At 43.9% G+C, this 144,179-nt stretch overlaps 1 protein-coding gene across 1 annotated transcript; it reads right to left on the bottom strand.

The window, feature by feature from the left end:
* Nucleotides 1–29,353: 29,353 nt before the first annotated feature.
* LOC139540191 (neural-cadherin-like) lies at nucleotides 29,354–139,410 on the bottom strand. Its single transcript, XM_071343804.1, has 33 exons — nucleotides 138,132–139,410; nucleotides 104,377–104,574; nucleotides 101,134–101,359; nucleotides 100,366–100,570; nucleotides 98,235–98,346; nucleotides 97,599–97,848; nucleotides 89,707–89,849; nucleotides 86,233–86,405; nucleotides 84,275–84,443; nucleotides 83,561–83,731; nucleotides 83,022–83,194; nucleotides 81,600–81,767; nucleotides 81,029–81,278; nucleotides 80,515–80,642; nucleotides 79,871–80,057; nucleotides 77,449–77,592; nucleotides 75,708–75,991; nucleotides 72,524–74,132; nucleotides 69,887–69,980; nucleotides 69,065–69,249; nucleotides 67,022–67,248; nucleotides 63,225–63,502; nucleotides 57,022–57,236; nucleotides 56,308–56,435; nucleotides 56,052–56,179; nucleotides 55,091–55,214; nucleotides 54,165–54,345; nucleotides 53,614–53,780; nucleotides 45,474–45,738; nucleotides 44,423–44,612; nucleotides 38,375–38,625; nucleotides 31,451–31,605; nucleotides 29,354–30,722 (listed from the first exon to the last, which is right to left on the bottom strand). The coding sequence occupies exons 1-33, from the start codon at nucleotides 139,180–139,182 to the stop codon at nucleotides 30,078–30,080; spliced, it is 8,874 nt and encodes a 2,957-aa protein (XP_071199905.1). The 5' UTR covers nucleotides 139,183–139,410; the 3' UTR covers nucleotides 29,354–30,077.
* Nucleotides 139,411–144,179: the final 4,769 nt, after the last annotated feature.

Raw genomic sequence — 144,179 nt, 5'->3', positions numbered from 1 at the left:
ACTGTTTGTAGTTATACACGTGCTACGTTCTACCAGTTAACTGTTTGTAGTTATACACATGCTGCGTTCTACCAGTTAACTGTTTGTAGTTATACACGTGCTACGTTCTACCAGTTAACTGTTTGTAGTTATACACATGCTGCGTTCTACCAGTTAACTGGTTGTAGTTATACACGTGCTACGTTCTACCAGTTAACTGTTTGTAGTTATACACGTGCTGCGTTCTACCAGTTAACTGGTTGTAGTTATACACGTGCTACGTTCTACCAGTTAACTGTTTGTAGTTATACACGTGCTGCGTTCTACCAGTTAACTGGTTGTAGTTATACACGTGCTACGTTCTACCAGTTAACTGTTTGTAGTTATACACGTGCTGCGTTCTACCAGTTAACTGGTTGTAGTTATACACGTGCTGCGTTCTACCAGTTAACTGTTTGTAGTTATACACGTGCTGCGTTCTACCAGTTAACTGGTTGTAGTTATACACGTGCTGCGTTCTACCAGTTAACTGGTTGTAGTTATACACGTGCTGCGTTCTACCAGTTAACTGTTTGTAGTTATACACGTGCTGCGTTCTACCAGTTAACTGGTTGTAGTTATACACGTGCTACGTTCTACCAGTTAACTGGTTGTAGTTATACACGTGCTACGTTCTACCAGTTAACTGTTTGTAGTTATACACGTGCTACGTTCTACCAGTTAACTGGTTGTAGTTATACACGTGCTACGTTCTACCAGTTAACTGGTTGTAGTTATACACATGCTACGTTCTACCAGTTAACTGGTTGTAGTTATACACGTGCTGCGTTCTACCAGTTAACTGTTTGTAGTTATACACGTGCTGCGTTCTACCAGTTAACTGTTTGTAGTTATACACGTGCTACGTTCTACCAGTTAACTGTTTGTAGTTATACACGTGCTACGTTCTACCAGTTAACTGTTTGTAGTTATACACGTGCTACGTTCTACCAGTTAACTGGTTGTAGTTATACACGTGCTACGTTCTACCAGTTAACTGTTTGTAGTTATACACGTGCTACGTTCTACCAGTTAACTGTTTGTAGTTATACACGTGCTACGTTCTACCAGTTAACTGTTTGTAGTTATACACGTGCTACGTTCTACCAGTTAACTGGTTGTAGTTATACACGTGCTACGTTCTACCAGTTAACTGTTTGTAGTTATACACGTGCTGCGTTCTACCAGTTAACTGTTTGTAGTTATACACGTGCTGCGTTCTACCAGTTAACTGGTTGTAGTTATACACGTGCTACGTTCTACCAGTTAACTGGTTGTAGTTATACACGTGCTGCGTTCTACCAGTTAACTGGTTGTAGTTATACACGTGCTGCGTTCTACCAGTTAACTGTTTGTAGTTATACACGTGCTGCGTTCTACCAGTTAACTGGTTGTAGTTATACACGTGCTACGTTCTACCAGTTAACTGGTTTTAGTTATACACGTGCTGCGTTCTACCAGTTAACTGTTTGTAGTTATACACGTGCTACGTTCTACCAGTTAACTGTTTGTAGTTATACACGTGCTACGTTCTACCAGTTAACTGTTTGTAGTTATACACGTGCTACGTTCTACCAGTTAACTGGTTGTAGTTATACACGTGCTACGTTCTACCAGTTAACTGTTTGTAGTTATACACGTGCTACGTTCTACCAGTTAACTGTTTGTAGTTATACACGTGCTACGTTCTACCAGTTAACTGTTTGTAGTTATACACGTGCTACGTTCTACCAGTTAACTGTTTGTAGTTATACACGTGCTACGTTCTACCAGTTAACTGGTTGTAGTTATACACGTGCTACGTTCTACCAGTTAACTGTTTGTAGTTATACACGTGCTGCGTTCTACCAGTTAACTGTTTGTAGTTATACACGTGCTGCGTTCTACCAGTTAACTGTTTGTAGTTATACACGTGCTGCGTTCTACCAGTTAACTGGTTGTAGTTATACACGTGCTACGTTCTACCAGTTAACTGGTTGTAGTTATACACGTGCTGCGTTCTACCAGTTAACTGGTTGTAGTTATACACGTGCTGCGTTCTACCAGTTAACTGTTTGTAGTTATACACGTGCTGCGTTCTACCAGTTAACTGGTTGTAGTTATACACGTGCTACGTTCTACCAGTTAACTGGTTGTAGTTATACACGTGCTGCGTTCTACCAGTTAACTGTTTGTAGTTATACACGTGCTACGTTCTACCAGTTAACTGGTTGTAGTTATACACGTGCTACGTTCTACCAGTTAACTGTTTGTAGTTATACACGTGCTACGTTCTACCAGTTAACTGGTTGTAGTTATACACGTGCTACGTTCTACCAGTTAACTGTTTGTAGTTATACACGTGCTACGTTCTACCAGTTAACTGTTTGTAGTTATACACGTGCTACGTTCTACCAGTTAACTGTTTGTAGTTATACACGTGCTACGTTCTACCAGTTAACTGGTTGTAGTTATACACGTGCTACGTTCTACCAGTTAACTGTTTGTAGTTATACACGTGCTGCGTTCTACCAGTTAACTGTTTGTAGTTATACACGTGCTGCGTTCTACCAGTTAACTGGTTGTAGTTATACACGTGCTACGTTCTACCAGTTAACTGGTTGTAGTTATACACGTGCTGCGTTCTACCAGTTAACTGGTTGTAGTTATACACGTGCTGCGTTCTACCAGTTAACTGTTTGTAGTTATACACGTGCTGCGTTCTACCAGTTAACTGGTTGTAGTTATACACGTGCTACGTTCTACCAGTTAACTGGTTGTAGTTATACACGTGCTACGTTCTACCAGTTAACTGGTTGTAGTTATACACGTGCTACGTTCTACCAGTTAACTGGTTGTAGTTATACACGTGCTACGTTCTACCAGTTAACTGGTTGTAGTTATACACGTGCTACGTTCTACCAGTTAACTGTTTGTAGTTATACACGTGCTACGTTCTACCAGTTAACTGGTTGTAGTTATACACGTGCTACGTTCTACCAGTTAACTGGTTGTAGTTATACACGTGCTACGTTCTACCAGTTAACTGTTTGTAGTTATACACGTGCTACGTTCTACCAGTTAACTGTTTGTAGTTATACACATGCTGCGTTCTACCAGTTAACTGTTTGTAGTTATACACGTGCTACGTTCTACCAGTTAACTGTTTGTAGTTATACACATGCTGCGTTCTACCAGTTAACTGTTTGTAGTTATACACGTGCTACGTTCTACCAGTTAACTGTTTGTAGTTATACACATGCTGCGTTCTACCAGTTAACTGGTTGTAGTTATACACGTGCTACGTTCTACCAGTTAACTGTTTGTAGTTATACACGTGCTGCGTTCTACCAGTTAACTGGTTGTAGTTATACACGTGCTACGTTCTACCAGTTAACTGTTTGTAGTTATACACGTGCTGCGTTCTACCAGTTAACTGGTTGTAGTTATACACGTGCTGCGTTCTACCAGTTAACTGTTTGTAGTTATACACGTGCTGCGTTCTACCAGTTAACTGGTTGTAGTTATACACGTGCTGCGTTCTACCAGTTAACTGGTTGTAGTTATACACGTGCTGCGTTCTACCAGTTAACTGTTTGTAGTTATACACGTGCTGCGTTCTACCAGTTAACTGGTTGTAGTTATACACATGCTACGTTCTACCAGTTAACTGGTTGTAGTTATACACGTGCTACGTTCTACCAGTTAACTGTTTGTAGTTATACACGTGCTACGTTCTACCAGTTAACTGGTTGTAGTTATACACGTGCTACGTTCTACCAGTTAACTGGTTGTAGTTATACACATGCTACGTTCTACCAGTTAACTGGTTGTAGTTATACACGTGCTGCGTTCTACCAGTTAACTGTTTGTTGTTATACACGTGCTGCGTTCTACCAGTTAACTGTTTGTAGTTATACACGTGCTACGTTCTACCAGTTAACTGTTTGTAGTTATACACGTGCTACGTTCTACCAGTTAACTGTTTGTAGTTATACACGTGCTACGTTCTACCAGTTAACTGGTTGTAGTTATACACGTGCTACGTTCTACCAGTTAACTGTTTGTAGTTATACACGTGCTACGTTCTACCAGTTAACTGTTTGTAGTTATACACGTGCTACGTTCTACCAGTTAACTGTTTGTAGTTATACACGTGCTACGTTCTACCAGTTAACTGGTTGTAGTTATACACGTGCTACGTTCTACCAGTTAACTGTTTGTAGTTATACACGTGCTGCGTTCTACCAGTTAACTGTTTGTAGTTATACACGTGCTGCGTTCTACCAGTTAACTGGTTGTAGTTATACACGTGCTACGTTCTACCAGTTAACTGGTTGTAGTTATACACGTGCTGCGTTCTACCAGTTAACTGGTTGTAGTTATACACGTGCTGCGTTCTACCAGTTAACTGTTTGTAGTTATACACGTGCTGCGTTCTACCAGTTAACTGGTTGTAGTTATACACGTGCTACGTTCTACCAGTTAACTGGTTTTAGTTATACACGTGCTGCGTTCTACCAGTTAACTGTTTGTAGTTATACACGTGCTACGTTCTACCAGTTAACTGTTTGTAGTTATACACGTGCTACGTTCTACCAGTTAACTGTTTGTAGTTATACACGTGCTACGTTCTACCAGTTAACTGGTTGTAGTTATACACGTGCTACGTTCTACCAGTTAACTGTTTGTAGTTATACACGTGCTACGTTCTACCAGTTAACTGTTTGTAGTTATACACGTGCTACGTTCTACCAGTTAACTGTTTGTAGTTATACACGTGCTACGTTCTACCAGTTAACTGTTTGTAGTTATACACGTGCTACGTTCTACCAGTTAACTGGTTGTAGTTATACACGTGCTACGTTCTACCAGTTAACTGTTTGTAGTTATACACGTGCTGCGTTCTACCAGTTAACTGTTTGTAGTTATACACGTGCTGCGTTCTACCAGTTAACTGTTTGTAGTTATACACGTGCTGCGTTCTACCAGTTAACTGGTTGTAGTTATACACGTGCTGCGTTCTACCAGTTAACTGGTTGTAGTTATACACGTGCTGCGTTCTACCAGTTAACTGTTTGTAGTTATACACGTGCTGCGTTCTACCAGTTAACTGGTTGTAGTTATACACGTGCTACGTTCTACCAGTTAACTGGTTGTAGTTATACACGTGCTGCGTTCTACCAGTTAACTGTTTGTAGTTATACACGTGCTACGTTCTACCAGTTAACTGGTTGTAGTTATACACGTGCTACGTTCTACCAGTTAACTGTTTGTAGTTATACACGTGCTACGTTCTACCAGTTAACTGGTTGTAGTTATACACGTGCTACGTTCTACCAGTTAACTGTTTGTAGTTATACACGTGCTACGTTCTACCAGTTAACTGTTTGTAGTTATACACGTGCTACGTTCTACCAGTTAACTGTTTGTAGTTATACACGTGCTACGTTCTACCAGTTAACTGGTTGTAGTTATACACGTGCTACGTTCTACCAGTTAACTGTTTGTAGTTATACACGTGCTGCGTTCTACCAGTTAACTGTTTGTAGTTATACACGTGCTGCGTTCTACCAGTTAACTGGTTGTAGTTATACACGTGCTACGTTCTACCAGTTAACTGGTTGTAGTTATACACGTGCTGCGTTCTACCAGTTAACTGGTTGTAGTTATACACGTGCTGCGTTCTACCAGTTAACTGTTTGTAGTTATACACGTGCTGCGTTCTACCAGTTAACTGGTTGTAGTTATACACGTGCTACGTTCTACCAGTTAACTGGTTGTAGTTATACACGTGCTGCGTTCTACCAGTTAACTGTTTGTAGTTATACACGTGCTACGTTCTACCAGTTAACTGGTTGTAGTTATACACGTGCTACGTTCAACCAGTTAACTGGTTGTAGTTATACACGTGCTACGTTCTACCAGTTAACTGTTTGTAGTTATACACGTGCTACGTTCTACCAGTTAACTGGTTGTAGTTATACACGTGCTATGTTCTACCAGTTAACTGTTTGTAGTTATACACGTGCTGCGTTCTACCAGTTAACTGTTTGTAGTTATACACGTGCTGCGTTCTACCAGTTAACTGTTTGTAGTTATACACGTGCTACGTTCTACCAGTTAACTGGTTGTAGTTATACACGTGCTACGTTCTACCAGTTAACTGGTTGTAGTTATACACGTGCTACGTTCTACCAGTTAACTGGTTGTAGTTATACACGTGCTGCGTTCTACCAGTTAACTGTTTGTAGTTATACACGTGCTGCGTTCTACCAGTTAACTGTTTGTAGTTATACACGTGCTACGTTCTACCAGTTAACTGGTTGTAGTTATACACGTGCTACGTTCTACCAGTTAACTGGTTGTAGTTATACACGTGCTACGTTCTACCAGTGAACTGGTTGTAGTTATACACGTGCTGCGTTCTACCAGTTAACTGTTTGTAGTTATACACGTGCTACGTTCTACCAGTTAACTGGTTGTAGTTATACACATGCTACGTTCTACCAGTTAACTGTTTGTAGTTATACACGTGCTGCGTTCTACCAGTTAACTGTTTGTAGTTATACACATGCTACGTTCTACCAGTTAACTGTTTGTAGTTATACACGTGCTGCGTTCTACCAGTTAACTGTTTGTAGTTATACACATGCTACGTTCTACCAGTTAACTGGTTGTAGTTATACACGTGCTACGTTCTACCAGTTAACTGTTTGTAGTTATACACGTGCTACGTTCTACCAGTTAACTGGTTGTAGTTATACACATGCTACGTTCTACCAGTTAACTGTTTGTAGTTATACACGTGCTGCGTTCTACCAGTTAACTGTTTGTAGTTATACACATGCTACGTTCTAGCAGTTAACTGGTTGTAGTTATACACGTGCTACGTTCTACCAGTTAACTGTTTGTAGTTATACACGTGCTACGTTCTACCAGTTAACTGTTTGTAGTTATACACATGCTGCGTTCTACCAGTTAACTGGTTGTAGTTATACACGTGCTACGTTCTACCAGTTAACTGTTTGTAGTTATACACGTGCTACGTTCTACCAGTTAACTGTTTGTAGTTATACACGTGCTGCGTTCTACCAGTTAACTGTTTGTAGTTATACACGTGCTACGTTCTACCAGTTAACTGGTTGTAGTTATACACGTGCTGCGTTCTACCAGTTAACTGTTTGTAGTTATACACATGCTACGTTCTACCAGTTAACTGTTTGTAGTTATACACGTGCTGCGTTCTACCAGTTAACTGTTTGTAGTTATACACGTGCTACGTTCTACCAGTTAACTGGTTGTAGTTATACACATGCTATGTTCTACCAGTTAACTGTTTGTAGTTATACACGTGCTGCGTTCTACCAGTTAACTGTTTGTAGTTATACACGTGCTGCGTTCTACCAGTTAACTGTTTGTAGTTATACACGTGCTACGTTCTACCAGTTAACTGGTTGTAGTTATACACGTGCTACGTTCTACCAGTTAACTGGTTGTAGTTATACACGTGCTACGTTCTACCAGTTAACTGGTTGTAGTTATACACGTGCTGCGTTCTACCAGTTAACTGTTTGTAGTTATACACGTGCTGCGTTCTACCAGTTAACTGTTTGTAGTTATACACGTGCTACGTTCTACCAGTTAACTGGTTGTAGTTATACACGTGCTACGTTCTACCAGTTAACTGGTTGTAGTTATACACGTGCTACGTTCTACCAGTTAACTGGTTGTAGTTATACACGTGCTGCGTTCTACCAGTTAACTGTTTGTAGTTATACACGTGCTACGTTCTACCAGTTAACTGGTTGTAGTTATACACATGCTACGTTCTACCAGTTAACTGTTTGTAGTTATACACGTGCTGCGTTCTACCAGTTAACTGTTTGTAGTTATACACATGCTACGTTCTAGCAGTTAACTGGTTGTAGTTATACACGTGCTACGTTCTACCAGTTAACTGTTTGTAGTTATACACGTGCTACGTTCTACCAGTTAACTGTTTGTAGTTATACACATGCTGCGTTCTACCAGTTAACTGGTTGTAGTTATACACGTGCTACGTTCTACCAGTTAACTGTTTGTAGTTATACACGTGCTACGTTCTACCAGTTAACTGTTTGTAGTTATACACGTGCTGCGTTCTACCAGTTAACTGTTTGTAGTTATACACGTGCTACGTTCTACCAGTTAACTGGTTGTAGTTATACACGTGCTGCGTTCTACCAGTTAACTGTTTGTAGTTATACACATGCTACGTTCTACCAGTTAACTGTTTGTAGTTATACACATGCTGCGTTCTACCAGTTAACTGTTTGTAGTTATACACGTGCTACGTTCTACCAGTTAACTGGTTGTAGTTATACACATGCTATGTTCTACCAGTTAACTGTTTGTAGTTATACACGTGCTGCGTTCTACCAGTTAACTGTTTGTAGTTATACACGTGCTGCGTTCTACCAGTTAACTGTTTGTAGTTATACACGTGCTACGTTCTACCAGTTAACTGGTTGTAGTTATACACGTGCTACGTTCTACCAGTTAACTGGTTGTAGTTATACACGTGCTACGTTCTACCAGTTAACTGTTTGTAGTTATACACGTGCTACGTTCTACCAGTTAACTGGTTGTAGTTATACACGTGCTGCGTTCTACCAGTTAACTGTTTGTAGTTATACACGTGCTACGTTCTACCAGTTAACTGGTTGTAGTTATACACATGCTACGTTCTACCAGTTAACTGTTTGTAGTTATACACGTGCTGCGTTCTACCAGTTAACTGTTTGTAGTTATACACATGCTACGTTCTACCAGTTAACTGGTTGTAGTTATACACGTGCTACGTTCTACCAGTTAACTGTTTGTAGTTATACACGTGCTACGTTCTACCAGTTAACTGGTTGTAGTTATACACATGCTACGTTCTACCAGTTAACTGTTTGTAGTTATACACGTGCTGCGTTCTACCAGTTAACTGTTTGTAGTTATACACATGCTACGTTCTAGCAGTTAACTGGTTGTAGTTATACACGTGCTACGTTCTACCAGTTAACTGTTTGTAGTTATACACGTGCTACGTTCTACCAGTTAACTGTTTGTAGTTATACACATGCTGCGTTCTACCAGTTAACTGGTTGTAGTTATACACGTGCTACGTTCTACCAGTTAACTGTTTGTAGTTATACACGTGCTACGTTCTACCAGTTAACTGTTTGTAGTTATACACGTGCTGCGTTCTACCAGTTAACTGTTTGTAGTTATACACGTGCTACGTTCTACCAGTTAACTGGTTGTAGTTATACACGTGCTGCGTTCTACCAGTTAACTGTTTGTAGTTATACACATGCTACGTTCTACCAGTTAACTGTTTGTAGTTATACACATGCTGCGTTCTACCAGTTAACTGGTTGTAGTTATACACATGCTACGTTCTACCAGTTAACTGTTTGTAGTTATACACATGCTGCGTTCTACCAGTTAACTGTTTGTAGTTATACACGTGCTACGTTCTACCAGTTAACTGGTTGTAGTTATACACGTGCTACGTTCTACCAGTTAACTGGTTGTAGTTATACACATGCTACGTTCTACCAGTTAACTGTTTGTAGTTATACACATGCTGCGTTCTACCAGTTAACTGTTTGTAGTTATACACATGCTGCGTTCTACCAGTTAACTGGTTGTAGTTATACACATGCTACGTTCTAGCAGTTAACTGGTTGTAGTTATACACGTGCTACGTTCTACCAGTTAACTGTTTGTAGTTATACACGTGCTACGTTCTACCAGTTAACTGTTTGTAGTTATACACGTGCTGCGTTCTACCAGTTAACTGTTTGTAGTTATACACGTGCTACGTTCTACCAGTTAACTGGTTGTAGTTATACACGTGCTGCGTTCTACCAGTTAACTGTTTGTAGTTATACACATGCTACGTTCTACCAGTTAACTGTTTGTAGTTATACACATGCTGCGTTCTACCAGTTAACTGGTTGTAGTTATACACATGCTACGTTCTACCAGTTAACTGTTTGTAGTTATACACATGCTGCGTTCTACCAGTTAACTGTTTGTAGTTATACACGTGCTACGTTCTACCAGTTAACTGGTTGTAGTTATACACGTGCTACGTTCTACCAGTTAACTGGTTGTAGTTATACACATGCTACGTTCTACCAGTTAACTGTTTGTAGTTATACACATGCTGCGTTCTACCAGTTAACTGTTTGTAGTTATACACATGCTGCGTTCTACCAGTTAACTGTTTGTAGTTATACACATGCTGCGTTCTACCAGTTAACTGGTTGTAGTTATACACATGCTACGTTCTACAAGTTAACTGTTTGTAGTTATACACATGCTGCGTTCTACCAGTTAACTGTTTGTAGTTATACACATGCTGCGTTCTACCAGTTAACTGTTTGTAGTTATACACGTGCTACGTTCTACCAGTTAACTGGTTGTAGTTATACACGTGCTACGTTCTACCAGTTAACTGGTTGTAGTTATACACATGCTACGTTCTACCAGTTAACTGTTTGTAGTTATACACATGCTGCGTTCTACCAGTTAACTGTTTGTAGTTATACACGTGCTACGTTCTACCAGTTAACTGGTTGTAGTTATACACGTGCTACGTTCTACCAGTTAACTGGTTGTAGTTATACACATGCTACGTTCTACCAGTTAACTGTTTGTAGTTATACACATGCTGCGTTCTACCAGTTAACTGTTTGTAGTTATACACATGCTGCGTTCTACCAGTTAACTGTTTGTAGTTATACACATGCTGCGTTCTACCAGTTAACTGGTTGTAGTTATACACGTGCTACGTTCTACCAGTTAACTGTTTGTAGTTATACACATGCTGCGTTCTACCAGTTAACTGTTTGTAGTTATACACATGCTGCGTTCTACCAGTTAACTGGTTGTAGTTATACACGTGCTACGTTCTACCAGTTAACTGGTTGTAGTTATACACGTGCTACGTTCTACCAGTTAACTGTTTGTAGTTATACACGTGCTACGTTCTACCAGTTAACTGGTTGTAGTTATACACGTGCTACGTTCTACCAGTTAACTGTTTGTAGTTATACACATGCTGCGTTCTACCAGTTAACTGTTTGTAGTTATACACGTGCTACGTTCTACCAGTTAACTGGTTGTAGTTATACACGTGCTGCGTTCTACCAGTTAACTGTTTGTAGTTATACACATGCTACGTTCTACCAGTTAACTGTTTGTAGTTATACACGTGCTGCGTTCTACCAGTTAACTGGTTGTAGTTATACACGTGCTACGTTCTATCAGTTAACTGGTTGTAGTTATACACATGCTGCGTTCTACCAGTTAACTGGTTGTAGTTATACACATGCTGCGTTCTACCAGTTAACTGTTTGTAGTTATACACGTGCTGCGTTCTACCAGTTAACTGTTTGTAGTTATACACGTGCTACGTTCTACCAGTTAACTGGTTGTAGTTATACACGTGCTGCGTTCTACCAGTTAACTGTTTGTAGTTATACACGTGCTGCGTTCTACCAGTTAACTGTTTGTAGTTATACACGTGCTACGTTCTACCAGTTAACTGGTTGTAGTTATACACGTGCTACGTTCTACCAGTTAACTGTTTGTAGTTATACACATGCTGCGTTCTACCAGTTAACTGGTTGTAGTTATACACATGCTGCGTTCTACCAGTTAACTGTTTGTAGTTATACACGTGCTACGTTCTACCAGTTAACTGTTTGTAGTTATACACGTGCTACGTTCTACCAGTTAACTGTTTGTAGTTATACACTTGCTGCGTTCTACCAGTTAACTGTTTGTAGTTATACACGTGCTACGTTCTACCAGTTAACTGGTTGTAGTTATACACGTGCTGCGTTCTACCAGTTAACTGTTTGTAGTTATACACATGCTACGTTCTACCAGTTAACTGGTTGTAGTTATACACGTGCTACGTTCTACCAGTTAACTGTTTGTAGTTATACACGTGCTACGTTCTACCAGTTAACTGGTTGTAGTTATACACGTGCTACGTTCTACCAGTTAACTGGTTGTAGTTATACACGTGCTACGTTCTACCAGTTAACTGGTTGTAGTTATACACGTGCTACGTTCTACCAGTTAACTGTTTGTAGTTATACACGTGCTGCGTTCTACCAGTTAACTGTTTGTAGTTATACACATGCTGCGTTCTACCAGTTAACTGTTTGTAGTTATACACGTGCTGCGTTCTACCAGTTAACTGTTTGTAGTTATACACGTGCTGCGTTCTACCAGTTAACTGTTTGTAGTTATACACATGCTGCGTTCTACCAGTTAACTGGTTGTAGTTATACACGTGCTGCGTTCTACCAGTTAACTGGTTGTAGTTATACACGTGCTACGTTCTACCAGTTAACTGTTTGTAGTTATACACATGCTGCGTTCTACCAGTTAACTGTTTGTAGTTATACACATGCTGCGTTCTACCAGTTAACTGTTTGTAGTTATACACATGCTGCGTTCTACCAGTTAACTGTTTGTAGTTATACACGTGCTGCGTTCTACCAGTTAACTGTTTGTAGTTATACACGTGCTGCTTTCTACCAGTTAACTGGTTGTAGTTATACACATGCTGCGTTCTACCAGTTAACTGTTTGTAGTTATACACGTGCTGCGTTCTACCAGTTAACTGTTTGTAGTTATACACATGCTGCGTTCTACCAGTTAACTGTTTGTAGTTATACACGTGCTGCGTTCTACCAGTTAACTGTTTGTAGTTATACACGTGCTGCGTTCTACCAGTTAACTGTTTGTAGTTATACACGTGCTGCGTTCTACCAGTTAACTGTTTGTAGTTATACACATGCTGCGTTCTACCAGTTAACTGGTTGTAGTTATACACGTGCTACGTTCTACCAGTTAACTGGTTGTAGTTATACACGTGCTGCGTTCTACCAGTTAACTGGTTGTAGTTATACACGTGCTACGTTCTACCAGTTAACTGTTTGTAGTTATACACATGCTGCGTTCTACCAGTTAACTGTTTGTAGTTATACACATGCTGCGTTCTACCAGTTAACTGTTTGTAGTTATACACATGCTGCGTTCTACCAGTTAACTGTTTGTAGTTATACACATGCTGCGTTCTACCAGTTAACTGTTTGTAGTTATACACGTGCTGCGTTCTACCAGTTAACTGTTTGTAGTTATACACGTGCTGCGTTCTACCAGTTAACTGTTTGTAGTTATACACATGCTGCGTTCTACCAGTTAACTGGTTGTAGTTATACACATGCTGCGTTCTACCAGTTAACTGGTTGTAGTTATACACATGCTGCGTTCTACCAGTTAACTGTTTGTAGTTATACACATGCTGCGTTCTACCAGTTAACTGTTTGTAGTTATACACGTGCTACGTTCTACCAGTTAACTGTTTGTAGTTATACACGTGCTACGTTCTACCAGTTAACTGTTTGTAGTTATACACGTGCTACGTTCTACCAGTTAACTGTTTGTAGTTATACACATGCTACGTTCTACCAGTTAACTGTTTGTAGTTATACACGTGCTACGTTCTACCAGTTAACTGGTTGTAGTTATACACGTGCTACGTTCTACCAGTTAACTGTTTGTAGTTATACACATGCTACGTTCTACCAGTTAACTGTTTGTAGTTATACACGTGCTACGTTCTACCAGTTAACTGGTTGTAGTTATACACATGCTACGTTCTACCAGTTAACTGGTTGTAGTTATACACGTGCTGCGTTCTACCAGTTAACTGTTTGTAGTTATACACATGCTACGTTCTACCAGTTAACTGTTTGTAGTTATACACGTGCTACGTTCTACCAGTTAACTGGTTGTAGTTATACACGTGCTGCGTTCTACCAGTTAACTGTTTGTAGTTATACACATGCTACGTTCTACCAGTTAACTGTTTGTAGTTATACACATGCTGCGTTCTACCAGTTAACTGTTTGTAGTTATACACATGCTACGTTCTACCAGTTAACTGTTTGTAGTTATACACATGCTGCGTTCTACCAGTTAACTGGTTGTAGTTATACACGTGCTACGTTCTACCAGTTAACTGGTTGTAGTTATACACGTGCTACGTTCTACCAGTTAACTGGTTGTAGTTATACACATGCTGCGTTCTACCAGTTAACTGTTTGTAGTTATACACATGCTACGTTCTACCAGTTAACTGTTTGTAGTTATACACATGCTGCGTTCTACCAGTTAACTGTTTGTAGTTATACACGTGCTACGTTCTACCAGTTAACTGTTTGTAGTTATACACGTGCTACGTTCTACCAGTTAACTGTTTGTAGTTATACACATGCTACGTTCTACCAGTTAACTGTTTGTAGTTATACACGTGCTGCGTTCTACCAGTTAACTGTTTGTAGTTATACACGTGCTGCGATCTACCAGTTAACTGTTTGTAGTTATACACGTGCTACGTTCTACCAGTTAACTGGTTGTAGTTATACACGTGCTACGTTCTACCAGTTAACTGTTTGTAGTTATACACATGCTGCGTTCTACCAGTTAACTGGTTGTAGTTATACACATGCTGCGTTCTACCAGTTAACTGTTTGTAGTTATACACGTGCTGCGTTCTACCAGTTAACTGGTTGTAGTTATACACATGCTGCGTTCTACCAGTTAACTGGTTGTAGTTATACACATGCTGCGTTCTACCAGTTAACTGTTTGTAGTTATACACGTGCTACGTTCTACCAGTTAACTGTTTGTAGTTATACACGTGCTACGTTCTACCAGTTAACTGTTTGTAGTTATACACATGCTGCGTTCTACCAGTTAACTGTTTGTAGTTATACACGTGCTACGTTCTACCAGTTAACTGGTTGTAGTTATACACGTGCTGCGTTCTACCAGTTAACTGTTTGTAGTTATACACATGCTACGTTCTACCAGTTAACTGGTTGTAGTTATACACGTGCTACGTTCTACCAGTTAACTGTTTGTAGTTATACACGTGCTACGTTCTACTAGTTAACTGGTTGTAGTTATACACGTGCTACGTTCTACCAGTTAACTGTTTGTAGTTATACACGTGCTACGTTCTACCAGTTAACTGTTTGTAGTTATACACATGCTGCGTTCTACCAGTTAACTGTTTGTAGTTATACACGTGCTGCGTTCTACCAGTTAACTGTTTGTAGTTATACACGTGCTGCGTTCTACCAGTTAACTGTTTGTAGTTATACACATGCTGCGTTCTACCAGTTAACTGGTTGTAGTTATACACGTGCTACGTTCTACCAGTTAACTGGTTGTAGTTATACACGTGCTGCGTTCTACCAGTTAACTGGTTGTAGTTATACACGTGCTACGTTCTACCAGTTAACTGTTTGTAGTTATACACATGCTGCGTTCTACCAGTTAACTGTTTGTAGTTATACACATGCTGCGTTCTACCAGTTAACTGTTTGTAGTTATACACATGCTGCGTTCTACCAGTTAACTGTTTGTAGTTATACACATGCTGCGTTCTACCAGTTAACTGTTTGTAGTTATACACGTGCTACGTTCTACCAGTTAACTGGTTGTAGTTATACACGTGCTACGTTCTACCAGTTAACTGGTTGTAGTTATACACATGCTACGTTCTACCAGTTAACTGTTTGTAGTTATACACATGCTGCGTTCTACCAGTTAACTGTTTGTAGTTATACACATGCTGCGTTCTACCAGTTAACTGTTTGTAGTTATACACATGCTGCGTTCTACCAGTTAACTGGTTGTAGTTATACACGTGCTACGTTCTACCAGTTAACTGTTTGTAGTTATACACATGCTGCGTTCTACCAGTTAACTGTTTGTAGTTATACACATGCTGCGTTCTACCAGTTAACTGGTTGTAGTTATACACGTGCTACGTTCTACCAGTTAACTGGTTGTAGTTATACACGTGCTACGTTCTACCAGTTAACTGTTTGTAGTTATACACGTGCTACGTTCTACCAGTTAACTGGTTGTAGTTATACACGTGCTACGTTCTACCAGTTAACTGTTTGTAGTTATACACATGCTGCGTTCTACCAGTTAACTGTTTGTAGTTATACACGTGCTACGTTCTACCAGTTAACTGGTTGTAGTTATACACGTGCTGCGTTCTACCAGTTAACTGTTTGTAGTTATACACATGCTACGTTCTACCAGTTAACTGTTTGTAGTTATACACGTGCTGCGTTCTACCAGTTAACTGGTTGTAGTTATACACGTGCTACGTTCTATCAGTTAACTGGTTGTAGTTATACACATGCTGCGTTCTACCAGTTAACTGGTTGTAGTTATACACATGCTGCGTTCTACCAGTTAACTGTTTGTAGTTATACACGTGCTGCGTTCTACCAGTTAACTGTTTGTAGTTATACACGTGCTACGTTCTACCAGTTAACTGGTTGTAGTTATACACGTGCTGCGTTCTACCAGTTAACTGTTTGTAGTTATACACGTGCTGCGTTCTACCAGTTAACTGTTTGTAGTTATACACGTGCTACGTTCTACCAGTTAACTGTTTGTAGTTATACACGTGCTACGTTCTACCAGTTAACTGTTTGTAGTTATACACTTGCTGCGTTCTACCAGTTAACTGTTTGTAGTTATACACGTGCTACGTTCTACCAGTTAACTGGTTGTAGTTATACACGTGCTGCGTTCTACCAGTTAACTGTTTGTAGTTATACACATGCTACGTTCTACCAGTTAACTGGTTGTAGTTATACACGTGCTACGTTCTACCAGTTAACTGTTTGTAGTTATACACGTGCTACGTTCTACCAGTTAACTGGTTGTAGTTATACACGTGCTACGTTCTACCAGTTAACTGGTTGTAGTTATACACGTGCTACGTTCTACCAGTTAACTGGTTGTAGTTATACACGTGCTACGTTCTACCAGTTAACTGTTTGTAGTTATACACGTGCTGCGTTCTACCAGTTAACTGTTTGTAGTTATACACATGCTGCGTTCTACCAGTTAACTGTTTGTAGTTATACACGTGCTGCGTTCTACCAGTTAACTGTTTGTAGTTATACACGTGCTGCGTTCTACCAGTTAACTGTTTGTAGTTATACACATGCTGCGTTCTACCAGTTAACTGGTTGTAGTTATACACGTGCTGCGTTCTACCAGTTAACTGGTTGTAGTTATACACGTGCTACGTTCTACCAGTTAACTGTTTGTAGTTATACACATGCTGCGTTCTACCAGTTAACTGTTTGTAGTTATACACATGCTGCGTTCTACCAGTTAACTGTTTGTAGTTATACACATGCTGCGTTCTACCAGTTAACTGTTTGTAGTTATACACATGCTGCGTTCTACCAGTTAACTGTTTGTAGTTATACACGTGCTGCTTTCTACCAGTTAACTGGTTGTAGTTATACACATGCTGCGTTCTACCAGTTAACTGTTTGTAGTTATACACGTGCTGCGTTCTACCAGTTAACTGTTTGTAGTTATACACATGCTGCGTTCTACCAGTTAACTGTTTGTAGTTATACACGTGCTGCGTTCTACCAGTTAACTGTTTGTAGTTATACACGTGCTGCGTTCTACCAGTTAACTGTTTGTAGTTATACACATGCTGCGTTCTACCAGTTAACTGGTTGTAGTTATACACGTGCTACGTTCTACCAGTTAACTGGTTGTAGTTATACACGTGCTGCGTTCTACCAGTTAACTGGTTGTAGTTATACACGTGCTACGTTCTACCAGTTAACTGTTTGTAGTTATACACATGCTGCGTTCTACCAGTTAACTGTTTGTAGTTATACACATGCTGCGTTCTACCAGTTAACTGTTTGTAGTTATACACATGCTGCGTTCTACCAGTTAACTGTTTGTAGTTATACACATGCTGCGTTCTACCAGTTAACTGTTTGTAGTTATACACATGCTGCGTTCTACCAGTTAACTGTTTGTAGTTATACACGTGCTGCTTTCTACCAGTTAACTGTTTGTAGTTATACACGTGCTGCGTTCTACCAGTTAACTGTTTGTAGTTATACACGTGCTGCGTTCTACCAGTTAACTGGTTGTAGTTATACACATGCTGCGTTCTACCAGTTAACTGGTTGTAGTTATACACATGCTGCGTTCTACCAGTTAACTGGTTGTAGTTATACACATGCTACGTTCTACCAGTTAACTGTTTGTAGTTATACACATGCTGCGTTCTACCAGTTAACTGTTTGTAGTTATACACGTGCTACGTTCTACCAGTTAACTGTTTGTAGTTATACACGTGCTACGTTCTACCAGTTAACTGTTTGTAGTTATACACGTGCTACGTTCTACCAGTTAACTGGTTGTAGTTATACACGTTCTACCAGTTAACTGGTTGTAGTTATACACGTGCTACGTTCTACCAGTTAACTGTTTGTAGTTATACACGTGCTACGTTCTACCAGTTAACTGGTTGTAGTTATACACATGCTACGTTCTACCAGTTAACTGTTTGTAGTTATACACGTGCTGCGTTCTACCAGTTAACTGTTTGTAGTTATACACATGCTACGTTCTACCAGTTAACTGTTTGTAGTTATACACGTGCTACGTTCTACCAGTTAACTGGTTGTAGTTATACACGTGCTACGTTCTACCAGTTAACTGGTTGTAGTTATACACGTGCTGCGTTCTACCAGTTAACTGTTTGTAGTTATACACATGCTACGTTCTACCAGTTAACTGTTTGTAGTTATACACGTGCTACGTTCTACCAGTTAACTGGTTGTAGTTATACACGTGCTGCGTTCTACCAGTTAACTGTTTGTAGTTATACACATGCTACGTTCTACCAGTTAACTGTTTGTAGTTATACACGTGCTGCGTTCTACCAGTTAACTGTTTGTAGTTATACACATGCTACGTTCTACCAGTTAACTGTTTGTAGTTATACACATGCTGCGTTCTACCAGTTAACTGGTTGTAGTTATACACGTGCTACGTTCTACCAGTTAACTGGTTGTAGTTATACACGTGCTACGTTCTACCAGTTAACTGGTTGTAGTTATACACGTGCTACGTTCTACCAGTTAACTGGTTGTAGTTATACACATGCTACGTTCTACCAGTTAACTGTTTGTAGTTATACACATGCTGCGTTCTACCAGTTAACTGTTTGTAGTTATACACGTGCTACGTTCTACCAGTTAACTGTTTGTAGTTATACACATGCTACGTTCTACCAGTTAACTGTTTGTAGTTATACACATGCTGCGTTCTACCAGTTAACTGTTTGTAGTTATACACGTGCTACGTTCTACCAGTTAACTGTTTGTAGTTATACACATGCTGCGTTCTACCAGTTAACTGTTTGTAGTTATACACGTGCTGCGTTCTACCAGTTAACTGGTTGTAGTTATACACGTGCTACGTTCTACCAGTTAACTGGTTGTAGTTATACACGTGCTACGTTCTACCAGTTAACTGGTTGTAGTTATACACGTGCTGCGTTCTACCAGTTAACTGGTTGTAGTTATACACGTGCTACGTTCTACCAGTTAACTGGTTGTAGTTATACACGTGCTGCGTTCTACCAGTTAACTGGTTGTAGTTATACACATGCTGCGTTCAACCAGGTAGCAAGTCAAATATTTCAGAGTTTTCAAGTTCCAACTAGCACATGAACATGGCATGAACTTCACAACCAAGAACTCCCAATTTATAAAACATATGGACCCAGAATTTAATTTTGCAGCTGACCAAATTGTGCAAGATTTTTGTTCTGGGTTTTAACACAAAATTAGACTGGTCTAAGGAGTGACTGGAATCCACACTTTTGTTTTGGTAGAAAAGTCACTGCCAAGAAAGGCTTATCTTTGCATTTTCAGACTAAAAACGTTATTTTAATCAGCATAGAGTGTGTCTTAAATTACAGATTACACTATTACAATAGTGTGACTGTTTTGGAATAAAAGGCTCAATATATTTTTAACATTCTCTGTATTGTGTGCTTATTGTTTAACCATTGATATGTTCTAGGGGCCATTTTGAGACCTTAAAGGAAAACTCCACCTAAAAATGATATTTTGGTATTTGTTTCATTTGTCCATTGTTGTCAGCAATCAAGTTTTCAAGATATGTAACTTTCAAAATACATAAATCATCTCCATATGATGCATTTTGGACTATGTCAACAATGGACTAATAAAACAAATACCAAATACCAACAAAGACTAACCCTAACCTTAACCACACTGCTAACCTTATGCCTAACCCTAACCTTAACCACACTGCTAACCTTATGCCTAACCCTAACCTTAACCACACTGCTAACCTTATGCCTAACCCTAACCTTAACCACACTGCTAACCTTATGCCTAACCCTAACCTTAACCACACTGCTAACCTTATGCCTAACCCTAACCTTAACCCCACTGCTAACCTTATGCCTAACCCTAACCTTAACCACACTGCTAACCTTATGCCTAACCCTAACCTTAACCACACTGCTAACCTTATGCCTAACCCTAACCTTAACCACACTGCTAACCTTATGACTAACCCTAACCTTAACCACACTGCTAACCTTATGCCTAACCCTAACCTTAACCACACTGCTAACCTTATGACTAACCCTAACCTTAACCACACTGCTAACCTTATGCCTAACCCTAACCTTAACCACACTGCTAACCTTATGCCTAACCCTAACCTTAACCACACTGCTAACCTTATGCCTAACCCTAACCTTAACCACACTGCTAACCTTATGACTAACCCTAACCTTAACCACACTGCTAACCTTATGCCTAAACCTAACCTTAAATTAAGGCAAAAAAGCTAAACAAAATCATGAATTTTTACAATATACAGTATAGCCAAATCTGACTTTGCAGCTGGGCCCATCTAGTGGAAATCGCTTAGCTCTGCCTCCAGCACAAGATTCATCAAAATAAACGTCAACCTGCTTCTACTACAGAGAGACCCAAATATTTTTTTTTATGATTCTCGGTAGGGGAGAGTGGGGTAAGTTGAGCCATTTTTTACGTTCAGCATCACTGCCTCAAGGGAAATATAGTATTCTTTCTAACAAAGTTATCTACATATATTTCTGGACTTTGTTTACCCCTAGTAATAATTTGAATTCATGTAAACATTACAGTTTTGAAAATATTGCTTGTCCAAAAAAGAAGCCAACACAGCTACAAGGATGCACTTTCATGCTATGTTTAGGTCATCATATTGAAGCTCATAGACCCAAAATATAGAACAATTGTAAAAGCATCTACTTTGGTTTAGATACAAGCATCATGAAACATCTTTTTTGGACCTAATTTACCACTTTTTCCATGTGGTTTCTTCCTTCACAGACTCCATGACATAATGACCTATTCCTAAATATTTTATCAAAATATAATTTTTGTGTATGATTTCCTAAAAACAAGGGGTGGCTCAACTAACCCTTTGGCTCAACTTACCCATTTTGCTCAATTTACCCCACTTTCCCCTAGCCCCTTTTTTCGAAGAGTACACATTGTAGGTTTGATTGAACTGAGTCACTTTCAGGAAAATTGTGTTTACAAACCTCCAGCCTCAGCCTCTCACTCCTTGTGTTTTTTTTTATCACATAGACACACTGCGAGCGGCAGGTAATTACCACATGACAAACACAATGGATTGACAGAAGTCAATGACCTATCTCTGTAGATCTTTGTGTCCTGTATTGATTTGATAGGAGATTAGTATCTCTCTGTGTCCCTCCCGCCAACAGGTCATACTGCAGTCTGTGACCCTGCCAGCAATACAAATGGCAACACACATCTCCTGTGGAACTCAAAATGTCACCTGTCAAACTGGACATGGTGTGTGGGCAGGGGGTGGTTTAGGGATAACTAGACACACATATGACCTTAACGGTACAGGGCTATGTCTGAAACAATAGCTGAAACACATACCATGTTGACATTGAGATCCATTTTATCTCATGTTGAAAGAAGACCTGTTTGGCCAATATTTTCAGGAGGAGAGGGTGAAGCGAATCCACAAAGATCAATTGAAGATAATATAATGAATATTTCAAGCTATTTTGGTATAACGCTATGGGGTGCCATTCGTAAAGTTAAACAATCATTTTTAGCATAAATGCAGAGGTGGCCCCCTGTAGACAGATGAGGTGGGCAGACAGACAGACAGCCAGACTGGGAGATCCCTGTCACATATGTCTCTCTGTCTGTTTGTCTCTAACACTGACGGCTGCTGACCCTCCCTCCACTGCCCTGGTCATGCCATCCCTGTCTGCAGCCGGCTGTCTCTGACAGGCGACAAGACGCCTGGGACATGGCAGGGCCAACCCACAGACACAGGTAGACACCAGGATTTACTGTTGTCTGCAAGACAGAGAGAGAGGGTGGGGAGTGAGGGGCAGAGAGAGAGAGAGAGAGAGAGAGAGAGCTGAGTGTCTCAGCATTGCCAAAAGGAACGTACTCAGTGAGAGTTCAGTGAGATGAGGAAGCAGAGACATTGATTAAACATTTACAATGAATCATTTTGAGCAATTTAAAATATTTATGAAACACAATAATACAGTTTGTCACATACATATTGTTGGGACTTCAGCTACGGGTGTGTTATTGTGTTTATTTCACTGTGTAACTCCCTCTTGATGTTGAGACAAAAGAGGCTGCAGGCAGCCTGGGCAGGGCTCCCTCTGCAGTAGTCTGGAGAGAGAATGCTACTGAGACATATGGGCCATGTCATTTATCTAAGTCACCTCTTGAAGGAATGAGACGGTCGCTCTGAGTGAACTGGCATGGATCCCTGTAGGGTCAGAGCCTTTGTTTAGCCCTGCACCTGGTGTAGCACTGGTTTGTTATGCGAGAGAGGAAACAATGTGCAGAGCAGTCTCTGAAGGAAAGGAAACAGGAGAGAGAGAGAGGTCAGGAAGCTTAAGAGAGATTAAGTAGAGGTTTTCTCCCTCTCCTTTTAGGAACACACAGAACATAACTCTCTCCAGCACAAATTAGGATTGTGCTGTTTCCTCCCATTTCATTAGTTATGAATTAGTTATGCTCTCTAATGCATGTGCGCCCACACACATGCACACGCACGTGCACAAACACACACACTCAAAACTTCCCAGTTAGTTTTTGTTCAAAAAATATATAACTTTGCTCCACAGGCTAGATACTAGAAACTATATGGAACAAAAATGATAAACGCAACATGTAAAGTGTTGGTCCCATGTTTCATGAGCTGAAATAAAAGATCCCCGAAATGTTTCATACGCACAAAAACCTTATTTCTTTCAAATGTTCTGTACAAATTTGTTTGCATCCTTGTTAGTGAACATTTCTCCTTTGCCCAGATAATCCATCCACGTGACAGGTGTGGCATATCAAGAAGCTGATTAATTAAACAGCATGATCATTATACAGGTCCACCTTATGCTGGGGACAATAAAAGGCCACTCTAAAATGTGTAGTTTTGTCACACAACGCAATTCCACAGATGTCTCAAGTTTTGAGGGAGGGTGCAATTAGCATGCTGACTGCAGGAATGTCCACCAGAGCTGTTGCAAGAGAATTTTATGTTATTTTCTCTACTATAAGCTGCTTCCAAAGTCGTTTTAAAGAATTTGGCAGTATGTCCAACCGGCCTCAAAACCGCACACCACGTGTAACCATGCCATCTCAGGACCTTCTCATCCGGCTTCTTCACCGGCGGGATCATCTGAAACCAGCCAACCAGACAGCTGATGAAACTGAGGAGTATTTAAGTCTGTAATAATGCCCTTTTGTGGGGGAAAACTCATTCTGATTGGCTGGGCCTGGCTCCCAAGTGGCTGCGACCCTGCCCAGTCATGTGAAATCCATAGATTATGCCTAATGAATTGATTTCAATTGACTGATTTCCATATACTGTATGAACTTTAACTCAGTAAAATAGTCTAAATTGTTACGTTTTGCGTTTTATATTTTTGTTCAATGTACATGAAGGCAGGGTAAAGTGACTAGGCATCAGAATAGATAATAATACGAGTAAAAATAAAGAACAGAGTAGCAGCTGTGTGTAGTGTATGTGAATATCTTTGGGTTTTGTGTGAGATTGTCAATGTAGTATGTGTGAGTGTGTGTATAGTTTGTATATATAGTCTAGTGAGTGTACGTAGGGTCAGTGCAAGATAGAGTCAGTGAAGATAGTTTGGGTACCATTAATTGACTATTTAGCGTCTGGCTATTTAGCAGTCGTATGGCTTGGGGGTAGAAGCTGTCTCGAAGCTTTTTGCTAGACGGTATCAGAGCGAACAGTCTATGGCTTGGGTGGCTGGAGTCTTAGGCAATTCTTCGGGCCTTCCTCTGACATGTCTGATATAGAGGTCTTGGATGGCAGGGAGCTCGACCCCAGTTATGTACTGGTCTGTTCGCATCACCTTCAGTAGCGCTTTGCGGTCAAGGGCGGTGCATTTGCCATACCAAGCAATGATGCAGCCAATCAAGATGCTGTCGATTGTGCAGCTGTAGAACTTTTTGAGGATCTGAGCGCCCATGCCAAATCCTTTCAGCCTCCTTAGGGGGAAGAGGCGCTGCAGTGCCCTCCTCACGACTGTGCCGGTGTGTGTGGACCATGTTAAGTCCTTAGTAATGTGTATGCCAAGGAACTTGACCAGTTCTACAACAGCCCCATCGATGTGGACGGGGGCGTTCTTTCCCCTCTTTCTCATATAGTTCATGATCAGCTCATTGGTCTTACTGACGTTGAGGTGGAGGTTGTTGTGCTGGCACCACACTGGTAAGTCTCTGACCTCCTCCCTGTAGGCTGAGTCATCGCCGTCGGTGATCAGGCCTACCACCGTGTCGTCAGCAAACTTGATGATGGTGTAAAAGTCGTACATGGCCACGCACTCGTGGGTGAACAGGGAGTACAGGAGGGGACTAAGCACACACTTTTGAGGGGCCCTAGTGTTGAGGGTTAGCGTGGCAGAGGTGTTGTCGCCTGACCTCAATCACCTGGGACCGGCCCGTCAGGAAGTCCCGGGTTAAGTCTCAGGGTCCCTAGCTTGGTGATGAGCTTGGAGGGGACTATGGTGTTGAACACTGACCTGTAGTCTATGAACAGCATTCTCACATAGTTATCTCCCCTCTTGTCCAGGTGGGAGAGGGTAGTGTGAAGTGCAATTGAGATTGTGTCATCTGCGGATCTGTTGGGGCGGTATGCGAATTGGAGTGGGTCCAGGGTGTCTGGGATGATGGTGTTGTGTGTCATGACCAGCCTTTCAAAGCACTACATAATTACAGATGTGAGTGCTACATAGAGATAGTCATTTAGGCAGGTTACCTTGTTGGCAAAATGTTTAAGTGATCATCAATCAAGAGCAATCAGATTAAGTAAAATAGTAAAATGTGTTTTAACGGAAGAGAAAATAATATTATCAAAAGTTATTTGAGCATTGTATTGTGAAAGTCTATTACTTTTTATGAATGTGTATTGCAATGTATTTCTAGATGAAACACTTTTTTGTGAAAGTTTGGTGAAAAAGTGACTGTATGATTTTGTGTGTTGTACTTAGTGTCAATTGAAAATGTGCTTAGCTTTTTTAAATGGTCTGTTTTGAGTTTTGTACTAAGAGTTGTGAAAATGTACCACATACTTGTGAAAATTGCACCAAAGCGATAAAGAAAACAGTAAAAGCGCATTTGCTCGGTCAGCATTGTTTTTCTACAGTAATTCATCACGGGGGCTTTGAGCTATTGATGGCCCCAGCATCCGTTAGCAGGAACCTGTCAATGATTCACTCACTAAGCCCATCTGTCAGGCCCAACCGCCTGTCCTCTCCTCCTCTCCTCCTCTCCTCCTCTCCTCCCTCCTCTTCTTCCATGACCGATGGCTGTGCTGCGTAACCACAAAATGGTACGTTACGTGAGACAACAGAATGTTTCACTTTCGACACCAATGTGTTCTTACTGAACTTGACAACAGAATGTCTCACATTCGACATCGACAGACAGACATGGAGCTTATCGACAACACCACTCTCATAATAATGAATGAATCTGAAGTAATCAAGAAGCGTCGGAAAAGGATAAAATGCAAAACTCTTCTGAGAAATGAGGGGGATATCCAACGGTGGTTTACTACAGAAGTGAACGCTAACTCTTTGGATATTCACAGCTAGCCTGAGGAGATACTGTATAATGAATACAAGCTGCTTCTAGAATCAATCAGGCTTGTGTCATTAGACAATCCCAATAACATCGTTGGTACAACATTGCAGAGCAGAGGGAATGTTAGAGCTCAGCCACGCTGGTAAAGTTTCCGAGCGTGAAAAATATTGAGGACATATTGGGAAGCACAGAGCCGTTGTGTGACACTCAGATGTGGATTAGACTGCCATCTGTAGACGTAATGCCAGACATACACACAGAGCCGTTGTGTGACACTCAGATGTGGATTAGACTGCCATCTGTAGACGTAATGGGAAGCACAGAGCCGTTGTGTGACACTCAGATGTGGATTAGACTGCCATCTGTAGACGTAATGGGAAGCACAGAGCCGTTGTGTGACACTCAGATGTGGATTAGACTGCCATCTGTAGACGTAATGGGAAGCACAGAGCCGTTGTGTGACACTCAGATGTGGATTAGACTGCCATCTGTAGACGTAATGGGAAGCACAGAGCCGTTGTGTGACACTCAGATGTGGATTAGACTGCCATCTGTAGACGTAATGGGAAGCACAGAGCCGTTGTGTGACACTCAGATGTGGATTAGACTGCCATCTGTAGACGTAATGGGAAGCACAGAGCCGTTGTGTGACACTCAGATGTGGATTAGACTGCCATCTGTAGACGTAATGGGAAGCACAGAGCCGTTGTGTGACACTCAGATGTGGATTAGACTGCCATCTGTAGACGTAATGCCAGACATACACACAGAGATACAGTATGACATGACTGTAAACATCCCTTATACACTGTAGATCTGCAGCTCAGATCTACAGTCTGTGGATTACCTTTATCGGTCCTCTTCCATACAAAGCAAATACCCTAAATTCTTATGAAAACTTCTTGATAGTGGGCCTATGAGAACAAAGGGATGTCAGTAAAGTGCAGCTGGGCCAGTGTACAGCACTGTGTCTCCAGATGTGTTGACGTCAGAGTGGCTTTCACTCACCCTCCCAGCATGTCCACCAACCCTTGTGTCTTGCCTGTGAGCCCCTCATATCAAACCTGACTGCTTGTGTTTTGTCTGACTGTCACTGTGTTGTCGTGTAGGCCTTGTCGCTGTGTCGCTCTGTCAGAAGACATGTCCCGCATTTGCAGCCGGCGTTAGCAGGCAGGCAGGAGGATGAGTGCATTTGTCAGTAGAGCTGACACGCATCCCACTTTTTTGCACGACTGACACAGGGGGCCTTCGTAATGTCACATCCCTGGATCCATAGCCTGGGGATATATGTAAACATTTGCACGCACAAACATGCAAGCACACACACAGTGTGATGACACAGGGGTGAGTAGGGGGCACACAGTCTGTGGGAGTGTCTATTGACTGACTGGCTGGGGCTCTGGCTAGGTCACCCCTCATTCCCACAATCTCCAGCTGTCACATCAAGCAGCAGCCCTCCCCTCCCCTCCTCCACTTCCTCCCTACCCACTTCCCCTCTCACACGTTTCTCTCTTCTCCCTGTCCATTTTTTACTGAGATCTCATCAACTTGATAGTCTTGCTGCAGCACATCACCTGAGCGACCAAGACACTGCCCCTTTCTGATGGATCAGTTAAACTGTTTTAAGAGATATCCTGGCTTGCATCTAGAGGCCTACAGTCGGGAACGCCACGAATTTATGTTGACGTAAACCTTTGGAATGAAACCATTTGGATCTGGTACGATGGCTTTAAATATAAAAATATACTTTTGTCTAGACATGTCTTTCTGTACATACATAACTTCAACATTTGGGGAGACATATTTTGTTACTCTTACAGGCTCTCTCCTGATCCGGCTGTCTAGTTTATGGACTAGCACTGCCATGTAGTGGTCAATTGGACAACTGCATGTGTTGAAGAACAAATTATGAGGAAATTGCATTCTAAGAAGTTACCACTAGATGGGGGTATGGTAAGAGGCATATTCAAGACTGAGCTCAAGACAGAGATGCTGCTTGGTAAAGAAATAGAGGTTACAATGTGTTACAGTAGCAAGGCTTATGCTGTAGCTACATAAGTCTTGGGGATGTTTGAACTTGAAGGCGCTATTTCCGTCTGAATTCTGCTTTTATAATTTGTCTGGCTCCAAGGCTTATGGATCTATGCGTGCTTCAAAGCAAGGCCATTCATTACGTGTGACATCACTGACATGGCTAAGCACTTGTTCCATGTCTAGATGGCAGATGAAAGGCCTCCTCTAGAGCTCATGCATCCCTAAACAACCTGTTGTTTTAAGCAGGTTGGTACACTTATCAAGAGCAGCACAAAAGTAACAGATTTAGAGTTACTCCTGAGGATGCAGTCAAATTGCTGTGGTCTGAGGGGCTTTGGTCCATTTTAGTAATTATATTTCTATGAAAACAGCACTGCTTCCTTCCCCTACGATGAGCCCCACTGCCACCGCCTTTAACTCAAGTCCTGCAGGGCAATTGAGGATTGAAGAGGTCAGTTCGCCGGGAGCTACAGACTTTTTAAGTGCATCTCAGAGAATTCCAAAGGGTCAACAAGGTTTGGGTACAGGACATGAATGATTAATTATGGAGCAGGAAGGAACTCATCATTATCATTTTTTATGTATTTATTTATTTAACTAGGCAAGCCACTTAAGAACAAATTCTTATTTAGAATGACGGCCTAGGAACAGTGGGTTAACTGCCTTGTTCAGGGGCAGAACGACAGATTTTTACCTTGTCAGCTCGGGGATTCGATCTAGCAACCTTTCGGTAACTGGCACAACGCTCTAACCACTAGGCTACCTGCCGCCCTATTATCATAATCATCATCATATTTTAATATAGTGTAGCTTGTTGCTAGCTGCTAGAGTCACATGTTGGACATTGGATTTATTTTCAAACCCTTAAGTCCCACAATGTTGAAGGTGACGTTGTGTGGTGGTTGTGTTTTCTGGGTTCTTACCTTGTCCATGTTGTGTTGGTTTCTAAGCTTCCTTTTATAGCAATGCTAGCATCTTTTTCAGCTGAATTTCTAACCCGGGTCAACAGCCCGTGTTCATGGTTGATGATGAGTTTGAGAGACAATAAGCAGGGGATTGAGGTAGTCAGAGTCAAGATATTGGGACATACTGGTCCTGGTTCTCAACCCAAACACTTTCCAGTCTAGACAAGTGGGTTTTAATAGCATATACTATTTAGATGCCGTTATGAATCAGTAAATAAGACGTAGAGCATAACAAGTCTGTATTGAGGTACTTAACTTGCTGAGGAATACAGGAATGCATTTACCCAGCATAGCTTTTGATAAAGAAAATGGGATGGTGAAAAAAATACATTTGATCAAAAAAAGAACTTCAAAGATAGTAATTGGCTTATATTATCACTAACAAAAATTCCCAAATATTTTTTGATTTCTTTAAGGAAACAATTTCATAACTAAAATATTATCAAAGATATTTATTTAAATAGAATTCAATCAAAACAAACATTTTTTTTTTCCACAGAATTTATATTACGATAATGATCAACAAATACTTTTGCCTTCTTTTACATATGTTTTTGTGAGGCTTTCTGGTCAAAATGAATGCAATTTTGGTGTTACCAAAGGGTCAAAAGGTGCTTTCCATATGGAGTATATACAGGGCATTGCCAAGAAAAAGGTTATACTTTTCCAGATTGGTTGTAAAATATATAATATCAAGTTAAAGCGTCACATTTTTCCCACAATCCACCCATAGAATACTTTTCAAAGGGGTTACAAATCAGAAATGTACATTTCTTAAATATTTCTTCTCCTTCGGTATTTCCCCCAACACCATCATTGGATTAATCGATATAAACATCTCACAACTTCAAATTTTTGAGATGCTGCCTTTGAACGTCCTCTTCTCAATATCCTTGAACTCAGTATCCAAGTGTGAATTCCAATCTTTTGTATTCTGACTCCAGTCTCATCCGCTCTTCTCACAGTTGGGCTGCGCCCTGCACTCTCTATCCTTCACTTTGTCCTCTGTGCTCTTGGCGGCAGCAGAGTCCACAGCACCGTCCACTCTGAGTTCACTGGCAACAGCTCGCAAGCCTTTGAGCCTGTCCAGCCGTGGGCTCTGGGATCTCTGACCCTTCAGGCTCTCCTGACCCCCCTGAACCCTAACCTCCGACCCCTGACCTTCATCGCTGAGGGAGCTGAGCGAGCGCACGGCCAGCCTGCCACGCTGCGCCTTATTGGACAGGGGACGCAGTGAGGTCATGTAGCCGGGGTTGTCCCCCGGGGAGCGGTCCGTGTCCCTGATGACCTCACACAGGTAGCGGGCCAGGTCCTGACTGGAGAAGGACAGGGACTTGTGGGAACGCCGCATTGCAATGGGAGAGGTGAGGGTGGCTGACCCGGACGGAGGGTGGGCCAGGCGCAGGGCGATTGCTGTGCTGCCGTTTTTGGGTCCGTTTGGTCCTTTTGGTTTGGTCCCATTCTTCGTGTCTGGGGGCTTGGTCGTCTGAGGGTAGGATGAGGGTATGATGCATTGTGGGTAGCTGTACCACAGTGACTGGGCTGGACTGGGCCGCAGAGACCTCTGTAACTCCACCATGTTGAAGGCATTCTGGAGAGTGAGAGAGGGAAAGAGACAGAGAGGGAGAGACAAAGACAGAGAGAGAGAGAAAGAGAGATGAAGAAGATTAGAGAGAGTTGATTAGAGATGAGCTGCTTATAAAAACGAAGAGATTAATAGACAAAGAAAACACTCAACAGCAGGACCTGAATTTATAATAATATTTGACTATGAAAAATGCCAGTCTGCTGTGCTTTTGACTGGAGAGGATTTTTTATTCTACCTAAGAAAAAAGCATGAGGCCTAAGTGGCAATGTTGGCAGCAACAGCCCCATTGATTGGCCTTGTAATTAATTATCTAATTGCAGTGGGAAAAAAAGTGCTATTAAAGCAAATAGAGGCATTATTAAGGAGTATTGGTCTCTGACATCATTTTCCTAATGATTCTGCTAGGATGGTTCTTTTAGTCTTTTCATTTCCAAGCCTCTACCAACACCAGTCCACCTGGTTTGGTAGAGCTGCCAGACGAACACTCACTATGTAAACTGTGACTCTGTGAATCTTCCCACGCCTTGCTTGGTTTATATACAGTTTGTTTATCTATGGTTTGTATGGTTTCTCCTGTGTCTGTGAGTTGTGATCCTAATTGCCCTAAGGGAATCGATCAAGTTGTATTCCACTCTATTCTGTATTGTAGTGGTCTTATGACTCATAGGTTATGGAGAGATAATGGTAGTTGTGTTGAAGGATATACTGGGATTCAGAGTCTGTCTCTGTACCTGGTCCTGCTCCCCTCCACCCTCCTCGTCATAGTTGAGAACGTTCTCTCGGATGTCATCCCATTCTCCGTGGTGTGCAGATACGTGGTAGACTCCCTCCTTCAGGCCCTTGTGTCTCCTCCAGCAGGAGTAGAGGGACAGGCCCAGCATAAGCACTGGGCGGGGACAGAGAGCACGTTGGGAGGTGGACAGCGGACCGGGGGAGAGGGGTAGAAGGTTTCACCCAATGTTCTATCAGTTAAAAATGTACATAAAAAATGGCAGTGTCCTAGACAGAGTGTGCAATGATATGAAATGAAATGGATAGTGAAGCTTGGATTGGAGGGGAGAGAACCAGATAGCCACATTTTGTGCACCGCATTGGCTGCGTTGACACATGCAGCGCTATTAGTCAATCTGATTAGTCAAAAGACCAAATAGTAGGAATAGATTTGGGCTGCCTGTGTAAAAAGATCCATTGTAGTCCACTTCTAGGCCTCGAGCGAAGTGGAGAGAGATACATAGATAGATGGACAGACTGGGGGCAGTGGGATTCAATATCACGCTGACATGTATGTTATACGTGCTGCATGTGCCTGGCAGCAGCACAACCCACTAGACCAGCCCCAGGCTCTAGAAAATATTTCTGACACCAAAATGGCCACCATACATACACCCATACAGTAAATCGGATACCCAATACCACTAAACCGGTCTTTCTTTGTAAATAAAACAGTGAACACGTATGATCCTTGTGGATAGGCAGAGTAAATTACCGCCACATTGTTCTATGCAATAATCCAGTCAGTCTGTCCTTATCAAGATCGATGAGGACCTGGAGCTATAGGACAAAGCAACAGAGACTGAGACACCACGTTCTCCTGTATTTTCTATCCTATATCAAAGACGGCACCCCTTACACTTCTCTTCCTGCATGTCCAAGCCAAAGCCACTGTGGCCAGAGCTCCCAGGAATATCAAGAGAGCGTTGTAGGAATGTTGTAATAGCATTGTGTGAATGCTGCTAGAGCACTGACATCAATCACATCTATGTGTTGAATTATACAGTACGCTGCGCTGACCTTTAAAATCCATTCATCTCTACCAATATTTTTTCTACTGTCTGCCATCTCCCTCTCGCTTCCTTTCTCCTTTCTTTATCTGTCTCATTCTCTCCATCTTTCGCTCATTCTTGTTAGTCTCTTTGTGTTTCTTTCCTTCGTTCTCCGTGTCTCTTTTGACTCTGTACGGCTTTTATCTCTCACACTAAAGGTGATGCATCAGAACTGGTACGTTTTCTATCGCGTTTTGGTTTGGAAGAATCGGTTCATCCATTTAATAATTGAGGGGTGCATTGCAGCAGTTACATTGGACTTAAGTAATGGTTTACTGAACACATATGACACTCATCAAGGTCACTCAACTGAATAGGTTTTCAAAATCAGCAAAAATACATTTCATATAATTGTGGTTTGAAAATTACTCACTGTTCTGTGGCTGGAATTGGACTTTTAATTATTTGTCTCTACTCAAGGCACCCATAAGTCGTTAAATATTTATATTCTATATGATTATATCTCTATCATCCAGGGCCATCATGAGGCACCAGAAAGTTATCTGACTCTTCCTAACATTGATTTAGCCTGGTTCCAGATCTTTTTATGCTCTCTTGCCAACTTTACCTGGTAATTGTAGCATGACAATGGCCACAGGACCATAGGAGTTGGCAAGAAAGCACAAACAGATCTGTAACCAGCCAACATTGACTGCAACAAGTGGAAAGGTAGACCTCCAGCTATGCCTACTCAGTGTGTGCTGGAGGTAGGTTTATTGTCAGGTTCTATTGATCAGCTAACCTTGCTGCATGCCCTCCACTGTGCCGTACAGACCCAGAGAAACACGATGGAATCCAGATGAGCTGGGATCCCAGCAGCACTCAGAACTCCCGCTCAGCCACAATATTCCCACCTCCACAGTGCTTTCTATTTTATTCACACACACCTCCAATCACCTGAACCTCACATCAAACACACAAACACACCTCTACGGGCCAATCAGTCAACACGCCCAGCAGTGGTGCTTTATCACACACACAGAGTCAGACGAACACACACACACACACACAAACATGCACACAGAAGGACGAACACACACACACCACAGGCGGCCAGTGGCACCTTAATTGGGGAGGACGGCTCACAGTAATGGCTGGAACGGAATACATGGAATGGTATCAAACCCGTGTTCGATACCATTCACTCTATTCCCGACATTATTATGACCCCTCCTCCCCTCAGCACCCTCCTGTGACACACACACGCTTGCGGATTCACAGATACAGACACGGACAGACAAGGACAAACACACATGACAGACAAGTGTCCACACAAACACACGCGTGCACATGCAGACACACACAGACACACAGCTGACAGTGGCAGTGCTGGTGTTGTTGTATCTCTAAACATGGAGACACACACAGACACACAGCTCTTATCCATCCTCCATGATGCTGCTTTGAGGTTCGCCACCAACCATGGGGGTCTTGGGATGTTAGGTTTAATGTTTAAAGAAGGATTTTTAAGCCTTGAGACAATTGAGACATGGATTTGATATGTGTGCCATTCAAATCAAATCTAATTTTATTTGTCACATGCGCCGAATACAACAGGTAGACCTTACAGTGAAATGCTAACTTACAAGCCCTTAACCAACAATGCAGTTTTAAGAAAATACCCCCCTAAAAGAAGTAAGAGATAGAATGACAAATAATTAAAGAGCAGCAGTAAAAAACAATAGCGGGGCTATATGTAGGGGGTACCAGTACAGAGTCAATATGTCATTGTGTGTTAGTTTGTTGGTGATGTGGACGCCAAGGAACTTGAAACTCTCAACCTGCTCCACTGCAGCCCGTCGATGAGAATGGGGGCGTGCTCGGTCCTCTTTTTCCTGTAGTCCACAATCATCTCCTTTGTCTTGCTCACGTTGAGGGAGAGGTTGTTGTCCTTGCACCACACGGCCAGGTCTCTGACCTCCTCCCTATAGGCTGTCTCATCGTTGTGGGTGATCAGGCCTACCACCGTTGTGTCATCAGCAAGCTTTATGATGGTGTTGGAGTCGTGCCTGGCCGTGCAGTCATGAGTGAACAGGGAGTACAGGAGGGGACTGAGTACGCACCACTGAGGGGCCCCAGTGTTGAGGATCAGAGTGGCGGTTGTGTTGTTACCTACCCTTACCACCTGGGGTGGCCCATCTGGAAGTCCAGGATCCAGTTACAGAGGGAGGTGTTTAGCCCCAGGGTATTTAGCTTAGTGATGAGCTTTGAGGGCACTATGGTGTTGAATGCTGAGTTGTAGTCAATGAACAGCATTCTCACATAGGTGTTCCTTTTGTCCAGGTGGGAAAGGGCAGTGTGGAGTGCAATAGAGATTGCATCATCTGTGGCTCTGTTGGTGCGATATGCAAAATTGGAGTGAGTCTAGGGTTTCTGGGATAATGGTGTTGATGGTGTTGATGTGAGCCATGACAAGCCTTTCAAAGCATTTCATGGCTACAAACGTGAGCATTTCAAAGCATTTCATGGCTACAGACAAAATATTTAACTGCCTTTGAACGGGGTATGGTAGTAGCTGCCAGGTGCACTGGTTTGTGTCAAGAACTGCAACGCTGCTGGGTTTTTCACACTCAACAGTTTCCTGTGTGTATCAAGAATGGTCCACCACCCAAAGGACATCCTGCCAACTTGACACAACTGTGGGAAGCATTGGAGTCAACATGTACCAGCATCCCTGTGGAACGCTTTCGACACCTTGTAGAGTCCATGCCCTGCCAAATTAAGGCTGTTCTGAGGGCAAAAGGGGGTGCAACTCAATATTAGGAAGGCGTTTTTTATGTTTTGTACACTCAGTGTATAGCTAGATGGAAAAATGTATGATGACATTGTTGATGCATGTCAGAAAGTAAATGATATTACACAACATATAACATGGAGTGAAAATATAAAAGGAGAAACAAAGGACAAGACAAAGACAGATGAGAGAAGGGAAATGCTGTGAGGTTTTATTAAGAAAAGTATGTTCTAGTACAAAAATACAGTCACTTTAACAACTATTTACATCCATTCTATATGGACAGGAAATGTCCTCTTCATTGAATATCAAATCCAATGACACACAGTAAAAATGTCAATGTAATGGACAATAAAGCTTTTCAATGCTGAATTTGAAACCCATTCAACAGGCCTAATGAAGCATACTTAGATGGCAAATTTTGCCTGTCTCTGGTTCTGTCAGTAGCACATGTTGAACTTGGCAATCAGCCAGTCTGTGATGGGTTATGTAAATCTGAATTATGGATGATCACTTAAACTTTTATTGGAGTTTGAGGCAGAGGAGAAAAGACGGAGAGTTCCAGTTGAATTTAGCAGCAGGCCATCAGCCAGCCTCAGTGTGTTGTGGGGGATGTGTGTTGTCTGTGACTTTTTGTCTGGGCGTTTGTTTGTCACTTGCGCACACACACACAGACACCTCTATCATCTCCAACAAGCCTTGTCTGATGCTGACTCGCTCCCTCAGTTAGGACTTAAAGTAGGAGAACAACTTAAAACCTGAACAGTTATCAAAGGACCTCCAACCGCAGTATCTGGTTACAGACAGCCCAGTCTAAGAACTGTAGCCTGAGTCATGCTAGAGACAGAAGGTGTTGCTAGCTACTGAACTATATTTCCCATCACAGAGAAGGTTCAAGAAAAGTTCATATAAACTCTTGGTGACCTCCCATTTCCATTTTGATATATTCAGGAATTCGCCTAATTCAAAAGGTCAAGAGTTTGAGTGCAGATTATAAATTCCAGGAACTAGAGTAACTACTAGGTACCTTAGATGACTGCAACATGCAGTTTCATTTACATATTCAACACATGAATGTCCGTGAATGAGGCCAAGGCCTCCGTTTGTTATCTTTGTAATTATCATATCAAATATTGAAGTATAGCATTTGATCTGTACCTCATGTGGCTGTTGCAATACACCAGCCACATGCCCCGGGGTGGTATTGTGCTGTTGAATCAGTTATAGAGGTAGCAGAGACTGTGTTTTGAATCGTCAGACCAATTTATAACCCTGTTTTTGACAGAGAGACTCATAAACTGTATACAAGTAGCTCTATGGAGAGATAGTCCGCTGCACTGGACACACCAACACACCTTACTATGTGTCAGCAGCAAACATGGACACATTTAGGTTAGATGAAAACGGTAGGAGAAAGTAAATGACAAAGAAATACAGAGGGAGATCAAATCAGACATAAACGGACGTAACTGTCATGTTTTGTCATTGATTATCATGTCTTGTCCCTGTGCTTCCCTTCTATTCGTTTCCCTCTGCTGGTCTTATTAGGTTCTTTCCCTCTTTCTATCCCTCTCTCTCCCTCCCTCTCTCCCTCTCTCGCTCTCTCTCTCTATCGTTCCGTTCCTGCTCCCAGCTGTTCCTCTTTCTCCTAACTACCTCATTTACTCTTTCACACCTGTCCCCTATTTTGCCCTCTGATTAGAGTCCCTATTTCTCCCTCTGTTTTCCGCTTCTGTCCTTGTCGGATCCTTGTTTGATGTTTGCTGTTCTGTGTCCTTGTTCCGCCCTGTCGTGTTTTTGCCTTCTTCAGATGCTGCGTGTGAGCAGGTGTCTATGTCAGCTACGGCCTGTGCCTTCCCGAAGCGACCTGCAGTCTGTGGCCGCGTCTCCAGTCGTTCCTCTCTACTGACGAGAGGATTTCAGTTTTCCTGTTTTGGATTTACCTAAGATAATATCCAGGAGTATCGGTTTTTGTTTAAGACTGGAATAAAGACTCTGTTTCTATTAAGTCGCTTTTGGGTCCTCATTCACCAGCATAACAGTAACAGGACTGGAATGACAAACAGACGAGATAAAAAAGTAAGGGAAAGGAGGATGACAAATAAAAGTCTGAATTCACATCACGAACATCAAGAAAGACAAAATAGAGGAGGGCATGACTGAGGGGCCCCCAAACTTTTTGAACTGTAACTCAGCGAAAGCTTTGTTTTTTTTATTGTGGCTCATAGAGTTATCAAAATCAATGTTTCTAGCCAGGATCCATGCAGCCCCACTGACTGAGGCCACTCACAGCTCCTGACATCCATACTAAGAACACTTGGGGCTCAATTCCATCAAATCCACATTGCAGTATTTACGCAGTAGCTCTTTTCCCCATGGCCAAATAAAATCACAGATGGTTTTGGGTACTGCAAGAACATATTACATATTACATATTACATATCACAAGTTTTGAGGCCCCCCAACCCCTCAAAAATAAAAACACGTTTGGAGGTCGGCCCCTCAGATAGCATATCAACACGTCATAAGCCATGAGATGCCGTTGTCCGGCGCAAATTATCCCAATTTCAAACTCTCCCTAAAAATCCCACAGGGATGCTGGCCCCTGTTGACTCCAATGCTTGCCACAGTTGTGTCATGTTGGCTAGATGTCCTTTGGGTAGTGGGCCATTCTTGATACACACGGGAAACGGTTGGGCGTGAAAAACCCAGCAGCGTTGCAGTTCTTGACATACTCAAACCAGTGCACCTGGCACCTACCACCATACCCTGTTCAAGGGCACTTCAATATTTTGTCTTGCCCATTTACCCTCTGAATGGCACACATACACAGTCCATGTCTCAATTGTCTCAAGACTTAAAAATCCTTCTTTAAACTGTCTCCTCTCCTTCATCTACACTGATTTAAGTGAATTTACCAGTTACCATCAATAAGGGATCATAGCTGTTACCTGTAGTCACCTGGTCATGTCATGGAAATGTTGTTTCTAATGGTACACTCAGTGAACATTTGTGAACACCCACCCACAACCAAAACCAGATGAAACCAAATCAGAGAGTAAAGGTTGACTACATTTTCACGTAGTCAATATAGTTACCTAGGAAGGCCAGGACACAGATACTGATGGCAAACGCAGAGCTGAGGCTCAGAGTGTTGTTGTTGTTGTTGTGGTAGAGCGTCAGAGAGACCTCACAGTGTCGCCCACGGTAGCCCTCCGAGCAGTGACACGAGTACTTGGCAGGCGAGTGGGCCACACAGGTGCCGTGGCGACAGGGCCTGCTGACGCACAGCGTGTAGACGCACACCTTGCTCGAGTCATTCTCCTTCGTCATGTGACCAGGGGGGCACCTGTGGAGATGTAAATAAGGAAGAGGTTGTGGAGAGTGTGATTCATTCACCTGATCTGGATGGAAATAACTTTTAATTATAAGGGATAGGATTAGCCATCCTGGCACTGTGAAAATCTCTGCCAGGTCACCCGTGATACAAGTCAGTATTCGACGTTCAACTATGTCTGAGGACATCGGGAGATGATGTGGAAACTGACTACTAAGTACCCCCGAGTGGACATCCCATGGTGATGAAAGGCCTCAGAGATGTTTCACATGCTCTGATCCCAGCTAGGGACGACAGGAAACACTGGAGTCCAGGGGAGTTTAAAGACGCTGCAGCCTAGACACTCCCTGTCACTACGGTTAGCTTTATTTACTCAGGTTACCACCTACGGCTGCAAATAGGCTATTGAGGCAGCTTATTACTCGTACTCAATAATTATGCACAAAATCATAGATTGGGCACATCGTTGTCAGACATCATGAAACACATTGAGGCAAAGAATTCAGACATTTTTATCCTTCACTTGTTTGTAACAATTGCAAATACTTTGGAAACATTTTATTTTTAGTTAACTTCGTTCTGAGTTTATAGGCAATCACAGAGAGGCAGATTATCAGTCAGACATCTTGATACTCTGTTTAGCCAAGATTTTCTGTGAATAAAGTGATGTTAACGATGCGCTTTGGCTATATGGTCTTGAACGAAGGCTTTGGGAAACACCTTGGCTACTAAAGATACACCGTAAGAAGGTTATGACGATGATCTTAATGCTGCGAAAGCTTTGGAAATTGTATTTGTCATATAATTCTGAAACATGTGTAGACTAACAGTGAATTGCTTACTTACGGGCCCTTCCCAACAATGCAGAGATTAAATACACAGAGTAATGATAACTTGACTATATAGTATATTGATACCCTTACATGGACACCCTTTCAAATTAGTGGATTCGGCTATTTCAGCCACACCCCTTGCTGACAGGTGTATAAAATCGAGCACACAGCCACGCAATCTCCATTAATCAACATTGGCAGTAGAATGGCCTTACTGAAGAGCTCAGTGACGTTCAAAGTGGCACGTCATAGGGTGCCAACTTTCCAACAAGTCAGTTTGTCAAATTTCTTCCCTGCTAGAGCTACCCCTGTCAACTGTTATTTTGAAGTGGAAACATCTAGGATCAACAACGGCTTAGCCAAGAAGTGGTAGGCCACACAAGCACACAGAACGTGACCGCCTAGGGCTGAAGTGTGTAGTGCATAAAAATCGTCTGTCTTCAGTTACAACACTCACTACAAGTTCCAAACTGCCTCTGGAAGCAACGTCAGCTATTCGTCGGGAGCTTCATGAAATGGGTTTCCATGGCCGAGCAGCCGTATACAAGCCTGAGATCACCATGCGCAATGCCAAGCGTCGGCTGGAGTGGTGTAAAGCTCGTCGCCATTGTACTTAGGAGCAGTGGAAATGCGTTATCTGGAGTGATGACTCATGCTTCACCATCTGGCAGTCCGACGGACAAATCTGGGTTTGGCGAATGCCAGGAGAACGCTACCTGCCCGAATGCATGGTGCCAACTGTAAAGTTTGGTGGAGGAGGAATAATGGTCTGTGGCTGTTTTTCATGGTTTGGGATAGGCCCCTTAGTTCCAATGAAGGGAAATCTTAACGCTACAGCATAAAATGACATTCTAGACAATTCTGTGCTTCCAACTGTGTGGCAACAGTTTGGGGAAGGCCCCTTTCCTGTTTCAGCATGACAATGCTCCTGTGCACAAAGCAAGATCCATACAAAAATGGTTTGTCGAGATCGGCAAAGAAGAACTTGACTGGCCTGCACAGAGTCCTGACCTCAACCCCATCAAACACCTTTGGGATGAATTAGAATGCGAGCCAGGCCTAATCGCCCAACATCAGTGCCCGACCTCAGTAATGCTAGTGACTGAATGAATGCAAGTCCCTGCAGCAATGTTCCAACATCTAGTGAAAAGCCTTTCCAGAAGAGTGAATGCTGTTATAGCAGCAAAAGGTGGACCAATGCCATATCAATGCCCATGATTTTGGAATGAGAGGTTCAACGAAGAGGTGTCCACATACTTTTAGTCATGTAGTGTATGTACATATAGGTAGGGATAAAGTGACTAGGCAACAGGATAGATAATAAACAGCAACAAAAGCGTATGTGATAAGTCAAATTAGGTAGTGCGAAACGGGTCAATGCAGATAGTTAATAGCTACCCGGACCAACTATTTAGCAGTGTTATGCCTTGGGGTAGAAGCTATTCAGGGTCATGTCGGTTCCAGACTCTGTGCATCGGTACCTCTTGCCGTGCTGTAGCAGAGAGAACAGTCAGACTTGGGTGGCTTTGACAATTTTTAGGGACTTCCTCTGACACTGCCTGGTATAGAAGTCCTGGACGGCAGGGAACTCGACCCCAGTGATGTACTGGGCTGTACGCACTATCCTCCGTAGCGTCTTATGGTCGAATGCCAAGCAGTTGCCATACCAAGCGGTGGTGCAGCCAATCAATATGCTCTCAATGGTGCAGCCTCATGGGGGGTAATGTGCGTTGTCGTGCCGTCTTCACGACTGTGTTGGTGTGTTTGGACCATGATAATTCCTTACTGATGTGGACACAGAGGAACTTGAAGCTTGACCTGCTCCACTACAGCCCCGTCGATGTGGATGGGGCTGTGCTCAGCCCTCCATTTCCTGTAGTCCATGATCAGCTCCTTTGTCTTGCCGACATTGTGGGAGAGGTTGTTGTCCTGGCACCACACTTCCAGTTCTCTGACCTCTTCCTTGTAGGCTGTCTTATAGTCATCGGTAATCAGGCCTACCACCGTTGTGTCGTCAGCAAACTTAATAATGGTGTTGGAGTGGTACGTGGCCATGCAGTCATGGGTGAAAAGGGAGTACAGGAGGGTACTAAGCACGCACCCCTGATGGTCCCCCGTGTTGAGGGTCAGCGTGGTGGATGTGCTGTTGCCTATCCTCACCACCTGGGGCAGCCCGTCAGGAAGTTCTGAATCAATCCAGAGAGAGGGTCCTCTGTTTCATCCCAGGGTCCTTAATTTAGTGTTGAGCTTGGAGGGGACTATGGTTTTGAACGGTGTGCTCTAGTAAATTAACAGCATTCTCACGTAGGTCTTCCTTTTGTCCACATGGGGAAGGGCACTGTGGCATGTAATAGAGATTGCATCACCTGTGGATCTCTTGGGGCAGTATGCAAATTAGAGTGTGTCCAGGGTATCTGGGATGATGCTGTTGATATGAGCCATGACCACTGATCAGCATTTCAAAGCATTTCATGGCTACAGACGTGAGTGCTACGGGACGATAGTCCTTTAGACAGGTTACATTGGCGTTCTTGGGCGCAGGGACTATAGGGGTCTGCTTGAAACATGTAGGTATTACAGACTGGGTCATGGAGCGGTTGAAAATGTCAGTGAAGACACTTGACAGCTGGTCAGCGCCTGCTCTGAGTAGGCATCCCAGTAATCCGTCTGGCCCTGCGGCGTTGTGAATGTTATGTTAACATGTGTTCATGTCTTACTCACATCGGCTACAGAGAGCTTGATCAAACAGTTGTCCAGAACAGCTGGTGCTCGCATGCATGGTTCAGTGTTGCTAACCTCGAAGCAAGCATAGGAGCTATTTAGCTCTTCTGGTAGGCCAGCGTTACTGGACAAGTCACGGTTGGGTTTCCTGTTATAATGTATGGTAGTTTGCAAGCCCTGCCACATCTGATGAGCATCAGAGCCGGTGTAGTAGGATTCGATCTTGGTCCTGTATTGACTCCTTGCCTGTTGGATGTTTTGTCGGAGGGCATAGGGGATGTCTTATAAGCGTCCTGATTAGTGTCCCGCTCCTTGAAAGTGGCATCTCTAGCCTTTAGCTCAGTGAGGATGTTGCCTGTAATCCATGGCTTCTGGTTGGAGTTTGTACGTATGATCAATGTGAGGATGACGTTGCCCTTATTAATGAAGCTGGTGACTGATGTGGTAAACTCTTCAATGCCATCGGATGAATCCTATGAATCCCGGAACAATATTCCAGTCTTGTCATCGGACCGCTTCCATGTTGAGCGCGTCACTGGTATTTCCTGTTTTAAGTTTTTACTTGTAAGCAGGAATCAGGAAGATAGAGCTATGGTCAGATTTGCTGAATGGATGGTGAGGGAGAGTTTTGTATGCGTCTCTGTGTGTGGAGTAAAGGTGATCTGGAGTTTTGTATGCGTCTCTGTGTGTGGAGTAAAGGTGGTCTAGAGTTTTGTATGCGTCTCTGTGTGTGGAGTAAAGGTGGTCTAGAGTTTTGTATGCGTCTCTGTGTGGAGAGTAAAGGTGATCTGGAGTTTTGTATGCGTCTCTGTGTGTGGAGTAAAGGTGGTCTAGAGTTTTGTATGCGTCTCTGTGTGTGGAGTAAAGGTGGTCTAGAGTTTTGTATGCGTCTCTGTGTGGAGTAAAGGTCGTCTAGAGTTTTGTATGTCTGTGTGTGGAGTAGAGGTGATCTAGAGTTTTGTATGTCTCTGTGTGGAGTAAAGGTGATCTGGAGTTTTGTATGCGTCTCTGTGTGTAGAGTAAAGGTGATCTAGAGTTTTGTATGCGTCTCTGTGTGTAGAGTAAAGGTGATCTGGAGTTTTGTATGCGTCTCTGTGTGTGGAGTAAAGGTGATCTAGAGTTTTGTATGCGTCTCTGTGTGTAGAGTAAAGGTGATCTGGAGTTTTGTATGCGTCTCTGTGTGTGGAGTAAAGGTGGTCTAGAGTTTTGTATGCGTCTCTGTGTGTAGAGTAAAGGTGATCTAGAGTTTTGTATGCGTCTCTGTGTGTAGAGTAAAGGTGATCTGGAGTTTTGTATGCGTCTCTGTGTGTAGAGTAAAGGTGATCTAGAGTTTTGTATGCGTCTCTGTGTGTGGAGTAAAGGTGATCTAGAGTTTTGTATGCGTCTCTGTGTGTAGAGTAATGGTGATCTAGAGTTTTGTATGTCTCTGTGTGTGTGGAGTAAAGGTGATCTAGAGTTTTGTTTGCCTCTGTGTGGAGTAAAGGTGATCTAGAGTTTTGTATGCGTCTCTGTGTGTAGAGTAATGGTGATCTAGAGTTTTGTATGTCTCTGTGTGTGTGGAGTAAAGGTGATCTAGAGTTTTGTATGTGTCTCTGTGTGTGGAGTAAAGGTGATCTAGAGTTTTGTATGTCTCTGTGTGGAGTAAAGGTGATCTAGAGTTTTGTATGCGTCTCTGTGTGTAGAGTAAAGGTGATCTAGAGTTCTGTATGTCTCTGTGTGTGTGGAGTAAAGGTGATCTAGAGTTTTGTATGTCTCTGTGTGTGGAGTAAAGGTGATCTAGAGTTTTGTATGTCTCTGTGTGTGGAGTAAAGGTGATCTAGAGTTTTGTTTGCCTCTAGTGGCACAGGTGACATGCTGGTAGAAATGAGGTCAAACGGATTTCAGTCTCGTCAGGTGTCCTGCACGTCGGCCTCTATAGCACCATCTCCTTCTTCTTTGAGTGTCAGGGATTTCAGCCTGGTTCAGGATAATCAATATGTCTTTTGCCTCCAACTCGTCGAAGTAGAAGTCCTTGTCCAAATCGAGGTTATTGACAGCTGATGTCCAGAAGCTTTTTTCAGTCATAGGAAACGATGGTGGAAACATTATGTACCAAAACAGTTAAGATCAGAGCAAAAAAAGACACAAAATAGCAGAATTGGTCAGGAGCCCATAAACAGCCGCTATTCCCTCCAGCTCCATTACAGCGCCATTATAGCTTATAGCCTAGGGCCCAGAGATTTTCCTGACAAGATTTCCTGCTGTCATTTATGTACCTGCACTCGTGTTTTCTCCAGAGGTCCACACATATGAAGGGGGGAGAGCACTGGTGTTTCCTGCAGGCGTCTGAGGGGCAACCTGGGGAGACGCCCTGGGATGTGACCACCTGGAGGCCCTTGGACCCCACAGAGGGCTGCTTTGCCATGGGCATTGGCTTCCCGTTCAGCCTCAGGTCTCGCAGACACCCTGGTGGTAAAACACAGAGAGGGAAAGAGAGATGAGACACAGCAACATAGTGACATTCAGAGACATACACACTAGGCCTGAGGCAAAACCTTTAAAGTAAGTTTCATGAAGCGAAGGAAACACACACACACACACACACACACACACACACACACACACACACACACACACACACACACACACACACACACACACACACACACACACACACACACACACACACACACACACACACACACACACACACACACACACACACACAGATAGCCCAGGGCTTAGCTGTCAGTGCAGCCCTTTGTTTCAGAGGATATTTACTTTGTTTGGTTGTCTCGCCATCCTCTGGGAAGGATGTGTAACATCATTTATACACACATCCCTGCTCCTTAATCATTTATACTGACACATCCCTGCTCCTGAATCATTTATGCAGACACATCCCTGCTCCTGAATCATTTATACAGACACCTCCCTGTTCCTGAATCATTTATACAGACACATCCCTGCTCCTGAATCAAGTCCTTCACACTTCATCTGCCTCAGCCCCAAATCCATAGCCGACCTCCTCAGAGTCTTAGATCTAAAACCATTTGAGATAGGAAGGCGGGGGTAGCTAAGGAATCATTCACCTCAGTGATTTAGAAGTGTGAAACACAATGGTGCATCAGTCTTGTGTTGCCAATCACATACAGATAATACATGATTTTATACCACTTTCATTTGTTCGTTCATTCGTCCAATCATTTATCTTCCCTCGTGGTCCTCTGGCAGTAACAACTAGTGGGAAAGGCCAGTAGGAAGTTAGGGATAATATTAGTGGTCAGTACCAGGGGGCAGTACCAGATCGCAGTACCAGCACCATACCTAGGAAGCTGTGGTTGTTTCCTAAAGGGAAAGAGTTTCCCAGCATCACCACTGTTTGATCGATGACTATCTCCTGACTCTGCCCAGGAGCGGCTGTGACCTCTTGCCTCCCGCCGCCACCATCCAATCGAAGGGTGAACTCTTTGCCATGACGATCCAGCTCCACCTCGTGCCATTCTCCGTTGTCAAGGCGTTGGAAGGGCAGCGTGAGGTTGTAGAGTCTGTCACCCAGGTTGTAAAAGACAGCCAGTAGCCCCTGAAACACCTGAAATATACAGTGCATATCAATCAATTGAAATGAACCAAAACCGCTGTAAAAATCACAGATCGCACCATTAAAATGTCAGACATTCAATTAAGACCATTGTACTTAATATTTAAACTTGACAAAACTCACACGGACATTACTTAACTCAATCCAGAAGGAGAATTTAACAGACAACAATTATCCACAGCAGCTAAGGCTGAACAAACATACTGGGCTGGAGATGGGGCTGGGAGGGGATGCTGCCTGCCATAACTGCAGCTTGTACTTGTGTGTCCATCCCTTAATTGGAAACCGTGGGGCTGAGATAATAAAATACTGTGTTTTAATGTATGCAGCATGACAGCCCAGATTGTTTGAACTATTGCTCCCTCAGCATGGTCATAAGAGCATAATGCCAACATTCTATTCTCCCCTGCCACACTACGAACTGATTAACCCCCCATCTATCAAGCCCCTTCCACCCCCCCCCCCCTGACAGCAGATATATAGGCTCCTAACAATGCATCTAATTGCTTGCAGTCCACACAGCCTAGGCAACCATATGACAATGAGCCCAATTAATCCCAACGTTATACAGAATCCGACCATAAAAGCTCTAGCAATACATTTTCAGCATCGCTTAGCAGTACAAACACTTCACTACAAAGTAAAAACTGTCAATGTTTTCACAAGTAAACCTTTTTCTATTTTAATTTTAAAACCCTTCATAGGGAGATAAATAAAAAGCATCTCAATAAGCGATGAGGGTTATAAGCATTGATTTCCACCTTTTCGCTAACACTCAACAGAATAATGCAACCTGGTGGGTTGGAAAACACTTTCAAGGGTTCCATTATGTGAACATAAAGATAACATGTTTTTGTCATCGAATACGTCTCCCTGACTCACCTATTACTGCTCATTGGACCCTATGATCACTAGGCTACACAGCTGATGCCCCCTGGACTGTTTCAATAACACGGTTCGTCATTTTGTTGATCTGTTGGCCCCAGTCTCGAACTCAGGTCCTGTATGTACCTAAAGGACCCGCTCTGCCCATTCATCGCCATTTACCCGTTGTTGTCTTAGCTTTCCATATCAACACCTGTGATTGCTTTATGCCTCTCTCTAATGTCAATATGCCTTTTGTCTACTGCTGTCTTGGCTAGTTGTTATTGTTTTATTTCACTGTAGAGCCCTCAGTCCCGCTCAAAATGCCTTAGATAGCTCTTTTGTCCCACCCCACACACATGCGGAGACCTCACCTGGCTTAACTGGTGCCACCAGAGATGAAACCTCTCTCATCGTCACTCAACACCTAGGTTTACCTCCACTGTATTCACATCCTACCATACCCTTGTCTGTACATTATGCCCTGAATCTATTCTACCACGGCTCGGTGTCATGCATGTTAACATCAGAAGCCTTCTCCCTAAGTTTGTTTCATTCACTGCTTTAGCACACTCCGCCAACCCTGATGTCCTAGCCGTGTCTGAACCCTGGCTTAGGAAGGCCACCAAAAATTCTGAAATTTCCATCCCACTAGAACATTTTACGCCAAGATAGAACTGCCAAAGGGGCGGAGTTGCAATCTACTGCAGAGATAGTCTGCAGAGTTCTGTCATGCTATCCAGGTCTGTGCCCAAACAGTTTGAGCTTCTACTTTTAAAAATCCACCTTACCAGAAATAAGTCTCTCACTGTTGCCGCTTTTTATAGACCCCCCTCAGCACCCAGCTGTGCCCTGGACACCATATGGGAATTGATTGCCCCCCATTTATCTTCAGAGTTCGTACTGTTAGGTGACCTAAACTGGGATATGTTTATCACCCCGGCCGTCCTACAATCTAAGCTAGATGCTTAGGTACAAGGTACAACCAGGTACAACCCTAAATCCGTAAACACGGGCACCCTCATAGATATCATCCTGACCAACCTGCTCTTTAAATACACCTCTGCTGTCTACAACCAGGATCTCAGCGATCACTGCCTCATTGCCTGCATCCGTAATGGGTCCGCGGTCAAATGACCACCCATCATCACTGTCAAACGCTCCCTAAAACACTTCAGCGAGCAGGCCTTTCTTATCGACCTGGTCCGGGTATCCTGGAAGGATATTGACCTCATCCCGTCAGTAGAGGATGTCTGGTTATTCTTTAACAGTGCTTTCCTCACCATCTTAAATAAGCATGCCTCATTCAAAATGTGTAGAACTAAGAACAAATATAGCCCTTGGTTCACTCCCGACTTGACTGCCCTTGACCAGCACAAAAACCTCCTGTGGCGTACTGCATTAGCATCGAATAGCCCCCGCGATATGCAACTTTTCAGGGAAGTTAGGAACCAATATACACAGCCAGTTAGAAAAGCAAAGGCTAGCTTTTTCAAACAGAAATTTGCATCCTGTAGCACAAATTCCCAAAAGTTATGGGACACTGTAAAGTCCATGGAAAATAAGAGCACCTCCTCCCAGCTGCCCACTGCACTGAAACACTGAAACACTGAAACACTGTCACCACCGATAACAGCTCTGCAACCCCACCCCACAGCAACTTGCCCAAGACCCCCCCCCCCCCCCCCTGCTGCTTCTCCTTCACACAAATCCAGATAACTGATGTTCTGGAAGAGCTGCAAAATCTGGACCCCTACAAATCAGCTGGGCTAGACAATCTGGACCCTCTCTTTCTAAAAGTATCCGCCGCAATTGTTGCAACCGCTATTACTAGCCTGTTCAACCTCTCTTTCGTATCGTCTGAGATCCCTAAAGATTGGAAAGCTGCCGCGGTCATCCCCTCTTCGAAGGGGGAGACACTCTAGACCCAAACTGTTACAGACCTATATCTCTCCTGCCCTGCCTTTCTAAAGTCTTCGAAAGCCAAGTTAACAAACATATCACCGACCATTTCGAATCCCACCGTACCTTCTCCACAATGCAATCTGGTTTCGGAGCTGGTCATGGGTGCATCTCAGCCACGCTCAAGGTCCTAAACAATATCATAACCACCATCGATAAAAAACAGTACTGTGCAGCCGTCTTCATCGACCTGGCCAAGGCTTTCGTCAATCACCGCATTCTTATCGGCAGACTCAACAGCCTTGTTTTCTCAAATGACTGCCTAGCCCGGTTCACTAACTACTTCTCAGAGTTCCGTTTGTCAAATTGGAGGGCCTGTTGTCCGGACCTCTGGCAGTCTCTATGGGGGTGCCACAGGGTTCAATTCTCGGGCCGAACCTTTTCTCTGTATACATCAATGATGTTCTTCTTGCTGCTGGTGATTCTCTGATCCACCTCTACGCAGACGACATCATTCTGTATACTTCTGGCCCTTCTTTGGACACTGTGTTAACAAACCTCCAGACGAGCTTCAATGGCATACAACACTCCTTCCGTGGCCTCCAACTGCTCTTAAATGCTAGTAAAACTAAATGCATGCTCTTTAACCAATCGCTGCCCGCGCCCGACCAGCATCACTACTCTGGATGGTTCTGACTTAGAATATGTGGACAACTACAAATACCTAGGTGTCTGGTTAGACTGTAAACTCTCCTTACAGACTCACATTAATCATCTCCAATCCAAAATTAAATCTAGAATCGGCTTCCTATTTTGCAACAAAGCCTCCTTCACTCATGCTGCTTAACATACCCTCGTAAAACTGACTATCCTACCAATCCTTGACTTCGGCGATGTCATTTACAAAATAGCCTCCAACACTCTACTCAGCAAATTGGATGTAGTCTATCACAGTGCCATCCATTTTGTCACCAAAGCCCCATATACTACGCACCACTGCGGCCTGTATGCTCTCGTTGGCTGGCCCTCGCTTCATATTCGTCGCCAAACCCACTGGCTCCAGGTCATCTATAAGTCTTTGCTAGGTAAAGCCCCGCCTTATCTCAGCTCACTGGTCACCATAGTAACACCCACCCGTAGCACGCGCTCCAGCAGGTATATTTCACTGGTCACCCCAAAAGCCAATTCCTCTTTTGGCCGCCTTTCCTTCTAGTTCTCTGCTGCCAATGACTGGAACGAATTGCAAAAATCACTGAAGCTGGAGACATATCTCCCTCACTAACTTTAAGCATCAGCTGTCAGAGCAGCGGTCACTGTACCTGTACACAGCCCATTTGTAAATAACCCACCCGACTACCTTTTCCCCATACTGTTGTAACGGCTTTCTTCCTGGGATGAAGGAGAGGACCAAAACGCAGCGCGGCTAGTGTTCAACATGATTTAATAAAGAATATAACGTGAACACTACAAGCAACAAAACAATAACTGTTAACCTGTTAGTGTGTAGGGGGCGCTATTTTCACTTTGGGGAAAAATCGTGCCCAAATGAAACGGCCTTGTACTCTATTCTAGATCGTACAATATGCATATTATTATTACTATTGGATAGAAAACACTCTCAACTGTTTGAATTATATCTGTGAGTAAAACAGAACTCATTTTGCAGCAAACTTCCAGACAGGAAGTGAAAAATCTGAAATCGAGGCTCTGTTCCAGGGCCTGCCTATTCAACTGGCTTATATCTATCGATATACATGCACTTCATACGCCTTCCACTAGATGTCAACAGGCAGTGGGAGGTGAAATGGGGTGTCTAGCTTGATCTGAGGTCGAACAAGAGCTTTTGGAGTGACAGGTCTGGAAATTTCATTGTCTTCGAAGGCGCGAGAAGGAACCCCAGATTGCCTTCTGAAAAGCGTTCGGTATACACGGCTAATATCTCCGGCTCTGATTTTATTTGATACATGTGATAATATCATCGTAAAGTATGTTTTTTCAACCGAGTTTTATCAGATTATTCAACGTTTATCGGGACTTTTGGAGTTTTTCGTTGTTTGCGTCGAGAGAAGATGGACATGTTCGCGCCACTTGGCTAGCTAAGGTTGCTAATTCGACAGGAGAAAAGGACATTCTAAAACCAAACAACGATTTAATCTAGACCAAGGACTCCTTGTACAAGATTCTGATGGAAGCTCAACAAAAGTAAGAACAATTTATGATGTTATTTCGTATTTTTGTGTGAAATGTTTAGTCCTATTCTCCGCCCTTTTAGCGGGCGCTGTCTCGCAATAACGCAAGCTGTATGTCGTACTAAAGTTATTTTTTTAAATCTAACACAGCGGTTGCATTAAGAACCAGTGTATCTTTCATTTGCCATACAACAAGTATTTTTATGTAAAGTTTATGATGAGTTATTTGGTCAGATTAGGTGAGTGTCAGAAATATATCCGGACATTCTGGGAAAAAGTTGCTACATTTTCACAATGTATAAGCACAGTTTTCAGCTCTAAATATGCACATTTTCGAACAAAACATAAATGTTTTGTGTAACATGATGTTATAAGACTGTCATCTGATGAAGTTGTCCAAAGGTTAGTGATTTATTTTATATTTATTGCTGGTTTTTGCTAAAGCTATCTTTGCGGTGAATAAATGCGGTTGTGTGTTTGGCTATTGTGGTAAGCTAATATATTTCTATATTGTGTTTTCGCTGTAAAACACTTAAAAAATCGGAAATATTGTCTGGATTCACAAGATGTTTATCTTTCATTTGCTGTATTTTTCATAAATGTTTTATGATGAGTATTTATGTATTTCACGTTGCTCTCTGTAATTATTCTGGCTGCTTCGGTGCTATTTGTGATTGTAGCTGCAATGTAAAACTATGATTTATACCCCAAATATGCACATTTTTCGAACAAAACATAAATGTATTGTGTAACATGTTATAAGACTGTCATCTGATGAAGTTGTTTCTTGGTTAGTGACTAATTATATCTATATTTTGTCGGTTTTTTGAAAGCTACCTATGCGGTGGATAAATAGCGGTGTGTGTTTGGCTATTGTGGTGAGCTAACATAAATATATATTGTGTTTTCGCTGTAAAACATTTTAAAAATCGGACATGTTGGCTGGATTCACAAGATGTTTATCTTTCATTTGCTGTATTGGACTTGTTAATGTGTGGAAGTTAAATATTTAAAAAAAAAATGTTTTGAATTTCGCGCTCTGCAAAGGCAGCGGAATGTTGTGAGTGTTCCGCTAGCGGAACCCCGGGGCGAGAAAGGTTCAAACCGAAAACAGTCCTATCACCCACAAACCAACAGTGCAAACAGGCTACCTTAATATGGTTCCCAATCAGAGACAATTACAAACACCTGCCTCTGATTGAGAACCATATTAGGCCAAACAACAAACCCAACATAGAAACACAAAACATAGAATGTACCCACCCAGGTCACGTCCTGACCAACTAAACAAAGACTAAACAAAGGAAATAAGGTCAGGAACGTGACAACTGTTATTTATTTTTGCTCTTTTGCACCCCAGTATTTCTACTTGCACATCATCATCTGCACATCTATCACTCCAGGGTTTAACTGCTAAATTGTAATAATTTCGCCACTATGGCCTATTTATTGCCTTACCTCCCTAATCTTACGACACTTGCACACACTGTATATAGATTTGTCTATTGTGTTATTGACTGTACATTTGTTTATCCCATGTGTAACTCTGTGTTGTTGTATGTGTAGAACTGCTTTGCTTTATCTTGGCCAGGTCGCAAACCAGAACTTGTTCTCAACTGGCCTAAATAAAGGTGAAATAAAAAACAAGAGGTGAAAAAGGTTTCCGAGGCCTAACTCTCACACTTATGCAGCAGCCCCCAGCAACCTTGTGAATGTCTTGTTATTCATTCAGCATGCGCTCCCTCCTCCCTCTCCATCCCTTCCTACCCATCAGAGCAAACAAGAGAGGCTGAGGTTCTGAGAGACTTGTTGTCTGGATCCACACTCAAGTGTCTCTCGGGAGGGTCTGAGACAGCTTCAGACAGAGTAGCTTGCTTTCAGACAAAAAAACAAGCGTTTTATACAGCTCGCCGACTCAATTCTGAGAGATTGTTCACAGAGGTCCCTTATATAACCTACGTACATTTGCTGCTGAGATCATACAGAGCCCCAATCCTTTCCTCAGTTTCTTTGTACTGGTATGTATGGGGCTGGTGGTGAGAAATGGCTAGAGGGGGGTTGCTACTTCACTGACTCAGACACTCAGAAAGGAGCTATAGCAGTGAGACTGCATGCTGGTGCACTCTCTGACACTTGCTCTGTCAACCTGGTTTGTCATGAGGAAGCTACAGTAGGATGAGAGTGGAAACAGCTGACCTGTGTGGGTAGGTGTTCTTGAGTGACAGACGCTAGCCGAGCAGTCTTCTACCTGGTGCTGTGGACACACTGTCACTCAAAGAGGCCAAAGGCTCCTTTAACCCTAACATCCTATTTCCACAGAAATGGTATTCACACTCAGAAATTGTGTTCTATTTTCCTGGTTAAGCCAGACAGAGAAGAGCCTTGTGATGTAGCAAATACTATAGGTAAGCTAGGTTGATTGTATATGCCACTTCATATTTTCCAGTTCAAATTGGGTACAGAAGTCTAGCAATATGCTGAAAAAGTCCCCTATAAGAGCTTGAAGAAGAAAAGACAGAATTGGACCTTTCCACTTAAGAAAGCTCTTACATCCAACTAATAACAGCGACCCACTTCCCTAGACCCTAATACTGAAGGAAGGATGTGCTTATAACTAGACAGACAATAAAATAATCCTCAATACTGTGCTGTGGTGTTCCATAGGCGGATCTCAAAACAACCCAAAGGCAATACAAGTACACTCCGAACACACATACAGAAGTCAGTCACTCAGAGGCCCACTCAGTACCCACTTCCTGTGTTCCAAGCCCGCCATTACTCACTCCATCATTGTCGAAAATGTCGAGCCATCATGACAGTCATTCAGGCAACGTAATAACAACGTTGAGGAGCAGGCTACAGCAGGAGCCAATTAAAGTGCCTCTCTGCAGGCAGAGTGTCGATGACTCACCTCCAGACGCAAGTATTCATTCTGCTCCTGGGAGAGGAGGCTGAGGAGTACACCGCTGGGGACGTGGGTTCGCACCTGGAGCTGCACGCTGGTGTGACGGGCCGGGAGAGACCAGCCCACCTGGTACTGGACATGGCTCCTCCCATCGAAGGAGAACTCTGGGACTTCTGTCAGTCGAAGAGAGAAAAACATAGAGCTGCCATGAGGGCTTCAACTACAGTATATTATTCATGATGTATTATTTATACTGTACCGTCTACTGTGTGGACTCAGTAGCCAATTAAAGACAAATCACATATGTGACAGAAGCCAAACACAGTTATATTGTGTGTGAGCCATGCATTTAAAGCCTTAAGACACATTTCCATTCCACAAGAGCAATAAAAAAAAAAGGTGAATCTTGAATCTTATTATAGGTTAAACCTATAATTCAAAGCCAGTGCATTTTGATCTTGTTGGGGGGGAAAAATAGGATTCTACTATGTAATACAGTCCACTCTCCCACAGACAACACCTGTCCTAACCCGACTGTATATTCTCTAAGGACGTACCGTATTCACAGTGGATCCCTGTGTAACCGGGCCCACACTGGCAGCGGAAGGAGTCCCACTGCCCGTTACAGCGCCCCCTGGCGCCACAGGCTGGTACACCCATGTTTACACAGTTCCCATCAGTCAGAGAGCAGCCTGGGGCACTGCTGGAGGACTCTGAGGGATAACCAAGGTCATAGAGCTGGAGCAGAGAGGGAAGAGATGCAGGGGGGTGAAGGAATGAGGGAGCGAGAGAAGGAGGGTGAGTGTGAGAGAGAGAGAGAGAGAGAAAGAGAGATGTGGGGGGAGAGAGAAGAGAGAGGAAGAAAGAGAAAGAAAGTTAAAAAATGAGGGCAAGAGAGAAATGAATAAGGGAGAGAGAGAGAGTGATGGCATGAGGTTTTCAGTATAACCTCAATAATGCACAATACATCCCTTTCTGAAGCATAAAGTAAAGATGAGAGAAGGTCATAGGCATAAAGGAGAATAATAATGAAGGAGAATACATCCCGCCAGTACATATAACCTGTCTGACATTAAGGCACTAAGAGAACCTGACATTTTTTTAAATGTATATACGTATATATATATATTTTTTTTAACTGCGTTGTTGGTTAGGGGCTCGTAAGTAAGCATTTCACTGTAAGGTCTACACCTGTTGTATTCGGCGCATGTGACTAATTCCATTTGATTTGATTTGATTTGAAGGGGAATATGATGAGTGAAAGACATCAGCATTTAGAAGATACTCCCAGCTTAGCCTTGAGCTCAAATTTACATTCCTCTTGAGCTCATGTCTTAATGAAACCTAGCGAGTCAACTAGACAAGTCAAGGAGTGAGAAAATGTAAGACATAATATGCAATGTCCAGAGCCGAGATTGAGTTAGAGAGGTAAACTTGTTGTTGTTGGGGTGTTAGGGGAGAGCTCTAGACTTTTGTGTCTTACCATACTATCCACAACCAGGTTGCGCAGACATCCAGTGAAGTGCTTGTGCTGTAGCTGGGGATACTCATAGGACATGTTTTCGTTGACACCACCCAGCTGCAACACCTGACTCCCATTCAGGTACCTGTGGAAAAGAGGAGACACGTCATTGTCAATGCCTGTCCATTCAAACCATTTATCTGTCTGTCCATTCAAACCATTTATCTGTCTGTCCATTCAAACCATTTATCTGCCTGTCCATTCAAACCATTTATCTGTCTGTCCATTCAAACCATTTATCTGTCTGTCCATTCAAACCATTTATCTGCCTGTCCATTCAAACCATTTATCTGCCTGTCCATTCAAACCATTTATCTGCCTGTCCATTCAAACCATTTATCTGCCTGTCCATTCAAACCATTTATCTGTCTGTCCATTCAAACCATTTATCTGTCTGTCCATTCAAACCATTTATCTGCCTGTCCATTCAAACCATTTATCTGTCTGTCCATTCAAACCATTTATCTGTCTGTCCATTCAAACCATTTATCTGTCTGTCCATTCAAACCATTTATCTGCCTGTCCATTCAAACCATTTATCTGTCTGTCCATTCAAACCATTTATCTGCCTGTCCATTCAAACCATTTATCTGTCTGTCCATTCAAACCATTTATCTGTCTGTCCATTCAAACCATTTGTCTGTCTGTCCATTTGTTTGTTTTGTCCATCCATCCATCCTTCCAGAATCACACCACTCACTCATGTCAACTCATCTGTATAGTACCTTATCTTAATTGTAACCAACACTGGATGACACAGTGGCTGCTACAAGAATTGGAGTATGCATGGTAGATGGATAGATGTTCGTAGATCTTTTAATGCCTTTCAGAGGAACTATTTTGGCCATCGGCAATGCCTTCACTGGCTGGCAGGTGTGATTGGTGTGATGTCAGAGGGGTGGGATTCTGAGCAGGACAGTACCTGTCCCTATTGGGCGTGACTCCTCTGACTTCACAAGAAGAGCGGTCCTCGGTCATGGCCCAGCTGTCCACGCCCTCCGTCTCCATGACAATGGCACTGGAGCAGCGATCCAGGGTGAAACGCACTTCCTGAAAACCCAAGAGAAGAAGAGGAAGGTAACAATCTCTGCACACACACAAACATACACATACAGGTAAGAACATGGAAGAATGTGTGTTTTCAGGATGCGAATACAGCCATTTAATGGTTCGCTTACTTTACTGTTGCTCCTAACATCTAGACGGTGCCAGCGTCTGTCGGACACAAACACATTTCCCGGCAACTGCAGGACCAGGGTTCCAGACCCATGGTTGATTTTCAGGCTAGGTGTTCCACCAATCAGCTCTGAGGAGAAGAGAGGTCATCAGTACCAGCATCACCATGACATTCCACCTACAGACTTAAAGGGTCAAAGTTCAACTGTGGTGTTGGATGCACTTCTGATGCTCTTGGAGGGATGTTGTTCAGTGTCAAATAGTCAATGCATACATATATACTTTACATGAAACTGTATATTTACTGTACATATGTAACGAACAGTTCATCCCAAAGGTACGGACCATTATCTACTTTTCATGAACAAGTGAAGTGAACCCATTAACAAGGTTACACTGCTTTACTTTTAGTGTTTTGTCTCTGTCTAGGCTGTATGACTAAGCAACCTAATTAATCCAAATAACGCTGAATATATCCCACACATTCCATTTGTTATTCAAATCATGCACCTCGGTTGGACTGGAAGGTAGATGCAGTATACTTGCCTTTGTGTAACAGAGTTGGTTTGGTAAACCACGCTAGAGGGCTGATTAACCTTGCCTGAGACCTAAAGACTTGAGTTAGCTCCCAGTTAATGCCTAGGCTTTAGTTCAGAGGGCTTACGTGATCTCCATGACCTGGGTTCAAATCCTAAGTGGGTAACACATTACCCTACCTATGGCCATGTAGTCCTCTGGGTCTCCGGGAAGCAGGGTGGCCAGGGGCCCGCTGTAGAGCAGCAGCCCATCCTCAGCCCCTGTGATGAACTCCAGGGAAAGATGGCTATCAAAGCACGGCCTTATGGGAGGAAACCAGGCATAGCCGTTGCCAAGGAAACTTCGCCTTGTCTGCTGGCACTCAGGACCCTCGTACTGCGGTGGGCACTGGCATCTGTGGTGGCATTGAAAAAAAGCACCCCAAAGAACATTAACAGTAATTTTTCCATATTGAAACATTATGACGGGGCTGGCTATATTGTCATATCTGTGTGTGTGTGTAAAGTGCTGTGCAACGTATCTTTATAAATGTCAGGCAGGGATTTCATCTACATACAGTAGCTACTTGTGCATTAGGCACGAAACACATCAAGTACATATTAAATACTGCATTGAAAACATTACATAGAAACACAAGTCCCTCAATCGTTCTATTCATTTTATTATCCTTATAACATTGTTTAGCCTGTGAGCCGAAACAGAGGTTTAGGGGCTGTAGAACTCCTCTAACTTACCACTGCTCAGCAGCACATCAGATCCCTTTGTTCGAGCATGATTAAGAACATGATTCCTACTTTTCTAGGCCCCCTACAGTATCACTGATTCTCAATCTCTCCTTGTTTCAGTCCCATTTACTCTGCTGTGCAGAAAAAAGGGTGCGGTTAGGGTACAGTATTTTTCCCTGGGGTACACAAAGATCTAAATATACATAATGTACATTCAGAGGTACACATTAGATTTCAAATGATACTTTTCGGTACCTTTTAGGGGACATCTAGTATAATGGTACATTTTTGTACCCAATCATTGGAGGGGTGGCTTAGTGTGGGCGTGGCTTTCAGTTATTATTTTGCACCTTGCAGGGTACCACTACAATGACAAGAGTTTGTACCCCAAGTACAGTGTATGTGTGTGCAAGAGTGTCTTGTGTGTGTGTGTGTGTGTGCGCACGCGCGCATGTGTGGGTGCATGTGTGTTTTGCAGGCAGAAGCACTCTGACTGATTTCTTTGTGATTACCTCTCCTTTCCCTTCCTTTGCCTTGATTACAGCTTATAGTGCTTCTATGGACCATTGCTAACTGAATGAAGAACAAAATTAAGCAGAATGAATTGATCGTCTTCATGGCATGCATCCACTTCTTCATGGAATGTCTCCACTTCTTCATGGAATGCCTCCACTTCTTCATGGAATGTCTCCACTTCTTCATGGACTGCCTCCACTTCTTCATGGAATGTCTCCACTTCTTCATGGACTGCCTCCACTTCTTCATGGAATGCCTCCACTTATTCATGGAATGCCTCCACTTCTTCATGGAATGTCTCCACTTCTTCATGGACTGCCTCCACTTCTTCATGGAATGTCTCCACTTCTTCATGGAATGCCTCCACTTCTTCATGGCATGCCTCCACTTATTCATGGAATGCCTCCACTTCTTCATGGACTGCCTCCACATATTCATGGAATGCCTCCACTTCTTCATGGAATGTCTCCACTTCTTCATGGACTGCCTCCACTTCTTCATGGAATGTCTCCACTTATTCATGGACTGCCTCCACTTCTTCATGGAATGTCTCCACTTCTTCATGGACTGCCTCCACTTCTTCATGGAATGTCTCCACTTCTTCATGGAATGCTTCCACTTCTTCATGGCATGCCTCCACTTCTTCATGGAATGCCTCCACTTCTTCATGGACTGCCTCCACATATTCATGGAATGCCTCCACTTATTCATGGAATGTCTCCACTTCTTCATGGACTGCCTCCACTTCTTCATGGAATGTCTCCACTTCTTCATGGAATGCCTCCACTTCTTCATGGCATGCCTCCACTTATTCATGGAATGCCTCCACTTCTTCATGGACTGCCTCCACTTATTCATGGAATGCCTCCACTTCTTCATGGAATGTCTCCACTTCTTCATGGAATGCCTCCACTTCTTCATGGAATGTCTCCACTTCTTCATGGAATGCCTCCACTTCTTCATGGACTGCCTCCACTTCTTCATGGAATGCCTCCACTTCTTTCTGGCATGCCTCCACTTCTTCATGGACTGCCTCCACTTCTTCATGGACTGCCTCCACTTCTTCATGGCATGCCCCCACTTCTTCATGGACTGCCTCCACTTCTTCATGGAAGGCCTCCACTTCTTCATGGAATGCCTCCACTTCTTCATGGAATGCCTCCACTTCTTCATGGCATGCCTCCACTTATTCATGGAATGCCTCCACTTCTTCATGGACTGCCTCCACTTCTTCATGGAATGCCTCCACTTATTCATGGCATGCCTCCACTTATTCATGGAATGCCTCCACTTCTTCATGGAATGTCTCCAATTCTTCATGGCATGCCTCCACTTCTTCATGGCATTCCTCCACTTCTTCATGGAATGTCTCCACTTCTTCATGGCATGCCTCCACTTCTTCATGGCATGCCTCCACTTCTTCATGGCATGCCTCCACTTCTTCATGGCATGCCTCCACTTCTTCATGGAATGCCTCCACTTCTTCATGGCATGCCTCCACTTCTTAATGGAATGCCTCCACTTCTTCATGGACTGCCTCCACTTCTTCATGGCATGCCTCCACTTATTCATGGATGCCTCCACTTCTTCATGGCATGCCTCCACTTCTTCATGGCATGCCTCCACTTATTCATGGAATGCCTCCACTTCTTCATGGACTGCCTCCACATATTCATGGAATGCCTCCACTTCTTCATGGCATGTCTCCATTTCTTCATGGAATGCCTCCACTTCTTCATGGACTGCCTCCACTTCTTCATGGAATCCCTCCACTTCTTCATGGAATGTCTCCACTTCTTCATGGAATGCCTCCACTTCTTCATGGCATGCCTCCACTTATTCATGGAATGCCTCCACTTATTCATGGAATGCCTCCACTTATTCATGGAATGTCTCCACTTCTTCATGGAATGCCTCCACTTCTTCATGGCATGCCTCCACTTATTCATGGAATGCCTCCACCTTCATGGAATGCCTCCACTTCTTCATGGCATGCCTCCACTTCTTCATGGAATGTCTCCACTTCTTCATGGAATGCCTCCACTTATTCATGGAATGCCTCCACCTTCATGGAATGCCTCCACTTCTTCATGGAATGCCTCCACTTCTTCATGGAATCCCTCCACTTCTTCATGGAATGCCTCCACTTCTTCATGGACTGCCTCCACTTATTCATGGATGCCTCCACTTATTCATGGCATGCCTCCACTTATTCATGGAATGTCTCCACTTCTTCATGGCATTCCTCCACTTATTCATGGAATGCCTCCACTTATTCATGGAATGCCTCCACTTATTCATGGAATGTCTCCACTTCTTCATGGACTGCCTCCACTTCTTCATGGAATCCCTCCACTTCTTCATGGAATGTCTCCACTTCTTCATGGAATGCCTCCACTTCTTCATGGCATGCCTCCACTTATTCATGGATGCCTCCACTTCTTCATGGCATGCCTCCACTTCTTCATGGCATGCCTCCACTTATTCATGGAATGCCTCCACTTCTTCATGGACTGCCTCCACATATTCATGGAATGCCTCCACTTCTTCATGGCATGTCTCCATTTCTTCATGGAATGCCTCCACTTCTTCATGGACTGCCTCCACTTCTTCATGGAATCCCTCCACTTCTTCATGGAATGTCTCCACTTCTTCATGGAATGCCTCCACTTCTTCATGGCATGCCTCCACTTATTCATGGAATGCCTCCACTTATTCATGGAATGCCTCCACTTATTCATGGAATGTCTCCACTTCTTCATGGAATGCCTCCACTTCTTCATGGCATGCCTCCACTTATTCATGGAATGCCTCCACCTTCATGGAATGCCTCCACTTCTTCATGGCATGCCTCCACTTCTTCATGGAATGTCTCCACTTCTTCATGGAATGCCTCCACTTATTCATGGAATGCCTCCACCTTCATGGAATGCCTCCACTTCTTCATGGAATGCCTCCACTTCTTCATGGAATCCCTCCACTTCTTCATGGAATGCCTCCACTTCTTCATGGACTGCCTCCACTTATTCATGGATGCCTCCACTTATTCATGGCATGCCTCCACTTATTCATGGAATGTCTCCACTTCTTCATGGCATTCCTCCACTTATTCATGGAATGCCTCCACTTATTCATGGAATGTCTCCACTTCTTCATGGCATTCCTCCACTTATTCATGGAATGTCTCCACTTCTTCATGGACTGCCTCCACTTATTCATGGAATGTCTCCACTTCTTCATGGCATTCCTCCACTTATTCATGGAATGTCTCCACTTCTTCATGGAATGCCTCCACTTATTCATGGCATGCCTCCACTTATTCATGGAATGTCTCCACTTCTTCATGGCATTCCTCCACTTATTCATGGAATGCCTCCACTTATTCATGGAATGTCTCCACTTCTTCATGGCATTCCTCCACTTATTCATGGAATGCCTCCACTTCTTCATGGACTGCCTCCACTTCTTCATGGCATGCCTTCACTTCTTCATGGCATGCCTCCACTTGTTCATGGCATGCGTCCACTAGTGCATCTGCATGTCTACGAGCCATAAATCTTAATCAAAGAAATGACTTGATATACAATACATGCAGTGAGAAAAACAACACTTTCAATCCAAACAGGGGAGAATCAGAATATTCTCACACCCCTGGTGAAAATTGATATGAGACGAACTGGGCTTGGTAGAGAATGTCACAGCCATCTCTTTCCATGCGGCGTCTCTGAGCATATGGCTCTGCTGTGCACTGTTAGGGTCTGTTTTCTCTTTTCTCTCCGTCTCCAACTCTGTTTATTCTGCAGAGGGCCAACACATGTCAGGAATACTGATCCATTTGGAGAGAGACAGGGGGATGGTTCTAGGAAAGACTGTGTGTTTACACACACAGACAGATACGGAAGAAAGAGTGCACGCACGTTTGTGCTTAAGCAAGCATACACACACATGGACAAAAGAACACACAACAGACACACAAGCACATACCTTCCCAGTAATTTTCCATGCGACTCCAGAGAGCAATGCCAATCCAATCCAGACTCCAGAGCATGTTTCTTCCTCTGTTTTTCCCTTTTGACTGACACTATCTGATAAGGCAATGTCTCAGACTGGCTATTAAGCTCTCTCTACATGAGATGGTGCCGAAATTGGATTTTTTTACGCACATACTGAATACACCTTGGGTTATATAGCAGCATCAATATTCTGACAAGGGCTAGGACTTTCTCTCACAAGACTGCAGACTGCAGCTGATGTGGCAGATAAAAAACACGGAATGCATGGCTGTGCACCAAATGGCACCCTAGGGCCCATGGGGCTCTGGTCAGAAGTAGTGCACTATATAAGGAAAAGGATGCCATTTGGGACACAGGCCATGAGCGTAACCCTCATGTTCTAAGGTTTTAAGGCGGACGTGTTCTTCTGTATGCACGTCTGTCTGGCTAACTTCACTTTACATGGTCATGTAAATGGTATTAAGTGGGATTGTGAAAAGTTGTCAGCACTTACAAGAGAGGGGTGGGTAGTTATTGTTGTAATCTCACTGGCCTACATTTCTTAAATCCTACCATTAATCCTCATCATCAAATTAGCTCCATCCTGTTTCCTCTGTGATGCGCCCACATGGGGCAATTGTACTGGGTTTTTATGGATTTCTGACTGCTGTATATGCTTAGCGTTCAAGGCTCCAGCATATAATTAGGAGGTAATTCATCATTGAAATGTCAATTTTTTTTAACCCTTAATTTATTGTCATTCTAGTCTGAAATCATTTTTTCCCAGGTAGCTCTAGTGTCATTTCTGATTCGGATCTCATTTTCTCCACATCACCATCTCTGTGTAGATTTCCTCTTGACTATTTCAATCACATTATCTCAATCATCTCTTATTTGTCACCTATGAAAGTATATTTTATCTTGCATAATCAATTAAATACAATAAATACAGGATACAATCGTGTTCAGTAGAGTTAAATTGGAAGAAAATGGTCAGAAATTGAGGGAAAAAGGGAGGAATTATCTACACTTGTCCAATAAGTATAGCCCTATATCTTGTTTTCAGCTATGATGTGCCTTAATAAACACAACCCAGTTCACATGGTCCTCAGGTGAGGTGTGTTGCTGTAGTCGTTGCTCTCTGCTCACCTGTACCCGCTTAGGGTGTCCATGCAGGTGCCTCCATTGAAGCAGGGGTTTGTGGGGTAGGAGGAACAGGCCTGGTGGACACGGTCCCTTGCGGTGCAGCCACACACGGCTGAGGAAGTCACTGTCACAGACACCAGGGCCATGTTGCCAGCATCCACCAGGGTGGGCGTGTCACTGACGCTGAGGTATGTGGAGCAACCCCCACCCGCCCTGCAGTCTGTGTACACACACTCATCCACCTGTACCTGGGACACATTCACCCGCAGCAGAGACTGCAGCTAAGGAAAGAGAGAGAAAGAGAACGAGAGAGAGGGGGAGAAGGAAGGAAGGGGTGTGATGAGGCAAGCTGATACTCCTTGCACATAGACATATTTACGTTCAAATAACCAAGTGTGCAAAATGGCAGATTTATTTTCAATAAATGACTGAGGTCTGAGAAAGACAGACAGAGAAAAGAGGGTAGGAGATGGAGTGAGTGAGGGATGGAGGGAAGAAGCGGATGCTAAGATACAGACTGGAGTATGTTCCGGGGTTCATTCGATGGCATTGAGAAGTTTATTTAACTAGGCAAGTCAGTTAAGAACAAATTCTTATTTACAATGATGGCCTACTCCGGCCAAACCCGGACGACGCTGGGCCAATTATGCGCCGCATAATTATAATTATCAGCCGGTGACTGCTTTGATAAAGGTTAAATAAATAAAAATGTATAAAAAATGTATAAGTGCATCGACGACGTCGTCCCCACAGTGACCGTACGTACATATCCCAAACAGAAGCCATTACAGGCAACATCCACACTGAGCTAAAGGCTTGAGCTGACGCTTTCAAGGAGTGGGACACTAATCTGGACGCTTATAAGAAATCCCACTACGCCCTCCGACGAACCATCAAGCAGCCAAAGCGTCAACACAGGACTAAAATCAAATCCTACTACACCAGCTCTGATACTCGGCGGATGTGGCAGGGCTTGCAAACTATCACAAATTACATTGTGAAACCCAGGTGCGAGCTGCCCAGCGACGCAAGTGTCCCAGACGAGCTAAATGCCTTCTATGCTTACTTCAAGGCTAGCAACTCTGAACCATTTGTGAGAGCACCAGCTGTTCTGGACAACTGTGTGATCATGCTCTCTGTAGCCGCTGCAAGAACTTTAAACAGGTTAACATTCACAAGGCCGCATGCCCAGAAGCATTACCAGAACGCGTACTCAGAACGCTGACCAGCTGTCAAGTGTCTTCATTGACATTTTCAACCTCTCCTTGACCCATTCTGTAATACCTATATGTTTCAAGTAGACCACCATAGTCCCTGTGCCCAAGAACGCCAAGGTAACCTGTCTAAATGACCATTGCCCCGTAGCACTCATGTCTGTAGCCATGAAATTATTTGAAAGGCTGGTCATGGCTCACATCAACACCATCATCCCAGACACCCTGGACCCACTCCAATCCGTCCACCACCCCAACAGAACCACAGAAGATGCAATCTCTGCTGCAGTCCACAGTGCCCTTTCCCACCTGGACAAAAGGAACAACTAAGTGAGAATGCTGTTCATTGACTACAGCTCAGCGTTCAACACCATAGTGCCCTCTCAAGCTCATCACTAAGCTCAGGACCGCCACACTGACCCTCAACACCCTTCAGGGGTGCGTGCTTAGTCCCTTCCTGTATTCCCTGTTCACCCACGACTGCTCATGACTCCAACACCATCATAATGTTTATTCTTTGTGAAAGAATAAGAAATTCTTTGTGAAAAGAATGTAGACCTTAGAAATTCTGACGGAAAAAAAATGGGTCACCGCTGAAAACGTTTGAATACCATTGTTGTAGAGCATGATCCTGCAGGAGCGAGTCACTGCTTTGATGTTTGCAGAGAACAACAGGGTGTTTCCAGGGTCACACCAAGGTTCTTTGTACTTTGGGAGGGGGACACCGTGGAGTTCTCAACTGTGATGGAGATGTCTTAAAGCGGCCAGGCCTTCCCTGGGGAGGAAGGGCAGCTCTGTCTTGTCAAGGTTGAGCTTGAGGTGCTAGGCCGAGATATCTGCTAAGCACGCAGAGATGCGTGTCACGACCTGAGTGTCAGAAGGGGGTTGAGTGTCATCCGCATAGCAATGATAGGAGAGACCATTTGTGGATATGACGGAGCCTAGTGACCTGATGCATAGAAAGATGAGGCGAGGGCCTAGAACCGAGCCCTGGGGGACACCAGTAGTGAGAGTGTTGTAAAGACACAGATCCTCTCCACGTCGCCTGGTACAGTAAGAGCGACCTGCCAGGTGGGATGCAATACAAGAGTGTGCAGAGCCTGAGACACCCAGCCCTGAGAGGGTGGAGAGGAGAATCTGATGGCTCACTGTGTCAAAGGCAGTGGATAGATCTAGGAGGATGTGAACAGAGGAGAGAGTGTCAGCTTTGGCTGTGCAGAGAGCTTCCGTGACACAGAGAAGAGCAGTTTCAGTTGAGTGACCTGTCTTGAATCCTGACTACTTAGGGTCAAGAATATCGTTTTGAGAGAGATAGTGAGGGGGTTGGTCAGAGACAGCACACTCAAGTGTTTTGGAAAGAAAATAAAGAAGGGATACTGGTCTGTAGTTTTCAAGTGTTGGTTTCTTGAGGAGGGGAGTGATTCAGGCCCGTTTGAAGTCAGAGGGGACACAAACAGTGGTCAGGGATGAGTTAATGAGAGAAGTGAGGAATGGGAGAAGGTCTCCAGAGAAGGGAAGAGGGGAATGGGTCGAGCGACAGGTTGTCGGGCGGCTGGACCTCCACTAGTTGCAGGATTTCATCTGGAGAGAGAGGGGAGAGAGAGGTCAAGGAGTAGGGTAGTTCTGTTTGAGTGGGACCAGTGGACTTAATAGGCTGAGTGAATGAGGAGCGGATGTCATCAACCTTCTTTTCAAAGTGGTTGACAAAGTTGTCTGCAGAGAGGGAGGAGGAGGGGGGATTAAGGAGGGAGGAGAAGGTGGGTTAGAAGCAGAAGTTTGAGATTTAGAGTGATTGAAAGTGGCTTTAGCAGCGTATACAGAAGAAGAGAAGGTAGAGAGGAGAGAGTAAAAGGATGATAGGTCATCCAGACGTTTAGTTTTCCTCCATTTTTGCTCTGTCCATTTTTGCTCTGTCCATTATAGCCCTGTTCTGTATGATCGCAATGAGTCACTCATCCACGGAGCAGGAGGGGAGGGCCGAGCTGGCTGGGAGGAAAGGGGACAGTGTGAGTCATAGGATGCGGAAAGGGAGGAGAGTAGGGTCGAAGAGGCAGAATCAGGAGACAAGAGGGAGAAAGATTTAGTATAAGGGAGAGGTGATAGGATAGAAGAGGAGAGAGTAGTGGGAGAGAGAGAGCGAAGATTGCAACGGAGCATGACCATGTGGGTAGGGGCTGAGTGGCTAGGGTTGGAGGAGAGGAGACAGAAAAGGAAACAAGATAGTGATCAGAGACCTGGAGGGGGGGTTGCAGTGACGGCATTGTTGGGAATGGGTTCGTAAGTAAGCATTTCACGGTAAAGTCTACACCTGTTGTTTTCGGCGTACGTGACAAATAACATTTAATTTGCTTTGATTTAAAAGATAGAGGGAAGGAGTTGGGGAGAGATAGAGAAAGAGTGAGGAAGCAGGTATGAACACACAAGGGGGAGAGTTGGTGTGAACAACATGAATGAAAAAGCTATGAATGCACACCGCACCTCTTGGCTGATAAAGAAATGATCTCAAGAACGCCAAGCTCTGCTATGCACCTAGAGATGTATGAGCTAAGATCCCTATCTTCAAGAAGGGAAAACTTTGAGGCGTACCTTCTTTTTATGCACCGCAAGGTATCCATGTAGTTTCTCTGGGCGAAGGTAGCTGTCGCTGTGCACAGAGAAGCGCACGTCCAGCATCTTCAGTCCTACGTCTGTCAGGCTGAATACGTTGATGGCACCTGATCTGACGGACAGGTGTTCAGACAGGAAGCCCCTGAACATATCCTGTCGACTCGTCTTGTCCACCTGGGACTCAATAAAATCCCTGGCAGTGATGCCTACAGAAGGGAGAAATACAAACAAACACACACAAAACACACACACACAGAAAGAGAGAGACACACATACACACATTCACTGAACGTTCACTACTCACTGACAGGCGGAGTGGATCAAAGTGTTCTCAGTCTTGGTTCTATTATCAAATGTAATCTCCAACATTCCTCTAGATTGACGTATGCTGGCCACACGTCAGTTCACTCACCCATTAGGTGAAACTATTTTATTTACTGTTATTTAATTATTTCCAGCGAGACCCGACTCTTTGGCTCCGGTATAAACCATTTGACGGCCTCACTATTAAATAGATTTAGAGGTCAAAGCATTAGCTATGCGTCTCTTCTAATAATATCGGAGAGGGTGGAAAAAGTCATCTTTAATCTATACAAAATGAAAATTATTCCCTAGTATGCCTAATAGCCTTGTAGTCTATTCATACAATGGATTTTAAAATGTCAAGGACTAACCTGGCAGTTTGAAATTGACCTTTACAATTGGGATATGCCCAGAGAGAGCCACAAGACCAAGACATTAAACTGCATTTTTTTGTGTGAAAAAGGCACCACATGTTTGACACACACTGCTACTTGAAGTGATAGGGACTATTGGTTGTATCGATTTGTGGTAAAGTACATGCCTTACAGCTTGTAAGGGAGACGGTGAGACCCACATTCAACGTAAAATGCTTTGATCTTTAGGAAAAGCTTAAAAAGCAACCTGGATCCATTGGGTTTGCTAGCTCACAGTGGAGCCTCAGGAGGACCAATTCCAGATCCCGAGACTTTATAACTCATTTCTTCTTCTTTCTCCTGTTTAAATTCACTGAGCAGATGCTGATTCCACCTTAATTCATTTGACAACCTCATAATCATCCACTTAATGTCTGAGTTTATTCAATCATAATAACAATAACTTGGCAGTTATTGTCTTTCTCAAACCAAACACATTTCAATGAAAGCTACACTCTATATCGCTCCAACAAAGGAACGAAAGAAAATAAGAAAAAAAACAGATGCTTGGTGTGGGTGGAAAGACAAGTGACAGAGAGCGAGAGAAAGGAAAACAAATGGAAAAAGTAACTTATGTTGACAGGTTCAGACTTCAGAGCTCGTATCAACATAAACTTTGTTAGATAATCTTCTCCTATAGAGCAATCCTGCTGTGGAGTAACAGCAGCAGCAGTAGCATCAATGTAGTTGCTGAACTGTGAGTTGGTCATGACTTGACTAGGGCCTGAAGCTTTTATTAATCCCGTGACCTGACGGGAGAAACTTTTGGCCCAAACTTTCTCCTGTCAAGTCACGTAATGTAGTCGTTAAAAAAAAAACTAGTGACCGTAGGCTCTGTCTGAAAACCTCACCTCACTAGCTGCCAAATTATTACTTATTCTGTTCTTGTTTCCTGAACTCCTCTCCAAGCTCATTGGATGAGGAGGTCCAGAGAGAGACCTTGAGTCCTATCCTCCAATGCGCTTTGAGAGGAATTGAGGAAACAATAAGGATAGAGGAAACAAGGATTTGACAGCTAGTATTCTTTTCAGACACAGCCTTTATCACGAGGGCCCTGTGTTTTGGCTAATCAAGTCACATGACCTGGATTTTAATCATTATTTTCAGCCTCTTCCCAGAAATTAGAATTAGACCAAAAATGAATGAAATTGTCTGAGGATGGTGCTATGACGTAAAAGAAAAGGGGACAGTTTGATGAAAAAGCTTTAAATAAAGGTTAAACTGTGACATGATTAACCAAAACACAAGGCCCTATCATAGACTGTAGATTAGATTGGAACGACACTGTCACGCTGCTGTAGCCTACCTGTGAGACGCAGGGAGGCTGACAAATGGATTGCCTTGTCCTCCAGCTCCCGCACGTGAACTGTGACCCGCGACACCACGTCCGGCCACACCCCATCCGACACGCCCACTCTGAGATAGTAGCTGCCCGCTAGGGTATGCTGTCTGATGGCCAGGTGACCTGTACTCTTGTCTAAGGTGAAATACCTGTTGGTAGGGCAAGGACGTTGTGGAAAACTTGAATGACTGGGTAGTATTCATTAGGGCGTGCAATGGAAAATCTTTAAAAAATATATAAATAAGGAAATAAGTGTCTATTATTGGACAAGGCCAAAAAGTTACTCCTTGTTCAAGTCCATATGAATAAAACAGGAATGTGTCAAATATGCAATTGGGATTTTTCTTTTACTCCCTGACTGTGTTAGATGCTAAATTGTAAACAATCGCAGAGAAAACATTATTTGATCCTTTTCCCCCCACAATTCCACCAGTTGACAGGATACAAACGCATCCTCTGATTGCTCTGAATATGATTGCAATGTTCAGCATAGTAGCAATCACTGTTGATCATATTTCTTCATCATTTCAACACATAGGGAACGTTCTTTAGGGGTCGAGGCCATCGGATCAGATGTACATGTTGAATAAGCACTCGCTGACCAAGTATGAAATGGCGTTGATTTTATATGACATCCTCCAATCACTTCCATCTCTATTTGTATCCCTCATATGTTAACTGTTTAACTGATTAACTGTCCTGTACATAGAGAGCTCCTGTAACATGCTGTCAACGGTGTGTTCTTACTTATGACTCACTCTCATTATAAACAAACGTAACACCTACTTCATTCCTCTTGCGTCTAAGGTGTAGGTCTTGTTGTCCCAATCATCAGGATCAGGGGCATAGACCTTGCCCAGTGAAGTAGTCTGCATCTGTCCTGTACACAACGCACACAAAGACATTGATTTTGTCTGAAAACAAACCCAACGTGATAGAGGCCCCAGGTCGCTTATCTTTAGCCCTTTTCTTATTTGCTGTTCTGTGATTCTGCTGTTTCTGTTCTCCCTATTCTGTTCATGAGTGTGAAGTCCCACTGTCTGGGTTGAATAGACTCCCAGTACTTGAGCTGCGAGGAGCGCTGAGGGCTTAAGGAAGTCAGGGCTATCTCAGTATGGATTATGTTATTATCGAGTCCCAGCGCCAGGGTACTGCAGCTGGGTAAACAATGGGAGCCTGTATGAATGTACGTGTCATGTTGCTGCAGTGTTTCATACAATTACTGAAAACTAAACTGAAACAGCCAGGTCCATGATCAGAATGTTAATTGGCCTAACAATCCCCCCTGAGGAACACCACAGATCTCGTAATGTTCAGGTCAACATTAGGGCCAGATACAATTAGTAGAGCGGAGAGCGTGTGGGGGGTAGAATGTTGTTAAACCTGAAGGAAGGATTTGCAAGAATCATGAAATGCTGAAAAGAAATTGTAATATTAGCCGCAGGTGTTTCAATTACGCATTCAGACAACACAGGTACGCAGAAAGAACATTTCCTACCTTAGTCAACTCTTAGTCCGCATCCTCCCTGCTGTGCTAACTTGGGTAAAATCCTGGACCCATATTCACATAGCATCTCAAAGTTGGAGTGCTAACATTGGATACATTTGACCTTTTAAATCATAATGAATAAAAGGGGGAATAAAAATCTGAACCTAAATCAGCAATCCTTCTCCCAGACACTCCTACTCTCAGACACTCCTACTCCCAGACACTCCTTCTCTCAGACACTCCTACTCTCAGACACTCCTACTGCCAGACACTCCTACTCCCAGACACTCCTACTCTCAGACACTCCTACTCTCAGACACCCCTACTCCTAGACACTCCAACTCTCAGACACTCCTAGACACTCCTACTCTCAGACACTCCTACTCTCAGACACTCCTACTCTCAAACACACCTAGACACTCCTACTATCAGACACTCTTACTCTCAGACACTCCTAGACACTCCTACTCTCAGACACTCCTACTCTCAGACACTCCTAGACACTCCTACTCCTAGACACTCCTACTCTCAGACACTTCTACTCACAGACACTCCTGGACACTCCTACTCCTAGACACTCCTACTATCAGACACTCCTACTCCTAGACACTCCCACTATCAGACACTCCTTCTCTCAGACACTCCTAGACACTCCCACTCTCAGACAATACTAGACACTCCTACTCCTAGAAACTACTAGACACTCCTACTCCTAGAAACTCCTACTCTCAGACACTCCTAGACACTCCTACTCCTAGACACTCCTACTCTCAGACACTTCTACTATCAGACACTCCTGGACACTCCTACTCCTAGACACTCCTACTATCAGACACTACTTCTCTCAGACACTCATAGACACTCCTACTCAGACACTACTAGACACTCCTACTCTCAGACACTCATAGACACTCCTACTCCTAGACACTACTAGACACTCCTACTCCTAGACACTCCTCCTCTCAGACACTCCTTATCTCAGAAACTCCTAGACATTCCTACTCTCAGACACTACTAGACACCCCTACTCTCAGACACTCCTAGACAATCCTACTCCTAGACACTCCTACTCCCAGACACTCCTACTCTCAGACACTCGTACTCTCAGACACTCGTACTCTCAGACACTCCTACTCCTAGACACTCCTACTCCTAGACACTCCTACTCCTAGACACTCCTTATCTCAGACACTCCTAGACACTCCTACTCCTAGACACTCCTACTCCCAGACACTCCTACTCTCAGACACTCCTACTCCCAGACACTCCTACTCCTAGACACTCCTGATCTCAGACACTCCTAGACACTCCTACTCCTAGACACTCCTTATCTCAGACACTCCTACTCTCAGACACTCCTACTCTCAGACACTCCTACTCCTAGACATTCCTACTCCTAGACACTCCTACTCCTAGACACTCCTTATCTCGGACACTCCTAGACACTCCTACCCTCAGACACTCCTACACTCAGACACTCCTTCTCTCAGACACTCCTACTCTCAGACACTCCAAGACACTCTTACTCCTAGACACTCCTGCTCCCAGACACTCGTACTCCAAGACACTCCAACTCCTAGACACTCCTACTCCTAGACACTCCTACTCCTAGACACTCCTACTCGCAGACACTCCTACTTGCAGACACTCCTACTCCTAGACATTCCTACTCTCAGACACTCCTACTCCTAGGCACTCCTACTCCCAGACACTCCTTCTCTCAGACACTCCTTCTCTCAGACACTCCTACTCTCAGACACTCCTACTCCTAGGCACTCCTACTCCCAGACACTCCTTCTCTCAGACACTCCTACTCTCAGACTCTCCTTCTCTCAGACACTCCTACTCTCAGACTCTCCTACTCTTAGGCACTTCATGAATACCAAAAGTTGACTGAAAGTTGTCTGACACTTGTCTTAAAGTGAGGAACTCACCCCTCCGGCTGTGGACGTAAATCTCCTTCTCTCCCTCCTGGTGGGCGTTGTCGTTCTGGTCGCCCACAGTGACGGTGAGTGTGTTGGTGACCGTCATCGGCGGACGACCGCTGTCTGTCATGACCAAGGGCAGGAAGAACTCCCTCTGCCGCTCGCGGTCGAAGCGGTGCAGCGCCGTGAGCGTTGCCGTGCCGTCACCATGGTCTTGCAGGTGGAAGTCAGGGGCGTAGAGGCGAGGGAGAGAGAGGGAGAAGGGAGGCCCGTTCTCAAGGGAGTCCCTGTCGATAACGTGGAGCAGGCTAGAGGTCTTGTTGAGCCACACCACCTGTGGAGCAGGGCTGTTCTCCCAGAGGACAGGGTTATAGGTCACCTCCAGCTCTGGCCCATTGTCATTTACATCCAGCAGGCTCAACTGGACCGTGGTGCTACCCGTCAAGGCTGGACTACCCCGGTCTGTCGCTAGGACAACCAGTTGGTACTCTGCCACGATTTCTCTGTCCAGCGGGCGGGTCACGGTCATGATGCCGTTTCTGTCCACTGTGAAATGACTGTACGGGTCTGACTCTGGGGAGATGCTATAAATTATTTCCCCATTCAGGTCAGAGTCTGAGTCGCTGGCCCTCACCTGGGTGATACTGGTTCCCACTGCAACATCCTCTGGCAGAGGGGCGAGGGGGTAGGAGGTGGGGGCGAACACTGGGACGTGGTCATTCTCGTCTACCACCTGGATGATGCAGTGGATGAGGCTGGAGAAGTCAGAGTCCTCCACACGAATGGTGAGGTTGAATTGTTGCTCGCCGGGCCTCTCGTAATCCAGCCTCTTTCTCAGCCTCAGAGTTCCAGACTGCTCTGCTTTGTGGCTCACCATGTAGAACCTCTCACCCTGATCCCCTGCCGCCACACTGAAGCCCAGCAGGCCGTGAGCCCCTGAGTCTGGGTCCACAGCATCCAGCTTCAGCACGGTTGAGTCTGGAGGGCTGCTCTCAGACACACGAGCCCCGCACCACTTCTCTTTGAACCGGGGGGTGTGGTCATTCAGGTCCGTGATGATGATAGTGGCGGTAGCCGTGCCCATCATACCCTCTCCATCCTTGGCTTCAACCACCAGTTGGTGCCGCTCTGCCACCTCCCTGTCCAACCCACCGGTTGCCACTGAGATGGTGCCTGTACTGGCGTCAACGGTGAAGAAGTCGGCGGCTCCCGCGTCATGCGCGTTCTCGATGATACGGTAGGAGAGGATGGCGTTCTGACCCACCGCCGTGTCATCAAGGTCCGTCGCCGTCATCTCCATGACGAAGGTACCTGGGGGCGAGTTCTCGGCCACGTTGCCGTGACAGCCGTCGGGCACGCAGACGAAGGAAGGCGCATTGTCATTGATGTCCCAAACGTTGATGATGACATCAGTGAAGCCGGTGAGCCCCTCCCCTTCCTCGTCTGTGGCCAGGACCACAAAGCGCCACACTGCCCGCTCCTCGCGGTCCAGTGTCTTCTGGGCGTACATTTTCCCTGTGATCTCGTCGATCACAAACTTAGACTCCGATCCCTGACCGTGAAGAGAGTAGCGCACGGCAACTTGGTCTGCATCCTTGTCTGGGTCTATGGCTGTCACCTGGAAAGACACACAAAACTCATCAACATCGGTGTGTGTGTGTCTCTCTCTGTGTGTGTGTGTGTGTGTGTGTGTGTGTGTGTGTGTGTGTGTGTGTGTGTGTGTGTGTGTGTGTGTGTGTGTGTGTGTGTGTGTGTGTGTGTGTGTGTGTGTGTGTGTGTGTGTGTGTGTGTGTGTGTGTGTGTGTGTGTGTGTGTGTGTGTGTGTGTGTGTGTGTGCGTGTCTTTATAAGCATAAATCCCATCAATCTATTTTATTTTAAAAAAAAAATTTTTTTTTTTTTTAGCGAGGGCCAGCCGACTAGAGCATACAGGTCGCAGTGGTGGGTGGTATAAGGTGATTTGGTAACAAAACGGATGGCACTGTGATAGACTGCATCCAGTTTGCTGAGTAGAGTATTGGAAGCTATTTTGTAGATGACATCGCTGAAGTCGAGGATCGGTATGATAGTCAGTTTTACTAGGGTAAGTTTGGCGGCGTGAGTGAAGGAGGCTTTGTTGCGAAATAGGAAGCCGATTCTAGATTGGAGATGCTTAATATGAGTCTGGAAGGAGAGTTTACAGTCTAGCCAGACACCTAGGTATTTATAGTTGTCCACATATTCTAGGTCGGAACCGTCTAGGGTGGTGATGCTAGTCGGGCGGGCGGGTGCGGGCAGCGAACAGTTGAAAAGCATGCATTTGGTTTTACTAGCGTTTAAGAGTAGTTGGAGGCCACGGAAGGAGTGTTGTATGGCATTGAAGCTCGTTTGGAGGTTAGTTAGCACAGTGTCCAAGGAAGGGCCAGAAGTATACAGAATGGTGTCGTCTGCGTAGAGGTGGATCAGGGAATCGCCCGCAGCAAGAGCGACATCATTGGTATATACAGAGAAAAGTGTCGGCCCGAGAATTGAACCCTGTGGTACCCGCATAGAGACTGCCAGAGGTCCGTACAACATGCCCTCCGATTTGACACACTGAACTCTGTCTGCAAAGTAGTTGGTGAACCAAGCGAGGCAGTCATTAGAAAAACCAAGGCTATTGAGTCTGCCGATAAGAATACGGTGATTGACAGAGTCGAAAGCCTTGGCCAGGTCGATGAAGACGGCTGCACAGTACTGTCTTTTATCGATGGCGGTTATGATATCGTTTAGTACCTTGAGCGAGGCTGAGGTGCACCCGTGACCCGCTCGGAAGCCGGATTGCACAGCGGAGAAGCCAGCGGAGAAGCCATTGGTTATGAAGTAGAAAGTAGACTAGTTATGTACATGCATGACATACAGAAGCATGGATTAGATTTTTATGCTTGATAAAGATTATTCTGGGTACCTGACTGTTTGTGCATTCAAAATGAACCCCTGGCTTGTCAAACAACAAAACTATGTCTTGACTCAAGCAGAAACAGACAGGCACTCAGGCTAGAGACAGAAATATCTTGTTGAGTGATATCCATTGTAGTTATCAGCTACGTCTAGCACATGTACAGTATGACATACAGAAGCATGCATTTTACATGGTTGTGTGAGCCTCGGTACCTGACTGCACAAGCTGAAACAGACTGGCACCCAGGTTAGAGAAAGAACTCTGAGACACACACCTGAAGCACAAAGACCGGCGAGCCATCTAGCTCCTCGGTCACTGAGCCGTAGTACTCATTCATAGAGAAGACTGGAGCCTCGTCGTTCTTGTTGACCACGTTGACCACCACAGCGGCGTAGTCCTCCCACTTCCCGTCCGATGCCAGCACCAGCAGCTTGTACCTCTTCTGCAGCTCGTAGTCCAGAGGCTGGGCGATGAAGATGGTTCCCACTTCAGGCTCCATGTCAAACACCCCTCCGGTGTTGCCCGATGTGATCTGGTAACGCAGCTTGGCGTTGGCACCTGTGGTAGGACCAGGGAGTGAAGAAATTGACATTCTGGAAGGTGGAGTTCTGGATGCTGTTCGTAGAGTTAGGGCAAGTCTGAAATTGCACCCTATTCCCTGCATAGTGCTCTAAAGTGGACGTAAGTAGCTTTGGCAAGAGCCTATCTCCTATTTCTGTAGCGTGAGGCAGCTTGATGTACTGTACAAGTACACCCCCTGGACAGGACGTTAGTCTAATGCACGTCCTTTTTGGACATACCTCATTGTTAGCTAGCATTATGTGCCAGACTGTTCCTGCATTCAACAAGTTGATGTTATTGTTACCTTGTTTAACAAGACAATGACATGTTGGCTAGAGCAGAAACAGACTGTGCTGTATGTAAACAGGTTGTAGGCCTCCATTCCTGTGTAAGGTACACCTGCCAAATTGAACCCCTGCCTATGTCACCTTGAGGGTTTGAGAAATGGACCAATGGGGAAGTAGATATCTGAACTTCTCTGCTGTGTCTCCATGGACACCATCCAGTGAGTTTACGGTCCCCAGATAAATTAATCCCCTGTATGTTTCATGGCTCCCCTTTCAATCAGTCTGTTGTGTTAAAGCCCAATGTAAATGCTAGTCTAATCTCTGCTATTAACACAAATCAGCAGACAAAGCGCTCCCTCTGGGCTCTCCAATAAGCTTATACTGCAGTCAAGCCCTTGTGTGGATTTTTTAAACAAGACAGATTGGGCTTAGGCTCCCGAGCAGAACTGCTAACTTTCTATGTTGGGGGCCGGTGCTTTCTGGTCGTTCATCATGGGTTGGTTGAGGCTAGTGCTACATACACTACAAGCTAAGCCGCACTGACCCCGCTTGCGATAAATGCTTGATTAACAAGCCAAAACATGGCCGATAAAGGGATATTACGCCGAGTGTTGCTGCTGTATCAGGGATGAGCTGGTTTATCACACCAAATCCCACCCACCTACTGTGTAGGAGTGTGTCTGTCTTTTGACGATTAAATGGTTGCGTCCTAATGTAGCACAGGGTGGCTCAGCTCATCTCTCTCAGCATGATTTAATCAGAACTCAATCCAGATGTGGCACTTGTGGTGAGTCATTTTTTTACATTTGTAACTCCTCACTGCCCTCACTGTCTCAAAAACTAGACAATTTAATCGAGTCTGGGGTTGGGGAAAATGTAATTATTTGATTGATAGTCACCACTGACCAAGGTGTAGTGTCACACCAAGGACAGTTTTGGCCAGGCACAAAATGTGAAAAACAGACTTTTCCCCTCAGGTTTCAAAAGTCCCCATGAAATGTTAATCCTGTGCCAGGTTACCTTCCTCACTGCAGACAGTGCCATAACCTGCACTCCCTAGAAAATATAAATGTTATCAATGTGTAACACTGCCATGAGTGCCAATGTGTCATCTCTGGTTTTATCCGCTCTCTTTCTTCCCCTGCCATCTCATCCTGCCTTCCATACCTTCATCTTCGTCATTAGCTCCGACGGTGACAACAGCCAGGCCGACATCTGCGTCCTCGTCAACGCCGACTTCATAGAGACGCGGAGCAAAGACGGGTTTGTTATCGTTCACGTCGCTGATGAAAACCCGCACATATGCTGTGTCTGCAAGAAGAACGACAAGAGGAAGGAGATTAAACGCCATGGAGCTACAACTCGGTATGTCATCCTCCACTCTCTCTCTCCTCCTATCCTAACACTTCTCTTTCCATCCAATCCCTCTTTACATCAGAGGATGTCGGCAGTCACAGTGTGAGCCAACTACACTTTTGAAGGGGAGAGAAACACTTAACCCAATGTAATGTGCCTCACTTGACAAGGAAATCGGAAACAGTGTTATTCTCGATTAGGTGTTTGAAATGACAGAAATGATTCAACCATGGTTTTAGCCGGGTTACATTTTGGCAGCAAACAACAGTGATTAGGTAGACCTTCTCAGGAACGCACTTTTCTAAAAGAAAACAGATGAAAAACCTATCCACCTCTCCTCTGGGATGATCAAATATTTATGAGTCGACAAGTGTTTACGTCTCTGTCTGTCTGGGTCCATTTTCAGACCTTTATTTTTGAACTCAAACATGATTATCTTTTTCTAAAAAGGTTGGTGACATTTTTGTCGTAAGTGGTATGTTTAGAAGGTCATGTAACATGGCCATGTATACAAATGTGCTTCTATTTTCACCATATCTCTCTGCTTTTCTCTGCACGCTCTCCCTTCCTCCCTCCCTCTCCCTGGCCCTATCCCCATCTACCCCCCCTCTCTCTTTCTTTTTCCTCCCTCTCCCAACAGACAGGTAGTATTTGCTAAGGAGATGAGCCCTTCTGCTGGTGCAGATATGTGGCAGAAGACAACGCCAACACAGCGCTAAGGCTCATTGGAAATGCTAAGCAGCCCCCTCACATCCCCCGGAGAGGAGGCTTTGCTATTCCAAACCATCACCCTTACCTCTAATACCTTCTCCACAAACATTTGTTAAAAACCCTAATTCGTAACGCAAAGCTTCCTATTACATCACCTGCGATACCGAAACAGAGTTAATTCTGCCATCATGAACGACCAAGCCAAACACAAAATTCAGATTTCTGAACAGCAAACTGCGAAATTCGATGGTTTTGTAAAATTATGTACCACAACCCTCAGAGAGTTTCTCTACAGGGAAGAGACAAGAGGCTGTCTGGTTACGCTGTTAGAATGAATGAAAGGAAAGATTCTCTTTTCATTTGCCCTCGCAGGAGGCAAATGAATAGAATGCTATAGGCATTTATTGTCTATGTAAAACAATGTGCACAGTGCATGAATTCCTTTTGTACTTTGTTTCAGCTGAGCACATTGGGTTTAACAGCCCTAGCTACATTACAGTACTTAATGTTTTAGTTTTTGGCTGCGGATCCAACTTTTCTGACCTATTTTTCTCCGGACTAAAGATCCCGACGCTTCTACGCATGTGTTTATGCTCTACTTTACGCACAGTCTCTGTTCTACTTGTAAAAATAAAAAACAGGCTACTCTGGCGAATGGGGCTCATTTAATCAAGTTAGATCAAAGCTGAATCAATGTCTGCACAATCACATAATGATAGTATTCTACATAACAGAACTGAATATAATAGCATTGTATAACATTACTGTACGACAAAAACCCCTCTCATGTGGCCAAAACTCAACAGGCAAAATACACAGGTAGGCCACTAGGCAAAATACACATGTAGGCCACTAGGCAAAATACACAGGAAGGCTATGCTACTTTGTTAACACCATCTGCTCTAAAATCCGCTCACTGCACATCATTTAAAACAACGCTGTAGGCTACTTCCAAACAACACAGTAACTCAAGAAGATCTAAATACATATCCTCATGAAACTGAGATCAAATGGTTGGTATGCAGATGCTGCATGAACGTTTCACCGGGAAAACTTTAATAATAAACATTCAAGATTGACAGGGAGAAATGTGAAGGGAAGGAGACCACACAAATTTGTGAGGAAAATAGAGGTAAAGAAACACATGCGTAGAACGTGATATGTGCATAAGATTCATGTCGGAGAAAAGTCGTCTCCGCAGCCACTGCCTTTTTTGTTTTTACAGGACTGCAGTAGTCAAATCAGGGTCATATTTATAAGATACCAAACATCACTGCAAACACAGAAAAAAAACTCACTGCAAATCGGAAAAAACCTCACTGCAAATCGGAAAAAACATTACTGCAAATCGGAAAAAACATCACTGCAAATCGGAAAAACATCACTGCAAATCGGAAAAACATCACTGCAAATCGGGAAAAACACCACTGCAAATCGGAAAAAACATCACTGCAAATCAGAAAAACATCACTGCAAACCTTTTTGCTATGTTGTGCCCTAATATATACAACCCAGCCCTCACCGAAGTTGGGCTGTTTGTTCCTCCCGGGCCGTGCTGACTCCATGCTGTCTTCAGACTGCACCTCCAGTAGGTAGGATCCCTGTGCCTCGCGGTCAAACACCGCCTCTGTATAGATGGAGCCCAGCTCTGGATCCACACGAAACAGACGGTGGTCCCCACTACTGTCACTCAGGAGGGAGTAGGTGATCTGTAGGACAGGGACAGAGTACAGTTAATTACGGTATCCATATTAGGAGATTTCTGACTTCTGTACGGCATCCATATTAGGAAGTCAACACATTACATAAAATGGACAACTTCCTAATATGGATGCCGTAAAGGATCATTCTATCACATCCATGTGGTCACTGTAACAGATGGAATCACCAACGATAAACGGTGCTGTAGTTATCCTGAGTGCGGGGGAGTAATTGTTCTATGTATGAGTCACATGACTGTTCATAGAGACTCGAGTCACTGCAATAGCACTGTCACTGCTATCATTATAGTGTTGCATACCTTCACAGTTGTACGGTCAAAGCCCCACAGGCAGAATAACACATAATCCCAACCACTTGACCACCACAACTATGTGATGCTAAGTTATGGATGGGTCAATGGATATTTTGTTGTGTTATGTTAGATGTTGTGGATGTGCCACTAACCTGTCCGTTGAGACCCAGGTCCTTGTCGTGAGCAGACACCTGGAGGACCATGGTCCCCACCTTGGCTCCCTCAGTCACTGATGCCTCATAGATGGAGGAGGTGAAGAAGGGAACATTGTCGTTCACGTCTGAGGGCCAACATATGAGAAATCATTATTTGAAAATGTATTTCTGCACCTGTAATCAAAACTGTCATGAGACTATTTCAAGATTAAAAAAAGGTTCAGTATGGAGTTTTTTCACTGACTTTGTGCTATTGGATGTATAAAACTACAGCTTTCAAAGTATACTATATATAAAGCTGAGAAGAAAAAAAAGATGAGTCATGGATCAATGTCTATTGAAGACAATAGTGAATGCTTACAGTTCACCCAGGGGCGGCTCTAACTTCCTCTTAAGTCAAATGTTCACTAAGTCTCCCACTGACATCCATGCAAAAGATTTGACATAAGTGGAAGTTAGGATTTGCCCCCTTATGATGGGGTGTTTGCAGGGTGTCTGAGCTGAGACCTACCTGTGACGTTGACATGGATGGTGGTGAATGCAGCCAATGGTACTGCCGCCACATTCTGAGCCCGCACCCTCAGGGAGAAACTGGGTGTGGTCTCATAGTCCAGCGGCTCCGACACCAGGATGGAGGCAGAGCCGTCCTCGCGGTTGGGCGACAGGTAGAACCGCACAGGCATGTTAGTCTCCGGGACCACGCCCTCCTCCAGGTTATAAGTCACCCTGGGGTCGCCTAGCAACGAGGTCGCTTTGATCGTCTGATGTAAACGGAGAGCAAACAATATTTTTGAGAGGGAATTACGACAAAAACATTCAATGGGATTTTCTGTATAATATTACATTTATTCAGTTGTTGAGTAAATTAAATTGCAATTAGTAACAGCAGGTTAGTCAAGTCAATTAGTGCTCCTTGACTAAATCTGAGCCTGCAACTTAACAATTCCTAAAATATTTTCCAAACGCTTGAGTAACGTGTGTGCAGCCAGCAAACCGAATGGTCAAAACAAAGACACCCCGAAAGTCCATAATGGGATAGGCTTCCCATGCCACCCAGGCTGGTACCGGACTGTTCCACGCACCACGATGGAAGTGTCCCTGGCTGTGTTCTCTGGGATGACCACGCTGTAGCTGTCCTTTTCCCACTGCGGGGGCTGGTTCTTCACGTTGGTAATGGTGACAGACAGCTCCACAGATGTGCTGCGATTCCCCCCGTCCGTGGCAACTACTTCCCGTGTGATGTAGGACCTCTGCCATCAAAACAATAGCGAGATAATAAGATTGGGTTCCTGCTAACCCTAACCCTAAGCCTAACCTTAACCCCTACACCCTCCCCCCCATCCCCCACCCCACATTACCTTAACCAGTTTAAATGTCAACCTCAATGGGGTAGAGACATCCCAAGGATAGTCCCGGATAGCAAGGACCAATACGATTCTGTCTAATATGGTTAATTTAAGCCTGATATAGTTCAGTAAGTTAATGACACTGTATTTTATACAGCTCTATCACCCTGCACTGATGATATCTACTGGGATTGAGCAAGAGGCTGGTTGAATGGCTGGTTAACCAACCTGTGATATGGACTCGTTGAATGGCTTGTTGACTTTCTGGTTGACTAACTGGTTGACTGACCTGTGATACGGGCTGGTTGACTAACTGGTTGGCTGACCTGTGATTTGGGCTGGTTGACTGGCTGGTTGACTGACTTATTGACTGACATGTGAGATGGGCTGATTGACTGACTGGTATGGTGGAAATTACAAGATGATGTTATAATGCTGTTATTGCATTAAATGGTTGTTTTATGCAACAGTATAAGGGGTTGTTAGAACGCTCATCTGTGTGTGTTTTACTGAGGATGTGCATCTGGAAGATTTACGATGTCTTTGGGTGATACCGCATTCCAGAGCATGAGTTAATGTTTCTGTTCTTTAAGGTACCAGGGAGAGATGGCTCCAGGGACAGACCCTGGTCTCTACACAATGACATACTGTCTGCTGTGAATTCTAAGTATCTTTCATACAAATCTTAACCTTGTGACCCATTCCATACATCTGGTGTTTGTCAGGTAGACTGAAGGAGGATGGACTTTGCTATAAAATGCTGTGGCTCAAACCAGCTGGTTGAGTTCTCAGTGATCAGCTCCAGGGGTGATTACCGACCAGCTGGTTGAGTTCTCAGTGATCAGCTCCAGGGGTGATTACCGACCAGCTGGTTGAGTTCTCAGTGATCAGCTCCAGGGGTGATTACCGACCAGCTGGTTGAGTTCTCAGTGATCAGCTCCAGGGGTGATTACCGACCAGCTGGTTGAGTTCTCAGTGATCAGCTCCAGGGGTGATTACCGACCAGCTGGTTGAGTTCTCAGTGATCACCTCCAGGGGTGATTACCGACCAGCTCCATTACTGCACTAATTTAATAATAAAGTTTGATGATTTTGAAGAAATCTAAAAGTCTCTCCTTTTGATTAAAATAATTCCACCACACTGGTTACGTGACAGACCTGTGATATGGGCTGGTTGACGTACACCCAGCCGGTAACAGGGTTGACCCTCAGGTACTCAGGCTGCTCCTGGGACATGGAGTAGGTGACGACGGCGTTGGTGCCAAAGTCATCATCGTGCGCCGCCACACGCAGGAAACTGGTGCCGATCATGGTGTCCTCTCTCAGAAAGTCTGTGAGAGACAATATAGACCAAACAATATGCGCCTCACTCTGGAGCAAGGTCACGGTCTGTCACAACTTTGGCGAACAGTATAGACTGAATCAACAGACCACAAATCAATTGTTTACATGCTTATGTATGTTTATGTATGCTTACATCTTTACGTATGGCAATACATGGATTACGATGACAACTTTTACCAGATAATTAAGTAAAGAGTTACTATGCATAACGCATAGTACATAAAACCTTTTCTAAGAGCTTTGGTTAATAGTCTATATCATGATAACGAATGGTCAGTCTGCCATCAATCATATGTATTAGTATTATATTATACTTTTATCATATGTATTATTATGTATAACACGACACTCACACTCGTAGCGCAGGTTCTCAAACTTGGGGCTGTTGTCATTGTGGTCCTGGATGAGGACGTTGAGTTGACAGATCCCTATGAGAGGCTCGTCAGCCCAGTCTGTAGCCGTCACCGTGATGGAGTACTCTCTCTGACGTTCCCGGTCGAACCGCCGTGCCGTCACGATCACACCTGACACAGAGGTCAGATGCCTAAGGTCATGACTAGGGCCCCTGAGTTTTTCATGAGGTAACTACATGACCATGAAATTGAGGAAAAGCTCTGGGCCCTAGTTTTGTTCTATAATTTTGTTTCCTGAGTTTTTTCCTGAGTGGTCGGGAAAAACTCAAGAAGTTAGTCACACCTCGTTAATAGGATAGCTGTATTTGTCATGACATTATTGATTATTGTTATATTTATCCTGGATCCATTTATGATTAAAACAGTACATTGTTATACTGCAAAACGTGATCGATAGGTCGATAAATAAAAGTTAAGTATGAGGTGTAATACTTAATTTCAATTGTACAGGTATGTAAAGGGCATTTATCTGACAATACCGTTTAAATAAAATATTATTAAGAGTATCAAGACTGCATGGGAATTGTTAAATCTGTTACGCATTTACCCCTGGTCTTAAATGCTTATTGTTTCCATGCTACACATCCTGCTTGGTTATGGCTAATTCAACAAGTACCACCACAGATAACTGGGATCCTTGCCCTCTGTACCTACCTGTGTCAGGGTGGACTCTGAAGGCAGGCATGGCTCTGTCTCTGTGCATCAGGCCATACTTGACCTTCCCATTGGCCCCCTCGTCTGCATCCACCGCGTGCACCTGCAGCACGAAGGTCCCTGTGGGCTGGTTCTCCAACACAGACGCCTGCTCCCTGTACTGCTGACACTGAGAGAGGGAGGGAAAATAAGGTGTGGGAGAGGGAGAGAGAGACAGAAAGATAACGAAAAAAAGAAAGGGCAGATGGGGTGGGTTCAGACTGAATCCAGAAATTAGGTTAGAAAATACTCATTGTACTCTATGTAGACATTTGCACAGTACACGTGATAGGATTGAAAATAGAGCAATGCCATTACTTTCTTTGAAGGTCCACCACCGCATCAAACCACAACTCAACATTGCACCCACTCTGTCTTTCCCTGGTATCATGTCTACCTTATCCCTTGAGTCTGCCCCAGAGACAGAGAGTCTCCAGTGACTCACTAGAGCGCTGTTGAATTAATACACATACAAGTAAAATACTGTTAGTAGAGAGATCACAATATGCCCAACAGGAAACTATACATATTAGCAATATGAATATCAAAGTACTAAAAATACACTATATATGCAAAAGTAAGTGGACCCTTCAAATTAGTGGATTTGACTATTTCAGCCACACCTGTTGGTGACACGTGTATAAAATTGAGCACACCGCCATGCAATCTCCATAGACAAACATTGACAGTAGAATGGCTTTAATGAAGAGCTCAGAGACTTTCAGCATGGCAGCTAGGATGTCACCTTTCCAACAAGTCAGTTCGTCAAATTTCTGCCCTGCTAGAGCTGCCGCGGTCAACTGTAAGTGCTGTTATTGTGAAGTGGAAACATCTAGGCCAAACAAGATCACAGAACGGGACCACTGAGTGCTGAAATACGTAGTGTGTAACAGGCTGACTACACTGCTCGCGTTGCGTGCACGAGCGTTGCAAAATAAATGTAGAAATCTATATTATTCAATTATTGCACCCACACTGCTCGCGCGCGCCAACGAGCGTCAGCGTTGCCAAGGGCTAAAACAGAAGTCAGTTCTATTTTTGACGCAGATCGCGCTGCAAGTCCTGCCTCTCCCATCTCCTCATTGGTTTATAGAAGCAGGTACCCTCGTGCCATCTCCTCATTGGTTATACCCACGTGGGTGACTGAAAGACGAACGAGGTCAGTGGCGGTAATGCACCTAGTTTATGAAAGTTGCCAATTGCAATATAAAGTCAAGAGAAGAAAAAGCCTAGGAGGAGAGATGACTAGAAGCGATTCGGTTGACCGTTTTATGTGTGGATTAATTGTCGGAGTAGAGGACCTTGTGCATTTCAGGTAAAATAACAAATCAATGTTTATATCCCAGGAAAAAGCTAGCTAAATAGGACCAATTAGCTAGCAAGTGCAAGCTAGTTAGCTAAATTGCCATAAAGGACCACATACTTTTGGTCATCTAGTCATCTAGTATCACCTCGACACCTTCCAGCCATCCACTGTACCTCATGACTTTACGAACTTTATGAAGACTTCTCAGACCAAGTATACGTCATTCCTAATTAAGGAGGACGTTAGTCAGCCAGGTATAGTATATCATGATGATACGTCACTTTTTTCATCAATTCATTAAAATCTCTGCCTTCAAATAGCATGTGCACTAATCAGAGTTCTGGGGAAAACATAAGGGGGATACTGTAGAGAGACAGGGGAAGTAGGAGAGAGAGCAAGAGAGAGAGAGAGAGAGAGAGTTGGAAGGTCAGACAGACAGACAGACAGACAGACAGACAGACAGACAGACAGACAGACAGACAGACAGACAGACAGCGCAAGACATTGACAGAGAAGACTACCTAGAAGACAATTTTAACACTACTTTCCTGTATACAGTCCAATGTACTACTGTGTGTATAAAGGGACATCATCCACAATACTTTTCCCTCACCTTCTCAAAGATGGGTTTGTTGTTATTGACGTCATCAACACCCACGATGACCCGGGCAGTTGCAGAGAGTGGGTGTGGCCCCCCGGAGGCGTTGTCGTCCGTAGCCGTCACGTTGAGGACATACTCCAGGCCCTGGAGCTTGGGAGGGGCGGTGGAGCGCAGCCGGATCAACCCTAAAAAGATGAGACCAGAGGACCATTACAACCTTAGCAAGGGACCACTACCTACGGTTGAAGACATTAAAACGTTACTTTTTTACAATGCCTTTGCTGCAGCCAGTTACATTGTTAATGTGACTTGCCATGTCGCAGGGTGACGCCAAGCACCAAGTTCGTTAGCAATTATCTAACTATAACCCATGTAATTAAATACATCTCTTAAATATGCCCCTGATGGTGCAGTTACATTACATGTTTTTATTGCAGTTTAGTACAGATTCATTTTTTTGTGTCCCCAACTGTACTGTCACCCAGCTCAGCTGAGAAGAGGTTCCCATTCCCATGTGAAGGTGACAAGGGCTATAAGTTAACCAGGCTACATACATGCACGTTAGATGTACTTGTTTTCTCCTTGTCTTGCCTTTGCATAACTAGGAGGAAAAAAGGATCAACGAAAGGAGAACAGCATCTGAGTCAACTGTTCTCTCTGTAAATACCGACATCAATGGGTTCAGGATGAGCTACTTGTGATCTGGGGGAAAGTAATTGATGTGAAAGAGAGAGAGAGCACAGGAAGTTTTTCCTCTTGTTGTATCACCCATCTCTCACTGCTCCTCCTGATTAAAGACAACAAGCAGGGTTCTGAGTTCTTTCACTCGTCTACTTCTTGCTCACTAATTGTCTGTGGTAGAGGAGGTCTCCACAGTCTAGACACAAAATGATTAACTATGATATAATATACTGTACTTAGCCGGTCTCATGTTGTTTTAGCCATACTGTACAGCAGCCATAGTCAATAGGCGGACCGCGGGCCAGATCCGGACCCAGAATGGGGTCAAACAGTTTTTTCTTCAGTTTTTCGTTTTTAGGAATTCGGTCGGGATTCGACTCCTGGTATCATATGAACACACATAAAACAAGGAAAATATGTAGAATAGCAGGAAATTAGCTGTAAATGGCTAAATGCTCCCTTCTCTCTATGGTATAATGTTTTGAATTTCAGGAAATTAGCTTTAAAACTGAAAATATTTCTCTCTACTGGGTTGAGTTGCGAGGTGAGGGATTGTTACTATGCCGACGAATTACAATATCCATCTAGATCTTTGTCACCTACAGTAGGACATTTTGTGACAGAACCTGCTGTACAGTATATACGTATATGTTTTTTTTATTATTATAATTTCTTTGGCAAGTGACTAATTTCCATTAAAAAATACTTTCTGTTCTCATATTAACCTACAGTAGCCTGCTCTTTGCCCAGGGCTATGCAGGGCTATGCCCCTAAGCAAGATTTGGTTGAGGGCCCCCACCTCACGGCAAAACATTTTAGTGACCCCCCCTCGACAGTGGAGAGAAACATTAAAGATTAGAGTTCATTTCCTGCAATTTTACACATTGCCATTGGGCATCACTACTCTCTACTCTCTCAAATACCTAGATGGTTAGACTGTAAACTCTCCTTCCAGACTCACATAAAACATCTCCAATCCAAAGTCAAATCTAGAATTGGCTTCCTATTTCGCAACCAAGCATCCTTCACTCATGCCAAACATACCCTCGTAAAACTGACCATCTTACCGATCCTCGACTTTGGCGATGTCATTTACGAAATAGCCTCCAACACCCTACTCAACAAATTGGATGCAGTCTATCACAGTGCCATCCGTTTTGTCACCAAAGCCCCATATACTACCCACCGCTGCGACCTGTACGCTCTCGTTGGCTGGCCCTCGTTTCATACTCGTCGCCAAACCCACTGGCTCCAGGTCATCTACAAGACCCTGCTAGGTAAAGTCCCGCCTTTTCGCTGGTCACCATAGCTGTACCCACCCGTAGCACGCATTCCAGCAGGTATATCTCACTTGTCACCCCCAAAGCCAATTTCTCCTTTGGCCGCCTCTCCTTCCAGTTCTCTGCTGCCAATGACTGGAACGAACTACAAAAATCTCTGTAACTTGAAACACTTATCTCCCTCACTAGCTTTAAGCACCAGCTGTCAGAGCAGCTCACAGATCACTGCACCTGTACATAGCCCATCTATAAATAGCCCAAACAACTACCGCTTCCCCTACTGCATTTCTTTCTTTCTTTCTTTTGCTCCTTTGCACCCCAGTATTTGTACTTTGCACACTCATCTACTGTCAAATCTACCATTCCAGTGTTTTCATTGCTATATTATATTTACTTCGCCACCATGGCCTATTTATTGCCTTTACCTCCCTTATCTCAACTCATTTGCTCACATTGTATATAGACTTATTTTTCTACTGTATTATTGACTGTATCTTTGTTTTACTCCATGTGTAACTCTGTGTTGTTATATGTGTCAAACTGCTTTGCTTTATCTTGGTCAGGTCGCAGTTGTAAATGAGAACTTGTTCTCAACTTGCCTACCTGGTTAAATAAAAATTAAATAAAAATAAATAAAAAATAGAGAGAATGTTGCCGTTTTAAAGCAAGTTTTCTGCAATTCTACACATTTTGCTATGGGGCAGACAGAACATTTTTCAATTTTATAACAAATGGCATGCAATTCTACTAATTTTGCCATGGGGCAGAGAGACTTACATGACTTATGCCATGTTCATATGATATTTGAATTAGAATGACTAACAAAATCAATGGTTTAGATAGCTTAAAATTGTTAGCTGACATGGCTTATTGAGTGACTTTCAGTGACTGATATAACAAGAGAAACACTGCTAATGCACAACCAAATTTAGAAATTGCACCTGGTGTATTCTACTATTCTTACTCTCTATAGTAAGTTGAGACCCCAACTGCATTCCTAAAATGTAAAAAAATATACATAATAAAAACGTTTCCCTAGCGACCGCTTATGTCTCTTATCCCTGGGGCCGGCTCGGCGTTTGCCTTATCTTTAAGATGCAAGGGAGGACGGATGAGAGGGGAAAATAGACTCAAGATGGAGGCTGGGAGTGTAGAAGCTGTAGATTGTGAGCTATGATAGAAAAACTAATGTGAAATTGAATTGAAAGGGTTGGTTGACAAATGTCACCCTGTCAGACAAATGTCCTGCTGGTTACGGATCAGAGGGTAAATAAAAAAAGATAAATTGCACAGCCACAAAATACAGAGTACACAGGCCAGAACTATTTTCTATATGAGAGAATAAACTATGTTAGGGGAACAAAAGAAAAGCCCTGGATATACAGTAATGTAGTTCTTTGTATTTATGACTTCAATAACAAACAGTCTGCGCTTCTTTTGAAATTGTTGCTTTTTCATGAACCTTTGGTGTCAATTAGTATTGACATATCATAAAAGAAGTACAAAGCATTCCACAAAGGGTCACCTTTCTGGCTGTCAATGACAAAGTTTCCCTCCTCGTTGCCAGCTGTAAATGAGTACACTATTCCATCACCGTCTGGGTCCTTAGCCAGTACCGTGGCAACTAGTGTGTTGGGGCCAGCGTCCTCGGAGACAAAGGTCCGATAGCTGGGAGGAATAGGAGAAAATCATTATGTGTACACAGACATTAACACAGACACACACGTATATAAATATGTTTGTGTGTAGACATGCATGTGCACGCACACACACACACACACACACACACACTGTGTGTGACTGTATCAATCACATAGTCCAAGCAGCAGCAGACTGATTATGGTTATGAGCCTGGCTTTGCCTGCCACTTTGATTTAACTACTCTGAGCCGGCCTGGTCAAAAACAAATGCTCATGTCTGCTGGGATGTTGAGCTCATTGAACAAATGGGCCTTCACATAGCCAGCCCACTCTGTGCCATTTGATCAAGTGCCTTTTAAAATGTCAACAGTGATTTGCTTGCTGTGTGGTGCTGGGCACTGGGATACTCAGCCAGGAACAAGAGAGTAATAGACTGGTCGAGTGGGATGATGGGGTAGAGAGGCTTGTTCAATTTGATGGGAGAGGATTGAAAGATGGAGAGAGAGGGGAAGAGAGAAAGACGGGGGGGGGGGGGTTGGTGGGCAAGACATGCTGGAGGAGGAGTGGGAAATGACACGGTCAATGATATGTGGAAGAAAGACGGGGATAGAGAGACAGAAAGAGAGAGAGCGAGAGAGAGGGAGAGAGAGAAATGATAGACTCATCAGCAGAATACGGCTGTGTACGTGTGGTTTACAGAAGAACGCTGATGGGTGATTCATCTCCGCCAGCTGTGGCAGTCGCCGTGGCAACATGAGTGGCCTGTAATCTGTCACCCGGCTCAAAAGGTTCTTCACGCGCCTCCAGACGGGACCACTCAGGCATCTCTCCACTGAGTATCACTCATGCTATCCTCAATGTATCTCTTCCTCTCGCACACTGATCTAAGTAACCGAGACGAGGCCACACAGAACGTATCTTGTCTGTCTGCCTGTCTGCATGCATGTCCGTCTGTTCCCTGAGGTGACACCTGGAAATGACAGGGCCTCTTAGATGTGCTGGCGCTCTATCGAATGTCTCTGTCACATGACTGGCAGTAAAAGGCCTGAGTCACTCAGAGGAATGAACGCAGCCAGCCCACGTGAACATTTTCAAAACTGTCCCCCACCTTCCCCTCAGCAATCCAAATAGTCCACACCCTCTATACATTTTTATTCATTTTGATAGATATCTGTATGGTGTTACACCATAGAGCAAAGCTTAATTGTCGTTCTGCTCCTGAGCAAGGCAGTTAACCCACTGATCCCCGGGCTCAGAAGACGTGGATGTCGATTAAGGCAGCCCACCGCACCTCTGAATCAGAGGGGTTAAATGCGGAAGACACATTTCAGTTGAATGCATTCAGTTGTACAACTGACTAGGTATCCCCCTTTCTCATTCCCTTAATTGGGAAGGGTGTAATCTGTGTGATGTTTTTTTGATATACAGTGCATTCGGAAAGTATTCAGACCCTTTGACTTTTGCCACATTTTGTTACGTTACAGCCTTATTCTAAAATGTATTAAATCGTTTTTCCCCCTCATCAATCTACACACAGGGCAGCTCAGAACAGCTGAAGATGGATTTTAAAGAACTGATTGGGTCACTACTTAACACCAACAAACACCACATAATATATGGCCCTGTGCCCTCCCTAAATCGTGGCATTGAACGTTTCAGCAGACTTTTAGCCCTCCATAAATGGCTACGTGACTATTGCAGCGCTGTGGGTGTAATATTTATTGACAATGTTGATACTTTCTGGAAACAAAGCTTGTTTTATAAGGAGGATGGTATCCACCCAAATCATTTGGCTTCCTGGATTCTTTCACAGCATTATAAGGCTGCGTTGAGACAATGACTTATCAATGACCCAAGCCCAGCTCAGTTAAATCCTACCACTGTGTCGCTGAGTTGTCATAATGCTTCAGCAAATGTACATTATCGCAGCGGCGTTGGAAGACACAATGTAAGTAACCTAATGTATGTCCCTCTAACTGCCCTGAATGTCTCTGCTGATTCTACAGCTATTGTATGCAGTAATCCTATGCCTATGAACCAGAGTTATACTGTTAGCACTGAGGTGGTGTGCCCTAGCAGGAAGAAACAAGGTTCATGAAATCAATAATTGGCTAGTAACAGATGACATTCATATTCTGACAATGTCTGAAACTCACTTAGATAATACCTTTGATGATACAGTGGTAGCAATACATGGTTATAAGACCTACTGAAAAGACAGAAATGCCAAAGGTGGAGATGTGGCTGTTTATATTCAGAACCACATTCCTGTAAAGCTTAGAGAGATTCTCATGTTAAATACTGTTGAAATAATATGGCTACAGGTTCATTATGCTTCACCTGAAGCCCATTCTGGTGGAAAGGTGCTATAGACCACCAAGTGCTAACAGTCAGTATCTGGATAGCATGTGTGAAATGCTTGATAATGTATGATTTAAATATTACTGGCTTTCATCAGGCTGCCCACTCAAGAGAAAGCTTCAAACTGTATCTAGTGCCTGCAACCTGGTTCAGGTTATCAAAGTTCAAAAGGCTGGGCCTAATGTAGTGTAAAAGAGGTCATACAAGATCTTTTGTAGCGATTCCTATGTTGTTGATGTAAATAATATTTGTTGGTCCATGGTGTGTAATGAGGAGCAACTAGACGCTGCACTTGACACATTCATGAATTTGCTTATCCCAGTTACTAATAAAAATACACCCACTGCGGGCTCCCAAGTGGCGCAGCGGTCTAAGGCACTGAATCCCAGTGCTAAAGGTGTCACTACAGACCCTGGTTCGATCCCGGGCTGTATCACAACCAGCCATGATCAGGAGTACCATAGGGCGGTGCACAATTGGCCTGGCATTGTCCTGGTTATGGTTTGGCCGGTGTAGGTTGTCATTGTAAATAAGAATTTGATCTTAACTGATATTTCTAGTCAAATAAATTAAGACAGTAACTGTAAAAACTGTTAAATCCCCGTGGATTGATGAGGAATTGAAAAATGGTATGGTTGAGAGGGATGAGGCAAAAGAAATGGCAAATAGGTCTCTTGGCTCTACAACCGATTGGTAAATGGACAAATAATGTCACTAAACTGAATAAAAAGAAGAAACTACACTATGAAACAAAGATAAATGACATAAAGAATGATAGTAAAACGCTTTGGAGCACCTTAAATGAAATTTTAGTCAAAAAGGCAAATTCCGCTCCATCATTCATTGAATCAGATGGCTCATTCATCACAAAACCCACTGATATTGCCAACTACTTTAATGATTTTTTAATTGGCAAGATTTGCAAACTTAGGCATGACATGCCAGCAACAAACACTGACACTACGCATCAAAGTATATCTGACCAAATTATGAAAGACAAGCGCTGTAATTTTGAATTCTGTAAAGTAAGTGAGGAACAGGTGAAAAGACTATTGTTGTCTATCAACAATGACAAGCCACTGAGGTCTGATGGTCACGCTGCACTTGATGGAAAATTGGAAAATTACTGAGGACAGTAGCACATGATATTGCCACTACTATTTGCCATATCTTCAATTTAAGCCTACTAGAAAGTGTGTGCCCTCAGCCCTGAAGGGAAGCAAAAGTCATTCCCCTGCCTAGGATAGTAAAGCCCCCTTTACTGGCTCAAATAGCCAGTTGTTACCAACAGACAACAGACTTTCAGCACGCTTATAGGGAAGGACATTCAACAAGCACAGCACTTACAGAAATTACTGATGATTGGCTGAGAGAAATTGATGACAAAAAGATTGTGGGGGCTGTTTTGTTAGACTTCAGTGTGGGTTTTGACATCATCGAACATAGTCTGTTGCTGGGAAAACGTAGGTGTTGTGGCTTTCCATCCTCTGCTATATTGTGGATAAAGAGTTACCTGTCTAACAAAACACAGAGAGTGTTCTTTAATGGAAGCCTTTACAACAAAATCCAGGTAGAATCAGGAATTCTCCAGGGCAGCTGTCTAGGCCCCTTGCTTTTTTCAATCTTTACTAAGGACCTGCCACTGTCTTTGTATGCGGATGGCACAGTATGTATGCAGATGACTCAACACTATACACGCCAGCTACCACAGTGACTGAAATGACTGCTACACTTAACAAAGAGCTGCAGTTAGTTTCAGAATGGGTGGAAAGGAATAAGTTAATCCTAAATATTTCAAAAACTAAAAGCATTGTATTTGGGACAAATCATTCACTAAACCCTAAATCTCAACAAAATGTAATGAATAATGTGGTAATTGAACATGTTGAGGAGAATAAACTACTTGGAATAACCGTGGATTTCAAACTCATACAACAGTTTAAACAACAGTAGCTAGGATGGGGAGAAGTCTGTCCATAATAAATCGCTACTCTGCATTCTTAACACAATATCATCAAGGCAGGTCCTGCAGGCCATAGTTTTGTCACACCCGGACTACTGTTCAATCAGGGCAGCACAGCTGTCCCTTGGATGTACACAGAGTGCTAACATTAATAATATGCATGTCAATCTCTCCTGGCTCAAAGTGGAGGAGAGATTGACTTCATCACTACTTGTATTTGTGAGAGGTATTGACATGTTGGCAGCAGCTAATGGGGATCAATATCAAATACAAATACATATACACAATATCCCGTAATGAGAAAAAAATTACAAATAATAAAATAAAAAAACTAAAATATAACATTTAAGTATTCAGAACCTTCTGTTGAAGCACCTTTGGTAGTGATTACAGCTTTGAGTCTTCTTGGGTGTGACGCTACAAGTTTGGCACAACTGTATTTGGGGAGTTTCTTCCATCCTTCTCTGCAGATCCTCTCAAGCTCTGTCAGGTTGGATGGGGAGCGTCGCTGCACAGCTATTTTCAGGTCTCTCCAGAGATGTTCGATCGGGTTCAAGTCCGAGCTCTGGCTGGGCCACTCAAGGGCATTCAGAGACTTGTCCCGAGGCCATTCCTGCGTAGTCTTGGCTGTGTGCTTAGGGTCGTTGTCCTGTTGGAAGGTGAACCTTCGCCCCTGTCTGAGGTCCTAAGTGCTCTGGAACTGGTTTTCATCAAGGATCTCTCTTTACTTTGCTCAATTAATCTTTCCCTTGATCCTGACTAGTCTCCCAGTCCCTGCCTCTGAAAAACATCCCCACAGCATAATTCTGCCACCAACATGCTTCACCGTAGGGATGGTGCCAGGTTTCCTCCAGACGTGACGCTTGGCATTCAGGCCAAAGAGTTCAATCTTGGTTTCATCAGACCAGAGAATCTTGTTTCTCATGGTTTGAGAGTCCTTTAGGTGCCTTGGCAAACTCCAAGCGGGCTGTCATGTGCCTTTCACTGAGAAGTGGCTTCCGTCTGGCCACTCTACCATAAAGGCCTGATTGGTGGAGTGCTGCAGAGATGCTTGTCCTTCTGGAAGATTCTCCCATCTCCACAGAGGAACTCTGGAACTCTGTCAGAGTGACCCCGATTAATTAGTTTGGCCAGGCGGCCAGCTCTAGGAAGAATCTTGGTGGTTCCAAACAGATCCAAATGGATCTGTGCCATTCACTTTGAACTGGACTGTGTTTACAGCATGAGTGGTCGCGAGTAGATGCGCTTGTTTTGAGATCAAAGCAAGAGCTGTATGTAGCCAGGTGTATACATTTGTTCATATTCTTTGCTAGTTAGTGAGTTTTTAGCCCAGTTATAGCTAATTTCTAGTCAGCAATAGGGGAGTGGTTGCTTCCTACAAGAGCACAAAACGTGTGCATTTCTAGCCATTTCTAGCCAATGTTATGGGAATAATAAGGAATATTCTTTTGTAAAGTGGTTTCTTGCATCAAACAACACAACTTTTTCAGTCACCTCCTTGTCTGAAGGACAAGTGGTTAAACAGGTTCATGTCAATCCCTACATGTTTTTTTCAAAAGTATAATGGAATGTAGGCCTACATTGAACAACACACATTGGCGTCTACTGTAGGTTGAATGATAGAACAGCTATCTCCATGTTAAAATATCATGGGATGCATTTTCTCAATAGTTTTTTATGGTAGGCCAATCTGATAGGCCTACATTACGATCAAATAGCCACAGTAGCCTACTTGGCCTCTGTTATAACTGTAACTTAAAGCGGGTACATTGTAGTATATACAATGTTCACAGTAAACGCATGCCAGAAGTTGCACAGGAGGGGGTGGTAGTTCAATAGTATAGTAGATACTAGATTACAGATGGAAGGGGTTGTAGTTCAGTAGTATAGTAGATACTAGATTACAGATGGAGGGGGTGGTAGTTCAGTAGTATAGTAGATACTAGATTACTGATGGAGGGGGTTGTAGTTCAGTAGTATAGTAGATACTAGATTACTGATGGAGGGGGTTGTAGTTCAGTAGTATAGTAGATACTAGATTACAGATGGAAGGGGTTGTAGTTCAGTAGTATAGTATATACTAGATTACTGATGGATGGGGTGGTAGTTCAATAGTATAGTAGATACTAGATTACTGATGGAGGGGGTGGTAGTTCAGTAGTATAGTATATACTAGATTACTGATGGAGGGGGCGTAGTTCAGTAGTATAGTAGATACTAGATTACTGATGGAGGGGGTGGTAGTTCAATAGTATAGTAGATACTAGATTACTGATGGAGGGGGTGGTAGTTCAATAGTATAGTAGATACTAGATTACTGATGGAGGGTGTGGTAGTTCAGTAGTATAGTAGATACTAGATTACTGATGGAGGGGGTGGTAGTTCAATAGTATAGTAGATACTAGATTACTGATGATGGGGGTGGTAGTTCAATAGTATAGTAGATACTAGATTACTGATGGAGGGGGTTGTAGTTCAATAGTATAGTAGATACTAGATTACTGATGGAGGGGGTTGTAGTTCAGTAGTATAGTAGATACTAGATTACTGATGGAGGGGGTGGTAGTTCAATAGTATAGTAGATACTACATTACTGATGGAGGGGGTGGTAGTTCAATAGTATAGTAGATACTAGATTACTGATGGAGGGGGTGGTAGTTCAATAGTATAGTAGATACTAGATTACTGATGGAGGGGGTGGTAGTTCAATAGTATAGTAGATACAAGATTACTGATGGAGGGGGTGGTAGTTCAATAGTATAGTATATACTAGATTACTGATGGAGGGGGTGTAGTTCAGTAGTATAGTAGATACTAGATTACTGATGGAGGGGGTGGTAGTTCAATAGTATAGTAGATACTAGATTACTGATGGAGGGGGTAGTAGTTCAATAGTATAGTAGATACTACATTACTGATGGAGGGGGTGGTAGTTCAATAGTATAGTAGATACTAGATTACTGATGGAGGGAGTGTAGTTCAGTAGTATAGTAGATACTAGATTACTGATGGAGGGGGATGTAGTTCAATAGTATAGTAGATACTAGGTTACTGATGGAGGGGGTTGTACTTCAATAGTATACCGGTAGTATGTACTAGGCTACTGATGGAGGGGGTTGTATGCTACTGACGGAGGGGGATGTAGTTCAATAGTGTAGTAGATACTATGCTACTGACGGAGGGGGATGTAGTTCAATAGTGTAGTAGATACTATGCTACTGACGGAGGGGGTGGTAGTTCAATAGTGTAGTAGATACTATGCTACTGACGGAGGGGGTGGTAGTTCAATAGTGTAGTAGATACTATGCTACTGACGGAGGGGGATGTAGTTCAATAGTGTAGTAGATACTATGCTACTGACGGAGGGGGATGTAGTTCAATAGTGTAGTAGATACTAGAATGCTGATGTTGTGCGAGGGCGGGGTTATAGTCTACATCAGTAGATCCACTCACACAGTCTGGGAGAATTCAGGGGCCTGGTCGTTGACATTGGCCATGCGGAGGCGGATGGTGGCGGTACCAGAGTGAGGCTCCTCCCCATTATCAACCGCCATCACCACAAACTCATACAGGTGGTTGGGCCTCTCGTAGTCCAGACGGCCCACAGGGAAGATGGTGCCGTGGGCTGAAATGCTGAAGTCTGGGCTTAGAGTGTAGTATGTGAGTTCTGCATTCAACCCCGAGTCACAGTCACTGGCTAACACTGTGGGAGAGATATAGGATATGAACACATAGGTCATATTCATTAGGCTTTCCGTTGCAAAGCATTTTGCTATGGTGTGCCCTAATGAATACGACCCTGGTCTCTAACAATAGGTCTGATGAATCTGTTTGCATGTGTCAGGATGGGGATCTTTTTCTGTTGGTATTACAGACAATTGACAAGTCCTAGAGCTGCATATCAGCACCTATTCATTACTGTAACAACAGTTCCAGGAACTCAACAGCAATGCAATTAATTGTGACTCGTTGTGACCCTGTATAATCAATCTAAATGAGAGTAAAGAGGTCACAGAATGCCCCCCCCCCCCCCCCACACACACACACACACACACACACTAGGAAGACAAAGCTGCATTCTCATCTCACCCTGCAGGAGAGAGGTTGCTGTGGTTACTGTCTCAGGGACTCCATCAACACTGTAAATGGACTGGAGAAATTCTGGGACACAGTCGTTCTCGTCCGTTATCACCACCTGGACCTGCTCAGGGGAAAGGGGAGAGAGAAGAGGGGGATGAGGAGGGAAATAAAACAGGGAAAGTTGGAAAGGAGAGAGACAAGGGTGGAAAGGAGAGAGAGAGAAGAAGGAGAGGAGACGGGGGGAAAAAAGAGAGAAGTGGGGGAGAGGGGACATAACCCAAATCATTCTACATCTAGGAGACAGAAGTGGGACTGATGAAAATGTGTTTTTGCCCGCGCTGCAGATGGCTATATCGGTCCACTAATACAGGACTAGTAAAGGCCCAGTGCACTACGTTTGTGAAAATAGATAGATATATATTTTTTTCATTTTTGTATTTTTGTTCATTTTATTTTAATTTTTTTTTAAAATTCAGGGGGTGCTGCGGCACCTTCAGCACCTTTACTTCCTGTGGCCAAACTTGGAAGTTAACTCAACAGGAATGCTATTGGTCAACAAATATTTTGAATCCAAGCAGGTCAGATGCTTATAAAAGTGTCTTAGCTTCATTGTTTTTTTCTCTATCTTTTTTGTTGATACTCTCTCTCTCTCTTTCTCTCTCTCTCTCTCTACCTCAGGGACTCTTGGGGCATGGACTTTCAGGCTATGCCTTCTCTCTCTCTCTCCCTCTCTGATCATGCCTAGAATAATGCCTTGCAATGCTTGTTAATGCTTTTGTACCTTAAGCATTATGCCTTGTATGTGAATCCATTCATTTTACAAAGTAATTCAATATACTTGTATTTAGATTTCTATTCTCATACATTTCTTGAGTGTCTGTTGCTGTAACTCAACTATAGTATCTTGCATATTGCTAAATAAACTTTATGGAGTCAGATTATCAATTTAACAGACTTTGTTAACATATTAATTGCATAGTCTTATTATGGGTCGCTTGTGAGGTATACAGTATATTACAGTTTGAACACATATCAAATATTATCCCATGACTGGTATTTCATCAGGATCATTATAAGATGATAATAAATCATTATAATGTTTGTTTTCATACTCACAACATCTTACAATGCATTATAACTGCATGGCTTTAAGTGAAGGGTTGCTGAAATGTCATACTGGTAGGAGAAAAACTTGAGCTAAATTGCACTGTAGTTTCTAAAAGTTGCCACCTCAACATTTCCTTTATCTTCCAGCTCATGAGTTCTGCTTTTAAAATAGAAATGTTCCCGGACTGTCTTTTTGGCTGAGCAAGGCCCTTAGCCCTGCATCTGAAACGCACTCTCCCTCCCTCTCTCTCTCTCTCTCTCTCCCTCTCTCTCCCTCTCTCTCCCTATCCCTCCCTCCCTCTCTCTCTCTCTCTCTCTCTCTCTCTCCCTCTCTCTCTCCCCTTTCTCTCTCTCCCTCCCTCTCTCTCTCTCTCTCTCTCTCTCTCTCTCTCTCTCTCTCTCTCTCTCTCTCTCCCTCTCTCTCTCTCTCTCTCTCTCTCTCTCCCCTCTCTCTCTCTCCCCTCTCTCTCTCTCTCCCTGTCACCGTCAGTGTGTAAAGTGTGAAGTGACAGCTAAGTAATAGCACTGAAATAGCAGGAATAGGTTTCCCTCAAGCCAACACTGCACCCAGCAGACTCAGTCAGTCCTAAAGGTCTGTTTTCTAACTGAAACGTGGAGTGTGAAATAAATGTGTGGCGTGATAATTGGATGACAAAATCATTAAATAAATAATTTAGAGGGTTGAAATAAATTCTGGCAAGCAGACTGACTTCCAGACAGAATTCTATAGGGAGATGGCTGTCTGATTTAGTCAACTTCATGGTTGTTCTAGCTTTGATAGACACATCTTTGACGTGCCAGTCTTTACTATACATAAAACACATAGATAAGAAAGAAGTGTGACAAATTGGAGATTTGCGCAGACCGACCATAGTCTCACAATGCCATCCTTCCAAGTCTTGTTCCTTACTGGAACCAATGTGAGGAAGTCTGAAAATCGAAGCTAGACCAACCCCAACACACACAAACACACACCCACGGTCCTCCTCTGACGCCACATACACCCCTCTCACACACACACTCTATCACTAACCTCTATGGCGCTGCTGAGGCCCCCTGGCCCCTCGCTGGCCCTGACCATAAGGAGGTAACGTCTCTGGTCATTCTCATAGTCTAGCGTGCGGGTCAGGCTGATCTCCCCTGTCTCCTGCTGCATTCTGAACAGGGTGCTGGGGTTGATCAACAGGCTGTAGCTGATTGGCTGCTTCTGGAAGGAGATGGCGAACATCACCAGGAAGCTAGAGGAGACAGAAATATGTCATTAACAGTAAAGTGTATTCCAGTTCTGGACCAACATAAGTTCTGCTGCTGCGTGACTGAGGCTGTTCCCGATGTTGCTGTTTTCTCTGATGTCTGAACGTGTGATATTCAAATTACATCCCTAATTCCCATACAGAGTAGAAATGGAATGTCTATGAGCATGTGTGCGTGTGTGTGTGTGTGTGTGTGTGTGTGTGTGTGTGTGTGTGTGTGTGTGTGTGTGTGTGTGTGTGTGTGTGTGTGTGTGTGTGTGTGTGTGTGTGTGTGTGTGTGTGTGTGTGTGTGTGTGTGTGTGTGTGTGTGTGTGTGTGTGTGTGTGTGTGTGTGTGTGTGCGTGTGCGTGTGTGTGTTCTGACTTGTGTTAACATGTTGAGTGTGTGTCCATCCAGCCTGCCACATATCTGTTTGTACTCTTGCCAACTCCATGTTTGGCTTGACAATGAGTAACAAGGAGTTTGCGTGATAGCACGAACAGATCTGGGGCCAGGCTGGCGTACATCCATGTGGTGTGCGTCTACAACTATACATTCCCAGTACTCACGGCTGTCCCTCTGGGGTGTTCTCTGGTATGGAAATGGCGTAGGATGCCTTGGTGAACTGTGGTGTTCTGGGTCCTGCTATGACTGACACCATGGCAGGAGCACTGCGACTGCCCAGCCCGTCAAAGGCCACCACACTCAGCAGATACTCCCTGTCTCTCTGCAGGGGGAGACCTGTGGTCAAGATGTGACCACTCTCCTTGTCCACCGCAAAGCAGCCATTACCACCTGTAAGTTACATTCCATCAATCAGTCAATACATATATTCATTTATTAATCAATTAATCAATCAGATGTACTTGTAAAGCCACTTTTACATCCCAATGTACAGTACAATAGTACAGTATTAGTAGAGTAGAGTACAGTAGAGTATAGCTTTATTGTCATAGAAGCCTCTACACTACAGTTTAGCTACAGTAGAGTACAGTACAGAACAGTCAAGCAAGGGAGACAGATGGATAGACTGAACATACTGGGGATAATCTACCCATTTTATATGCATTCGTATATACAGAAGTACATATGTACAGTACAGTTGAGTATAATAGAGTACAGAACAAGACAGTCAAGCAAGGGAGACAGATGGAGAGACTGAACATATACTGAGGATCATTTTTTTAAACTTTCCATTAACCTTTCAGTGATACCCATCCCGGATCCGGGAGCATCCTCATCAAAAAAGCTGACTAGCATAGCCTAGCCTAACGGGACAGGGATATCATATAATATAATTTTCATGAAATCACAAGTCCAATACAGCAAATGAAAGATAAACATCTTGTGAATCCAGCCATCATTTCCGATTTTTTAAATGTTTTACAGCGAAAACACAATATGTATTTATATTAGCTAACCACAATAGCCAAAGACTCAACCGCATATTTTCACCATGTTTCTACCGCATAGGTAGCTATCACAAAACCGACCAAATAGAGATATAATTAGTCACTAACCAAGAAACAACTTCATCAGATGACAGTCTTATAACATGTTATACAATACATTTATGTTTTGTTCGAAAAATGTGCATATTTGAGGTATAAATCATAGTTTTACATTGCAGCTACCATCACAAATAGCACCGAAGCAGCCAGAATAATTACATAGAGCAATGTGAAATACATAAATACTCATCTAAAACATTTATGAAAAATACATGGTGTACAGCAAATGAAAGATAAACATCTTGTGAATCCAGCCAATATTTCCGATTTTTTAAGTGTTTTACAGCGAAAACACAATATAGAATTATATTAGCTTACCACAATAGCCAAACACACAAATGCATTTATTCACCGCAAAAGGTAGCTATCGCAAAAACCAGCAAAAGATATAAAATTAATCACTAACCTTGAACAACTTCATCAGATGACAGTCTTATAACATCAGGTTATACAATACACTTATGTTTTGTTCGAAAATGTGCATATTTAGAGCTGCAAACCGTGGTTATATATTGTGAATATGTAGCAACATTTCCCCAGAATGTCCGGAGCTATTTCTGACACTCACCTAATCTGACCAAAGAACTCATCATAAACTTTACATAAAAATACTTGTTGTATGGCAAATGAAAGATACACTGGTTCTTAATGCAACCGCCGTGTTAGATTTTTAAAAATAACTTTACCATAACATACAGCTTGCGTTATTACGAGACAGCGCTCACCAAAACGGCGGAGAATAGGCATCAACATTTTCCACAGAAATACGAAATAACATCATTGTTCTTACTTCAATTGTTCTTACTTTTGCTGAGCTTCCATCAGAATCTTGTACAAGGAGTCCTTGGTCCAGAATAAATCGTTGTTTGGTTTTAGAATGTCCTTTTCTTCTGTCGAATTCGCGCCACATTGCTAGCCAAGGTTGATAACGTTCCCACCCTCTCTTGACGCAAAGAATGGAAAACTCCAAAAGTCCCAATAAACGTTGAATAAACTGATAAAACTCGGTTAAAAAAACCTACTTTACGATGTTATTATCACATGTATCAACTAAAATCAGAGCCGGAGATATTTGCCGTGTAAACCGAAAGCTTTCAGAAGCTAATGTCGAGCTCCGCCTCGCGCCTTGGTAGACAAAGGAAATTCCTGACCTGCCACTCCAAAAGCTCTCATTCGACCTCAGATCAAGCTAGACACCCCATTCCACCTTCCACTGCCTGTTGACATCTAGTGGAAGGCGTATGAAGTGCATGTATATCGATAAATATAAGCCAGTTGAATAGGCAGGCCCTGAAACAGAGCCCCATTTTCAGAATTTTCACTTCCTGTCTGGAAGTTTGCTGCCAAATGAGTTCTGTTTTACTCACAGATATAATTCAAACAGTTTTAGAAACTTGAGAGTGTTTTCTATCCAATAGTAATAATAATATGCATATTGTATGATCTAGAATAGAGTACGAGGCCGTTTAAATTGGGCACGATTTTTTCCAAAGTGAAAACAGCGCCCCCCTATTGAACTTTCCATTAATACACAGTAGCAACATTCTTGTCTTGTCTTTTTTTCTCTGTAAAGTGTGTTGTGTCATGGATGTGAAAGGCACATTTGACTTGACCTGATTTTACACGACTAGATGAATAGACTGAAGATAATTTCCCCATCAAAATGTATTCACAGTAGCAACATCCTGGTCCTAGTCTTGTCCGCCAACTGTAAACCCTGGCACGTACAGTACAGTACAGTAAGTCTACCAACACCCCACTCTATAGAATGAGGTCAAATATAAGTTAGCAGACCTCGCTGGTGCCCAAGACCCGGGCTATCATCCTCTTTAGATGTAGTTAAACCTATGGAATCATTGAAGGATTAAATACAAAAGCTCATGTTTAAAAAATCTGATTAAAAAAAATCTTAGCAGGTGGTTGTTGATTTCCATTTAGCTTGTACCACTTGGGGCTCATGTGATGTCGGTGCTTAGTTACAATTCATCTTCAACATCTGTTTGAGGAGAATGAGGAACGAGAAGGGGGTCAATCCACTCAAAAAGTGGTACTAGTGGGTTTGAATACTGCTGGACTAGGGTTTTATCTGTGTCAGTGGTAGTGCACTGAGTTAATGCAGGTCATAGAAGAGTCGCAGACGGATTGTGATCCCATTGAACAAGATTAGCCCACCCCCCAGTCCCTGATACATCAACAAACCAGACCCCCCCCCCTACACTCCCCCTCAGCAGGGGCTCCACAGATGTAGCAGATCTTTTGGCTGGCCCGCTGTGTGCGTACGTGCGCGCATCTCTTTCTTACCATCAGCCAGGAAGTACTCCACCTCGCCGCTACTGCCCTCATCCCCGTCGCGAGCATGGAGCGGGTACACCAGCTCCCCAGGGGGGGCCTCGGGGGACACCACTGCCAGGTAGGGGTAAGGCTCCATGGCCCACTCGGGGACGTTGTCGTTGACATCTGTCACCCTCAGCTTCACCTTGGTCAGGTACCAGTCAGGCCCTGGGAAGAAGAGAGATAGTGAGTCAATAGAAGAGACTAGACCATAGAAATGGAATACTGCCTGTTTCTATGACACTAGGCCTAATTTCTGTAATACCCAAACCAAACAAAGATTCTATGATGTTAGAAAATTGGAGACCAATCACATTAATGAACAATGATGGAAAGATACTTGCATCCATCTTTGCAGAAAGACTTAAAAAAGGTCTTGACCAAATCATTGATGATACCCAGTCTGGATTTATGAAGGGCAGACATATGTAATAATATTAGACTAGTATTGGACTTGATAGACTACAATGAGCACATTAAGGAAGATAGCTTTATTTTATTTGTAGACTTTTACAAGGCATTTGATACAGTTGAACATTATTTTATTTTTGAGACTTTTTGGTTTTGGTCAATATTTTCAAAGTGTAATTAAGACACTTTACAATAACAGTAACTACATTTTCCCATGGAACTTCACAAAGATTCGACATTAGACGTGGAATTAAACAAGGATGCCCAATTTCTCCTTTCTTATTTTTATTGGTCACACAAGTTATGGCACTTCACATAAATAAGGATAGTTTTAGGGGGTAATCAAATACAAGACAAAGAGATAAAATGTTCACAATTGGCTGAAGACACCACAATTTTTTTGAAAGATCATAATGAAGTCAAAAAAGCTATTGAGTGTATTAATGACTTCACACATGTATCAGGTTTATCTCTGAATATTAGGAAATGTGAATTATTTGCGTTGAAAAGATGTGACTTAAACTCAGTATGCAATATCCCTGTAAAGGATGTGATCACATATCTTGGTATTACAGTTAGCAAAGATCAGAAAGAAAAGGCCAACTTAAATTTCTCTCCTATTGTAGTGGAAATTGGAAAGAGATTTAACTCCTGGTTAAAGATGAGATCTTTCTTTATCTGGACGTGTACTTTTATCAAAATCTGAAGGTCTGTCCAGATTAGTTTATACGTCCCTTGCCTTGGATGTTCCCCTGTCAGTAACTAAAATGGTTGATACTAAATTATTTAACTTCATATGGAGGAATAAACCTCATTATTTAAGAAAAGCGGTAATATGTAGCACCCAAGGTGAGGGAGGGTTGAATGCTATGGATTTTAAAACCTCTAATATAATATTTAAGATTAAATGGAAACAAAACTATGTAAGAAATAAGGATTGCATTTGGAATATAATCCCTAATTTAATGTTCCAACAAATTGGTGATCTAGAATTCTTACTCAAATGCAACTCTGATGTGGGTAAGATCCCTATTAAGTTTGCTAACTTTCATAAACAAGCACTTCTAACTTGGAACCTCATGTACAAACATATTTTTCCCCTCATAGGTATACAACCTGGAATAATAAAGACATAAAATACAAAAACAAGTCTTTGTTTTTCCAGAACTGGTTTGACAACAACATTATTTGGGTTAAACAATTATTGAGTAGTGATGGACAACTATATGATTATCCAGAATTTATTAGAACACACAATGTTACATTCACTCCTGAGGAGTATCAAATGGTTGTTAGACCTGTCCCTAAAGGTGCTATTCTTCTTTTAGGAGAATATAACAATACTCCAAGTGCAACTATTGAGGATTTTGTAGCCTCAATAATTTTAGAAGGAATTGACATTTTAAACTATAAATGTAATAACATGTATATAAGGAAACTGTCAATATGTTACTATTCCCTCTGCTAAAATGTACTGGAATACAGCCCTAGGACAAGTGAACTGGAACAAAGTTTCATTGTTATCTGGTAAATATTGTATATCTAATAAGGTGAAAGAAGTATCATACAAACTCATTCATAGAATCTACCCTGTAAAGACCTTTATTATACACAGATTTAAAATAGCTATTGATAACAAATGTGTATTTTGTGGTTGTGACCCAGAGACTCCTGACCATTTATTTTGGGACTGTTCTTATGTCAGAAGATTTTGGTGTGAATTAGAAGATTTTATTTTAAAAGAAACAACTATTAATGTTAATTTGAAAGACTCTGATAATTTGTTTTATTTTGATCCAAATTATATGGACCCTGATTTAACTTTCATTGTTAATTTGTTTGTCTTTAATGGAAGATTCTTTGTCCATAAAATGAAGTGGGCAGAGAACAAACCCCTCTTCACATTATTTAAGATAGAATTGAAATATTATCTTGAAATGATCAGTATGTACTCTTGTTTGTCTATTTCTTTTTTTTTGTATTTGTTGTGTTCATAATAAAAAAAACATTTAAAAAAAATAAAAAAATTAAAAAAGGGAATACTGTACTTCCTACTTTACTTCCTTATTATGGGTACACTCAAAACGGCCACCAATCCACCCATCATAGAGAAATTGACGGGGATTCCCATTCCAATCATTCTAAATCTCACCAAAATGAGTGCAGCCTGATTAGGGTTAAATAACAACAATATCACTCATACCATTCTCTAAGGGATTGCCCTACATGACTGATGACTGAAGGCTTTTCTGGGATGGCATGATGTCACAATCCCACCAGGGTCAGGAGGCTTTTTACCACCCCAGGAGAGATGCCAGCCCAGCAGACTTCCAGACACCCTGCCTCCCCTGGGAGAGATGCCAGCCGAGCAGACTTCCAGACACCCTGCCTCCCCTGGGAGAGATTCCAGCCCAGCAGACTTCCAGACACCCTGCCTCCCCTGGGAGAGATGCCAGCCCAGCAGACTTCCAGACACCCTGCCTCCCCTTGGAGAGATGCCAGCCCAGCAGACTTCCAGACACCCTGCCTCCCCTGGGAGAGATGCCAGCCCAGCAGACTTCCAGACACCCTGCCTCCCCTGGGAGAGTAGCCCAGCCAGGCGACAGATGATCTTCCCTGGCCCAGCAAAGCCTCTGTGATCGCTCAGGAGCATGGAGATAACGCCACACAACCAAATGCGTATTGTCACCTGCACACTGCTACTGCCATGCTCCTGCCACACTGTAGTGAATAAGAAGATTCCTGCAATCCAATTATCACCTGCTCTCTCACCGCGGCAGGGAGGAATACAGCGGGAGTGAGTGAGTGAGAGAGAGAGAGAGAGAGAGAGAGAGAGAGAGAGAGAGAGAGAGAGAGAGAGAGAGAGAGAGAGAGAGAGAGAGAGAGAGAGAGAGAGAGAGAGAGAGAGAGAGACACAGAGAGAGAGAGAGACACAGAGAGAGAGAGACACACAGAGAGAGAGAGAGACACAGAGAGAGAGAGACACAGAGAGAGAGAGAGACACACAGAGAGAGAGAGACACACAGAGAGAGAGAGACACACAGAGAGACACAGAGAGAGACACACAGAGAGACACACAGAGAGACACACAGAGAGACACACAGAGAGACACACAGAGAGACACACAGAGAGACAGAGAGACAGAGAGACAGAGAGACAGAGAGACAGAGAGACGCAAGATACAGATGTGAAGGGGGCTGAAGAGGTTCATTGTTCAGAGCTGAAACTGAGACTAGACAGACCAGCACATTCAAACAATGGCTACGCTGAATATAGAATCAAGGATGCTATGCCATTGTCAGGAAATTCAACTGTTTGAAGGCTCAGTACTTTTTACAGATATTGAGTTATAAGACTAGGATATTGACATATTGACGGTCTCCTCAGTTGTTCTTTGTTTCACCTTAGCGAGGTTAGGTAGCTATATTCCCACCCAAGTTTCCTTGGCGTCAAAGGCGACAGAGGATTTGGCTAAAACCTATTAACGGCACTCCTACAGTATGTCTGACTTCGGGCTATAAACGTGCCTCCTGCTCTTTGACAATCTAAACAACTGATGCATTAAGTAAACAGGAAGTAGCTACTGTCTTTCACCATCACTGGTGAGAGTACAAAACATTAAGAACACCTGCTCTTTCCATGACAGACTGACCAGGTGAATCCAGGTGAACGCTATGATCCTTTATTGATGTCACTTGTTAAATCCACTTCAATCGGTGTACATGAAGGGGAGGAGACAGGTTAGGTGCTAAGCGCACCGGTTTGTGTCAAGAACTACAGTTTCCTGTGTGTATCAAGAATGGTCCACCACCCAATGGACATCCAGCCAACTTGACACATCTGTGAGTCAACATGGGCCAGCATCCATGCGGAACGCTTTCGACACCCTTGTAGAGTCCATGCCCCGACGAATTGAGGCTGTTCTGAGAGCAAATCGGGGGGAATGCAACTCAATATTAGGAAGGTGTTTTGTACACTCAGTGCATATGTCACCTAAACTGACATATTAGTTATATGTTCATTGTAGTGACATATTAGTTATGTCACTATAATGACATTTCAACTAAGTCTTTTTACTGTATGATCAATTTATATTCTATGATGTCAAATTCCAGTGCACCAAAAATAACCAATATTTCTCATATTGTAATACACCTTGATATATGAGAGTCAATACAGTTTTATCTGTGGGGTTGCACAAACCAAATAAATGCTGAAAATGTTTTAAAAAACCAATTTCCCATTTCTTTACCAGGCTTAGGTTTAGCTGGCCTGTGTTCTGTGAGAAACAGAATGCTCTGCACCCCGAGTAGCTAGCTGAGGAGTGTTCTCTACTGAAACACAATAGCTCTAACCTGTGTGACAGCTCATAAACGGATTGTTAGAGGTATAATAGAACAGAGGCAGAGGCTAGAGGAGAGAATTCATCTGGCTTTGCTAGCCTCACTTTGAAGTATGTTTGTGGGGAAAAGTTATTGTGGAACAGGCGATAGCTCATTTGGATAACTGGGACAGTGTCATGGGGCAGAGAAACTCATCAACGTTCAGATTTCAAGTTTGATTTTGCACATGCACAAGAACATTGACATGATTAACTTGCAAGCCCTACCAAACAGTGCAGTATTCAATATCAAAATAGTATAACTAATAAACATTTGAAAGTATCTGTGGAAATGTCGACAGAGGCAGTTTGCGCCAGCTACAGCTCTGTAAAAAATAAATTAAAAAATTGAGTTATTTTGAGTAATGATCACAGATATGTATTTGTTATAGAAGGTCTAAGAGGCACTCTATCAAGGACAAATCACTTAACATTTAGTTCAATAGTGTTATTTTGTGACAAGCGAGGGGAGAAAAGGCCGTGCTCTTGCAGGTTTGTGCCTTTCCCAGTCATGTCTCTTAGCTAATGGTGGTGATGATTTTGCAAGGCCGGTTTAATTAGTTTGTTATGGAGCGTCTAATCAGAGCCAAGGCATATGATTACAGACCATCAGGACTAGAATGGTAATGAAGAGCTTGTCAAAGCCGACGTGTGTGTGAGAGGCTCCTATGATCTATGGAGCTACAAAAGGAGCATTGATAAAAACACCCAGGCTGGAACTGGTCTGATAGCGTCACACCTGACTGACACCAAGTGCTTTGATCAAATGACTGTGAGAGGAATCAATTAAGCCTCCTCCTCCTCTAAAGCCCGTACAAAATATTTACTGTAGGTCAATTTGATGAATACGGTATATTTAAGCAATAAGTCCCGAGGGGGTGTGGTATATGGCCAATATACCACAGCCAAGGCCTGTATCTAGGCACTCCACGTTGCGTCGTGCTTAAGAACAGCCCTTAGCCGTGGTATATTGACCATATACCACACCCCCTCGGGTCTGATTGCTTAAGTATCTAATATCTAATTTAGCATCTGCTAAATGGCTGTAATGAAATGTAATGTGATAAATTGGATAGAAGGAGTGTCATTGTGTGCTGTTCCCTCCCCTGTATCCCTGCAGGGATGTTGTTGTCGCTTTCTGCTGGTAATCCTCTCCTTGGGTAGTAGCTATACAGTATAAAGTCTTGCTGATATAAAACGTTTTCTCAAGTGCTTTTCTCATAGACTGCCCACGGTACGAGAGCATGGGGGGGTAATGAGTGTGTGTGTGTGTGTGTGTGTGTGTGTGTGTGTGTGTGTGTGTGTGTGTGTGTGTGTGTGTGTGTGTGTGTGTGTGTGTGTGTGTGTGTGTGTGTGTGTGTGTGTGTGTGTGTGTGTGTGTGTGTCTGTATCTTGATGTGTGTGTTCATATATTTGTGCATATTATGTGCAATGCACGGCAGAGAAGCGTAAGAGAACAGAGCAGTACAAGGGGAACAGCCTAAGCAGTCTATGGCACCACAGTGACTACATATAACAAAATACTGTATGACAAAGCCTTCACACACCAGGGATCGGTGCATAGTACACAATGCAGAACAGCAAATGAGAGAACTGTATTGAGATATATCATCTAATTCATTTAAAAGGCTTTACATAATATGGATCCCACGCGGAATTGCCTGCTGGTTCTTCGAGCCCATTGTGGGAAAATAAGACATGCAACAAGTACACTGAGTTTTCAAAACATTAGGAACACCTTCTCTTTCCATGACAGACTGACCAGGTGGATCCAGGTGAACGCTATGATCTCTTATTGATGTCACTTGTTAAATCCACTTCAATCAGTGTAGATGAAGGTGATGAGACAGGTTAAAGAATTAGTTTTAATCCTTGAGACAATTGAGACATAGATTGTGTGTGTATGCCATTCAGAAAGTGCCTTTGAACGGGGTATGGTAGTAGGTAGGTGCCAGGCGCACCAGTTTGAGTGTGTCAAGAACTGCAATGCTGCTTAACAGTTTCCCGTGTGTATCAAGAATGATCCATCACCCAAAGGACATCCAGCCAGCTTGACACAACTGTGGGAAGCATTGGAGTCAACATGGGCCAGCATCCCTGTGAAATGCTATCGACACCTTGTAGAGTCCATGCCCTGACGAATTGAGGCTGTTCTGAGGGCAAAAGGGGGGCAAACGCAATATTAGGAAGGTGTTCCTAATGTTTTGTACACTCAGTCTTCAATTGGGTACCAAATTAATATAAATACCCAATGGCACAGCATACCTTTGAGACGTGCTTTTTAGCAGTCCATGGTTATAAAATGGATTTCAGCGCAGCAGGGAAGTATGAAGACATTAACCAAATGTTTTCAGTGTTAAAGGGCCCCTATTTCAAATCCCCCCATTGTGAGCCTAAAGCACGGTGAGTCCGGACCGGTCAGCATAGGATCAACACACTGAAAGCTGAGACGACTGAAAACTATTAACTGGAAGATCCATCCTCTGCACACTCTGTACTGTAGAGGCTCAAGGCTTCTGAGATTCGGACACACACAGAGATCCACAGACACATACACACTCACTAACCGTAATCAAATGCACCCATGCACACACACAAACAAACAAACACACACGTACGTATGCACGCACACACAGACACACACATACACACACACCAATTAAATGCAATGTACTGCTGACTAGGTCTCAGGGAAGTTAATCTAAATAGCTTCACGCTTGTGCTCCCGAGTGGTGCAGCGGTCTAAGACACTGCATATCATTGCAAGAGGTGTCACTGCAGAACCTGGTTCAAATCAAGGCTGCATTCCATCTGGCTGTGATTGGGAGTCCCATAGGGCGGCACACAATTGGCCCAGCGTTGTCTGGGTTTGGCTGGGGTAGGCTGTCATTGTAAATAACAATTTATTCTTAACTGACTTGCCTAGTTAAATATGGAATATACCACTACACTATCCTCTGTGAGAGAATGTAAAGTCATAAATATTCTTTGGGCTTATCCTGCTCTCCCTATGTAGGCTCGCTTTACTGTAGTATGTTGAGAGGAGAATGGACACTAGCAGTAAGGCGATAGTAGTACTCTCAGGCTCTCTCATCCCTCCAGCTGTTAACACCACACTGGGCCTGAGGTGGATTGGGAACAATGGCGAGTTCGTAGAAGCACTATTCAACTCTAAGAAAAGACTCTGAAAACAACTTCACAACAGAGAGCCAGCAGAGGATTGTGGCTATAAGGAGAGTCATCTCCCTCTCGCTCTCTCTCGCTCTAGTTTCTCTGCACTCCTCTCGCTCTCTCTCTCTCTCTCTCTCTCTCTCTCTCTCTAGTTTCTCTCCACTTCTCTTGCTCTCTCTCTCTCTCTCCATATTTCCTGCTAGCTATTCCCCTTTCTAACCAGAACCAGGGGTATTGTTCATATACCCATTCATCTCTATCTGTTGCTGTCAGTTGGTGTTAGAGGCTTTCAGAAGGATCTCGCTCTCTGTGCTGTGGCAATGCTGCTGTGGTGAAGGGAGGAAGGGGTAATTTCTGTGTTATGATGGTGGTGGTAGCTACAGAAAGATAGTGATGAGTATGGGGCCGATTTGGAGGCTCCACTCTCAGCAGTGTCCTCAGGCCTAGAATGGGATCATATTGGAGAGTAATGGGGTTGCTCTACAAGCAGATGTGGCCTATCTGGAACTCTCTGACCTCTGAGTCACTGAGGCAGGGTATGCCTCCACCAAACCATCACAACACAACGGGCTCTAGCTAGCATGTTCTGCCTTAATCTCGGAGACCCAGAACCAAAATATCCCGTAAATGCATCAGCTAGTCACAGATGTTGGGAGAGACTTTCCACGTCATTTCAATGAAATGACATAGATGTTGAATTGACATCTGTGCCCAGTGGGTAGTTCTGCTTCTACCTAACCAACACAACAGCTGCTAGCTAGCATGCTCTACCAAACCAAGAAAATGGATCGCTAGCTAATATCTACACCTTTGGACTGTGCCAGGTAGAGCGAAAGGAGCTGTTAAGTTCAACAAGGCCTAAGTAGCTAACTATTAGCTCGTAGCTAACTTGAGCTACGCACCTAACTCAATATTTCCGCAGACATCTCCCACTGACATCAGTGCAAGACTTCTGTTACTCAGAGGTTGTAATTCCGCACACTTATCTCAAGTTAGGATTCGGGCCCTGAGCATCTTCATGGTGACTATCAGATAGATACATCACTTAGAGTCTATCCTGATTCTGTTTGTGCTATTATATCAACTCCTTGTCACTCATTGTCATGCCAAACAATGGAGTTGTCATTGGCAACAGCACCAACAGATCTGGGACCAGGTTACCTCAAATCCTATTAAACTAAGTCAAGTGATGACTATGAGGCCAAACTGTTTAAAGACCCATCTTCTCACTCCTCACCACAGGGGGCTGCTGAGGGGAGGACGGCTCAAAATAATGTCTGGAACGGAGCAAATTGGAATGGCATCAAACACCAGGTTTGATACCATTCCACTTATTCCACTCCAGCCATTACCACGAGCCTGTCCTCCCCAATTAAGGTGTCACCAACCTCCTGTGCTCCTTAATGGTGTGTGAAATTATTTCAGCTTTACTCATTATATGACTTGGAATGCATGATAGCTACACATTTATGGGGGCTGCCAGCGGATGAATTACATTTCCCATTCACACACGCTCATTATCAAGCCCACTGTAACCCTACTGAGGAAGACAGTGAGGCTGAGCAACACTCTGTATCTCAAATGGCACCCTGTTCCCTATATAGTAGAATTATTTTGACCAGAGCTCCAAAAGTAGTGCACTACATAGGGAATAGGCTGCCATTTGGGATGCACCCTATAACTGTATCTTTGACTTGGTAATATACACTGAGTGTGCAAAACATTAAGGACACATTCCTAATATGGAGTTGCTCCCCTCCCCCAAAAAAACTACCTCAATTCGTCGGGGCATGGACTATACAAGATGTCGAAAGTGTTCCACAGGGATTCTGGCCCATGTTTTCTCCAATGCGTCCCACAGTTGTGTGAAGTTGGCTCGATGTCCTTTGGGTGGTGGACCAATCTTGATACATACAGGAAACTGTTGAGCGTGAAAAACCCAACAGCATTGCAGTTCTCTACACAAACCGGTGCGCCTGGCTAGGGTGAGGTGAGGTGAGCGTATTACCGCCACACCGGCAGTCACGAGTCATGACCGCAGTCAAATTCCACGTGACTGTTTAGTCACGGTAACTAGGCTTCTCTAAGTTCTGGTGCTGCGGATGGTCATTAGTAGCCTACCAAACTTGCTAACTGCCTGGTACTCAGCACTATTGTCCCTCTAATCACTCTGACATCAATGCAAATGTATTGGAAAATCTAATCAAACACTTCATGAGAACCCATGAGCTCATGTTGCGCAACATTTCTATAGGCTATACAATTGTGTGAGAAACAAGAGTTTTGATGGCCTTTATTAAAAATAGAAGGATCCGATTTCTATAGGCAAGGTCTACTTCAGTATATTTATTTCTCAACTTTCCTAATATTAAGCACATGCTTCGCTTTACAACAGAAAATGAACCACGGGAAAAAGCGTCCTCTATTCGGTATTTAAGTGCATAGATGACATGTATTTTTCCCCCTGCTCCTGTTCCGAGACGGGTGCATGATAATGGTCCATTCTAAATCAAAACTAATTCCACACATATATTACTTAGTATATGTAAAGACAAGATTAAATCAAGAATAGTCTGATTGGTGACAATATTAGCCTATCACTTGTGAATGATATATTTTTTTAAGTCATAGTCCCACACCTCATGTAGCCTAGCCCATAGGCCTATATGTTTTGATAAGGTTTGTATGACAACTAAAGTGGCCACATAACTTCTTAAAATTAAGCACATTAATCCGCTTTACAATGGGTGTAGAGCCTAACTGGTATACATACATAAGCAGCGCGTGAGTTTCAAGTTTGGGGAAGATCATTTTCACCATAAAAATGCATCTTTATAATAAAAGCATTACATGCATAATCACATTTGAGGTCACTTTTGAGCATGGTGTTTTCTCACTAATTGATTGCATTTTGGAACATTCACGCGTATAGCATTGTGTGTGCATTGCTGAGCTTATAATGTGAAGAAATAGCCTAATAGTTTCGCAACATTTTAAACTAAACGTTCTGATCTGTTGAATCAGGCTCATTGCTTTAAAAAAAAAAATTTTTGATGTGAGTGGTTATCTTAATATGGGATCTGTCGCATCCCACAACTGTCCCAGACTATATTTGGAATATTTCTTTCTCGCACAGAAGGACAAGTTGACCAATAGAATAGGTCAAATTTGGTACTATGGGGGATAGTAAATGGACATAGGCTAGTGCTTTTGCTGTTCGTTAGGCCTACTCATCTTGTTGGCTGACAAAAAGTACAAGTGGACAGTTCTTCCAATATCTTCAATATGTGCCTCGGAATTCGATAAGTGGGACAAGCACAGTTACGTCCCCAAGATGCCCGTGAGAAGAACACGATCACGTGACAGGCATTTGCTAATAATAATTGAGATACCTGAGAGCCATGTGAGTGAGAGGTGCTTCAGAACACGCAGCCAGGAGAAAGCCATGTGAGTGAGAGGTGCTTCAGAACACGCAGCCAGGAGAAAGCCATGTGAGTGAGAGGTGCTTCAGAACACGCAGCCAGGAGAAAGCCATGTGAGTGAGAGGTGCTTCAGAACACGCAGCCAGGAGAAAGCCATGTGAGTGAGAGGTGCTTCAGAACACGCAGACAGGAGAAAGGAATTATAATTATTATATTCAGTAAAACGGCCACTGGCCGCAAAAGGCATGGCTTTTTTTAGGGGGCATTACGGCCACGCTAGGGGGATTCCGCCAGGAAATTCGAGGCATTATCAATTGCTTGTCAAATGGTGAATGACAGACTGATGAAGTGTGTGCAGCCTGCGCAAGAAACAGAGCAGAGCTCATGCCTTTCATGAAACTTTTTTCAAATCATCATTAGAGTCGCATCATGCAGCCATAGAATAGATTAAAAATCTAAACATACAGTGCCTTCTGAAAGTGTTCAGACCCCTTGACTTTTTCCACATTTTGTTACGTTACAGCCTTATTCTAAAATGGATTAAAAAAAGAATAATTCTCAGCAATCTACACACAATACCCCATAATGACAAAGTGAAAACAGGTTTTTAGAAATTGTTGCAAATGTATTAAAAATAAAAAACAGAAATACCTTATTTACATAAGTATTCAGACCCATTGCTATGAGACTTGAAAATGAGCTCAGGTGCATCCTGTTTCCATTGATCATCCTTGAGCTGTTTCTCAACTCAAATCAAATCAAAGTTTATTTGTCACGTGCGCCGAATACAACAGGTGTAGACCTTACAGTGAAATGCTTACTTACAGGCTCTAACCAATAGTGTGGAAAAAAAGGTATGTGTGGGTGTGTGTGTGTGTGTGTGTGTGTGTGTGTGTGTGTGTGTGTGTGTGTGTGTGTGTGTGTGTGTGTGTGTGTGTGTGTGTGTGCGTGTGCGTGTGCGTGTGCGTGTGCGTGTGCGTGTGTGTGTGTAGGTAGGTAGGTAGGTAGGTAGGTAAGTAAAGAAATAAATAAAACAACAGTAAAAAGACATTTGAAAATAACAGTAGCGAGGCTATATACAGTCACCGGTTAGTCAGGCTTATTGAGGTAGTATATACATGTAGGTATGGTTAAAGTGACTATGCATATATGATGAACAGAGAGTAGCAGTAGTGTAAAAAGAGGGGTTGGCGGGTTGTGGGACACAATGCAGATAGCCCGGTTAGCCAATGTGCGGGAGCACTGGTTGGTCGGCCCAATTGAGGTTGTATGTACATGAATGTATAGTTAAAGTGACTATGCATATATTATAAACAGAGAGTAGCAGCAGCGTAAAAGAGGGGTTGGGGGGGGCACACAATGCAAATAGTCTGGGTAGCCATTTGGTTACCTATTCAGGAGTCTTATGGCTTGGGGGTAAAAACTGTTGAAAAGCCTTTTTGTCCTAGACTTGGCACTCTGGTACCACTTGCCATGCGGTAGTAGAGAGAACAGTCTATGACTGGGGGGGCTGGGGTCTTTGTAAATTTTTAGGGCCTTCCTCTGACACCGCCTGGTGTAGAGGTCCTGGATGGCAGGCAGCTTTGCCCCAGTGATGTACTGGGCCGTACGCACTACCCTCTGAAGTGCCTTGCGGTTGGAGGCCGAGCAATTGCCGTACCAGGCAGTGATGCAACCGGTCAGGATGCTCTCAATGTTGCAGCTGTAGAACCTTTTGAGGATCTCAGGACCCATGTCAAATCTTTTTAGTTTCCTGAGGGGGAATAGGTTTTGTTGTGCCCTCTTCACGACTGTCTTGGTGTGTTTGGACCATTCTAGTTTGTTGTTGATGTGGACACCAAGAAACTTGAAACTCTCAACCTGCTCCACTACAGCCCCGTTGATGAGAATTGGGGCGTGCTCGGTGCTCCTTTTCCTGTAGTCCACAATCATCTCCTTAGTCTTGGTTACGTTGAGAGATAGGTTGTTATCCTGGCACCACCCGGCCAGGTCTCTGACCTCCTCCCTATAGGCTGTCTCGTCGTTGTCGGTGATCAGGCCTACCACTGTCGTGTCATCTGCAAACTTAATATGCCTGGCCATGCAGTCGTGGGTGAACAGGGAGTACAGGAGGGGACTGAGCACGCACCTCTGGGGAGCTCCAGTGTTGAGGATCAGAGTGGCAGATGTGTTGCTACCTACCCTCACCACCTGGGGGCGGGAAGTCCAGGATCCAGTTGCAGAGGGAGGTGTTTAGTCCCAGGTTCCTTAGCTTAGTGATGAGCTTTGAGGGTACTATAGTGTTGAACACTGAGCTGTAGTCAATGAATAGCAGTCTCACATAGGTGTTCCTTTTTTCCAGGTGGGAAAGGGCAGTGTGGAGTGCAATAGAGATTGCATCATCTGTGGATCTGTTTGGGCGGTATGCAAATTGGAGTGGGTCTAGGGTTTCTGGGATAATGGTGTTGATGTGAGCCATTGCCAGCCTTTCAAAGCACTTCATGGCTACGGACGTGAGTGCTACAGGTCTGTAGTCATTTAGGCAGGTTGCTTGAAACATGTTGGTATTACAGACTCAATCAGGGACATGTTGAAAATGTCAGTGAAGACACCTGCCAGTTGGTCAGCACATGCCCGGAGCACACGTCCTGGTAATCCGTCTGGCCCCGCAGCCTTGTGTATGTTGAAAGGTCTTACTCACGTCGGCCACGGAGAGCGTGATCACACAGTCGTACGGAACAGCTGACGCTCTCATACATGCCTCAGTGTTGCTTGCCTCGAAGCGAGCATAGAAGTGATTTAGCTCGTCTGGTAGGCTCGTGTCACTGGGCAGCTCGCGGCTGTGCTTCCCTTTGTAGTCTGTAATAGTTTGCAAGCCCTGCCACATCCGACGAGAGTCGGAGCCGGTGTAGTATGATTCAATCTTAGCCCTGTATTGACGCTTTGCCTGTTTGATGGTTCGTCGCAGGGCATAGCAGGATTTCTTGTAAGCTTCCGGGTTAGAGTCCTGCACCTTGAAAGCGGCAGCTCTACCCTTTAGCTCAGTGCGAATGTTGCCTGTAATCCATGGCTTCTGGTTGTGGTATGTACGTACAGTCACTGTGGGGACGACGTCCTCGATGCACTTATTGATTAAGCCAGTGACTGATGTGGTGAACTCCTCAATGTCATCGGAAGAATCCTGGAACATGTTACAGTCTGTGATAGCAAAACAGTCCTGTAGTTTAGCATCTGCTTCATCTGACCACTTTTTTATAGACCGAGTCACTGGTGCTTCCTGCTTTAATTTTTGCTTGTAAGCAGAAATCAGGAGGATAGAGTTGTGGTCGGATTTACCAAATGGAGGGCGAGGGAGAGCTTTGTACGCGTCTCTGTGTGTGGAGTACAGGTGATCTAGAATTATTTTACCTCTGGTTGCACATTTAACATGTTGATAGAGATTTGGTAGAACTGATTTAATCTTCCCTGCATTAAAGTCTCTGGCCACTAGGAGCGCCGCCTCTGGGTGAGGCGTTTCCTGTTTGCTTATTTCCTTATACAGCTGACTGAGTGCGGTCTTAGTGCCAGGATCTGTTTGTGGTGGTAAATAAACAGCCACGAAAAGTATAGCTGAGAACTCTCTAGGCAAGTAGTGTGGCCTGCAATTTATCACAATATACTTTACTTCTGGTGTGCAAAATCTAGAGACTTCCTTAGATTTCGTGCACCAGCTGTTGTTTACAAATATGCACAGACCCCCCCCCCCCCCCCCCCCCCCCTCGTCTTAACAGAGTGTGCTGTTCTATCTTGCCGGTGCAACGTATATCCCGCTAGCTGAATATCCATGTCGTCATTCAGCCACGATTCCATGAAACATAGGATATTACAGTTTTTGATGTCCTATTGGTAGGATATTCGTGATCGTACCTCGTCTAATTTATTGTCCAATGATTGCACGTTGGCGAGTAATATTGACGGTAACGGCAGCTTTCCTACTCGCCTTCTCCGAGTCCTGACCAGGCATCTGGTTCTTTGTCCTCTGTACCTGCGTCGCTTCCTCTTGCAAATAACTGGGATGTCGGCCCTGCCGGGTGTTTGGAGAATATCATGTGAGTCTTGCTTATTGTAGAAAAAATCTTTGTCTAATCCGAGGTGAGTAATCGCTGTCCTGATATCCAGAAGCTCTTTTTTTGCCATAAGATATGGTTGCAGAAATAAGTTACAAATAACACAAAAAAAAACACATAATAGCACAATTGGTTCGGCGCCCGTAAAACTGCTGCCATTTCATCCGGCGCCATTTATACAACTTGATTGGAGTCCACCTGTGGTAAATTCAATTGATTGGACATGATTTGGAAAGGCACACGCCTGTCTATGTAAGGTCCCACAGTTGACAGTGCATGTCAGCGCAAAAACCAAGCCATGAAGTCAAAGGAACTGTCCATAAAGCTCTGAGACAGACAGGGTACCAAAACTTTTTGCAGCACTGAAGGTCCCCAAGAACACAGTGGCCTCCATCATTCTTAAATGGAAGACATTTGGAACCACCAAGACTCTTCCTAGACCTGGCCGCCCGTCCAAACTGAGCAATTGGGGGAGAAGGTCCTTGGTCAGGGACCAAGAACACGATGGTCACTCTGACAGAGCTCTAGAGTTCCTCTGTGGAGATGGAAGAACCTTCCAGAAGGACAACCATCTCTGCAGCACTCCACCAATTAGACCTTTATAGTTGAGTGGCCAGACCGAAGCCACTCCTCAGTAAAAGGCACATGACAGCCTGCTTGGAATTTGGCAAAAGGAACCTTACGACTCTCAAACCATGAGAAACAAGCTTCTCTGGTCTGATGAAACCAAGATTGAACTCTTTGGCCTGAATGCCAAGCATCACATCTGGAGGAAACCTGGCACCATCCCTACGGTGAAGCATGGTGGTGGCAGCATCATGCTGTTGGGATGTTTTTCAGCGGCAGGGACTGGGAGACTAGTCAGGATCGAGGCAAAGATTAACAAAGCAAAGTAGAGAGAGATCCTTGATGAAAACCTGCTCCAGAGTGCTCAGGACCTCAGACTGGGGCGAAGGTTCACCTTCCAACAGGACAACAACCCTAAGCACACAGCCACGACTGGAGAGACCTGAAAATGGCTGTGCATGAATGCTCCCCATCCAACCTGACAGAGCTTGTGAGGATCTGCAGAGAAGAAACTCCCCAAATACAGGTGTGCCAAGCTTGTAGTGTCATACCCAAGAAGACTCAGTGCTGTAATCGCTGCCAAAGCTGCTTCAACAAAGTTCTGAGTAAAGGGTCTGAATACTTACGTAAATGTGATTTTTTTATATATTTTTTAAATAAATTAGCAAATGTATAAAACCCTTTTTAAAATTATTTGTCATTATGGAGTATTGTGTGTAGATTGATGAGTGAATTATTATTTTTTTAATACATTATAGAACAAGGCTGTAATGTAACAACATTTGGGAAAAGTCAAGGGGTCTGAATACTTTCCGAAGGCAGTGTATAGTGTAGTGTAGTGTAGTGTAGTGTAGTGTAGTGTAGTGTAGTGTAGTCATCCACCTCTGGCCTGCTCGCCTCCCTACCTCTGAGGAAGTACAGTTCCCGCTCAGCCCAGTCAAAACTGTTCGCTGCTCTGGCACAGCAATGGTGGAACAAACTCCCTCACGACGCCAGGTCAGCGGAGTCAATCACCACCTTCCGGAGACACCTGAAACCCCACCTCTTTAAGGAATACCTAGGATAGGATAAAGTAATCCTTCTAACCCCCCCCCCCCTTAAAAGAGTTAGATGCACTATTGTAAAATGGTTGTTCCACTGGATATCATAAGGTGAATGCACCAATTTGTAAGTCGCTCTGGATAAGAGCGTCTGCTAAATGACTTAGATGTAAATGTAAATGTGTAGTGTAGTGTAGTGTAGTGTTCAAAGTCTGTATCACAACTAAAGTTGCATAAATAACTCCAAATTAAGCAAATAGGAGGACCTGTTTCTTTGTTAACCGCTCAACACAAAATAGCAGCATGTGAACACTTCCTCACATCGTTTGGAGAAAATATCCTTTCTATTTTATTCAGCTTTGTTCAATTGTATTCTTCATGTTATAAAATAATGCCATGGAATTCTAAGCAAATCTTGTCTGCTAAATGAACTAGTGTAGCCCACAGCCATATGGCATAGCCAGATCAGGACCTAACATAAGGACAACTCAGAGGATGCTATTCTGTTCTTCTGAAATAGACTACATTTCCTTCCTATCGTGTTTCTTTAGACCTGTCTAAAATAAATGGATTTATTGTGAAGGTGTAGGCTATGTTACATGGATTTATTAGACTTTTTAAATTGTAGATATTCCAAAGGTCTGCATCAGTGGCTTGTAATGTATGTGTGGAAGCCAGGAGATGCTAAATGAGCTTGTTAATTAATGGTCAATCACCGTAAGACCGGCAGTTATTTCCTTGACAATCACCGGCTGACAAAATGTTATGACCGTTACAGCCCTACACCTGGCATCTACCACCATACCTGTTCAAAGGCACTTCAATATTTTGTCTTGCCCATTCACCCTCTGAATGGCACACATACACAATCCATGTCTCAATTTTCTCATGGCTTAATAATCCTTCTTTAACCTGTCTCCTCCCCTTCACCTACACTGATTGAAGTGGATTTAACAAGTGAAATCAATAAGGGATCATAGTTTCACCTGGATTCACCTGGTCAGTCTGTCATTGAAAGAGCAGGTGTTCTTAATGTTTTGTACACTCAGTGTAGTGCACCACTACTGGAGCTCAATCAGAGCTCCATAGCTCTTGCTCCTCTATCCCTCTCTCCATTTCCCAGCGTGGTGGTGATTGATGGGGGTGTCTAGGAAGCCCAGTCGCCTCCCCAGCCCAGAGTGTACAGGGCCAGGCAGGAGCCACTGAAGAGCCATGCAGGCTTAATGGGAAAACAGTAAGAGTATGGCCCGAGACAGTGTTAATCTATCACCAACACCTGAATCTGGGTTGACGTTGTTGACTGTGCCACGGTAGGAGAGATTCTAAGGACCAATCATTATTGGGCCTGTTGTTGTTGTACTCCATATAAGGAACAATGTTGAGTCCAACACTTCATAGTATATAATGACATAGCACATTTGAATTGATTGGTATGCAAGAGTATACACAGAACTAGAATGTGTCGGAGCTGCGAAATAATGCTGTTGTCCTCTCATCCCTTTCAATGCCTCACATAGCTCAAACACACACACTATCTATACCCCCCTCCCACACACACACACACACACACACACACACATTAAAACAGCAGCATCTGTAGAAGCGTTATTAATGGGTAAAGGAGAGGATAAACCTCCCTATTTTCTGAGTGTAATCCAGTGAACAGCCTGTGCTGTGGTACATCATCGCCTCTCACACATCCAAATCTGCATTAGCAGGAAGCCAGCGAGATTAAACCAGATCAATGCTCATCACACAGTGGGAGAGCGAGGAGGAAGTGTTAACAACCGACTTTTAACACCCCTGATCACTAACTTGTATGATTACATTAGTGTGACATAAAAAAAAAATGAAATATATGATTCTCTTATGTACATGGTAAATATTAATATTGTGAGTTAATTCCCCAAATCTATGATTATCCTGTATCTCATAGTACAATATTGATGCACTAACAGCGGTGTGTAATGGACTAAAATGTAAATGCATCTGGTATTTACTTTTTAATATCGACACGTATGATTATTTTATTAAGGACCATAAAGTGTTTACCAACTAAATTAAGGATTTGACTGATGCAGTCAATGCTACGCACCCGAGAAACCCATCATAAGCAACTTAACATGCATTCATGCAATTAATGATTCAGATCGGTTGATTAAAATGCAATTGCTCTAGCTTCCTGGTGCACAAAGGACACAATAATTAAACGCTACACATCTTGTGAAATAGTCACAATGCGAAACAATTTCAACCTCTCGACAATGTTGACGTAGAGAAAAAGTACATTTAAATGGCTTCTCATGGTTTCTATCCTGAGCTTAGTTGTACAGTGTGTGTGTGTGTGTGTGTGTGTGTGTGTGTGTGTGTGTGTGTGTGTGTGTGTGTGTGTGTGTGTGTGTGTGTGTGTGTGTGTGTGTGTGTGTGTGTGTGTGTGACCTCCAGCATTACTAATGACTCCAGCATCATCACTATCCCATCCTCCTTCTCAGTGCACCAGACTGTGTCCTTATTAGTCCACAGCATTAAGCCGGGCCCCCACACTGACAATAGGGAGAGGACCACATCCATTAGTTCCATAGAAAAGTTCACATGCGATGAGAACATTGCAGAGACACACGGTTAAACTGGGATCAAAGCACACTGAGGAGGTAGTCGGACCACAGACACGGAAACCATAAAAGAAGCATATAATATGTGCTCCAACTGCAGGGACGATACAACAAACGGAACGCTAAGCAGTCAGCCGCAGACACAGATAGTCTTTCAAACAGCTGCCTTGCTTGTGGGTAGGCTACATCACCATGGTCTCTCCCCTTCTCTCTTGTTCTCTCTGTGCAAACACGCGCACACACACTGGTGTAGCGGTGCCAAGAAAATAACCTGTTCCTCAGCGTAAAAAAACTAAGGAGCTGATAGTGGACTACAGGAGACAGAAGTGTGACGTGGTGAGGTTGGACCCAGGTGCAGAGAAGAGACCAGACGAGGAATCAGCGGTTAAGGATAAACATAATACTTTACTAAGAAACGTTAGCCGCAGCACCACAGTACACTTGGAAAAACAAAACAACAAACACTAAGTCTCGACAACTCACTCAGGAAACGACCGCACACAGTAAACAATTCAAGCTTCTGCAAAGAAAAACTGAAAACACACCTCTTTTAAAGGGGAAATCACAATGAGTAATAGAAAACCTCTTTTAAAGGGGAAATCACAATGAGTAATAGAAAACACCTCTTTTAAAGGGGAAATCACAATGAGTAATAGAAAACACCTCTTTTAAAGGGGAAATCACAATGAGTAATAGAAAACACCTATTTTAAAGGGGAAATCACAATGAGTAATAGAACACACCTGAGTGTCATTATTATCTCTACGATGGTCTCTGCTGCCCTCCGGTGTCAAGTGGAACCATGTCGAGATGAGGGAACATGCCCCCATCCACATTGACAGGGCCGCAGTGGAGAGGGTCAAAAGATTCAAGTTCCTTGGCGTGCACATCAAATCAACGTTTATTGGTCGTGTACACAGTTTAGTAAAACGCAGGTGCAGCGAAATGCTAATGTTTATTTCTTCAATAGTGCAGCAATATCTAGCAATAGCAGACCTGAAATTGTGAGGACCTGAGATGGTCCCACCACACCGACACCGTTGTGAAGAAGGCGCAACAGCGTCTCTACAACCTCAGGCGGCTGAAGAAATTCAGCATGGCTCCTAAAACCCTAACAAACTCCTACAGCTGCACCATTGAGAGCATTCTGTTGGGCTGGATCACCACCTGGTACGACAACTGCACTGCCCTCAACCGAACGGCTCTCCAGAGGCTGGTGCGGTCAGCCCAGAGCACGCCGTCCAGGACATTTACAGCACCGTATACCACAGGTATGACAAAACATTTATTTTTACTGCACTAATTACTTTGGTAACCAGTTTATAAAAGCAATAAGGCACCTCAGGGGTTTGTAGATTATATGGCCATATACCACAAACCCCCTCGTGCCTTATTGCTTAAGAATATATGCATATTTTACATTTGTAGTCGTTCTGACATTTTTTATGTCTTGTCTATAGTTTTTTATGATTTGATTATTTGTGTGACATTATATTGCACTGTGATGAGCTGATAACACAAGCATTTTACTGCACCCACTATAACATCTGCTAAACTGTGTACGTGACCAATAAACGTTGATGTCCTACTCTCTGATAATATCAATGCCTACACCCTTTGATGGACATGGTTTTAACAACCTCTCATTCAAACTGAGACAAGTTCCCAGTACCTTCATTGTACTGCCAATAGCTTCTAGTGATGCATTGTTTTGATAACCAGCCAGACTTTGAGCCAGCTTCAAATATCTCCCTTCAATCTTCAATCAAACTGCCATTTCATCTTTTGACAGAAGTCCCTTACAACACAACACGTTACCCAATTACTGCAATTATATATTTTTTAGCCCTTACTGAGATTCCTATTAAAACTTTTCACGCAGAAACTCTGTCAGCCATTTCTCCGCAGCAACATCTCTTTGTCCACAAACACTAAAACTTCCGGAGCTGTTTCTATACCCTGTGTCGTGTTTTTTATCAGCTCTTCTCAGGGGCTGAAGGTTGAGCCACAACCATTGTTATCCTCAGTTAATTGGGTCAGTTAATGATGCAAAAGGTAGAAAAATGCAGCACAATACACTGTAGATACAGTGCCTCCAGAAAGTATTCACACCCTTTTCTTTTTTTCTTCTTTCACAAATGTATGAAAAATATAGCCCTAACATATCTTGATTACGTAAGTATTACATCCCCTGACTCAATACATCTTAGAAGCACCTTTGGCAGTGATTACAACTGTGAGTCTTTCTGGGTAAGTCTCTAAGAGCTTTGCACACCTGGATTGTAAAATATGAGGCCACTAGTCATTTGACTGCAGGAAAGGGCTACAGCGATGTTCGGGATTGGAACATAACAGAAGAATGCTTGCTAAATCAATAGCAGCAAATCGATTCTAGCCTACAGGGGAAACGCCAACAGGGAGCATGTTAAGGTGACGCTACAGGGGAAACACCAACAGGGAGTATGTTAAGGTGACGCTACAGGGAAACACCAACAGGGAGTATGTTAAGGTGACGCTACAGGGGAAACGCCAACAGGGAGTATGTTAAGGTGACGCTACAGGGGAAACACCAACAGGGAGTATGTTAAGGTGACGCTACAGGGGAAACACCAACAGGGAGTATGTTAAGGTGACGCTACAGGGGAAACACCAACAGGGAGTATGTTAAGGTGACGCTACAGGGGAAACACCAACAGGGAGTATGTTAAGGTGACGCTACAGGGGAAACGCCAACAGGGAGTATGTTAAGGTGACGCTACAGGGGAAACACCAACAGGGAGTATGTTAAGGTGACGCTACAGGGGAAACGCCAACAGGGAGTATGTTAAGGTGACGCTACAGGGGAAACACCAACAGGGAGTATGTTAAGGTGACGCTACAGGGAAACGCCAACAGGGAGTATGTTAAGGTGACGCTACAGGGAAACACCAACATGGAGTATGTTAAGGTGACGCTACAGGGAAACACCAACAGGGAGTATGTTAAGGTGACGCTACAGGGGAAACACCAACAGGGAGTATGTTAAGGTGACGCTACAGGGGAAACACCAACAGGGAGTATGTTAAGGTGACGCTACAGGGGAAACACCAACAGGGAGTATGTTAAGGTGACGCTACAGGGAAACACCAACAGGGAGTATGTTAAGGTGACGCTACAGGGGAAACACCAACAGGGAGTATGTTAAGGTGACGCTACAGGGAAACACCAACAGGGAGTATGTTAAGGTGACGCTAAAGGGGAAACACCAACAGGGAGTATGATAAGGTGACGCTACAGGGAAACACCAACAGGGAGTATGTTAAGGTGACGCTAAAGGGGAAACACCAACAGGGAGTATGTTAAGGTGACGCTACAGGGGAAACACCAACAGGGAGTATGTTAAGGTGACGCTACAGGGAAACACCAACAGGGAGTATGTTAAGGTGACGCTACAGGGGAAACGCCAACAGGGAGTATGTTAAGGTGACGCTACAGGGGAAACGCCAACAGGGAGTATGTTAAGGTGACGCTACAGGGGAAACGCCAACAGGGAGTATGTTAAGGTGACGCTACAGGGGAAACACCAACAGGGAGAATGTTAAGGTGACGCTACAGGGGAAACACCAACAGGGAGTATGTTAAGGTGACGCTACAGGGGAAACGCCAACAGGGAGTATGTTAAGGTGACGCTACAGGGGAAACGCCAACAGGGAGTATGTTAAGGTGACGCTACAGGGGAAACACCAACAGGGAGTATGTTAAGGTGACGCTACAGGGGAAACGCCAACAGGGAATATGTTAAGGTGACGCTACAGGGGAAACGCCAACAGGGAATATGTTAAGGTGACGCTACAGGGGAAACACCAACAGGGAGTATGTCAAGGTGACGCTACAAGGAAACACCAACAGGGAGTATGTTAAGATGACGCTACAGGGGAAACACCAACAGGGAGTATGTTAAGGTGACGCTACAGGGAAACACCAATAGGGAGTATGTTAAGGTGACGCTACAGGGGAAACACCAACAGGGAGTATGTTAAGGTGACGCTACAGGGGAAACACCAACAGGGAGTATGTTAAGGTGACGCTACAGGGGAAACACCAACAGGGAGTATGTTAAGGTGACGCTACAGGGGAAACGCCAACAGGGAGTATGTTAAGGTGACGCTACAGGGGAAACGCCAACAGGGAGTATGTTAAGGTGACGCTACAGGGGAAACACCAACAGGGAGTATGTTAAGGTGACGCTACAGGGGAAACGCCAACAGGGAGTATGTTAAGGTGACGCTACAGGGGAAACGCCAACAGGGAGTATGTTAAGGTGACGCTACAGGGGAAACGCCAACAGGGAGTATGTTAAGGTGACGCTACAGGGAAACACCAACAGGGAGTATGTTAAGGTGACGCTACAGGGGAAACACCAACAGGGAGTATGTTAAGGTGACGCTACAGGGAAACACCAAAAGGGAGTATGTTAAGGTGACGCTACAGGGGAAACACCAACAGGGAGTATGTTAAGGTGACGCTACAGGGGAAACACCAACAGGGAGAATGTTAAGGTGACGCTACAGGGGAAACACCAACAGGGAGTATGTTAAGGTGACGCTACAGGGGAAACGCCAACAGGGAGTATGTTAAGGTGACGCTACAGGGGAAACGCCAACAGGGAGTATGTTAAGGTGACGCTACAGGGGAAACGCCAACAGGGAGTATGTTAAGGTGACGCTACAGGGAAACACCAACAGGGAGTATGTTAAGGTGACGCTACAGGGGTAACACCAACAGGGAGTATGTTAAGGTGACGCTACAGGGGAAACACCAACAGGGAGTATGTTAAGGTGACGCTACAGGGGAAACGCCAACAGGGAGTATGTTAAGGTGACGCTACAGGGGAAACACCAACAGGGAGTATGTTAAGGTGACGCTACAGGGGAAACACCAACAGGGAGTATGTTAAGGTGACGCTACAGGGGAAACACCAACAGGGAGTATGTTAAGGTGACGCTACAGGGGAAACGCCAACAGGGAGTATGTTAAGGTGACGCTACAGGGGAAACGCCAACAAGGAGTATGTTAAGGTGACGCTACAGGGAAACACCAACAGGGAGTATGTTAAGGTGACGCTACAGGGAAACGCCAACAGGGAGTATGTTAGGGTGACGCTACAGGGAAACACCAACAGGGAGTATGTTAAGGTGACGCTACAGGGAAACACCAACAGGGAGTATGTTAAGGTGACGCTACAGGGAAACACCAACAGGGAGTATGTTAAGGTGACGCTACAAGGAAACACCAACAGGGAGTATGTTAAGGTGACGCTACAGGGGAAACACCAACAGGGAGTATGTTAAGGTGACGCTACAGGGGAAACGCCAACAGGGAGTATGTTAAGGTGACGCTACAGGGGAAACACCAACAGGGAGTATGTTAAGGTGACGCTACAGGGAAACACCAACAGGGAGTATGTTAAGGTGACGCTACAGGGGAAACACCAACAGGGAGTATGTTAAGGTGACGCTACAGGGGAAACACCAACAGGGAGTATGTTAAGGTGACGCTACAGGGAAACACCAACAGGGAGTATGTTAAGGTGACGCTACAGGGGAAACACCAACAGGGAGTATGTTAAGGTGACGCTACAGGGGAAACACCAACAGGGAGTATGTTAAGGTGACGCTACAGGGAAACACCAACAGGGAGTATGTTAAGGTGACGCTACAGGGAAACACCAACAGGGAGTATGTTAAGGTGACGCTACAGGGGAAACACCAACAGGGAGTATGTTAAGGTGACGCTACAGGGGAAACGCCAACAGGGAGTATGTTAAGGTGACGCTACAGGGAAACGCCAACAGGGAGTATGTTAAGGTGACGCTACAGGGAAACACCAACAGGGAGTATGTTAAGGTGACGCTACAGGGAAACGCCAACAGGGAGTATGTTAGGGTGACGCTACAGGGAAACACCAACAGGGAGTATGTTAAGGTGACGCTACAGGGAAACACCAACAGGGAGTATGTTAAGGTGACGCTACAGGGAAACACCAACAGGGAGTATGTTAAGGTGACACTACAGAGGAAACACCAACAGGGAGTATGTTAAGGTGACGCTACAGGGGAAACGCCAACAGGGAGTATGTTAAGGTGACGCTACAGGGGAAACGCCAACAGGGAGTATGTTAAGGTGACGCTACAGGGGAAACACCAACAGGGAGTATGTTAAGGTGACGCTACAGGGGAAACGCCAACAGGGAGTATGTTAAGGTGACGCTACAGGGAAACACCAACAGGGAGTATGTTAAGGTGACGCTACAGGGAAACACCAACAGGGAGTATGTTAAGGTGACGCTACAGGGGAAACGCCAACAGGGAGTATGTTAAGGTGACGCTACAGGGGAAACGCCAATAGGGAGTATGTTAAGGTGACGCTACAGGGGAAACGCCAACAGGGAGTATGTTAAGGTGACGCTACAGGGGAAACACCAACAGGGAATATGTTAAGGTGACGCTACAGGGGAAACACCAACAGGGAGCATGTTAAGGTGACGCTACAGGGGAAACACCAACAGGGAGTATGTTAAGGTGACGCTACAGGGGAAACGCCAACAGGGAGTATGTTAAGGTGACGCTACAGGGGAAACGCCAACAGGGAGTATGTTAAGGTGACGCTACAGGGAAACACCAACATGGAGTATGTTAAGGTGACGCTACAGGGGAAACGCCAACAGGGAGTATGTTAAGGTGACGCTACAGGGGAAACACCAACAGGGAGTATGTTAAGGTGACGCTACAGGGGAAACACCAACAGGGAGTATGTTAAGGTGACGCTACAGGGGAAACACCAACAGGGAGAATGTTAAGGTGACGCTACAGGGGAAACACCAACAGGGAGTATGTTAAGGTGACGCTACAGGGGAAACGCCAACAGGGAGTATGTTAAGGTGACGCTACAGGGGAAACGCCAACAGGGAGTATGTTAAGGTGACGCTACAGGGGAAACGCCAACAGGGAGTATGTTAAGGTGACGCTACAGGGAAACACCAACAGGGAGTATGTTAAGGTGACGCTACAGGGGTAACACCAACAGGGAGTATGTTAAGGTGACGCTACAGGGGAAACACCAACAGGGAGTATGTTAAGGTGACGCTACAGGGGAAACGCCAACAGGGAGTATGTTAAGGTGACGCTACAGGGGAAACACCAACAGGGAGTATGTTAAGGTGACGCTACAGGGGAAACACCAACAGGGAGTATGTTAAGGTGACGCTACAGGGGAAACACCAACAGGGAGTATGTTAAGGTGACGCTACAGGGGAAATGCCAACAGGGAGTATGTTAAGGTGACGCTACAGGGGAAACGCCAACAAGGAGTATGTTAAGGTGACGCTACAGGGAAACACCAACAGGGAGTATGTTAAGGTGACGCTACAGGGAAACGCCAACAGGGAGTATGTTAGGGTGACGCTACAGGGAAACACCAACAGGGAGTATGTTAAGGTGACGCTACAGGGAAACACCAACAGGGAGTATGTTAAGGTGACGCTACAGGGAAACACCAACAGGGAGTATGTTAAGGTGACGCTACAAGGAAACACCAACAGGGAGTATGTTAAGGTGACGCTACAGGGGAAACACCAACAGGGAGTATGTTAAGGTGACGCTACAGGGGAAACGCCAACAGGGAGTATGTTAAGGTGACGCTACAGGGGAAACACCAACAGGGAGTATGTTAAGGTGACGCTACAGGGAAACACCAACAGGGAGTATGTTAAGGTGACGCTACAGGGGAAACACCAACAGGGAGTATGTTAAGGTGACGCTACAGGGGAAACACCAACAGGGAGTATGTTAAGGTGACGCTACAGGGAAACACCAACAGGGAGTATGTTAAGGTGACGCTACAGGGGAAACACCAACAGGGAGTATGTTAAGGTGACGCTACAGGGGAAACACCAACAGGGAGTATGTTAAGGTGACGCTACAGGGAAACACCAACAGGGAGTATGTTAAGGTGACGCTACAGGGAAACACCAACAGGGAGTATGTTAAGGTGACGCTACAGGGGAAACACCAACAGGGAGTATGTTAAGGTGACGCTACAGGGGAAACGCCAACAGGGAGTATGTTAAGGTGACGCTACAGGGAAACGCCAACAGGGAGTATGTTAAGGTGACGCTACAGGGAAACACCAACAGGGAGTATGTTAAGGTGACGCTACAGGGAAACGCCAACAGGGAGTATGTTAGGGTGACGCTACAGGGAAACACCAACAGGGAGTATGTTAAGGTGACGCTACAGGGAAACACCAACAGGGAGTATGTTAAGGTGACGCTACAGGGAAACACCAACAGGGAGTATGTTAAGGTGACACTACAGAGGAAACACCAACAGGGAGTATGTTAAGGTGACGCTACAGGGGAAACGCCAACAGGGAGTATGTTAAGGTGACGCTACAGGGGAAACACCAACAGGGAGTATGTTAAGGTGACGCTACAGGGGAAACACCAACAGGGAGTATGTTAAGGTGACGCTACAGGGGAAACGCCAACAGGGAGTATGTTAAGGTGACGCTACAGGGAAACACCAACAGGGAGTATGTTAAGGTGACGCTACAGGGAAACACCAACAGGGAGTATGTTAAGGTGACGCTACAGGGGAAACGCCAACAGGGAGTATGTTAAGGTGACGCTACAGGGGAAACGCCAATAGGGAGTATGTTAAGGTGACGCTACAGGGGAAACGCCAACAGGGAGTATGTTAAGGTGACGCTACAGGGGAAACACCAACAGGGAATATGTTAAGGTGACGCTACAGGGGAAACACCAACAGGGAGCATGTTAAGGTGACGCTACAGGGGAAACACCAACAGGGAGTATGTTAAGGTGACGCTACAGGGGAAACGCCAACAGGGAGTATGTTAAGGTGACGCTACAGGGGAAACGCCAACAGGGAGTATGTTAAGGTGACGCTACAGGGGAAACACCAACAGGGAGTATGTTAAGGTGACGCTACAGGGGAAACACCAACAGGGAATATGTTAAGGTGACGCTACAGGGGAAACACCAACAGGGAGTATGTCAAGGTGACGCTACAGGGAAACACCAACAGGGAGTATGTTAAGGTGACGCTACAGGGGAAACACCAACAGGGAGTATGTTAAGGTGACGCTACAGGGAAACACCAATAGGGAGTATGTTAAGGTGACGCTACAGGGGAAACACCAACAGGGAGTATGTTAAGGTGACGCTACAGGGGAAACACCAACAGGGAGTATGTTAAGGTGACGCTACAGGGGAAACACCAACAGGGAGTATGTTAAGGTGACACTACAGGGGAAACACCAACAGGGAGTATGTTAAGGTGACGCTACAGGGGAAACGCCAACAGGGAGTATGTTAAGGTGACGCTACAGGGGAATCGCCAACAGGGAGTATGTTAAGGTGACGCTACAGGGAAACACCAACAGGGAGTATGTTAAGGTGACGCTACAGGGAAACGCCAACAGGGAGTATGTTAGGGTGACGCTACAGGGAAACACCAACAGGGAGTATGTTAAGGTGACGCTACAGGGAAACACCAACAGGGAGTATGTTAAGGTGACGCTACAGGGAAACACCAACAGGGAGTATGTTAAGGTGACGCTACAGGGGAAACGCCAACAGGGAGTATGTTAAAGTGACGCTACAGGGAAACGCCAACAGGGAGTATGTTAAGGTGACGCTACAGGGGAAACGCCAACAGGGAGTATGTTAAGGTGACGCTACAGGGGAAACGCCAACAGGGAGTATGTTAAGGTGACGCTACAGGGGAAACACCAACAGGGAGTATGTTAAGGTGACGCTACAGGGAAACACCAACAGGGAGTATGTTAAGGTGACGCTACAGGGAAACACCAACAGGGAGTATGTTAAGGTGACGCTACAGGGAAACACCAACAGGGAGTATGTTAAGGTGACGCTACAGGGGAAACACCAACAGGGAGTATGTTAAGGTGACGCTACAGGGGAAACGCCAACAGGGAGTTTGTTAAGGTGACGCTACAGGGGAAACACCAACAGGGAGTATGTTAAGGTGACGCTACAGGGGAAACGCCAACAGGGAGTATGTTAAGGTGACGCTACAGGGAAACACCAACAGGGAGTATGTTAAGGTGACGCTACAGGGGAAACACCAACAGGGAGTATGTTAAGGTGACGCTACAGGGGAAACACCAACAGGGAGTATGTTAAGGTGACGCTACAGGGGAAACGCCAACAGGGAGTATGTTAAGGTGACGCTACAGGGAAACACCAACAGGGAGTATGTTAAGGTGACGCTACAGGGGAAACACCAACAGGGAGTATGTTAAGGTGACGCTACAGGGGAAACGCCAACAGGGAGTATGTTAAGGTGACGCTACAGGGAAACACCAACAGGGAGTATGTTAAGGTGACGCTACAGGGGAAACACCAACAGGGAGTATGTTAAGGTGACGCTACAGGGGAAACGCCAACAGGGAGTATGTTAAGGTGACGCTACAGGGAAACACCAACAGGGAGTATGTTAAGGTGACGCTACAGGGGAAACACCAACAGGGAGTATGTTAAGGTGACGCTACAGGGGAAACGCCAACAGGGAGTATGTTAAGGTGACGCTACAGGGGAAACACCAACAGGGAGTATGTTAAGGTGACGCTACAGGGGAAACACCAACAGGGAGTATGTTAAGGTGACGCTACAGGGGAAACACCAACAGGGAGTATGTTAAGGTGACGCTACAGGGGAAACACCAACAGGGAGTATGTTAAGGTGACGCTACAGGGGAAACACCAACAGGGAGTATGTTAAGGTGACGCTACAGGGAAACACCAACAGGGAGTATGTTAAGGTGACGCTACAGGGGAAACACCAACAGGGAGTATGTTAAGGTGACGCTACAGGGGAAACACCAACAGGGAGTATGTTAAGGTGACGCTACAGGGGAAACACCAACAGGGAGTATGTTAAGGTGACGCTACAGGGGAAACACCAACAGGGAGTATGTTAAGGTGACGCTACAGGGAAACACCAACAGGGAGTATGTTAAGGTGACGCTACAGGGGAAACGCCAACAGGGAGTATGTTAAGGTGACGCTGAGGCGAAACTGAACTCAGTAAACAAAGATATTTCTGGAATGACAGATAGAGGTTGTGGCTCTGCAATGTCTTTCTCATGAATAGTTCACCTCTATCTTGATCTGTCAACTGCATTCCAAAATAACAGAAGTATGGCTAGAGTATTAGACAAATCGAACAATAGACAGGATCTTATGAATGCATTGACAATGTACTTCAAGCAGAAAGGAGCTATGAATGTGACAACTAGGGCCCACCACAGAGAGGTGAACATAAACACGATCACACACGGGCATGCGCACACACACGCACTCACACGGCGCGAGCACACACAAAAACACACCAGCCACAGCTGGAGTTTCTTTACAAATTGAATAAATGCAGATGGCATGGCATTCTGAAATTGTTTTCCATATTAAATATACAGCCCCAGATTCACAAATTACACATGAAATAAGATCAGGTCTCATTCCAATTCATTTCACATCACAGGGGGAATATGCTAATGTTTAGTTGGGGGAGAGGCAGTGAGAAAATGGGAAATTGGATTAAATACAGCCTGAGGCAACTAGGGAAGAGGATGACTAGAACTAGAGAACTCGAGTTTCCTGACAAACAGGCTGAGCTCAGGTGCCGTATGTATCAAGCATCAAGGAGTGCTGATCTAGGATCAGGTCCCTCGCTGTCCATGTCATTTTATTCATTGTGATCTAGAAGGAATTACTGATCCTAAATCAGCACTCCTACTCTGAAACGCTTGATAAATAGGAGCCCGTGTGATTACTATGAGCTAAAACACAGCTCCACGTCTCCATTCCAAACCACTACCACCCGGCCCACAGATATAAAAAAGGCAGGGGAATCACTCCAGTCCAATTTGCTCAATATTTCTCAAATCTCCTGCCCCTTCCAATACGATAAACAGATTTCAACACAGGTGCAGGAAAAAGTCCTAGTCAAAGAGAATCAGCTAATACATTCTGTTCTGTGAAACTAAGCTACTAATGCCGATGGCCTTTGTGGAAACAAAATCTTTAGACAGGACTAATGGAGAGTTCCCTTTGCCTCTATCCAACACGACACCTTAGCAGTGTCTATCATGATGACCTAATTCACTGGCTTCTCCTGCAGTCTCCCTCTGCTGATTCCACAGCTGCTGGTGTAGATGTGACAGAGAAAGACTACAGTACCATGGACAGCTCACTCTCTCCTGGATCTCATAGGGCTGTCTGGGGTGTAGACAAGAGGCCACTGGGCCACATGCTAACTTTAGCCACACCTAATATCCCTATGGGCCTCCATGCTATAGCTACTTGTTTCACCACACAGCCATATTGGAAAAAGCAAACCAAAGCAAACCACATGCAGTACAGAATACTAAAGTTGAAGGTATGTTGGTGCAAAACACACATCAAATAAAATACAGCAGAAAATGTGTTTAAACACAAAAAGAGGTATGTTTGATGGGTAGTCTGCTTTTGAAAGGATAAAAATAAAAAAGACCAGCCCACAAAAGAAGCAGAAAGAACTGTCTGGCAAGCTAGTCATAAGAAATTGCTAATCTTTAATCAGGCAGAGACAAGTTGGAAAAGGAATAGTCCTTGCCTCACAACATCAATATATAAGAGAATTCATATGTTCTCAAGAAAGAAAGAATTGTGAATTGATTTTCTCAGAAAACATCGGGTTGCATGAACATTATTCATTCCCAAGAAAGAATTGTGATTTTGGTACAAATATGCATCCATCCTATACATACATACAGACACTTACACATCAATGAACACATGCTGTGCATCGAACAACAATAGGCTATTCAAGCAAAATCCCTACAAGTTTTTCACATTAACATCATTGAACACTGGGCACACTGGAAAACTGGCACTACAACCAACATATATTATTATTGGCCCCTGTCCCAACACTGGAAGCAATAACAACTCTCACACGCTGCTGTGCATCACAATCAAACACTGGCACTATAAAACCAAAGCAAATCATTGGCCACGGTGCCAAGTTCCAACATCATCTCTGTAAGGGCCCCAACTCTAGGGGCCCTAACTCTAGGGGCCACACAACAACTGTCAACACAATTACACTGCAGGGTTTCATATTTCTCTCTCCCTCCAAGAATGCCAGAGGTTGTTTCCTGTGTGCCTCTCCAAATCCCCGGGAGGGAGGGAGCGGATGAGAGGGGGATTAAAGGTCTAATGCCAGCAGATGAGAAAGAGAGAGTGTGAGAGAGAGAGAGATGGATGGAGAGATGGGGAGAGAAAGAGAGAGAGAGTGAGAGTGAGAGAGATGGATGGATGGATAGATGGGGAGAGAGAGAAAGAGAGAGAAAGAGAGAGAGAGAGGGAGCGAGAGAGAGACATCACACTGGATCTCCAATCCAAAAGGATTAATGTTGGAAACAACTTCACAGCCGAGTCTACGTAGAGTATTTCTATGGAGGCCATAACTCTCTGCTGACTGGAGTCTATTTAAGAAATCAATGAATAAGTCAGTTATACCCAGCAGTTATTTAGCCATAATTAAAATAGCTGTTAAAAGTTCATATAGCTGTTAGAGTTATACATAAACATGAGGTTCGTAATATCAATGTATGAGCATGTCATAATGACAAATAATCTGTGTACATTCCTCACACGGAAGCAGGTAATGTGATACCTTGTCATGTGTACCTGTTGAATGTATTGTAGCTAGTCCGCTCTAAAAGCTTTTTTTCTGACCAGTGTCAGTGTCCTAATGTATATTATGCTCTCTTGGGGCATTACTGAGGGATGGTGACTGCAGGGAGACTTGTAATTCAGCTATCCAGATGGTCGTAAAATCCTGCGCTATTAAGTGCCATATAATGCATGCGTAATAGCCGTTTTTCCATTAAATTATGGAATTACCACTCTGCACATATCGCACAGGAGACATGCACCCAGTTAAGTGCAGATTTAGTACATAGTACACACCTCGTTCATCTTGTATTTTGACAGTGATTTCGATGAACGGTTCAGTCTCCCTGTCCAGGCGCATGGCTATCACGATATCTCCACTCTCCTTTCCCACGTTGATTGGGGTAATATCTGTCTTCGGATAAACCAGCTCAAAGGAGGCTGCCTGAAACCTGGCTGGGCTCAGACTCATAACGACAGAACCGATGTTTGCATCTTCGGAGACATTGAGGAAGACCATGCTACCAGAGTCCAACAATGCCCTATGCATCCGCCCTGCCCTGCCCAGGCTGCCCAACTCCCCTGTCTGGCCTGGGCGCAGTGGGCACCACTGTCGTGGGGTAACCGTGATCTCAACACCCTTACTGATTCTGCAGGGCCAACCATGGTCTTTAGCAAAAACATAGAACTTGATTGCAGATGGGAGGCCCAGTAGGGAGTCCATCAGCAAAACTTCGCCAGTTTTTGGTACCACGTAGAAACTGCCGTTTTTGGGAACAGGGAAGTACGTCAACTCTGCGTTCTTTCCACTGTCCGCATCAAGCGCTTCCATCGTGTAAACCACAGACCGGAGTGGAGTCGCGTCATTCAAAGTTAATTTCAAGTCTGCATTGCGAAAAGTGGGTTCGTGGTCGTTGGTGTCCAAAACATCCACTTTCACCGACGCAACCTGAAAGACAACATGGCCCGCTGAAACGCATGTTTGGCAACACAAACTTACACTCAGTAGGTATTCGTAGCGCTCTTCCCTGTCCAAAATCCTGGAAGTTTTAAGCAATATATTTCCCTGTTTGTGGTGGGCAAATACGTGGAAATCCTCGCTGCCATTCCCATAGAGTTTCAAGTGCATTCCCGATTCTGGACACCATTTTTGCGCGTTGATGCGCTTCACAGGAATGCTTAGTCCATTCACTTTTGATGCCTTCGGCGAGTTCTCAAATACATGCCCATGAAAGAAAGGCAGTCGATCATCCGTTTTATATCCAAAAACAAACAGACAGTAAGTCAATAAAATATACAAAAGCATGGTGGTAACAAGTTGTACCACCGAATGGTTCAGGAGTTCCATGTGTGACAGCAAATCAATGAAAGGCAAAAATAAAATGCCCCCGTCTGGTAAAATCAAAAAGATGTCACATATTTGTCCGATGTCTCCTCCGTGAATTGACCTGGGTCTACTGAACTTTCACCATAGTATCCGGTGAGATTTGCCGACTGTCTGTCGCTGTTCCATGCAGCACTACGTGCAGTCCACCGCTGCAGGCAGTTACTGGTTGCTCGCTACCAGCAGCGTTCAGCCCTGGCGTGCTGGACAGCGCCAAGCGCGGGGGCGTGGCGCATAGGGACGGAATTCTCGGAGAACCCCACCCCATGTGACCGCCTGGTAGCTGCTTGGGTCCTGGGATCGAGTACGTTCCACTGCGGTTAAGACGTCTGTGACCAAATAAACTACTTGTGTAAACATGAACCATTGAGCACTCTCAGTTATTGATCTCCACTTTTTTGCCCGAAGCCTTAGCGTGAGTCAAATACAGACGGTGAAGCAGTTCTCTCCTGGCACAGTCAATTCCAACTCAGATATTCAATGTAATGTGGAAAGCTAGGAACATGACAAATGGTAGAGACAATATGAATGGACAACATAGTGGCAAATTAGGACTCAAGGTTAGGTTGCTGTAAATGAGAACTCAAACAAAAATACTTGTATTGTGAGATGTAGCCTTTTACTAGAGTGAGAAAAGGGCTTTGCAAACTGGGCAGTAGCTCTGTGCTGCCTGTGTTCTGTGTTCAGCAGAGTGTGAACAATCAACACTGTCACTGGTCCATGCCTACCCAGCCAGCAGAACACCCTCTACATTGTTATCTTCAAGTGCAACACACAAATTCTCACAGCAATTTTATGGCTCATGACAATATGACAACAGCTAAATATGTGGGTACGGACTTAAAATGTGATGTTGCCAAATTGTTTATAGTGTCACAAATTAGATAAGAGGGTAACAACATGATGGAACCTGGATGTTTGGTTTCATCCAGAACTCTCCTGTAACCTCTGAGGTGAGACAGACACTTGCGGTACATCTACATTTTTCACACTTCCCCCAAACTTGCACACTCCCTGTCATGGATTTATAAACATTGAATTGGTGTAAGCATTGGCTGGAGGGAGTTCTGCCCATTGTTAAATCCATGACGGCAGTGTGCAACACGCTTGGGAAGAAGGGGGTCAAAGGCTCCTTCCTGGCCAGTACAGAAAGAGGATGCTTCTCTATCCTAATGGGATCTAAGAGGTTACAACTGTGTTAGTTACATCAATTATTAATGAATATGAGTGCATATTGTTTCTGTATTAACCTCACTTGCTGTGAGAGAGAGACCACAACTACCATGTATAAATTCCATATTCATAATGATGATCTGAATGTCATTAAAAAAATGACACCATTTTTATATATCATATTACATTATGAATGCACTACTGCAACTATCAGTGTAAGAGATGACACGAGCAAGCACAAACTGGCACACCTAAGGGAGCGGGGTGTACTTAGTGTGTGTGAAGATGGCAGAGATTCTGCCTGCAGGGATGAAAAACCAACAGGTTGAACACACACACACACTTCAAAAAAACCTGTGAGGAATACAAAATCTGCGAGAAACCTTTTTATCATCCCTCCTACAACAGAAATAGGGGATGCCTAGTCAGTTGCACAACTGAACTGAATGCACTAAACCGAAATGTGCCTTCCACAAATAACCCAACCCCTCTGAATCAGAGAAGTGGGGGGTCTGCCTTAATCAGCATCATAGCAGTTGGCAGTTAACTCCCTTGCTTAAGGGCAGCACAGCAGGTTTCTCCACCTTGCCAGCTCAGGGAAGACCTAACTTACACCGGTGCGCAACGAGCTCTTTGGGAGATGTTCCCATGTGTACTGAAAAGGGTGAGACCCACCACCAGGTTCCAGACCCACCACCAGGTAAGGGCTCCCTCGCATGCTGCCTGCCTGAACTGGGACAAATTGAGATCCCTGTTTTTCTACAGTCAGAATACCTCAATGGCCAAAAGGCTGTTGACAATCAAAGTAACCATTACTGCAGTTGTTTTAACGTAGCAGTGAACCTTTCTCCTGTAGTCTCAAAATGATTCAACATTTTGTTTCATGTAATAAGGTTTTTTTCGACTTCAAATGGAGCAGACGTCCCGGGAAGAGAAGAAGACTGGTCTCAGCACCAGTGTAACAGACGTGATTGTACTTCGTAACACTCTTGTGTTGTGTTTTTAAAGAAAGGACTGTACAGCCAGCGATCCCAGCTGATTGGTGATTATTCTGACGACAGACACATGGAAGCACATTAGATATGCATGACGACGGTATGTTGATGGCTGTAGATTCGGGATTCTCGCATGTCAGTATCAGACTGGGTACAATGACAAAAAAATAGCTGAACAAAAATATAAACGCAACATACAACAATTTCAGAGATTATACAGAGTTACAGTTCATATAAGGAAATCAGTCAATTGAAATATATTCATTAAGCCCTGATCTATGGATTTCACATGACTGGGCAGGGATGCAAAACAGAAAGGAAAACGCCACACATTGCTGTTCATGCTCCCAGGTGATTTTAATGATACAACATTTCGACCCTTAGGTCTTCATCAGGCATTAAGGCCAAGAGGAGACAGTGTTCAGCCTGTGGATCCAGAAAGATCCCCTTTGAAGAAGTTTCCTCTCAATGTCCCCTAACCTGCATGACATTTTGATCATTTCTATTCCAATGTATCTCAGAGAACTAATAGGATGTCAAGCTAGTACAAAATGAACAGCAACCAGATTGCTTGTCTCACCTGTCCGTATGTTGCTGCAGTGCTCACTGATCCATGTCTTAAGGCTTCTACGGGTTTTCCCTATGTAAGACAGACCATAAGGACATTTCAACATGTAAATAACATTGGTGGGTATGCAGGTATTCAGACAATTGATCTTAAATCTTTGTCTTGTGCGGGGGTGGGTAAATGAGTTGTACTTGTACGTGAAGCTGCATTGAGCACATTGCCCACATTTGTAATTACCCTCCGGAACCTTGTCCAAGAAAGTTAGCTTTTTCTCTGGTGGGTAATCAGATTTAACCACAAAGTCTCTCACGTTTGGGGAACATACGTGGGGGATATTTAAAAATGGGTTTCAATTGTGGGTCAATATCAATAACGTACCAGTGGTTCCTGATAATGTTCTGAAATCAAATCAAATCCATTTTTATTTGTCACATACACGTGTTTAGCAGATTTTATTGCGGGTGTAGAGAAATGCTTGTGTTTCTAGCATTAACAGTGCAGTAATATCTAACAGTCATATCTAACAATTTCACAACAATACACACACATCAAAAGTAAAGGAATGGAATTAAGAAATGCCTTCCCCAATGGTGAGTATTGGGTGAAGCATGATGGGACATGTTCTGCCTTTTCTTTCACTTTTGGTTGAAGGCTTTCCAACTGTGTTAGTCCTTCAAAACAATCATCGGCATGCAGGGATGCAGCTATGGGTGGGCCTTGGAGGGCAGAGGCCCACCCACTGGGGAGCCAGTCCCAGCTAATCAGAATTAGTTTTTCCCCACCAAAGGGCGTTATGGTTACACCTGGCCTGCAGTTGTGAGGCCGGTTGGGCGTACTACCAAATTCTCTAAAATGGCGTTGGAGGTGATTTATGGTAGAGAAATTATAATTAAATTCTCTGGCAACAGCTCTAGTGGTCATTCCTACAGTCAGCATGCCAATTGCACACTCCCTCAAAACTTGAGACATCTGTGGCATTGTGTTGTGTGACAAAACTGCACATTTTAAAGTGGCCTTTTATTGTACCCAGCACCAGGTGCACCTGTGTAATAATCATGCTGTTTAATAAGCTTCTTGATATGCCACACCTGTCAGGTGGATGGATTATCTTGGCAAAGGAGAAATGCTCACTAACAGGGATGTAAACATATTTGTGTCCAACATTTGAGAGAAATAAACTTTTTGTGCATATGGAATATTTCTGTAAAAAAAAAATCAGCTCATGAAACATAGGACCAACACAATACATGTTGCGTTAATATTTTTGTTCAGTGTTGTACAAAATACAGTAAATGTAAGTAACTGATAATAGACACAAGGAAGCACATTAAATGTGCAGGACAACAGTATGTTGATGGCTATAGATTCGTGATTTGTCTGTTAGCATTGAAATAACTGTCAGCAGGGAGTTAATGCAACCATTAAAATAACAGCATGCTGGCTAACTCGCTCATCCCAGGAAGCCCCAAATATCTAACAGGTACAATACTGTATGTACATCAGGATATGTACAGTATTCAATCATATGAAATGTAATTCAAATAAGTTGACTCACCCACATAAGTATACCTGGATCAGTGGAGGCTGGTGTGAGGAGCTATAGGATGATGGGCTCATTGTAATGGCTGGAATGGAATCAATGGAACGGTATCAAACACATCACAGATATGGAAACCACATGTTTGACTCCGTTCCGATTTTCCATTCCAGCCATTACAATGAGCCCATCCTCTTCCAGCTCCTCCCACCAGCCTCTACTGACCTGGATGCACATGTATCATGTTTAGGCTAATGGCTAGGCTAATGTGGTCCTTTGTAGCTCAGTTGGTAGAGCATGGCGTGTGTAATGTCAGGGTATTGGGTTTGCTTCCAGGGACTACCCATACGTAAAATGTATGCATGCATGACTGTTAGTCGCTTTGGATAAAAGCATCCGCTAAATGGCATTCATTATTATTATTCTACCTGATTACATAGCACATGGTAATAGCCTGCAATTCACACCTCCCATGTAGATGGCGACAATTAGCATAACTCTCCGTTTTGGCCCCTTTCCCACCAAACAATCCCTTGTTCATAGAGCAGCTTTGCTGCATGAGCTAGGCGGCGGAGACCAACTACAGCCAGAGAGGAAGAGGTAAAGAAATAGGCCCAACTCGGCGGATAAATCTGGCGCCAGGCTCCAGGTTTAAACTGCCATGCTTGGTCTGCAATCCATTATGATT

The sequence above is a fragment of the Salvelinus alpinus genome, chromosome 15, assembly GCF_045679555.1.
Source record: "Salvelinus alpinus chromosome 15, SLU_Salpinus.1, whole genome shotgun sequence".
Taxonomy (NCBI): Eukaryota; Metazoa; Chordata; class Actinopteri; order Salmoniformes; family Salmonidae; genus Salvelinus; species Salvelinus alpinus.
The sequence above is the reverse complement of the archived record's forward strand: the minus strand, read 5'-3'. Positions and strand labels throughout refer to the sequence as shown.

Excerpts from the sequence above, each read along its gene's own strand:
- LOC139540191 (XM_071343804.1), bottom strand. The coding sequence starts at position 139,182 with ATGGAACTCCTGAACCATTCGGTGGTACAACTTGTTACCACCATGCTT. Across the intron at positions 101,360-104,376 it reads GGAGTACTTCCTGGCTGATG|GTGGTAATGGCTGCTTTGCG; the intron begins GTAAGAAAGAGA and ends TGTAACTTACAG. Across the intron at positions 69,981-72,523 it reads TTACGTCCACAGCCGGAGGG|GACAGATGCAGACTACTTCA; the intron begins GTGAGTTCCTCA and ends CGTTGTGTACAG.